The 135,323-nt window shown below is 64.4% G+C and overlaps 3 protein-coding genes and 1 long non-coding RNA gene across 4 annotated transcripts; 3 read left to right on the top strand and 1 right to left on the bottom strand.

Annotated features, from left to right (window-relative positions):
• Positions 1-810: 810 nt before the first annotated feature.
• Positions 811-74,752, top strand: ZC3H3 (zinc finger CCCH-type containing 3). The gene is made up of 12 exons (XM_047785515.1): positions 811-964; positions 2,355-3,681; positions 4,804-5,000; positions 28,579-28,732; positions 51,111-51,298; positions 55,618-55,660; positions 55,736-55,897; positions 55,984-56,053; positions 57,803-57,934; positions 71,764-71,933; positions 72,492-72,811; positions 74,320-74,752. Exons 1-12 carry the CDS (start codon positions 877-879, stop codon positions 74,349-74,351), a joined length of 2,883 nt encoding a protein of 960 aa, XP_047641471.1. The 5' UTR covers positions 811-876; the 3' UTR covers positions 74,352-74,752.
• Positions 74,753-81,803: 7,051 nt separating this feature from the next.
• On the top strand, positions 81,804-84,544 carry MAFA (MAF bZIP transcription factor A). The gene has a single exon (XM_047785649.1). The coding sequence runs from the start codon at positions 82,163-82,165 to the stop codon at positions 83,264-83,266; it is 1,104 nt and encodes a 367-aa protein (XP_047641605.1). The 5' UTR covers positions 81,804-82,162; the 3' UTR covers positions 83,267-84,544.
• A 30,036-nt stretch (positions 84,545-114,580) lies between these two features.
• On the bottom strand, positions 114,581-123,964 carry RHPN1 (rhophilin Rho GTPase binding protein 1). Its single transcript, XM_047785546.1, has 15 exons — positions 123,787-123,964; positions 121,480-121,595; positions 120,458-120,586; positions 120,158-120,233; positions 119,538-119,615; positions 119,081-119,205; positions 118,824-118,990; positions 118,431-118,624; positions 117,926-118,082; positions 117,736-117,849; positions 117,218-117,412; positions 116,754-116,830; positions 116,444-116,590; positions 116,193-116,351; positions 114,581-115,858 (listed from the first exon to the last, which is right to left on the bottom strand). The coding sequence occupies exons 1-15, from the start codon at positions 123,865-123,867 to the stop codon at positions 115,700-115,702; spliced, it is 1,974 nt and encodes a 657-aa protein (XP_047641502.1). The 5' UTR covers positions 123,868-123,964; the 3' UTR covers positions 114,581-115,699.
• A 197-nt stretch (positions 123,965-124,161) lies between these two features.
• LOC125130144 (uncharacterized) lies at positions 124,162-124,989 on the top strand. Its single transcript, XR_007135650.1, has 2 exons — positions 124,162-124,314; positions 124,409-124,989. It is a non-coding gene; the product is annotated as an uncharacterized LOC125130144 (long non-coding RNA).
• Positions 124,990-135,323: the final 10,334 nt, after the last annotated feature.

A 135,323-nucleotide genomic window follows, 5' to 3' on the forward strand; every position in this document is an offset into this window, starting at 1 on the left:
TTGGGGAACCACCACACTGTTTCTCACAGTGGCTCAGCAACGTACAAGGGTTTTTACAAGCTTTTACAGCCCCAGCAATGTACAGGACTTCACCCATCTGTTTTTATTTGTTAATTTATTTTTGCCTTTTTAGGGCCACACCTGTGGCATGTGGACGTTCCCAGGCCAGGGGTTTAATCAGAGCTGCAGCCGCCAGCCTCCACCACAGGCGCCGCAACGTGGGATCTGAGCCACCGCTGCGACCTACACCGCAGCTCCCGGCAACGCTGGACCCTTGACCCAGCGAGCGAGGCCCGGGAGCTCATGGTTCCTAGTCGGATCCGTTAACCACGGAGCCACGACGGGAACTCCACCCATCTGTTTTTATACTTGTTTCCGCCGACACCCCAAAACCTCCCATGTTTCCAGAGGTTTAACAAGCCTCTTCAGGGCCTCCCCGTTTTTAGACGTTTCTCCCGGCCCGCGGCCCGACTCGCGCAACTACGACAGAGCCTCTTGGGCCCGCGTTCTACCAGGCCGCTCCCACTAAGCCCCCAGAGCATAAATCTACGCCGAAGGAACTGCGCTGCGGCTGGGGTAGGGTCTGACACTCGGCCCCTTGCCCAGGCCTGGACGCACGGGAACTCGCAGCGAAGGCGGCCAGGCCGCGGACCAGCGCGGGCGCCGCCAGGCCCCTTCCCGGCGCTCGGTAGTGACGTCGCCCCCCGCCCCCGGCTCTGCACGGCGCGGCCCCGCCTCCCCAAGGCGTTGCCAGGGCGACGGCGGGTCGCCCCCTCTCCCTCCAGAGCCCCGGCCCTCGCCCGGGCCTCGCCGCAGTGCGCAGTCTCGGTACCGCCTCGCGCTCCGCCCCGCCCGCGGGGAAGCGGTCGCGCGGCGATGACGTCGCGGGGGCCTGGCCGGGCGTCGCGGACTCCGGAGATGGAGGAAAAGGAGCAATTACGGCGGCAGATCCGCCTCCTGCAGGGTGGGTCGGGTAGGGCCCGGGTCGCTCGTCCCTTTCTTTCCTCTCGCCTCGCGGCGGCCCCCTGCCCGCCTCCCCGAAGGGGGTCGCTCTTCGCCCGCTCTTTCGGCGGCCAGGTCGGGTCGGGTGGGGAGGTAGGTGGGGTCGGGCTGGGGCTAGGGCACCCGGGGGCCTTCCTTGCGGGCCGGGGTCAGCCCCAGCTCGGGTTTCGTCCGACCGATGGTGCGGGCGTTTCCGGCGCTGCGGCGGGTGGCAGTGGGGCAGTCGCTTTGTAACCGGCGGGAGGCGGCTCTGTCACCCCCGCGGGCGGGCTGGTCCCCTCGCTCCCGGTGCCCGACAGCGGGCGGCGGGGGCTGGGCTCTGGCGCGGCGGGGGGCCGGGGGAGTCTGTTTCTTCCCTGGAGGCCCGGTCAAAAGCTCCTTTTTCTCGTACAGCCGCACTCCTTGATTTTCGGGGCCCAGACTTCCCAGGCTTCAGTTTCCAAACTTTTCAAATTTTAGACCTAAGTTGGTTTTCTATACTAAAAAAAAAAAAAAAAAATTCCCCTTTTAAAGTTATACCCACAAAGAGAAGACTAAAGGACTTGGAAAGCGTATGGGGGAGAGTTCAAGTGGGCTGACCCGCCTCTGGGCCGCTTCCTGGACCTCCACCATACCTGCCCCTGGCGAGGTGTTCCCAGGTCTGGACATGGCTCTCTTTGGGCCTAGGGATGGGACGTGTGGTGGGGGAGGTTGTAACGGGGGGTAGGGGGGGAAGGGGCGGGGGCTGAGTACCGGTTTGTGGGCTGAGTTGTCACAGCTTGGGTTGTTGCAGCCGAGGCCTGTGCCCCACTGCACCAGGACGGCTCTCTGGAGGGCTTCTTTGGAAAGGCTGTGTGGGGGTCCACTGCACTGGGGCTCCAGGGATCAGGCTTCACCTGTCCTGACATTCTTGTCAAGAGTGGAGTTGTCTTGCTGTCTCTGCCCCGTGTGCCGACTTGCCTCCTTTCTGTGGGCGAGCCAGAGCACCTCCCGTCGTGTCGAGGCGTTACAGCACGGGGCCTCGCTGGTCTCTTCGTCTTGAGCGACACATCCCCTCGAAGGGTTGTGGACCCACTGTAACATTCCTGGCAAATTGGGAGTGTTATGCCACAGGGGTGCATCCTAAGGATAAGCAGCCAGAAATAGGGTTGAAGTAGAACTGATGGGAAAAGGCTCATGGAAAAGATGGGCCTGGGGATTTGGGGCTGAACTGTGGGTGGTTCTCAGGCCCCAGGGGCCGCCTCTCCTGCACAGGGTCCTGGCAGGGTCCAGTGGGGTCTGCCGAGTTTCTCATCAGCTGTCACCCTTCCCGGGGGTTCTTGCTGACTTTACTCACTCTCTGGTTAACTGAGCCTGTGCTCCTGTCATCTCAGGTCTGATCGATGACTACAAAAACCTCCACGGCCACGCCTCTGCCCCAGGCACCTCTGCGGCTTCCCAGTGGCAGCCGGCCACTTACAACAGCAGCAGGGCCTTCAGTGCTCACGACCCTCGTCCCAGCCGGAGGGGCTTCTCCCCAAGCCATGGGCCTGCCTGGCGCAAGAAATACTCCCTCGTGAACCGGCCCCTGGGGTCCTCCTCGGACCTGCCCGGTGACTGTGCCACACAGCCGCCCCTTGGGGCTGGGGGCAGCCAGGGTCCCGCCCCCGAGCAGTACGTCTTGGAGAGGCAGGTCCAGCTCAGTCCAGATCAGAACATGGTCATCAAGATAAAACCACCACCCAAGCCAGGCTCGGCTAGTGCTGCAGGGGTCCTGCGGGGCTCCCTGGACGAACACGAAGGCCCTTCCTGGAGCCCCCACAGGCCTCAGGAGGGCGGGGGTGAGGCCCCTGGTGGGCAGTGGCAGCCCTCGAGGCCGGGGAGAGCCAAGGGCAGCTGCGGGGCGGAGGACCCGCTTCCAGTCTGCCGGAGGGCGCCCGGCAAGCTGCGCGTGGTCAAGTCAATGAGCAGCGTGAGTGACAGCCCCTCGGAGCCCCGGCGGACAGTCAGCGAGAGTGCGGTTGTGGCCAAGGCGCGCTTCCTGCCCTCCAGCGCCCCCCAGCGGGGCGGCGCGGCCCCGGGCAGGAAGGTGGGCTCGCACTCTGTGGCCAGCTGTGTCCCGCAGCTCCTTGGGGACGGGCGAGCAAGTGCCGGCCACCCAGATCAGGCCGCTGCCTCTGGCTTGGTGGCAGGCCCAGCGCGAGCAGCCGCCGGACCGCGGCCGATGCGGGAGCCGTCACTGCTGGTGACCTGTCGAGCCAGCAAGTTCCGGAAGAACAACTACAAGTGGGTGGCCGCCTCGGCAAAGAGTCCCCGGGCCCCTCGGAAGGCCCTCAGTCCCAGAGCCGTGGCGGAGAACGTGTGCAAGGCCCCCTTCTCCGCAGCAGAACGAGCCGAGAAGCCGCACCTCCGAGCTGACCCAGATGCCAAGCCCAGGAGGGCGGCGGTGGCGGCAGCCGCCCTGCCCGGGGCCTCCTCCAGCAAGTACAAGTGGAAGGCGTCCAGCCCGTCGGCCTCCTCGGCCTCCTCCTTCCGGTGGCAGTCAGAGGCTGGTGCCAAGGACCGTGCCTCTCAGCCCTCCCCCGCCCCGTCTCGGCCTCCGCCCGGGGCCCGGCCGGCCGGGGGGCCCGGCAGCTCGGAGGTGCTCCTCGGCGAGACCCCGCCCTCGGCTTACAGAGTGAAGAGCCGCACCAAGATCATCCGGCGGCGGGCGAGCGCTGGGTACGCGTCCCTGCCCGGCCCGGGGCCTCGGCCGGCAGGCCCCTCCTGGGTCTGTGGCAGGCGGGAGGGAAGCGTCACGCCTGCTGGGGCCTGGGCTTGGCCTGCGGCCCGGTGACTGCGGGCCCCGAGACCTGAGCGAGGGGCCTCGGCGCGGCCCGGGCCTTGCCTGGGGCCCCCAGCCCGGTGGCGACAGGTGGGGTGCTGCCTGCAAGCGCCCCCTTTCTCCTCTGGGCGGGAGACCGGATGCTGCTGGGCGGCTTCCGTGCTGGTTCCACAGGGTTGGTGGCTGGGCTGCCCTGCGCCCAGGCCGGGAGCTGGGCAGGCGGCCCTGGCTGCAGCCTGTCCGCTGGGGAGGAAGGCCTCCCCTTCGTGGCCAGCTGACAGGGTGCGCCACTCCCTCGCTGAACGCGGGTCGCCTTCACCGCGCCCGCCCCCGCCCCCTCGGTCTCGTCTTGAGGCGGCTCCGAGGTGGGGTTGGGGCCCCGTGCTCTGTCTGGGCTCAGGCACTCAGTTGAGGGCACTGCTGGTGGCAAGGACAGACGGGGCGGGGGTCTGCTTCTGCCGCCAGCGTGGTGGCCCCTGCCGTCCTCCCAGCGAGACCCACTCCCGAGGTCCTTCCTGCTGCCTGATCTTCATCTTGGGCCGTGTGCCCCGGGGTCGCTGCTGGCTGGGCTTCCCGGGCTCCCCGCGCTCCTCGCTTTCTGCCCGGTGGCCTCTGTTGCTGCGAGTGGAGGGGGCACTGCGAGAAGAGCCGTCCTTGGCGGCAGGCTGGCGGGGCTGGTGGCGGTCCTCCTGGGGACGGTGCCTGCCTCCTTTGCTGTCCCTCCCGCTCCCCTCGGGGGCTCGTCTGCCTCGGGGGGTGGAGATGGCTGTGGACCTGTCGGGTGGGTCTCAAAGGCCACTTCCCTGTGCTCGCCGCCTGCCCTGGCTCTGGGATCCTCCAGGGTTGGGGCTGAGAGCAAAGGCGGGGCAGGGGTGGGGGCGGAGGCGGGGGAGCCGCGGGCTGATGCCGCTGAGGTCGATTGGGCTGGAAAGCAAAGTGAGGGGGGCCGGAACCCACTGGGGCTGGATCTGGGGGGGCGGGGGGGAGCCTGGTAGGAGCCGACCACTCTGTCTCCGCAGCCTTCCTGGGGACAAGAAGAGCAGCCCCCCGCATGCCGCTGCTGCCAAGAGTCAGTTCAGCCTGCGGCGGAGGCAGGCGCTGCGGGGGAAGAGCAGCCCCGTTCTGAAGAAGACCCCTGGCCGGGGCCCGCCACAGGTCACCAGGCACCGGCTGTGCAGCCTGCCTCCGAGCCGGGCCCACCTCCCCAGCAAGGAAGGTACGATGGGATCAGGCCTCGGGGAAGCAGCCCGAGACAGGCCACGGCCACACCTGTCCCGGGTCTGCGGCGGCTCCGCTCGCGGGCTGGGAAGCACCTTTGCCAGCCGCCTCGTGCCTTGGGGCCGCGGCCCGAGAGCGCTCAGCCTGGCGGGCAGTGGGTGGCCTGGTCTGGGGGCCCCTGGCAGGCAGATGGGCGGCAGCCCTTCCAGCACATCCCTGTCTCCGTGGAGGAGCAGCCGCGTCCCTCTGGGCTGGAGGAGCGGGAAGGTGGGTGAGTGGGTGGCGGCTGTGCCGCCCTGAAGGGGAGAAAGTCCCTCAGCCTGCCCCCTCTCTGAGTCGCTGGAGTCCAGGGCAGGGTGGGGAGGGCTGTGGGCCTTGCCCTCCTGGAGGCCGGCTCCCTGCCCTGGGGACCCCCGAGAGGTCTGCAGGCGTTGCGGTTGGGGGCTGAACAGGCCTGGCCCAGGCGCTCCAGCTCGGGCCTTGTGCTCTGGCGGCTGCGCTGTGCTGGGCGCTCAGGGAACCCAGCCCCTCGAGGACCTTGCCCTTGGCCCAGCCAGGGGGCTTGGAAGCAGCTTCTGGAGAACGTGGTGGGCAGAGCTCTCCCTGGAGGCTGATCAGGGCCACAAGGGGGCACGTGAAGATGTGGGGCTGGAGGGCGCTGGCTGCCCGCCCATCCTCCGGCTGCCACCTCCTGGGTGCCACGGCAGGTGTGGGTTTCATCCCAGGTGACGAGCCAGAGGAGCCTGACGCGTGGTCCCTGGTGGGACGAGGCGGGTTGGGGGTTGGGTCTTGGCTGCAGGACTGCCTGGGGGTGAAGGGTCGAAGGCTGGCCCGGATCCACTGGAGGAGACGAGAGGCTCCCCCTTTGGGAGCCTGGCAGGGTGTGGCTGAGTCCCCAGGGAGCTTGAGGGCAGGTGGGGGTTCAGGTGGCCTCTCGGAGCGGCTGGGAGAGAGGCCAGGAGGTGGTGTCCGAGCATGTCTGGGCCTCTGCAGGCCCTCGTGGCCCCTGTTGAGATCCTTGGTCCGGGGCGATCTCAGCCGCCGGACGGAGATGGGTCCCCACGGATGGGGCATCACACGGGGATGACAGCGTGCGGGCAGTGACCGCGCTCAGGCTGGCAGTGGACAGTCAGGTACTGGGGCCAGGAGGCCCGAGGCAGGGGTGGTCCCTCCTGCCTTCTGGGGCCTGTGTTCTCGCGGGCGGGTGCGGGGACGTTTCCAGAGTCACTCCCCTTGAGGAGGGCGTGCGGGGTGAATGGAGGGGGCAGCAGCTGGGGGCCCTGGCAGTGGTGGCCTTTCAGCACGATGGGGCGTGGTAGGAGGTGGCGTCGTGGAGGAGGCCCCAGGCCCTGTCCTGCCTTCTTGGCTCTTTCTGGCACCCTTGCTGGGCCTGGAGGGTTTGTGGGGCACCCACCGGGCAGGGCAGCATGGTGGCAGCAGATGGGGCCCTGCCTCTTGGCTCCCTTCCTGCCGCCCGGCAGGTGCTGTGTCCTGATGTAGGGATGGCCCGTGGGTCTTGTGGGCGTCCCAGGCGGGCACACCTTGTCTCTCCAGCCTGTGCTCTTGCCCTTGTCAGCCGCCCTCCCAGCTCAGCAGAGCTGGCCTTGGTGCCTGTGCGCTGGCACCCTGAGGAGGCAGCGCCCGCGGGCCGAGGGCCCCTCTCAGCCCTGGTGGCGGCGGTGGCACCGGGGACCCACCAGAGCCAAGCTCTCCCACTGGGGGTGCAGGCTGCCTGGGCGCAGGGACAGCCTGGCAGCAGGACCCCCGGGCAGGGGACAGAGGGGTCAGGGGCTGGCGGCCAGCTGGTGGGAGGGTGGAGTGGGGCTTCCCTGGAGCTGCGGCAGAGCAGAGTGGGGCGCAGGCCAGGCCACGGGGCGCTTCTTGCTGGCGGGGGCGAGCGCAGTGCTCGCGGGAGGGGATGCAAGGCTCTGGTCACCATGTGGCCTTGGGGCGCGGGGTGGGCTTCTCTCCACTAAGGGGCAGGTGAACAAGCTCGGATTATGGACCTGTGAGGACCCAGCTCGGGTGCCCTGAGGGGGTGGACGGCAGGGGAGGGAGAGTCCCGTTGGGAAAGGGCTTGGAAGCTGCCACTGGCTCAGCCCCCCCCCCCACCCCACGTCTCTGTTCTCTACCTGGTCCGCCGGTCCCTTCACCCTGTCCCACACCCCACACCCCCACACGGTGTGCGGGCCCGGAGCCGCCCTGCAGTGGTGGAGCAGGCGACCACTCGGCTGCCTGTGCACAGCTCGGGAAGCCGCTCTGGGGGTGGAAGCGCCCTGAGGTGCTGGCGCCTTGGGGTGCGGGGAGGGTGGGCTTCAGCCGGGCGGTCCTAGCCAGGGCTGCTCCGAGACCTGTGTGAGGGGGTGGGCGGTGCGCGTCCCGGGCGTCACGGGGGGCTGAGCTTTGCAGGTTCCCGGAGCAGAGACCAGGTCCTGTGTGGCTGGCATCCCCAAGGGTGGGGAGGGGGCACTGCCTGGAGGGCAGGCGGGACCAGACCAGAGCGCGTAGGCCACTGCGGTCAGGAGGAGGTTCTGTCGGGAAGGCGAGTGGAGGTGCCCGGGACCTGCAAGGGGGGTGGGGGGCTCAGGGATGGGAGGCCAGGGCCTCCCCCCTCTGCCTGCCTGTCCTGGGTAGGATCCCTGGCCAGGCTGCCTCCTGTGCAGGCTTTTAGTTACTGTTGGAGGTGCTGGGGTGAGTGAGTCAGCCCTTCCTGCTCTCCCTCGGTGGGTGGGCTGGTGGGCTGGCACACCCTCCTGGGGCCCCCTGGCTGGGCCTCCCTGGGAATGCGGGCAGGAGGCAGGGCTGTCTTCCTCTGGTCGCCTGGAGGAGCCTCTTCCTGGTTTCTCCACACAAACGCTTAGTGCCAGGGGCCACCTTCCTCTGAGCAGGGTCGAGTCCCTCTGTGGGTTCCTACGGGGGGTGGGGGTGGGGGGAGAAAAAGACCCCCTGGAGGGCGGCACTCCAGCCTGCTGTGCGGCCCAGTGGCCAGCAGAGGGCGCACTTGCCTCTCCTATTCCTCATCCACCTTTTTCTGGTAATTGATTGCCTAATTTCCTCTTTATGTGAAAGAAAGCAGATATCAAGTAATTTGCAGCAATAACCTGCTAATGCTGGGCCAGTATCGAAACTCCCCTGTTCATTTCAAGTGGCAGATAAAACACTAATACATAATTATCCTTGCAAATTGGATTGTTTTAAATAACCAAAAGGCTACGGCCAGGGGAAAGCCATCCCATCTGCCTTGAGTTACTATTGCAGTGTAATTGCCGCGTTCAATCAATTTCCCTGGCATTAGAAATTCCATCACAATCAACATTAAGCTTTATTCATTGTGATGGCTAAGAGCCGGGCCATCTCTCCTCTTTTTCTTAACTGGCAAAATTAATCAGGGAAAAGATTTTAAACATTTACCCGTGCGAAAGAGGTCAGCTCTGCCACTATATTGCTCAGCAGATAAGGGGGCTAATAAAAAGAAAATTGAATTACTAATGATCCCCAGGAACAGAGTATATAAAACCTGGCAATTGCCGGTTCAGGAAAAGGGAGAATCAATTTTCTTGGGACAAGGTGCGCTCATTTTTTATTTTGGTGCATATTATCAGCAATTTAATTCGAGAGCGCATAAACCGGGGAAACAGTTAGGGAATAATGAGCCTGGAGGTGTAAAGTGCCGCAGGATGTATGCTGTACACAATTTATTTGGCACAACAGATAATCACTTTAATTGAATTCAGAACTGCATTGTTCAGCAGCCGTGGCCACGTGCCTTGAGCCTTGGGGACAGAGCTTAGGAAGATTCTGCCCTGACCCCTCCTCTCCCCTCCCCTCCCCTCCCCTCCCCTCCCCTCCCCTCCCCTCCCCTCTCCTCTCAGGCCAAGCCCTCTGACCATAGCGTCAGACTTTGGCTGGGAGCTGGCAGGTGCTCCCTGGGTGGGGGTCCCTGTGTGACCCCTGTACTCCCTGGGGGATAATGCACCTTGGTTGCCAGAGACCCCACTTGATCCACCCCAGGGTGTGCAGACCCCCGAGAAGGCCAAGGAGGAGCGAGCCTGTCCTGTAGCCCAGAAATGGTTTCTGGGAGTTCTCGTGGCACAGCGGAAATGAATCCGACAAAGAACCATGAGGTTGCAGTTTCCATCCCTGGCCTCGCTCAGTGGGTTCGGGATCCGGTGTTGCCGTGGCTGTGGTGTAGGCCGGCAGCTGTAGCTCTGATTCGACCCCTAGTCTGGGAACCTTCATATGCCGGGGGTGCGGCATTTAAAAAAAAAGAAAAAAGAAAAGGTTTGCAGTTTGCCACCATTTAATCACGGGAGTCCTACACCCGCACCAGCGTGCTCTCTGGTGCCACACTGGGCCCAGCACGGTGACTCAGGCAGCCCTGAGGTGGCAGGCTCTCTGCATGGAGACGGGGCTGCCCCTCCACGCGAGCGCAGCCTTCCGCTTGTGGCGTTGGCCCCAGGCTAGGGGACTTCCTAGTGGCAAGAGGCTCTTGGAAATGCTTGCTGTCACGTGCCAAAGATAGGCCACAGGGACAGGCGGGCAGCGTGTCCTCCCCTCACGTGCCAGGACGGGTCGGGCGGTGATGGCCTGACACCCTCTTCCTCCCCTGCTGGCCTGGAACCCGGGCTGCTTAGGGCCGCGTGTGCGGGGCCCAGTTTTCACAGTGGCTTCGGGCGCAGCTCTGAGGGCTGCTGAGGCTTTTTCACTGGAGCTGCCTCACACAGCCACCTGCCGCCCAGCTCCTGAGGCACGTCCTCCGCCACGCGGCCACATGGTCTGGAGGATCTGCTGGCAGCTGCTTAAGGATGCAGCGCGGTGGCCCCTTGCCCACCGCAGAAAAGGCGGGTGTGCGCTTGGGCCTCACCCAGTCTCTGACTCCCGTCTGGTGGCCAGTGCGCAGCGCCTCTGGCTGGGGTCACCCTGCCTCCCCTGCCTGTTGGAGCTCGTGTCCCAGATTCTCCAGGGAGGTAGTCGGGGGGGCCCCCCTCTGGCCTCCCCCTGCATCAAGTACCTGGGCGGCCTTACCCTCCCACAGCCCCAGAGCAGGGATCTATGGGGCCCGGGGGTCCCTCAGGCTCACAGTCCCTGGTGGCGCCTGGCGGGGGTGCTGACTGTGAAGGGGCCGCCTCCACGCCCCTGCTCGGTCATTTGGGCTTGAAGGGCCCACCCCCTTGGGGCCGTCCTCGTGTCCCTGGGGCGACATCCCGCCCCTGTGGAGGTCTGGGCAGGCCCTCCGCTGCCTGGGCACTGGCACCCATCTGTTGTGCTCAGTTTGCTCAGGGGCGTTTGTGGGGTTCTCCTTGAGCAGCACCAGCTCGGCGATTCAGGGCGTACATGCCGGGAGGGGTCCGCCGGCGGGCTGTGCTCCGGCTGTCCCTCAGTCGCCACGGGGGCCCTGAAAGCCGCCCCCACTGCCCCTCTTCTGGTTCTAGGGGCCCCGCCCCCTGAGGGCCCGGCTGTGCCACACCCTGGTCCCTCCTGCCCTCCCTGCTCTGACCAGGTGCGCCCAGCGGGCAGGGGTGGCGGTGGCCCAGGTGGTAACCGGGGCAGCTCGTGGGAGGCGGTCCAGCACAGGCTACTTGGCGCTGAGCAGCCCAGTGCGTGGCCTGTTCTGGCTTCAGGGCCGCGGGAGGGCCAGGGGTCAGGGGGAGCGGAGGGATGCCTGGCCCGGGCCTCCACGCCCCTCGCCAGCGTTTGTTCCTCACTTGTGCCCGCTGAGAGCGCCAGGGCCCTGCCCGCAGCCCGCCCTGAGGAGGAAGGAGGCGGGCTTGCTGTGGCTGGTGCCGGCATTGCCTGGCCCTCTTTCCACATCTGTGCCAGGGCCCAAGGTCACCTGCTGGGGTTGCTGCGCGGGGCGGACTTGCGGGCTCGGGCCCGGGTGGCCGCGGGGCGCCCCGCTGGCGGCCGGCTGTGGCGTGGTCCCGGGTCCGCCCTGACTGGCTGGCGCGCCGCTGGGCACACGCCGTAGAGGGCGTGCGGGCCGTTGGGCCGGGAGCCCTGCTTTCCTGAGGGAAGCGGAAGTGCTGAAGCGGCCCTGCCAAAGGCAGCCACAGCCGTCCTGAGCGCTGCAGAGATTATCAGGCGCCTCGGAGGCCCCCGGTTTTACGTTTGTCAGGGTTGTGCTAAGTAATTGTTCCGCAAGAGCTGCCGGGGGCGTGTGTGCATGTGTGCGTGTGTGTGCATGTGCACACGTGTGGTGCCCGTGCACGCCCAGCAGGCTCAGGGCTTCTAGGGGAGTTGTGACCGCCCTGGAGCCAGGGGACCCGAGTGACCTCATGAGGCCGAAGCCCCAGGAAGAAGGGACAGTGTTCTCACGGTGGCCAGAGTTTGTGCCCTTCCCGTGGGCCTGGGTCCCCCGGTGTCTGATGAATAGAGGTGGTGTGCGAGGTGGCATGCCCCTGTGGCCTGGCCCAGCCTCTTTGCCGGCTGAACCTGGCCCCGCCTGAAGGTCCCTCTCAACTCATGGGCTCTCAGGAGCCCTCCCATCAGTGGGGCACGAGGTATGACTGCTTTGTCTCAGGCTGCTCTGAGCCCACCAGCTGCCAACTGTGGCCTGCCGCCCCCCTCCCCGGCCATGGGTGCCCTTCCTGGGACTGTGGCCGGCTCCTCCGGTGGCCTATCCCACCTGCTCTCCTGCGGGTGGGGGCCCCCTGGTGATAGGGTGTGGGAGCTCCTTCCTGCCGGAGGTGGAGGTGGCCTTTCAGGTCCTGGACCCCGGCACCTTCTCTCTGCAGCTTCAGGATGTTGCCTGGCAACCCATCCAGGCCCAGGTCCCCTCCTCCATCCTCCGCGAGACCCTAGTCCGTGGACACGTGCCCTTGGGATTCCTAATTCTGCTGGGTGCCCCGGGGTGAGGCTGGACGTGGCCAGAGTTCCACACGGACGTGGGTGTGGGTCTTGGTTGGGGGACCCCACGTTCCTGACGGACAGGCAGTTTCCATGCCAGGTGTCACTGCTGCCTTGCCCTGCACTTCCCGCTGAGGCGAGGTTCTGGCGGGAGGGAGGGATGCGCTCGTTCCCCTCGGCGTCTCCTGCCTGGCCGGCTGGGGCGCTGAAGAGCTGGCGAGCTGGGGCTGAGAAGGGGAAGGCCTGTGGGCGCAGCCTCAGCCCTGTGCCTCCTGCTGAGGGCACCTCGCTCCCCTGCCATTCACTTCTCCCTCTGTGCCATCCTCCCCGCCACAGCAGTCATCCAATGTCCCCAAGACCCAGGCCCTGTGCTGGGCATGTGGCTGATGGGCCAGCCTGGCAAGGTCCCTGGCAGCCTGGAGACGAGAAGGGGTGACGCCAGCACAGACGTGACCCTTGGTGGCAGAAACAAGCCTGGCAAGTCTGGCCAGCTGATTGGAAGGAAGGAGGCAGCGCTGGGCTGGGCAGAGCCCGGGAGCTCGGAGCAGGAGTGGCTTTTCTCCGCCTGGAGGTGCCCGGATTGAAGGGCCGTCCAGAGGAGGGAAGCCTGTGACCTGTTGCTTCTCCAACCCCAGGGAGCTGTTCCCGAGACCACAGCCCCTTTGGCCTCGCCAGCCTCCCGCTGGCAGGCTGCCAGGCCTCTCCAGTTACCTCTGCCTGCGTGGTCTCAGCTGTGTCCCCTGAAGACCAGAGCTGGCCGCTGGCGCCCTGTCCTGGGGAGGGAGGGAGGAAACCAAGTTAAGCTGGTTCCAGACCCTGAGCTTAGGGCGACGCGCCTCCCAGAGGCAGCAGGCGGGGCTGGGAAGGCGCCAGCCGTCCCCTCCTGGGCAGCAGCCTGCACCCGGCCGGTCACCGTCGTGTGGCCTCGGGAGCCGTCCGCTGGGCCGTGCGCAGATGCTGCGCTCTCCGTTTTCTGAAGGGCGCAGGACGCAGGTGTGTGTCATAAATTCTACCCTGAGCGTAGCCCCGGCTATTAGTTTTCTGCAAATGTTTTTTTTTTCCGAAAATTTTTTCTAAATTACATTGTGGACTTTCTCCTTTGGTCCAGGGTTTTTCAGAAAGGGATTGCTTCATTCTCAAACCCCTGGGACTTTGAGGTTCTTTGCAGTGACTGCTTCCCAGCTCCGCCGGGCTCCCCTTCCGCGTGCCTGTCCTTTGACGCCTGCCCAGGCGTGTTTTAAGGCCTGGCTGAGGTTCAGCTCCGACACATCCCTTGTGTGTGGGTAGAAAACCTGGCTGCGGTGGTGCGTGTGGGGCTTGGCAGGGTTCACGTGTTGTGTTGTCCAGACCCTCTGGGTGCCTTCTGATTGGGGCCGGGGCCGGGGCCGGAGTCTGTTTTCCTGCCGCCGCCGGGTGTGCGCGGAGCTCTCGCTGCCTGCAGAGGTGCGCGTTTCTCCGTGGGCCGCTTCCGCGGTCGTGTTTCGAAGACATTTTACTGAGAGCAAAAGCCGTTTAGAATTGTTACGTTTCCGGGGTGGGTTGACTCTTCACTGTTACGAAATGTCCTTTTGCTTTTAGTGTTTCTGTTGGGAGCACGGCCACAGCAGCTTCCCTTTAGTTAGTGTTGCAAAATGTGTGGATGTGCCCGTGTGTCCACAGCACACTGCCAGGGTCGTCGGTGACTTGTGCATACACCTGGCTGCCCTCACCTTTCTAGAGTATGTTCAGTTGTTTTTTGTTTTTTTGGGTCTTTTTAGGGCGGCACCCGAGGCACATGGAAGTTCCCAGGCTAGAGGTTGCATTGGAGCTGCAGGCTTACACCGCAGCGCTAGATGCGAGCCGTCTCTGCCACCTATGCTTCAGCTTGTGGCAGTGCTGGAACCTTAACCCACTGAACGAGGCCAGGGATCACACCTGCTTCCCCACAGATGCTTGGGTCCTTAACCTGCTGAGCCACAATGGGAACGCCTAGGATTTTTTTGTATCCAACAAATAGTGGGGTTTTTTTTGGGGGGGGGGTTTGCGTCTTTTTAGGGCTGCACCTGTGGCATATGGAAGTTCTCAGGCTGAGGGTCCACTTGGAGCCGTAGCCGTCAGCCTACCCCGCAGCCGTCGCAATGCCAGGTCCGAGCCACATCTGTGACCTGTGCCACAGCTGCAGCAATGCCCGGTCCTCAAGCCCCTGAGCCAGGCCGCGGTTGAACCCACGTCGTCGTGGGTGCGGGTGGGCTTCTCGTCCCCTGCGCCGCGTGGGCCCCTCTGGTCCCGGGGAGGCTCTCAGAGCCGGGGACCCTGCGTGCGGTGGGCGTCGGCCTCCGCGTTTGCCCTCCTTCCTCATCCTCACTCGCCTTCCACCCGAGCAACGCGCCTCGTATTTCCCGCCGTGGCTCCGCTGTGCGGGCCGCTCTCGGTGCGCCTGTACCGGGGCCGTGCTCCTGCCGGGCGCTGGGGTGGGCGCTGCGCGGACGTGGCTCCCGGCTCTGCCGCCTCCGGCTCTGGAGGTTTCAGCGCTTGCGCGCGGAGTTCGTCCTGTTCCTTTTGCTTAACCTTCTTGGGGTTTGTGATAGTTCCCGAATCTGTGGCTTGATGGTTCTCCTCAGTTTCGGAAAGTTCCCAGCCGTTCTGTTTTCAGGTCCTGCTCCGTGTCTTTCTGCACCGTGTCCTTTTCACTGCATCTTATCATTTTCCGTTCTTTTCTGTGTCTTCTGAGACTTTTCTCTCTCTGTGCTTAGATGGGATGGTTTCTTCTCATCTGTTTTCTGCTTCTCGTCTGTTCAGTTTCTGAACCCATCCATTGAAGTCTTAGCAACTTTTAGCTTCTGAAGTTTCCGTTAAAAAAAAAAGGAGTTCCCAGGTCTTTGTCCAGATTTGCAGCCTCGGCTCTGTCTGTTTGGCATGTCAGTCATTTGTAAAGTCCACGCCTGGCCTCCCAGTTGTCTGGATCCCCGTTCGTTACACTGCCTGCCTTTTCCTTCTTAGTTTTGGCTCAGGTGTGATTGGCTCGCGTGTCTGCTTGTGCCGTATAGATCTTGCGTGTGCCGTCGAGTGGGCGGCCCTGGCCGGGTGATGTTGTGTCCCCCAGAAGGGTTGTGTGGCCCCCGGGGAGACAGACCTGTAGGTCAGGGCAGTGTGGGGAGTGAGGCGCCCAGGTGGGTCCTTGGGGCTGTGTCCTGCCCAGGAAAGGGCCGTAGTCTGGTGGGCCTGGGGGGGGCTTGCGAGCGCTTGGAGAGCTGTTGGCCCCGACTGTCCCTCACCAGCCCTGCCCTGGTGCTCCCCCTGCCAGCAGGCTGGCCTGGCAGGGCAGGGCCTGTGCGCGGGGGTGACGAGAGTTAGTTCTGCATCTGGAGGCCCACTCTCCCCCCTGTCCTCAGGGTGTGGTTGGCGGGGTAGGAAGGACAGCTCTCTGTGACCCCCAGGGACCTGTGTGTTGGGGACAGGAGGGGCTCCCTGGCCTGTGGCCTCCGAGAGGTCCCCGAGAGTAGTCAGCAGGGCAGCCTGTGGGCTCCTGGACGGGGGCCTGCCTCCTACAGGTTCTCCCTTCCCTGCTCCAGGCCGGGGGAGGCTTCTGGCGGCCACGCCTGGTCAGGATGCAGAGCCTGCTGGGCAGCCTGGGCAGGCCTGGGGTCGGGCATGGCGGTGGGGGCCGGGCGAGGGGCCTGAGGGTGCCCCTTGCCCAGGGGCGGCCGTGGGGTTGCTGAGGAGGGTTGAGTGACACTGGAGTGGCCGTGCTCGTGTTGGCAGGGTCCTTGGGGCACTCCGGGAGGGTCTTCAGCTTCTGAGAGGCGGTAGGCGTTAGGGCCCAGGCCGCCCGAGGGAGCGCTTCAGCCCAGGCCCTGGCAAGAGCCAGCTGCCCAGGGCCGCTTGGGGGTGGGGTGGCGCTGGGGGCTGCCGCTCGGGGAGGGCCGGGCTGCCCGAGCGAGGAGGGGCCCTGCCGTCACGGAGCCGGGAGGACGGAGGGGCCCTCTCCCTGAGGGCGTGTGAGCTGGCCGCTGGGTCCAAGGCAGCTCCCTCCCTGTTTCCGCAGCTCACGGTGGGTTAGAGCTGCTGGCTCTGGGTTAGAGCTCCAGTTGGACTTGGTGACACTGGCGCCAGCTTCGTGTATCTGAGGCCCTAGCCCTCCTTGTGGGGTGGCGGGAAGGGTCCTGGGCTCCGGGACACGGGCAGGAAGTGCCCACTGCCCCGCAGCTGGTGGGTACCCGTGTCTGCGTGCCCTTGGTCACTCCCCCCACCCCGTGCCCTTGAGGGAGCACGTTGACACGGGTGGAGCCCACTCTGGAAAGGTCTCAAGGATGGGCCTCCCTGGGGGTCTGAGCCGAGACCCTCTGCTTCCCATCCAGCCGGGGTCCCGCTGCTTGCTCTGCCGAGGGAGGGCCACCAGGCTGTGACCCAGCTTGTCCTGGAAAGGGTGGGGCCGCATGTCCCTCTCCTGGGGACTTGGCCTCTTCAGCTGTTGGAGCTTCGGGGCAGGCCGTGGTCCTGGGAGGGCGCCGGTGTCCAGGGGCCCCTCCTGCCTTCTTGTTTCCTCTCTGGCGTCCCTGGGAGGTGGGCAGGGCTTCTTCCCAGACTGAGCCTTTTCTAGGCAGATCCCAGGCTGAGAAGCCAGCGCGGCCTGGCTGGGCCCAGCTGGCATGGCCTGCGAGACCCGGGGTCTCAGCACTCACTGGGCAGCCTTCCCCTTGGAGAATTTGGTCCCAATGCGTAGGACTGATGGAATTTGCAAAGGAAATCCATGGCTGTGTGCGACGGCCATAAATCCGTCAGCGTCTGAGCGTTAGGTGTCCAGTTGTTGGTTTGCCTAAGCGTCTGTCTCTCAGCCTGGCAAGAGGAGCCCTGGCCTCAGAGAGCAGGGCCCTGGGTGTCCCCGGCCCAGGGGTCCACGGGGTCTGCACGGTTTCTGCTTGGCACGGTGGCAGGTCCCCTGCCTGGGGCTTGCGAGCCTGGAAGGGAGCTGCTGCCCTCTGCACTCCATCTGGGAGGGGCTGGGGTGGGTCTCTGTGGACCAGCAGGGCAGCTGACTGCATCCCCGACCCCTGCTGCCGCTCTGCTGGGGGAGGGGCAGCGGAAGCAGCCTGGGCCTGCCCAGTGTTGGCCACCTGCTCCGGTTCCTAGGGCTGGCCTTGCCCCCTGCTGGCCCTGGGCGAGCTGCGCGTCCAGGCAGATCCTCTGGGCCTGTAGGCCTGGCAGACAGGGTCCCTGTCCCCCTCCCCCAGCAGCACTTGCTGGCCTGTTTGTTGTCCTTCCTTGGAGTGCTGTGCTTTTTAAATGAACTCCAGAGCTTCTGTGTCTCCTTGGCACAGCACGTTCCAAGCTGTGCGGATCCGTGATGGGCTCTGGCAGCTCTTCTCCTAATTGCCCTTTTTCGCGGTGGCAGCGGTGGCTGCGGAGCGGCCCCGCTCCCGTGCTGGGAGGAGGCAGCGGCCCGCGGAGACCACGCTCTGGGTGGCGCGAGGTGGGACCGCGGCCGCTGCCCCGGGCCCGGCACACAGCACTGGACCCAAAGGGTCACCTGACGGGGCAGGGGTGTCCGCAGAGTGGCTACAGGTCGTCCTGGAGGATGGCATGTGCCCTTTCCTGCCGGGGAGTCCCAAGCTGGCCCTGAACCACCTTCCAGATGGGCGCGGGGAGAGGCCTGGGCCCTCCTGGAGGCTGACGGGTGGCTCGTTCCAGGGGTGCCTCCAGAGCACCGGGGTGCAGCAGGGGAGGTGTGCGGGGTGGCCAGCGGGACGGCCAGGCCGAGGGCACTGTTGGCTCTGCCTGCCGGAGTGCGGGGCCCAGTGGGCAGGCATAGAAGATGCCGCGGGGCCAGGTGACCGCGTGCAGCTGATTTCTGGTCCCCCGGCTGGCAGTCCCCTAGAGCCTCCGGGCCCGCCTTGCACTGGGGAGCAGGGCGCACGGACGTCTTTCTCCCTTGGCAGGCCCAGACCCGCGGCCCCCCGGGCGTGTGGGAGCCGAGTCTTCGTCTGGCTGCAGCCCTGCAGCCCTGGTGCCTGAGGGGACATGGGTGCGGTCAGCGTGGGGACTGGGCATGGCCGGGCTCCTGCAGAAATCAAAGCGCAGCATGTGTTTTTCGCTTTTTGTTTTTTTGTTTTTAGGGCTGCGCCAACAGCACATGGAAGTTCCCAGGCTAGGGGTCCAATTGGAGCTGTAGCTGCCAGTCTATACCACAGCCATAGCAGTGCAGAATCCTTAAGCCACTGGGCGAGGCCAGGGATCGAACTTGTTTCCTCATGGATGCTAGTTAGGTTCGGTAACTGTGAAGCCGCGACGGGAACTCCCAGCACGTTTTTACTTTTATTTATTTTTTCTTTTTAGGGCCACACCCACCACATGTGCAACCTGTGCCATAGCTGTGGTGATGCCAGATCCTTTAACCCACTGTGCCAGGCCAAGGATCAAACCTGCATCTCTACAGAGATCTGAGCCACAGCAGGTTCTTAATCCATTGGGCCACAGTGGGAACTCCTGGGCAGCACTTTTTTTTTTTTTTTTTTAATGGCCACACCCACGCATATGGAAGTTCCCAGGCTGGGGGTCACATTGGAGCTTCAGCTGCCGGCCTACACCACAGCCACAGAAACGCTAAATCCGAGCTGCTTCTTGGCTGCTGTCTCCACCGCACAGGCTCAGGGCTGGGAGGGCTGGCACACCTGGCACCCAGGGCTCCCCGGTGGCAGCTCCACCCCTGGCCACCCCAAAGGCCAGGGGAAGCCCAGAGGGGCAGGGTGGAGTGGCCAGAGAGTCCAGGCAGCCTGTGAGGGAACATGCGGTTCCCTCGCTGTGGCTGCTGCTTTTTATAGAGGGGTTATTTCCAGGCTCTCTTGAAAGCGACTCCCTCTGGCCCTGACTCCGGGGAAGCCAGCAGGGGCCCGAGAGAAGGCCAGGCTGGGGTGAGCAGGAGCTCTGTCCTGACCGCACAGCAGAGCTGGGACCGTGGGCCCCGGGCAGCCCCCCCCCAGCCCCTGTGGGGTCTGGCAGGAGGAAGGCCCCAGTGACACTCGGGCTGCGGTTCCCAGGGGCAGCTGAGGCCCAGAGTCTGCCCTTCGCCGGCGGGCCTGCTGCCCACCAGGGGGCTTCTGCTGTGTCTGCCGGGGGAAGCCCCTGCTCTGGGCTCCAGCCCCGGAGGAGAGGTTGGGGCCCTGGGGGCCAGTTCGGAGGAGGCGCTGCCCGTCCTGTGGCGTCCCTGTTAGTGTTGCCATCCACACTCTCGGGGAGCACGGGGCACGGGTGTTCTGTACCACTCCCTTCACAGCTGGCACGTCCCTGCCCACCCGGAAGCTGCCAAGGGGGGTAGGCCTTCACCTCACGGCTCAGCTGTGTCCCCGCAGGGCCTGGGGCTGTGGGTGGATGGTGGATGCGGACCCCGGCCTTTCCCTGGACTTGGGAGACCCCGTTGTTCCCAGGGCTCTGGACTTCGGGGGTTTCAGCCCAGTGGGGGAGGGACGCCCCTTCCAGGCCGCCTCCCCAGCCCTCCGGGCCTGTCTGGACCGGGCCCCCCCAGTTGGTGGGACGTGGTGATGGCGGTAACTGCCGTCTCGTGAGGACCCAGTGCGGGCGTAGCAGTTGGCTGCTTCCGGCCCCCCTGGGCAGTCAGGGGCCTCGGGCCTCTGCCCCCTGGCACGTCAGCCCCAGCCCTGGCACAGGCGGGGAGGCCTTGGCATCAGGTCTTGGTCTGCTCTGGGGCCCCTCCTGCTGGGCCAGCTCACTTCCTGTGCCCTGGCAGGTGCAGGGAGCCGGGCCGAGCACTGTACCTGGGGAGGGGCAGCTGGGGGCTCCTGCTGGGTCTCGCCTGGATTGCGGGGAGTTGAGGACCGGCACCCCGAGCCCTGCCAGGCAGGTGGAGGGGAAGCCTTGGCTCCAGGCAGGCAGGACTGTGGGGCCCTCTGAGCCCCAGGGACCTGGCAGGGAGCGGGGCCATCTCAAGAGGGTTTTTTTTTTTTTTTGTCTTTTGTCTTTTGTTGTTGTTGCTGCTGTTGTTGCTGTTGTTGTTGCTATTTCTTGGGCCGCTCCCGCGGCATATGGAGGTTCCCAGGCTAGGGGTCGAATCGGAGCTGTAGCCGCCGGCCTACGCCAGAGCCACAGCAACGCGCGATCCGAGCCGCGCCTGCAACCTACACCACAGCTCACGGCAACGCCGGATCGTTAACCCCCTGAGCAAGGGCAGGGACCGAACCCACAACCTCATGGTTCCTAGTCGGATTCGTTAACCACTGCGCCACGACGGGAACTCCTCAAGAGGGGTTTAAGTGCTTGCTGCGGTGCTGGTCCCCCTGAGCCCCTGGAACCCGGGGCGGTAAGGGCTCTGTTTCGGATGCTGTTAACGTCCAGGGCTGCCTCTGCCTCTCTTCCTTGCGCCCCAGAGGGACCCGCCCTTCTGGGAGTGTGAGAAGGGATGTGGGGAGGGGAGGCAGGGGGCTCTTGGGGGGCTTGCCGTGCACCCTGCCTTTTGCCCAGCACCTGGGGGCCAGCACATAGTGGGCTCGCCAGCTCTCTATTGAGTGACTGAGTGAGCTCAGTGTAGGGGCACGCTGGCGTCTGGGCCGCTGGCCCCTCTCTCCTTGGCCCTCTGGTCTCTGGGGAGGCTGGTGTCCAGCACGGGGGTCCCGTTCCCTTTCTGCTTCTTCCGTACTCTGCAGTTACTTTTATTTCACTTTTTGTTTTTTCTTTGCAGCTGCGCCAGTGGCATGTGGAAGTCCCTGGGGTCAAATCCAGGCCACAGCTGGGACCTACACTTTAGCAGCTGCAACACTGGATCCCTCACCACTGTGCTGGGCTGGATCGAACCTGTGCTGCTGCAAACGACGCAGGGTCCTTAACCCTCTGTGCCGCGGCGGGAACGCCTGCGGTGTCTTTTAAAATGCTCCATCTTCCCTTTTTCTAAGCTTTTTCATGTTCCTGATCCCTTGACTCCGTGTAAGTAACAAGGGGACCTCAGCAGCAAAAGCGGAAGAGGCGGGCAATGGCCTGGGTTGTGTTTGCTGCGGAGCACTGACCGCCGAGCATCGCGAGCTGTTGCCATGGATCCAGGGAGGGACCTGGGATGCCAGGTCAGAGGGCCGCAGGCGGACAGGAGCAGCCAGCCAGCTGCACAAGGGCGGAGGCGTCCCCAGGGTCACTGAGGTCAAGGCCGGGCCCTGAGCATAGGAAGGCATCGTCCTGTCTCGTGACCCAGGGCCGAGGGGAGGAGGGGACCAGCGAGGGCCCCCGGTTGTGAGCCCCCGTCTCTGGGAGGCTGGAGCCAAGCCCTGGGACCTGCCGTGCTCCATGGCCTGAGTCCTGTCTTTGACTGGTGCTGGCCCTCCCCTGTGAGCCCTGGCGCTCATGTCAAGGCACCCACAGACACCCTGTCGTGCCCCCTGAGGTCCCAGGCCCTGCCCGGGCTGATGAGCCAGAAGGGGCGTGGCCTTTGTCTGGGAGGCGAGTTTGCTCCTCGGACCGAGTGAAAAGCAGACAGGTGTGGGCGCCTGATCCCGGGACTCCTGTCCTAGCTGCTGCTGGCTGGGGTCAGAGGGGGCACCGGGGGAGCAGCCGGCCTCCAGGTTGGGTGCTGACAGGGTGGCCCCGCGCCAGGAGGACTGAGCACCAGACAGCCCTGCTGACCAGCCCGCTTCCAGGCCTGGTTCCGGCCCTGGGAGGGGTCCTGGGCTGGTGAGCTGTCTGCCTGGTACGGACCCTGCCTCTGCCTCTGCTGGGCGTGCCAGCCCTGAGAGTGCAGCGGCCTCTTGCTCGCGTGGGCCCCGTGCAGCCTGTCGTCCCTGCCTCCCTCCCCCCTGCCCCCGGCTGCAGGCCGCTATGTTGCCTTGGCTTGTGGGGTGCGCCCTCTGACCCCCGCCCGGGCCCAGGGCTGCCGGGGAGGCGGGGGCTGGGAGGTGCTCGCCTCCCCCCTGCATCCTTTATAGCGACAGTTAAAAGGGGAGGGAAGGCCCCCCCCCCATGACGTACGGCGACTGTCAGGGAGCATGGTGCTCCCATTTCCTAGACGGCTCAGCGTCGGCGAGCGATCGATGGCTCGCACGCGGTAATTATAGGAACGAGCGGCTCGCGTTGCTTGAGTGAGTTTGAGGAGAGTGGGGTCTCAATCTTCCCTCTAATAGGGCCCTGACAGTCCCGGCGCCGCGCGTCTCGGGCCGACAGTGTTGTCATTAAACACCGGGTAGCGCGGGACCGCAGGGCGCACGGCCGTGGGGACGGGCGGCCGACAGAAGGGCTGTCACCCCCCAGCTGCCCGCGCGCCTCCTGCCGCAGCGCGGACGGCTGCTCGGGGACTGTGGCCCTGGCGGGCTGCCCCGGGACGTGGCGATCAGTATGTGCTGGTTGGAGGCTGGCCCGGGTTGGGACGACAGCGCCCGGCGTCTGCGGGTCTCAGGGTGAGGCCAGGGCCGGGAGGGCACCCCCTTGTCACGGAGGTGTGCGCTGTGTGTGTGCTCCGTGTGTGTGTGTGTGCGTGTGTGAGAGACGACACGCGTGTGCGCGCACCTGTCCACCGCTGCCGCCGCCTGTGCCGATTCTGGCTGGGAACGCAGTGCCTGCGGCCACCCGGCGTAGGGACTCTGGCAGGGCCCTTTCACGCGCTGCCCACGAGCGGCGGGGAGGCCAAGCCGCCCGAGCCATTCGCAAGCGGCCCACAGGAGGGCAGAGCTGGGGCGTTGCGGGTGCCTGGGAAGGGCCTTTGGCTGTCCTGTCACCTCCAGTGTGGCCGGCGCTGGCACCGCGGGCCAGGCTGCCCGACTGCAACAGGGCTTTTCCAGCGTTTGAAGTGGTGGGAGCCATCAAGCACAGGAAAAGCGGAGTGATTTATTAGACTCATAAAAATTCATACTTCGCGATCCCCGTCAGCCCGCGTCTGAACGTCTGAAGCTTGTTAAGCGTGCGGGCTTGGCAGCTCCCGCCGGGGATGTGGGGGCGGGGCGTTTGCGGCCTCCTGCCCGGCTGCCCTCCCTGCTCCTGCGGGGGAGCAGACGGCCCTGCAAGCGCAGGAGGCACCTTCCTAGCACGGTGGCTGCGTGTTAATCTCGTGGCCGTGTTTTTGCAGGTGGGAGCCGGGGGCCAAGCCCTGTCACCTGCCTGCTCTCTGCACCTTCAGGGCCTGGGCTGGGACCGGCTGGGTGCGGGGCCCTGGGTGCGGGGGGGCCCAGGGCCAGTGCCAGGTGAGCAGTGCACCTGTGTAAGAAGACAGATGAGGTCTTGGGGAACAGGGGGAGGTCTGGGGGTGCAGGGCGAGGTCTGGGGCACAGGGGGCACAGGGGGACGTTGAGGGGCGCAGGGGGCGGTCCGGGCGTGCAGGGGGAGAGCCGCAGGTGTGTGTCTAGGCGACTTTACGGGATGGACTGTTGTGTATCTTCTGGGCTGGTGTCAGTGGGCGTTGAGTCCCTCTTGCCTCCTTCCTGAGAGACCCCTGAGCAGAGGCCCCTGGGCCCAGCACCGCCCCCCCATCCTGTTAGGTACCATGGGATGTCATTTCCTTCTCTGGGCCTTGCCTTCTCCTCTGTGCCCTGTCCCGCTGTGCGGCAGGCATTGTGGGTTCTGTGTAGAGGCTCCCCTCTTCTCCTGACGAGGAGGTGTCACCCCAGCTGACCAGAGCCAGCCTCCCTGGGTCGTCCCCTGTAAACAGCGGAGGGGCCCAGAGGTCTGGGCGGGGGAGCGCACCTGCTTCCGTCCACAGCTGTGCCTCCTGCTCTCTGCAGAGCCCTGCCTGCCCTGGGCCTGAAGGCGGAAGCGACAGCCGTCAGCACCAGTCCCCAGCCCACCCCGCCGCTGACCGGCCCTCAGGCCTCCTGCGGGGGCGCCCAGGGCGGGCGTTTTCTAAGCTGCTGAGTCTGGGGTGGGGGGGGCCGGGGCGGTTCCCTGGAGGTGCCGAGAGATGCGTCCTGAGCTGGGTGCCCAGGACCCGTATGGGTTGAGTCCCCCAAGCCGGCTCTCTCGGGACCCTTCCCCGGCTCAGGATCTGTGGGCTTCTCATCTCCCGCCTGCTGTCCGGCACCGCCTGTCCTGCTCGGCCCAGCCTGTCCTCAACCCGTGGGGAGCAGAGTCTGGGAGCAGGGTGCCAGCCTTCCTCCATTCTCCAGGCAGCACAGGAGCTCCGAGCTGGCTGGCCCTTCCCTGGACCCCCAGCAGCCTCCGGCCTGGCACCCCACTCCTGCCAGAAGCTAGGGCATGCCTTCCCGTAGCTGGGCCCTGCTTCTCGTTGTCCTGGGGCCTGCGGCCATGCTGCCCCTCTCTCTGGATACTGCCCAGGCCAGGGCCGCTGCTGGGAGCGCTGCTCAGGGTCTGGCCTGTGGTGGGCGCGCCCCGCACCACCGAGCACCTTGCGTCGTTGGCCCAACTCTAAGCAGGTTAGTGTGAGAGGCCCGTGCCCAGGGGAGCTTGCGGGGGGTCAGGGCGCGCGCCCTAGGAGGAGGGCCTGCGGGGGAAGGCCCTTGGGAACTGCGGCCTTTCAGACCACGGAGACCCGGGAGAGTGAGCGGGGGCGGGGGTGCCTTGGTTGGCTCTGCCCAAGGGCCTCGGTCAGGTGGTGGCCTTGCGTGCTCTGCCTCCCTGGTGTCGGGGGCCGCAGGTGGCCCGTGGGAGGCGGGTATAGTGGGGGCCCTGATGGCCAACGGCGAGCTGGCGCGGGCCCAGGACCTGAGTTCTGGGGCAGAGGAGGGCTGGTGGGGCAGACGAGCAGAGGTCAGCGCGGCCTCTCAGAGGTGCCTTCCGCTGTGAAGTCGGAGACGCTGAAGATGGGCCAAGGGAGCTGTTGATGGAAAGCCGCTTCGGTGACACCGGGGGACTCTGAACTCCCACGGAACTGGGCCGGCGCAAGCCCGGCTTGGCAGAAAGCCCCGGCCTGCAGCCCCGCCCGCCCGCTTCCCTGCCGCGGCCACCCTGCAGCGTCCCCAGAGGCCGGGCGCCTGTACTGGCCCCCGCCCACTCCCGTGGCCTGCTCCGCCCGCTTCAGGAGTGGGGCTCAGTTTCCAGGGTGCCCGACAGGCCGATGGGATTCTGTCCACAGGCTCTACCTGGCCCAGGCACCTTGTGGGGCTGGTTCTGGCAAATTCTGTGCTCAGGCATTGGTCCCTGGCCTTTGCTCAGTTTTCCCGCCCCCAGCTGGTGGAGGGGCTGGAGGTGGCCTTGTTCTCGGGCTCTGCCTTCACCGGCAGGGTCCCAGCTGTCTCCTCACGTCTGCCGGGCTCTCAGATGCTGGACGGGGTGGGAAGCCCAGCCGCGAGTGCTCCTGCCACCTTGGGCTTCCTCAGCCTTCTGCGTGTTTTCAGGCCCGTGTGGGGCCTTTGGCTGGGGCGAGACCCAGGGGCGAGTCCAGGCGGCAGGCCCTGCCCTTGGTGGTGGCCGGGCCCCCCCACAGCCTCGCCCCCGCCTCTCCTGATTCCTGCTCCGGTCCAGCCTCCTCTCCCGCGGGCGGCCTCGGGCGCCTCTGCTCCGAGGAGTGCTGTCACTGTTGCCCTCCACCAGCCCCCTTCTTCCCAGTTACCTGCCTTCGAAGTTCCCTAAAGAGCTGTGCTCCCTCTCCACCCCCACCCATCCGCAGTAAGCCGCGTGGGCCGTGCTCGCGGTGTCCCGGCTCCGCCATCTGTGGTGGCTCCTCCTCTGAGGGGCCTGGGTCAGCCGGGTAGGAGCGAGACCCCCGGCCGTGCCGCCTGCTGGCCTCCCTGAACCTGGAGGCAGCTCCCTGCCCGCCCCCAGCCCCAGGAGCGAGGGCCCCGCTGATAGATGGGCTCATATCCCATTCAGATATGATGCCAGCAGTTTTTTTGTAGTTTGTCTTCCATTGCGGTAGTAAAGTTTTTAATTAGGGAAGCTAATGAGATCGATTAGTCATTAGAAGTGACCTCTGCGCGGCGGGGCGCAGAGGGCTGTGTGTGTGGGCCTGATAACACGGCGCCCGGGCGTCGTTGGCAATAAAGGCGCGAAGGGTTTGATTTGAGTGAAATGTGCCACAGGGAATACATCACGCGGAGAGAAAAATTACAGCCCTGGGAGTCTGTAATGAAGGGAATTAAACCAACCTCCTGTCTCAGTAGCGTGATTATCTGCACAAGCCCTCAGCCGGCGAGGGGCAGGGAGAGAGGGCTGCCTGGTGGGGCAGCGGCGAGGCGGCCCTTGGGCACCAGGGGCCTGGGGAGGAAGGGCAGCTTCGTGCTGTGCCCACGCCTGCCCTCTGCCTCGGCACAGACGGCCACCCCAGCGCTCTGCGGCCTGCGTGTGGGGTGTGGGCTGGGAACCTCCCTCCCACTGGCCAGTGGGGGCACGGGCGCCCGGCGCTGGCACCTCTGGGCGACTGTTGTGAGCCCTTCCACCCGGCACCCGAGTTTTGGAGCAGGGCCTTTGGGCCGGCTGTGGGGGTCACAGCCCCCTTTGGGGGTGGGGCGTGCGTTGGGGCGCCTTCCTCTCGGCGGCGATGTCTGGGAAATGACAGCTGGGGCAGGGGGGGGCTGCTTTATTGCTTTGTGTTTTCTTAGACGCGGTCATCAGGCGCAAGTAAGTAAAACGCGGTCCGGGGGTGAGAAAGTTGACCTCCCCGAGGTCCCGCTGTGGTGCAGCGGGCTAAGCGTCCGACTGCAGCAGCCTGGGCTGCTGTGGAGGCGAGGGCTCCGTCCCGGCCCCGCGCAGTGCGTTAAGGATCCGGTGCGGCCGCAGCTGTGGTGTAGGTCGCAGGTGTGGCTCAGCTTCAACCCCTCCATGTGCTGTGGGTTTGGCCACACACGAAAAAGTCGACGTCCCGTTGGGGCTGCAGTTCTGCCGAGAATGTGCTCTCTGCATTGATGCCTGGTCACAGGAGGCGCCGTGTCCCAGCCGCAGAGGCCAGTGCCTTGCGGGCACTTGGGCTTCCTGGAGGAGGTGGCGTCTGGTGGAAAGGGGCTGCGGGAGAGGGCAGTGCCGTGCATCTGAGCCCGGGGCCTGGGGCTCCCGGTGCTCGGGATGAACACAGGGTTGGTGAGGAGGGGCCTCTGCCCAGCGCGGCGGGGCCCTAGGTGGCAGAGCCGCCGCCGTGGGGCTCTAAGGCACGTGTCGCAGCCCAGGCAGGCAGGAGGCGGTGGGAGCGGGGCCTGGGTGGGCTCAGAGGCTGTGGACTTGGTGGCAGCTTGGCCGTAGCTTAGGGAATTCCTGTGGTCCCGCGCTCTTCTTCGTCGGAACCAGCTGTTATTGATTTTCGTTGGTCTCTCCTTGCTTGTGAGACCTTGAAAATTCAATTCAACAAACATTTATTTATTGATGCCCACTGTAGGCTTGGCTCTTCCCTCCGTCCCAGGTGCGTGGGGCTGCCCAGAGCGAAGGACGCGCTCGCTCCGCCCCTGCGGCGAGCCCAGGCTCTGCGCAGCGCCCTGTGCTTCTGCTCGCTTCCCTCCTCCTCGACGCGCCCTGAGCTGCTGCCCTTGGTGGGGTGCTCTTGCCGTGTTGGCCTGGCCTTCTTGGCCCCCCAGGTGGGCAGCTGCTGTGGGAGCTCCAGTGTTCCCCGGGCCTCCTCTGGTTTGGGGGCTCTTGGGAGGGCTCAGCCAGGTCCTGGCCTTCTCATCGGAGTGGATGGGAGCCTCGTGAGAGGCTGCGGTGCCGTGGGGACGCGTTTGGGGACACCCGAGGAAGGGGCTTTTCCAGCTTCTGGACACGAAAGCACAGTGCCAGTTCCCGTGGCCAGGCAGGTGTGGCCGCCCCTGTGGGCGGGCTTGTCCTGTGCTCCCGGCAGGCCCTGCCCACCCCAGCCAGGCTGGTGAGCCGGGAGAGGCGGCATCTGGGCCAAGGTGCTGATTTGCCGACCGGGGGAGGACCTGGCGGGGGCTGGTGGTCTCTGGCGTTCAGGGCTCTGGAAGGTGGTCTTTAGTGAGTGTTGCTGTCGCTGTTTGTGGAGCAGTAACTGCTCCTTGTGGGGTCTGCAGGTGCGAGATGGTGTGTCCTTGGGACTCGCGGAGCCCTGGTTTGTGCCGTCGGACAGTCGGGTGACTGGCCGTGGCCATGGCTGGGACTGGGCAGTTGGGAGTATGGGGACCTGCGGGTCTGGTGCCACCATGCCCTGCCCGACTCCCTCTCCTGGGCCATCCCAGACGTCAGGCCGCTTCAGCCAGGCTCAGCTAGCTCCTGCCCGGGGTCGAGGGCCCGTCCTTGCGCCGAAGCTCTGATGTCACCTTGCCTGACAGACCGTCCCCTCTTCCCTGCCCCACCCCCAGGGGCCCCCTTTCCCAGCAGAGCCCTGGGCTCTGTGCGGGGAGGTTGGATGGAGCCCGTGCAGGAGCTGCCTTGAGGAGCCTGGGTCCAGGCCGCCTGGCCCACAGGGCTGGGCCAGGTCGGTCACAAGAGGCGGCAGCGCCTGTGATCCTGCTCAGCTTTAGCCTTAATTATCTGGATGGTTAGAGCTGTGTTGTTACGAAAGCCGGCAATTAGATGCATTCCTCGAAGCGACGGAAAGATTGCTGGCTGTCGAGTGGAAGGGAACTCAGGCAAAAACTGATCCTTGTTAATTGCATGAAACATTCAGCAAGTAGAAAAGCGAGGTGTCAGCCTGCAAAACCTCGTGAAGACAGGTGACTGAGGACGTAAGCCTGAGTGGACACGAGGAGAGGGAGGCCAGCGCGCGGTGCCCTGAGACCCCCTCTCCCGGAGGCCGGGCTGGCCCCTGTGGCTCTGGCCCTGGCCCTGGGCCACCGAGCTCCCTGGGAATGGGCATGGGCAGCGGGGGGCCGGCCCTGGGGTGATGGGAGCCCCCACCGACCTCACTGAGCACCCGTGTCTGGGTTTCCCTGCAGCCTCCGGCCTGCACAGCCCGCGGCCCGCACCTGCCAGCAAAGTCATCCAGACTCGCTACCGCATTGTCAAGGAGACCCCAGCATCGCCTCTCAGCACCGCCCCCGGCCCCCCGGCCCTGCCCTCCTGGCGGGCACGACGGCTCTCCCTGTCCAGGTAGGAGGCCCGGGGCTGGTGGGGTTGGAAGCACACAGGCTGAGGCCTGAGGGCCGTGGCCGGCACTCGCCACCGGGCGTGCTTGGCCTACAGTTTGTCGATGGGGAGCAGGCTGTTTCTTGTCTAGCAGTTTCTGCACCAGCTGTATGGCTGGCCGGGCTGACCACACACTCCCTGCCCTGTGGTCAGCAAGCTGCCAGCTGGCAGGGGTGGTCCAGGAGCAGCCGCCACGCAGGCCATGAAGGCCACACTCGGACATCCCTCAGGGAGAACCTGGTGCGAGAGGCTGGGCCGGCTCACGTCCTTCGTTCCTCGTCAAGGGCCGGAAGGGAGGCCACGGCCCCTCCACGAGGCCGCGGCCGAGCGCATGGCCTCGCTCCAGGCCACTTCCGGCCAAGGGCACCACCTTCCTTTGTGGGCGACCCGGGCCCGAAGCAGAAGGCTGCGGAAGCTGGCCCCGTCCTTCCACGAGGCAGGGGAGGGGCAGCAGCTTGGGAAGCCCTCCCCCGTCCCCTGGCCCCGCTGCGGGGGCCGGCCTTTGGGGAGCAGTGTGGGCACCCCTTGGCCTAGTGTGGGCTTACCCGCGGATGCTCTGGGCATTCCAGGCACATGGCCTTGGGCCAGAGGCTGTGGGGCAGGGGGCTCTTGGGCCCTGAGGGGCCGGACCACAGAGCGGAGCAGCCGTAGTCTTGGGCCGGGGCCTTCCTGCCAGGCCCCCACGGCCCCTCCCCTCTGGCCGGCAGCTGCCCGGCTCCGGGGCCGTGGGAGGGGAGGTGCTGGCCTCCCGGCCCTGGTAGTTGTGCCTGGTCAGCCTGCCCAGACGGCCCGCAGTGTCCACTGCCCTCCTCCGCACCCACTAGGCCACACAGAACTTGGCCCTGCTGCCGACTTTTCTGGAGGCAATAGCTGGAAGTGTATTTTAAATTAATTTTACTGCACTTTTGGTAATATTTTTGTTTTAAATAGATTTATAAGCATCTTGGGGGCTATTTCTACGAATTTATGAAGATAATTTTCACTCTCTCGATAAGGTTAAATTTACACCTGCTATTTCCATATTAATTCACAGTGCTAAGTGGGTCTAATTTTCTTCCGTTCTCCTATCTGGCGAGCATGGCCTTTCCTAATGCAATTTCCCCCTCAGTAAATCACTGTGATCGGGAGTCAGGATCGAGCTAAATTAACTTAAATTAATTTACTTAATAAGAGCCCCAGATCATCGTGAATGAGGTTCAGATTTATTGATTCTTTCTCCCGCCTCCCCCTCCTGCAGTCGGCGCTCCGCCCACGGTAGCAGCCCGGCCAGGCCCCTCGTCTCCCAGGAGGCCGGCTTGGGGCTGGGGTGGCTTGACAGGGAGGCACCAGCAGCCCTCTCCCTCCTCGCCTCTGAGCTCCACGAACGCCCCTGGTTTGGGTCCAGCTGGGCCAGTGCTCAGTGTGCCAGGCCTTGGTGGGGTCGCTGAGCAGAGGTGGGTGCCAGGCCCAGGGGGGCGAGGACTCCCGCGGAGGGAGGAGGCCGGGTGGGCCCCCGAGGCAGCCACCGCCTCGCCCTCGACCGGTCCAGCTGTCGGCAGCCGGGTGGGGCATGCACCTGTGCCTTGGTTGTGCTGACGAGGGGCAGGCGGGCGTGCTGCATGGCCAGGTGTCAGATGGCAGGACAGGCCGTCAGGAGAGGCCTGGACTGGTGGTGAGGCCGCCCAGCCCGGCTGCCAGCCCAGCGCGGCCACCACTTCCCATGAGCTCCTGTTCCAGTGCAGGTGGGGCCCAGCGGCCGCCTTGGAGGGAAGAGCGTGACGTGGGTGTGATGGGCGGGAGCAGGGAGGGCGCCTCCAGGACGGTGTGTGGGCACCAGGCTCAGTGGGGCCTCCCTCTGCCCTGACTGCCTCGCTGCCGGCCTGTCTGACCCATCCCCTGGCTCCCAGGGTGCACCCGGAGCCAGAGCCCTAGACCCCCCTGGGTGGAGGAGGGCTGACCCCTGGGTGTGGTCTGCCCGGTGAGGGCTGAGCGGCCAGGAAGCCCTGGGAAATGTGGCTGCCGGTGGCCTGGGTGGCCCAAGGTCACCCGTGCCCTGGTGGGGCTGCCTCCTCATCAGAGTCACCACCTGCCAGCTGCCAGCCCGCCATCAGCTGCACGCGTCAGGCTCGGCTTGTCGAGGCAGCAGGAGGGGGCTGTCTCCAGGGCTGGCGGCCAGTCCGATGCTCTGCCTCCCCTCCTCCTTCAGCTTCGTCGGACCTGGGGCCGCCTACGTGTGGTCGTGGTTGGCAGGCCTGAGGGAGGTTCTGGGGCCAGCTGGCTTTGGTCTCGCCGTGACTTCTGTCCTGCGCAGCTGCAGGTGCCTTGCTCCCTCTCGGGCTGGTGGCTGCTGCAGGGATGAGAGAGCAGGGCTGTACCACCAGGTGGCTGGGCTGAGCCCACAGACTGCGGGCTTTTCTTGGGTCTCCCGATCTGTACTCCCTACAGAGTGAGGACACCTCGGAGGGGTGGCGGGCAGGCCCTGGCAGTCCTGGGTCTCAGTGGGCAGTTAGGAGCCTTTAATGCGGGTAGGAGGTCTGGCCGGGGGCCCAGCAACTAAGAGCGCCAGTGTCAGCAGGAGAGGTTGGGTCGCCTCCCCCAGATGCTCCCTGCGAGTCACTGCAGAGGAGGAGCTGTGGGGGGCGGGTTGCTGCCATCCTGGGGGAGCCCAGGGGCCCTGGGGGGCAGGGGCTGGATTGGAGCCTGGGCTCAGTGCAGACCTGCCCATAAGGTCCATGGTTTTGGCAGGTCCCGCCCTCCCTGTGCCAAGGAAGGACACACCCTCTCGTAGAGGGTGTTGCCCCACTCAGCCGACACCGTGAGGGACCTGGCATCAGAAAGACTTCAGAGGCAGCAGGGCCACTGCAACCCGTATCCCGAGAGCGATGGGACAGGGCCCTGCACAGGCTGGAGTTGGAGATGCCCTCCTCCACTCCGCCACAGGCTCCCCCATGTTGGGGCCCCTCGCTGTCCATGCTCTGGCACCCAGCTGGCAGCCTCAGCTACGACACGCGGCCTTGGAGTGGCGCAGAGTGCTGCTCCTCCCCAGGCCTGGCTGCTGGCCTCCGGGGACAGGCAGGGAGCTGCAGGGTCCTTGGCCGGTGCCTCTCCCAGAAGACCCCGTGCAGCGCTGTGGCCTGAGACATGTGGCTGTGTGGCCCCCACTGTTAGCGCTGTCCTGGGTGCCAAGGGGGCACGTTAGCCTCACATGGCGGCTTTGCCTTTTGTCTCCTGAGTTAGGGAGACACCTTCTCTCAGCCCAACACGTGGGAAGCTGAGGGGCCACGTGGTAGCCCCCATGCACCGCAGGGGCCTGGGGGCCCCCTCCTGCCACCGGCTCTGTCTGGCCTGGAGGTGGAGGAAGGTCTGGGGCTTGCTTCTTTGTTTGGCCAGGGGGCGTTCTGGAGCGTCTGTGTGAGGCCTCGACTCCAGAAACACCCAAGAGGAGCGAGCCGTGGGGAAGGGCGGTCAGCCCACCATGCTCTGGCGGCCAGCTGGCCAGTGCTCGTTGCTTTGGGCAGACGGAAGGCAGGAAGCCTCTGGGCAGCAGCTCCCAGACCCCGTGGGCACCGCTCGCCAGGCCTCTGGGGCCGTGTCTGACGTTCCTTCAAGAGCCGCGGGCTGGACGAGGTGCTGCTGCCCCGCTGGCCGTGTCGTGGAGTGGGACCCGGGTTGGGGGGGGCGGGTCTGGTGCCCTCCTGGGAAGGCCTCTCGCCCGCCACGTCTCTGCCACCCTGGCCAGCAGACCCGGCTGGTGGCGATGGCCTGGTGGCTGTGCTCAGGACTGCACAGCACAGCTGCCCAGAGCCGCCCCTGGTCCTGGGCAGCAGAGGGGCCGCGAAGCACACCCCAGGGCCGAGGCTCAGACCAAGCAAGGGTTTATTTCTTTTGTTCCAAGATTTGTGGGTTTGCCTGTGCCCTCTCGGCTTCCAGCAAGTTCATTAATCTGAACTGAAGCTGAAATGTGACTTACATCCCTCAACTGCCTGTCACTTTTTTCCTTTCCAAATTCATTTGACATGAAAGTGCGGAATAAACAGAAGCCACTCTGCTTAAGCAGATGAGTCTGGAGGCCGCTCCATCCCGACTACAAATGGTGCTGTCACAGGGGCTGCCGCTCGCTGGGCTGCCTTCTTTTATTTTATTTTATTTCTGCGTCTGTGCGGTAAATCTTAAGTAATCTCCAGGCGGTTTGACGAGGTTTGGGCTGTGATTTCGAAGGCTCTGAAACGCTTCTGCCCAGGGATGGCTCGTCATTAAAGAGGAATTCAGCACGAACATGGCTCTGTGTGCCCCACCCCCAGCCCCGCGGCTCCTGCTCCAGCTCTGGTTCTTGGGTGCCGGGCGTCGGGCGCAGCGGGCTGCTCAGAGGACAGGCGTTGGCGGACGGCTGAGGTCTGGTGCTGGCAGGGCCCCCTCCTCCTCCAGGTTGCACATAGCCGCCTGCTTGCTGTGTCCTCCCGGGCGGAGGGGTGCCCAGTGCCGGCAGAGCCCGCAGAAGGCTCCTCCGAGGGTGGGGCCATGTCGGGAGGGCCTTCCGTGGGTCTGGGAAGAAGCCTGGAAAGTCTGCGCAGAGGGCAGAGGTCAGCCGCAGGCTGGTGGGGTTTTTTTGGCTTTTGAGGGCTGCGCCCGCGGCGCTTGGAGGTTCCCAAGCTAGGGGTCTAATCGGAGCTGTCGCCACCGGCCTACGCCACAGCCACAGCAACACCAGATCCGAGCCAAGTCTGCAACCTACACCACAGCTCACAGCAACGCGGGGTCCTTCACACACGGAGCGAGGCCAGGGATGGACCCCGTGTCCTCGTGGATGCTCGTCGGGTTCGTTTCCGCTGCGCTGCGATGGGAACTCCCCAGCTGGTGTTGAAGGTGGGCCCGGGCCCTGCTGCTGGATCAAGCGGATGGGGGTGGGTGTGTGGCAATGGGCGCCTCTCGGCGGCCCTGGCAGCCCCCCTCCCCAGGCTGCGACTGCTGTGCCTGCCCTGGACCTGGACTTGGCTCTTGTGGGCTGGGGTGCCTGCCTCCCGCCTTCCCTCTGATGTGGCGTCTGGGGGTGCCGCTTCCCCCTCCTCCCGCCCTGTGCTTCTGGCCGCCCCGCAGCAGCCCTGCCCGAGAGCGGCTTGTCCTGGCAGCCGAGGAGGGCACCAGGTCAGGCCCTGCTTCGCCTGCCTGCGAAGGGGCTGACGGTGGAGGGCGGAACGGCAGCGTTCTCTGCTGGTTTGGAACTGGCTCCCTCAGAGGCAGAAGTGTCCGTGTCAGGCCAGGGCAGTGGCCGCGGCCTCCGTGGGGACGCCGGTCTGGGTCCGGGGCGCCAGCCCCAGGCCCTGCCTGCTCCGTGGGCAGCCGGGGCGGGCTCCTGGTGTCGCGCGCAAGAGGCGGGCTTCTGCCCCGTGGTGGCTGTGCCGGGGGAGGGCTGAGCGCAAGCCAGGAGGAGGGGTCCCACTGCGCCTGCGCTCTGCCCCACGGCGCCGTCCTCTCTATTGATGGGCCTTCGACCTGGGCTGGAGCCGGGGTGGCCTGGGTCGGGCCCTTACCCAGGCGGGACCTGCGTGCTTTCCTTCTCTGGTTCGCTGCGCAGAGCAGGCCCGCGGTGCCCAGGCAGGCGGCTGCAGCAGCTTCGAGCCACCCCTGGCCTGCGAAGGAGCCCGTCCACTCCTGGCTTTTTGCTTGTCCACTCACTCCCCTAGAGCTTGTGGAGGGCCCACCCTGGGTCAGGCCCTTGCCTGCCTGGAAGTGGGGCACAGACTGTTGCTGGGCAGCGTGCCAGGGTGCAGCAGGCCTGGCTGCGGTGAGTGGGAGGCGGCCAGGCCCAGAGGGTCTCCCCTGGCAGAGGAGACGACACACACCACACGGGGGAGACCGGGAGATGCCCACGCAAGAGGCAGTGCAGGTTCAAGTGCAAAGGCTTGGCCAGGCCCAGGCTCCAGTGCTGACCCAAGCGGTGGGCACTCCAGTCCAGCTCTGCTCTGGGGGCGCCCAGCACCGCCTCTGTCTCTGCCCAGCCTGCTGCCTGCCTGAGATCTGCTCTGTGGCTTGTGACCTGAGTGGCCTCGGGCTGCCCCCTTGCTGCTGCTGACTGCCCTTCAGCCCAGGCTGGGAGCTAGGGGCTGGCATGGAGGCGGTGGGGCAGCCCGGTAAGCCAGTGCTGGCCGTTATGCCCGTTGCCGGGAGTATTCCTTCATTTGTGAGCCTGTGGGCTCTAGTCTTGTTTTATCCTTTAGCTGCAGTCCGTTTTCATTGAGATTCGTTCTGACCTGGCCTGCGGAGGTCCCTTTGGGCTGCCCAGGTCCTTTCCACGTGGACGGCAGGGCCTCGGGCTCACATGGGGCCTCCCCTCTCCCCTGGAGGGCGGCAGCTCCTGGCTGCTCGCAGCCCCGCAGCCAGGGGTCCTGTGGACAGTGCCAAGGGGGTGGGAGCATGCAGGGGGTCCATGCACGCCGTGTTCTGGACGGAGACCTCCCGGCCCTGCTGCTGCCCCCAGCTCCAGGGCCACTGCCTCTGAGCCCCTGGGGCTCAGCATGCATGTACGGTGCCTTTTTAGGGGAAAGCTACGTTCGGTGAGGCGCGTCGCCTGAGCAGACAGTTGAGTTTGGACCAAGGCAGACTCTCTGTAAGAGCCCCGCTGCTGTCCAGGGGCGTCCCCCCTCGGCCCGCCCGGCAGGACCCCCGCCCCCGGCGCCTCTCCCGGCCCACAGCCCTGCTCTCCACCGACGTTTGGGCCGTGGCGAGCCCGGGCCTCCTTCCCTCTCACCCGATTCTCTGTAAGACCCGTGTCCCCTTTCTCTGGGGAACGTTCCGGGCTGGGGGTGGGGTGGGGCGGGGGGGGGGTTGCACGTCCCCTTCCTGGAGCCGCGTCCCCCTTCTGTCTTAGTTTCCACGCTCTCCGGCCTGGCGGCCTCTCATCTCATGGTTCAGTTTGCGTTGCCCTGATTGCCGGCGGTGGTTCTTCACGAGATCATTGAGGGCCGTTCCTTGGCCTTCTGGTCAGAGCTGCTGTGTCCTCGCCCGGTTTTAATTGCTGCTCTGGAGCTGCGGGGGTGGACCACTTGTTCAAACCCCTGTGCACTCGCCACGTGGGCCTCAGCTTGAACGCGGAGCCTGCTGATGGGTGCCTGGTGATGGGTGCCCGGGGCTCTCGGCCCTCTGGGGGCTGGTGCCCCGTGGCAGAGGTGCTGCCAGCCTCAGCCGCATTCAGAGTGTGAGATCAGGCACCGCCTGCTCGGCTCTCATCTGCTCTGCTCTCTGCCAGCACTGCTTTTTCAGCCCTCAGGGAACCCTGCAGGCAGGGGGTGGTCCTGGGCCCTGGGGCTCTGGACAGGAGACCTGGCTTTTCTCAGCCTCTCAGGGCCCTCGGGGCCCACAGGGTCCCTGGGCTGGACCCTGTCCTCGCCCTCACCAGCCCAGGTCACAGTGGCCAGAGCGCACTTTCCTGCACCCACAGCGACCGCTGACAGCATCCTCGGGGGGGAATTTGACGAAATAGGTAAGAAATCAGAGCAGGAAGTTTGGCCTGAGGGTGATGGGACCCTGGGGCCCAGAGCTCTGGGGCTGAGGCTCTGCAGAGGTTGGGGTGGGGCCTCCTGGTGGGAGGACTTGGTGGGCGCCAGCAGGGGGTGGGGGGTGCGTGGGGTGACCCCGCCCCTGCCCCCGCCTGCTCCCCGCGTGATGCTGAAGCAGGTCTCCTCTGGCAGGTTTTTGAGAATTTGATTTTATGAGAACAGGCGGTTACAGCTCCCCAAGTGCTGTAAAAGTTAATGTGATGGCTCCCTGCGCCTGTGCTCATTTTTATAATTTTTTATTTTATGAAACAGGACAGAGAGCTTAGTGACTTATTACTATTCATTTCGTTTCAATGCAGTAAATATTGATTCAGTTGGGGGTTTTCAATTTAAACCACTCGGCGATTGTATAAAATATTACTGGCCTCTGCAATTACGCTTACCGATCCCTTCGGCTGCTCGTTAAGGAAGGAGTGCGGCTGTAGGTCCCTTCGCCTTCATCATTCTAATAAATGGGCCGAGGTGAGTTTCTGCGCGGGAGGTGCCGCGGAAGCTGCCGGCGGGGGCCTGACAGCAAGGATGCAACTCTTGATTTGGAAGTCGGTTCAAAGTGCGCCTTGGTTGGTTGTTTATTTCTCTGTGTGTTTGCGTCTAGCAGGCCTTTCAGCTGTCGGCAGCCCCGAGCCTGAGAGCCTGTCCGTGCTTCCAGCGGGGTGTGGGGAGGGCCCTGGGCTCGGGCAGGGATGTGGGGCCCCGACTCCTCGGCCCCGCGATGGCTTCCGGGAGGTGAGGGAGGAAACCAGCCTTGCCAGGGCAGGCACCGCCGGCCCCATCCGCAGTGAGGCTGGGACACTGAGGGGCAATTACTGTTCCTCCGGAACCCGGGCCCGGAGGGTCCTTTCTTGGCGATGTTGGAGCCAGGCCTGGGGCACAGGACCCTGAGCGGAGGGGCCGAGGTGGGCCCTGCTGCTTCCTTCGTCGTCTTCCAAGCCCACCGCCAGACGCCCACCCTGCTGGGTCCACGTTGAGGCCCTCCCAGGGCTCCTCTGGCCGCAGGCGCCGAGCGCCAGGCCAGCCAGGCCTGCTCCCTCCCTGTGTGGGCAGCTCTGGGAGGGACCCGTGGATGACAGCGCACAGCCGCCAGCACAGCAGAGGCCCACGGAGCAGAGGCTCGGCACTAAAGGTCTGGAGCCCTGAGGGCAGGCTCCGCGCGGCCCGGCCACCCCAGGGCCGCCCGGCCCCTGTGCGCCCTGGCAGCGGCAGCCTGAGCCGTTCCCCCAGCCGCCGCCTGTTAGGCCCTCTCTGCACTGGGGGGGGTCAGAGGCCCTGGGAGGCATTGACCTGGGGGCCGCACGGGGGTCTGGCGTGGGGTGGGGCCGGGGGCCTCACTTGCTACCCCCCGATGGTCTGAGCCCCTGGCGGTGTCTGTGCCGCTGCCTCCTCCCTGGCCGTGCGCGCCGCCCGCGTGGGGCCTGGGTTCCATCTGTGGCTGGTGTGGGAGCGGAGGGCGCTGGCCCATCTCAGGCCAGGAGCTGCCGTCACAAAGGACTGGTTGCTCCCTCTCTGCCCGGTGCCAGCGGGCCCTGGGTGCGCCCTGGTGACTGTCACCCCCTGCTGGGCGGGGGCTGCCTCTCAGGGCCCAGGCCGAGCGCGGGGTGGGGGCGGCTCACAGCGGCCCTCGGAGAGTCCGCACGCTCTCCTCACCGCCCTGGGCTCTGCCACGAGTCCCTTCTGGGACCGACTCTGTTGCCGGCCAGTCCCCCAGCCCTCTGGTCCCCCACGGAGGTGTGTGAGTCTCTGGCTGTCTTTTTTCATTCTCAACCCCACTCTTCTGTCACTGCCTCCAGACGTCGGCGGCTTTCTCTCTGCCCTCTGCCCGCTTCCTCCCGGACGTGTGCGCCCTTGCCTCTGTCGTGGTCCCGCTGCCTGGAGTCTCAGGCTTGGGCCGGGGCCCACTGAGGCAGGAGGCGTGGAGGGTGGGCGTGCTGGGCGCAGGGCCTCGGGCAGGCTGGGTGGGGCCGACTGTGCCGCTCTTGTTCTGGAGTGTCTCCCGTTCCTGGCCCAGCTGGCAGCGGCCCTGCAGCCCAGGCTGGCCTCCTGCCTCCCCCTTGCTGGCCAGCCCCAGGTCAGTGTCCCCACGGGCCGCCCTTGGTCCCTGCTGCATAGGGACCCCTCGCGGGGCCAAGCTGGCTCGCTTGCTGTGACGCACTGCGCCTTGATTGCCTTGCTCGTGAGACAGGCACCACCGCTGCTCTTCGGGAGCTGGCTCAGGCCCATGGTGGAAGAGGGCCAGGCCGGTGGGCACCCTGCCCAGGCCTGGCCCACACCTGTGGCAAACCCCAATGGGACAGCACCCTGCAGGCCCGTGCAGTGCTGCCGCTGCCACTGCCACAACAGAACCCCGGGTGTGGCCTTGGCGGGGTCTCCCCAGGGGCCTCGGTACAGCATGGCAGCTCTCGGAGGAGGTCGGGCAGGCCAGGTTGGGTGCTTCAGAATAGGCCTCGAGCACATCCCTTGCTTCCGCCGAAGGGCAGCTTTGCTCTGAGGCAGCAGGACTGCTGGAAGGAAGCTGGAATGCCCTGTGAGGTCCCTCCGGTGGGGCCCTGTGGGACATTGCACCATGGGCCCCGTGCCTCTGGGTGGCCTGGGCCTGAGGAGCAGGGGGAGCTGAAAATACTACCATGACAGGAAAAAATAAGATGTCCTCGTCACCCAGCCGATCCTGGGTCCCCCCACAATCAAACACCGTTTTAAATACGGCTTTTACCTTGGTTTTGGAGGCGGTGGTAAAGCATAAGCAATACCTTCAGGCTGATCTCACCCCAAAACACGATTCTCACTCAGGGCTGGACCGGGCCTCTGCAGGTGGGGGGCGGGAGGCGCTGTTCGGGGGTCTGGGCAGCACAGGGGAATGGGTTCCCTGGGTTGGATGTGGGCCTGGGGGGCTCACAGCGCTGAGGACCAGATGGCTCCCACAAGCGAGTGCCGGCTTGGGCCCCCGGGGACCTCAGGGAGCCTGGCCACCGCCTCTTCAGGGCCCCGCCTTTGGCATCTGCCCTGCCCCTTGTCACCCTCAGGTCCCCTGGGCCGGAGACTCCCAAGGGCACCCCAGGAGGTGCTGGGCCCTGGGCGTGGGCATGTCCTCCCCTGCCGGGGCTCTGGCTGCCACCCCCCCACCCCCACCCCCACCCTGTGCTGCTGTGTGCGGCCTCAGAGGTGGAGCCTCAGTCAGCCCCCTTCACCCCTTCAGGGCTCCCACCACGAGCAGGCACCGTTCTTAGGCGGCCAGAGGAGGGTCTCTTCAGCGGCCTGGTGTGCAGACTCAGGCAGTTCAGGAGTCGTGGGCTGTCTCCTCTTTAGCCTTTGTCCCGGGTGGGAGGGGCTGCCGTTGCAGAGACCTCTGTGTGCTGGGGACAGGCCCAGGGACTGCTTCCCTTCCCCCGGGGCCCGTCCCCGTGGCCAGGAGGGACCCTGACCGCAGCTCCTGCTGAACCTGGCTCTGGCCGCTGCTCTCATCTCCTGGAGCCGGAGCAGCGGGCTGCGGAGCCGGTCTGTTTGCTGACTTTCCTCCAAGTCTCAGCAAGGCTCGGTGGCGGCCCCGCCCCTCCCCAGAGTCCGGAGCCGCGGTTTAATTTGCGGTTGGATGTCTGTTAAGAGTGCGTCCACTTCCCAAGTCAGCACTTAATTGGCAAGGCGCTTGATTTAACAGCGTGGGAGCCTCCACCGGAAAAATGGCTTGAATAAATCACTGCCTGACGCCAGAAAATAGATATAATCTCAGCATTAACTACATTAATAGTAGCAGGAGCCGAATTAAGAAAGCCATAAAGCACAGGCGGGGGAGCATAAATTACGGCCCGGCTCTGTCCCCTTGTTGCAGGGGCTTCTCTAGGGGCGGGGCGGGGGCACCGCCACCGAGAGGCTGCCCAGCCCTGCCCTCCTGCCTGACTGGTGGGCCTGTCGGGTGGGGCTTGCCTGTGGGCGCGGCCTGGGCACCTGCCCCGCCCCACCCTCCTTGGGGTTGGGTCCCGGCCGAGCCCTTTCCACCCGACCACCCCCCCACCCCCACCCCCACTGCCGCCACCTCCTCCCACCCACAGACGGCCTTTGCCCAGCGGGGTCCAGTCCAGGCTTCCGTTGGTCTCCTCCGCCGAGGCCAAGCCATCCAGGACAGACCCTCGGTGGTGCTGCCTTTGAGAAGCCGGGTGGGTAGTGCCTCCTGCCGCCCTGGTTTGCATCCCCTGCCTTTTTCTCAGGGCTAGCACCACTGCCAGAAACTCTCCGACAGTTTGCTAGAGGAGAATGCCACCCACTTCTTTGTTGTTGTTGTTTTGGTTTTGGTTTGGTTTTTAGGGTTTTTTTTTTTGTCTTTTTGTCTTTTCAGGGCTGCACTGATGGCATATGGAGGTTCCCAGGCTAGGGGTCGAATCGGAGCTGCAGCTGAGGCCTGTGCCACACCCGTGGCAACACAGGATCCAAGCCACATTTTTGACCTACGCTGCAGCTTGCAGCAGTGTCAGATCCTCGACCCACTGAGCAAGGCCAAGGATCAAGCCTGCATGCTCACAGACACTGTGTCGGGTTCTTAACTTGCTGAGCTGCAACAGAAACTCCTTGCCTTTCATTTTTCAAGTGAGAATTTTTAGCAGAACTTTTCTTTTCTGCGTATTTGCACCTGTCAGTCCTTTAAGACGTCGCGTATTGATTTGCTTACCGTAGCGTCTTCATGCCAGGAGTACATGTGTTCCGTGTGTGTGCTTCTAGTGTTAGGTTTTTAAGTTTTAGGTTTAAAACTTAAAAGTTTGGCGTTCCCATCGTGGCTCAGCAGTTAACGAGCACGACTAGTATCCATGAGGATGCAGGTTTGATCCCTGGCCTCCCTCGGTGGGTTAAGGATCCCGTGTTGGCCGTGAGCTGTGGTGTAGGTCACAGATGAGGCTCCAGTTCATCCGCTAGCCTGGGAACCTCCATATGCTGTGGGTGCAGCCCTGGAAAGGCAAGACAAAACAAAACAACCCCACAAAACAAAACAAAAACCACCCTAAAAGTTTTACACTTAATTTACCAGGAGTTTCTTTGGGGATGTGGTGCAAGATTAAAGGTCATATTTAATTTTGTTGAATACTTACCTGGTTTTCTCCAGACCACTTATTAAATATTCAGAGTTTTTCCCATTATTTAACAATGTCGCCTTCGTCATGTACAAATCTTGCTCCTGAACTTGGCTCTCTGCACAGATATTCCTTTGATTTTCCTTTGCAAAACATTGTAGCTTGGAGTTCCTTGGTGGCTCAGCGGGTTAAAGATCTGGTGGTGTCACTGCTGTGGCTCAGGTCCCTGCCCTGGCGCAGGAACTTCTGCATGTTGCAGGTGGGGCAAAACAAAACAGAATAAAAACATTCAGGGTTTGTTTGTATTTCCAGTGGTCAGTTCTGTGGATTTTTATCTCGTGTGCCTACAGCACAGGTCAGGGTGGGCCCCTGTCCTGCCCCTAGAAGGCTCCTGCATGCCCCCTTGTTTTTGTGGGGGTTTGTTTATTTGTTTGTTTGTTTTGGCTGTGCCCGCTGCATGTGGAGGTTCCTGGCCAGGGATCAAACCTTGGCCACAGCCGCGACCCGAGCCACAGCAGTGACCCACCAGCTCCTTAACCTGCTCTGCTAAGAAGGAACTCCAGAAGGTACGGTTTTGTGTGTAACTTTTTCTTTTTTTTCCATGGGTTTTTAAATTTTTTCCATTATAGCTGGTGTTCTGTAACTTCTTTTGCTCACCAGTGGTTAAGGACTGAATCATCCAAGCAAATTCACAGGTGGCGGCCCTGACCCCAGAGGGGCTTTATTTGGAGATGAGGTCTTGATAAAGGGGTTTAAGGTTAATGAGGACATTCGGGCAGGGCCCTAATCTGATAGGGTTGGTGTCCTCGTAAGCAGGGCAGTGACCCCCGAGCTTGCTCCGCAAACACAGAGGAAGAGCCCGCGTGCGAGTGCTGCGAGTGCTCAGCCGGGGGCGCTGTCTGCAGACCAGGAAGGCGCTTCACCAGGAACCCACCCTGCTGGTGCCTTGATCTTGGACTTGCGGGTCCAGAACTGGGGGAAATCAGACTGCCGTCTGCGGTGCCTTCTGGTGTGTGAGTGGGGCTCCTTTCGCCTCTCAGGGCACCGCACTGTGCTCTTTTTCTCTCTTGATGGCACTGGCTTCCTGCCAGTCTCTGCTGCCCTCAGTCTTGTTGGCGTGCTGCCACGTGCCAGGAGCCCTTGTTGCTGTGGAACTGCCGCCCCCGTGGATAGGTGGGTGCGGGCGGCGGTAGGAAGGCCGGTCTCCACGTGGCTGTCCGCGTCTGCATTTGTGCTGCAGGGCGAGGTGCCGGTTCCCCTTGCTGGGCCCTGTCTTTCCCTTCGTAGCTGTGCCGGGGCCGTGGTGACAGCTCACGTTCCCATGACTCACGGTGCTCAGCGTCTTGTCCCGCTTTGGAGCCCCCGCTGCCCTCCTTTGTGAAGTGCCCTGTGGTGTCTTTCACCCACTTTTATATTAGTTTGTCTTTTTATTGGTTTGCTAGAGCTCTTTATATATTACGGCCACAGTCCTCTGTCAGCTGTCTTCGCACAGTGTGGGGCTTGCCTTTCAGTGAGGTCTAAGTTATCCGTCTTCTCTCCTGAGTAGTGCCTTTTGTGTCCTGTTTAAAAACGTCAGCCTCCCCCAAGGTCATGTTTCCTCTGGAAGCTTGGTTGTCTTCGCGTTTCTGTTTGGGCTGTGTCCTGTGGCCTTTGTTGCCAGGCACATGTGCTGTGACGTCGCCCTTGGTGTTTAGGTGTTTCGGTTTGTCTTGCTCTTCTTTGTAATCTGCCAGTCTTGCTGGGGTGTCGGAGGCGTTGAGGGCTCACTTGGCAGGTAGAGCTACCTGCTCACTCTCTGACTTGGGAGCTTTTGCTGCTGAGCCCACAGGCCTTTCCCTGGAGTTTGCGGGAGCCCCGTCTGCCCGGCCATCTTCCCTCTGCAGGGGTCCAGGCTGGACTCAGCTGTGACTCTGGGAGAAGCCGTCCCACCAGAGTCGGGGAGGGGCGCACCTGGGCTCCCCCGTCTCCTCTCTTCCTGGGTCTCTTTGGCAGCAGGGACACTGCTGTCCCTGAGGGCAGGGCTTGTGGTATCTGGGGTCTCATGTAACGTTTCCACTTCGTCACGTGCCTCCCGCTTGGGCCGCCCCCAGTGCCTCTCAGCTCGGCCATGTCCAGGTCTGGGGCCCCTTCACGATATACACACGAGTGTGACCGTCCTTGGGGTCACCAGAGGGATGGGGCCACTGGTGTGGGAGCTGGAGGTGGGGAGGGCCTGCGGCCGCAGGTGAAGAGAGGCTGGGCGGGGTGGGCTGCAGCTGTGGGCTGTGGAGCTGGGGTCAGGCCCACATGGCTGGAGGGTGACCTGGAGGTCAGGTGGCCAGGGCCGTCCAAGCCAGCAGTAGATGGGGCGGGGGGCAAGGGGGCTGAGAGCACGGAGTGTGAGGACAGAGGCCCCGAGCCGGGTCACTGGGCAGGTGACGGGTGGTTGGAGAAGGAGCGGGAGCCATCCACTGCAGGTCCAGTGGCCAGGCTTTTGAATGGGGTCCCGCCTGGCGAGACCTGTCCTGCCAAGTGGCGGGTCGCAGTCATTGGCCACCAGGGCTTGGCGGGGGCACTCTCCCGGCTGTCCCCACGCCCCTGGTGATGAGGGTCAGCGCTGGGGACCCCAGGGCACAGCAGGGGCTGCTGCGAGGCTGGGGCGCCCAGCTTTGCCTAGGGAGCCTAAGGAAGGGCCTTCGGGGGCAGAGCCTGGGGTCTGGACTCGGGGCAGGGGACAAGATGAGGCAGGCGGCTGGCACGGGGCCCCTCAGGGGCTGTCATCTGGGAGCCAGGCAGGGCCTCCACGTGCTCGGTCTTCCCAGAGGACAGGCTGAGCGCAGCCGCCTAAGCGTCCGTCCCTGCACTGCTGCCAGCACAGAGCCCCAGCCAGAGGCGGCCCTGGGGGAGAGGCCCGGGGAGGGGCGGGCTGGACTGCCCGAGCCCAGTGAGCGGGGTTGGGGTGTTGGTGGATGCGGGGATGGGGGGGACTCGGAGAGAGACGTGGGGGTGGGGGGGGGCGAGGGAGCAAAGGACAGGCCGGTCCTTACCAGCCAGCTGAGCTGTTGGGCCCGGGAAGTCCTGGGTGGCAGCCTGGCAGAGCTTCGAGGCCCCCCCGGGCCGCACCAGCCATGCGGCTGCCTGATCTTGGGCTCCCGGCCCGTCTGCCCAGCAGGCTGAACTCTGCACTCTGAGTGGGGCCGTTAAGGGCCAATAATACCTGTTTTTTGCAGCTGACATACAAAACACCAATAGCTTCAGCCGAAATGGATTTTTAAAAGTGTCATTTTATGGAGAATTTTACTTTCCATCCTGTTGTTTATTAGGCTCTTAAAGGGAAAGCTTGTAATGCGTCCATTGATCGAAACACCAGTTGGATAGATGTGAGCTCATAAAACCATCACGGCCCCGCCATCCGCCACAGCGCTCGTGCTGGAGGCAGTGCAGTGAGTGTCGCCCACCCGAAGCCGCTGGCCTCGGCACCCCGGTCGTTTCGGGGCATTACTGGGGTCCCCTTGGGAGGAGCAGTCCGTCCGTGCTGACGTCCCAGGTGGTCCCCGGGCTGGGGGTCCAGCTCCTGCCCCCCCCCGCCCCCCGCGGCCTCCAGTTCTGCTGTCAGGTGCTTATTAAAGTCTCAACCTGGGCCACCACAGGTGGGCGCCAGGGGCCACATGGGGGTGAGGGGTTGTGTGTTGGGAGGAGGGTCCTAGGAGGTCAGTGGCCACGGTCGCCCCTTGGGCCCTCCTGGCCTGAGGGACCCTATCCCGCCACCCCTAGAGCCCAGAAGGATCTGTCAGCACCTGGCCACAGGCCGCCCCACACGGCCGGGGGCCCCGAGTGAGGCGCGGGCCGGGAGGGCACGGCGGCCCCCCGGGCCCCGAGCCGAGCGCCCGTCAGCGTTTCTGCGGAAAGCCCACTTAAGCAGTTTGCAGCCGTCACGGTGGCGGCTGAGCCTGACCTACTTGGGATTCGCTGCGCACAGCCCGCCTCCCCGGGCGCCCCTTCTGCTGACGCCGCACTCCCTGCTCGCCTCCGAGCTGCGCGGAACCGCGCTCCATTTCCTGAAAAATGCTGCCCCGGTTGTTTTCTCTGCTCCGCGGCCAGCCTGTCGGCCTCCTGCGTGGTCACTGCCACCGCACACAGCCTGGCCCGGCCCCGGAGCCTGGTCGAGCCCCTCTGCCGCCCCCGGACGATGCCCGGAGGCCTTTCCTAGAGCAGGCGCCCCGTGTGTCCCTCCAGCAGCACCGTCCGGGCTTCTCCAACACCGCACCCTGTTTGTACTTGGGGGGCCTCTGGCACCTCTGCTCCTCTCTGCCTCTCACCTAACCCTCCACAGACCACTAGACTGTGGGGCCGGGCGGCCCCCCAGTCCCCCTCTTGGTGCCGCTCACACCGCACAGAGGCTGGAGCCCCCGCTCGCCAGCACGGCCCCTGCCCCAATGCGCGCTCTGTGCTGCGCTGTGTCGCGGCCCGGGGCGCGAGCCAGCCAGCCCTCGGGGGTCAGCGAAGGCCCCGCAGGGACCTGACGTTGAGCTCGGTCTCGGGGAGGACACGTGAGACTGGCGGAGGAACCACACATGCAAGGGCTGGGCTTGGGGAGGGGCCTCGGTGCTCCCCAGGAAGCAGAACTTCCAGGGTGTGGGCGCAGCGAGCGGTGGGGTCTGAGCGCTGGGCCTGCAGGGTCTCCTCACAGATGAGTACGTGAAAAGGTGGGAGGCCCGGCTGGGCGCAGGGGGGGTGTGGGGTGGGATGGACTTGATCAGGCGTGTGGTTTTCATGCCAACTGCTGGGACAGGGCGGGTGTTCGGGGAACCCCCAGGGAGCCGCGGATGAGGGCGGGACCCAGCCTGCGTCTGGGGTCAGAGGGCAGGCTGGCTCAGGGAGGCAGGTGCCTCAGTGCCCGAGGTCTAGGCCTGGTCACGGGAGAGGTGCGGGTCCCCAGGGAGGGAGCAGGGCATGCAGAGGGAAGCAGACTGTGGGGACGTCCAGGGCCCCGGGGTCCTCCCTGAGGGGGTCAGAGAGACATGCCGGCAAAACACCTCTGTGCCTGCGAGCCCTTCCCGTGCAAAAATGGCCTTCGTTGCACCTGCAACTTCTTCTCCAGGTGGGGGGTCTCTGGCCTGGCCTGTCCGCAGAAGGGTCTGCCCCACCTGCCCTGGGTCCCCATGACCGGGTGCTGCGAGGCCTTGCACACCCTCAGGGCTGGATCAGCTGGAGCGGGGCAGCCCTTCAGCTCCAGCGGGGTCCTGCCGCCCACCTGAGTCGGTGAGTTGGGGGGCAGTGCCAGCGGCCCGAGTCGGAATGAGTTGAAAGGCCGGTGGACGTGGCGAGGAGACCAGGCACCTAGGCACAGCTGCAGTGTGAAGCTCGCCCTGCCCAGGGTGTCCGGGAGGCTGGAGGCCAGCGGCCGGCTCCTTGCCCGTCGCCTCCCTGCCCCTGATTCTGCCCGTGGCCAGGAGCGGGCCACTCCGGGCGCCTTCAGGTGATGTGGTGGCCGGGCAGGCTGCCTGTCCTCAGCCCAGGACCTGGGGTGCACTCACCATGGGCTGCTGTGGGTCAGCTCCCATCACTGGGGCAGGCGGGTGCCCCAGGCTGCCCAGTATCGCTCAGCCCAGGATGCCCTGGGGAGCCCGGCTCAGCGGCGCAGCCTGAGAAGCAGACATGCAGCAGGAGCACCCAGCGTGGGCAGGGAGCCTGGTGTCCAGGAGCAGCCTTCCAAACCCCTGGGCTGCGGAGCCCTGGTGGTCTGGGTGCTCTTGGCGCGGCCAGCAGTGCGCCCTGCCGGCAGGCTGCACGTCTTGCTCACCCTGGCTCCTCGGCAAGAGCTGTCCCTCCCCGCCCAGCCCTTGAGGCCACTCCTCTCGGGTCCTTCTCCTAGAGTCTTCATCTCGCTTCCCAGGTGTAGCCGGTGAGCGGGGCTGTGGAGGGCAGAGCCTGGCAATTTCCAGCTGCTCCCCAGGGCAGTGGACACATGGGCTGCTTTTCTCTTTCAACCTACTTTTGTGGTGTGTGTGTCTTTCTCCCCGTCACCCGTTACCACCGCTTTTCATTTAAAACGTTATCTCCCCCCACCCGTCCTTCGTGCCCCCCCCTCCCCCCCCCCCCGGGGCGGGTGAGGGAGGCCCAGCCCTCACCCCGGTGTAGTCAAGGTTATGGTGATAAATCCTGGGGCATTGTCACTTCTACTCGGAGTAAATTGGCTGGCCGCTTTCGGGCTGAAGGCAAGATAATTTGCTGTAGTATTTCAAATGGATTAGAAATGGATTTGAAGGGAAAGTTCATGCCTCCCATTACAAAGGCGAGAAAGAGAACTATCTTAAGGCGCGGGTCCCTCCCTGGCCTTCATTATCCACGCTTAATACCTTTCCTATTTTCCAGCGTTAATGAAATTTCCTGGCGGCGTGGGCTTGCTGGACGGATGGGAGCAGCCTTTAGATCTGGGGCTCCTGTTGTAGAAAAGGAATTACAGGCCCTTGCCGCGAGGGCAGGAGCATTCTGCGGGTCCTTGGCCCTGCTATTATCTCATTCATTTGACCCCCTCTTCTCAATGCAGTTGGTTTCCGAAGGCGGCCCTCTCCCTTAGGGTAGCGATGGGCTGCCGCGCTCTGACAGCCACAGCCATGAGAAGCTACAAGGCACTTCCCCAGCGCCCCCGCCCTGCACCTGCCAGGCCGGAGGCCCAGAGTCAGCGGGACCAGAGGGGACCTTGTGCCTCTGGGCTGCGCCCGTTTTCCATGGGCAGGTGGGCCCTGGCCAGCCCTCCCCTGAGTTCTTGGGGTGCCTTCACCTCCCCTGGGCTACCCCAGGTCACCTTCTGGGAATTCAGCTTCTCCCAGCTCCTCCCAGGCTGCTGGGTGTGTCCCCAGAGGCTGTAGCTCCAGGGCTGTCCCTCCTGGGCAGGGCGGGGCTTCGGGGCAGGACCCCTGTGCCTTCCCCTCCCAGAGGTTGCCTTTGCCGCTGCCCGCCCGCCGCCACCACCACCAGCCCAGAATTGCCGCCAGGGCCCAGGGCCCTGGGTTGTTGGGTGGGAAAGGAAGGTTGGTCACGTTCGCTCTGCCCACGGGCATCAACCGCGTCTCGGTGTCGAGGAGGAAGTGTCCCCTGAGACGTTAGCTGTGAGCAAATCCTGGAAGACAGTGGTTAACGGAGCCACCTCTCCTGGAGAGGGGCCAGCGACATCCCCAGACAGAGGTGCCTCTGTGCAGAGCTGTGGGGCGCAGGCCTCGTGAGGCCCCCCATAGGGCCGGGATACGCCCTGTCCTGAAGCTTCCTGTGTCGCCTCTTATTTTTTTTTTTGGCTGCCCCATGGCATATGGAGCTCCCAGGCCAGCGATCACGCCCAAGCCACAGCCACGAACTAAGCCGCAGCTGCGACAACACTGGATCCTTCACCCACTGTGGCGGGCTGGGGATCGAACCTGCGTCCCAGCACTCCCAAGATGTTGCCGATCCCGTTGTGTCACAGTCGGAGCTCTCGTCCCGTGCCTTCTGCCTGCTGGCTTCCCGCCCTGCCAGGCCCTTCCTGGCCAGGCTGCCGCTTCCCTGGGCCGCCACTTGCTACCTCTTGAGGGTGGCCTGTCCCTGTCCAGCCTCAGCCAGGAGCACATGCCCACAGGTGCAGCTTCCTGCCCCCTCAAAGGGTGAGGCATCCAGGGCCCTGCTTCCTCCCTCTACTCCCAAGGTGTCCTGCCGCCTGTAGGTCGCGTGTGTTTTGTGCTCGCCAGTGCTGTGGGGGGTGGGAGAGGGGCTCGGAGAGGAGGGAGCCCCCAGGTGTCTGTGTTCCTGGCAAGTGCAGTCTCTTCGTGTCTGTGCAAGGCACACTGGGGCTGGGGGCGGGGGGTACGACTGGCCCCTCACTCTCTGGGGCTGCCAGCTGAGCAGGCAGCCGCCTTGTGGGCCGGGAGACCGCTGAGTCTCTGGACAGTGCAGGGCTGGTGGCGGCGGGGCTGGCGGGGGCCTGTCAGCCTCTGGCGGAGTGAGCTATGGTGACCGCTGGCCTGGACTCCCAACTCTGGGGGTCCCCACCTTTGGGACAATAGCCACAGCTCCTGCAGAGGGCCTGGAGCCCCTGTCTGTCCTGCCCCTTCTCCACCTGGCCTCTGTGTGAGCCCAGGGCACAGAGCAGGTGCCCCGAAGCCAGGGTGGGAGGAAGCCTGGGGGTCTGGCTGCTGCCCCCAGAAGATGTTGCCCCACCTGGCCCTCCCAGTCCTTTGAGGGGCCGCTGGAGCCTGTCTGCACGGCCAGCGTGGGCTGGGCTGCTGGGGACCTTTGGGGTGGGAATCATTCCCTCCACGGCTGGTGTTTGTGAACTTGAGTTTTAATTAAGGGAAACTGGGCTAAGTGCTGTTGGGTGGCCTCCTCGGCGCTTCCTGCCTGACACTGCAGCTTCACGTCCCTGCACCCCGCTCACTCCGTGGGTGAGGCCCACCCCGACTTGCAGGTGGAGATGGAGGCCCAGGAGGGCTGCTGGGCTCAGTGGGGGCCTTGATGGCCACTGCTACCTGCCTGGGCTGGCCTGCCTCCCAGCCTGTGTGCCAGCGTGCCCTGAGGCCTGCCCATCCCGTCTGCACTTCCCACCCAGGTCTGGAGCACCCCTCCTGGCCCTGGGTAGCCCGGAAAGGGTCAGTGGCCACCCAGTGGAGTTGGGTCCGGACGCCCCCCCCCCAGGGAAAGGCCCTACAGGAGCACGCTGGAGAGCCCAGAGGGAGGGTGCCATGGGGGTGCCCCCAGGACGGGCCCTGGCTCCAGCTGGCTCCCCCGCTGGGCCCCGCTGCCTGCAGTAGGGTCGCCTTCCTTGCCCCTGCCCCTCCTGCCACTTGGGGGTCTTCCGGCAGAGGCGGGGCACGCCGGCACAAACACCCTTACCCCGTTTGGCCACGGGGGCGAGTGTGCACTCCGTGCGATAGTGTTTAGGAGCAGGGGCTGGGCCGGTGTGGAGTTCAGCTCAATTTGCATAACCAAATCCCTGCTGAAATGCACCCTGAGGGCCAAGGCCAAGTCCCTTGGGAGTCCTGAGTCCTCCGTCGCAGAAGGGCTCTGGACCCTCGTGGTAGCTTGGAGAGCAAGTCAGCCAGGGCAGCTGCGAGCCCGTGGTCTGTGGGCCTGAGCCTGGGGGTCTGTGCCCACTGCAGTCGTGGGGTCTGTGAGATCTCTCCCCACCCATTTGCCCTTGGGCTTCTGGGCAGGGGCAGGGGGTGCACGTCTGGCGGGATGGGGCCCAGGAATGGGGAGGGAAGACATTGGCAGGTGGCAGCCAGAGCCTTGTGGCCCTGCATCTGCCCTCCTGCCCTGGTTGTCCACGCGGGGCCCAGGCCTCCGCCAGCTCTTGACCTTGAGGCAACTCCAGTCCTTCCCCGAAACAGCTTGCCTGGGTGGGGTCTGTGGGACTGTCCCCTCCCAGTGTCAGTGCCCGGCTTTCCGCACAGTGGGTAGAGGAGGGGGGACGGGCAGTGGAGCTTGCCGACCCCGCAGCACAGCTGTCCTGGAGCCAGGGGCTTGCACCGGGGCAGCACCCCGGGGAGGACGTGTTGGGCGGTGGCCTTGGCCTGCACCCGCAAGGGCTGCTGTCGTGCAGGTGCCCAGGGCCCGGGTGCTTGTGTCCCAGAGGCGTGCTTGTTTGGAGGGGGAGGTGTGTCCCCTGCTGGACCTTTGGGGGCTCCCATGGTCCCAGCCTGGTTGGAGGGTTGGAGGGCGCCGCTCCCTGGGCCGGTAGACGGTGGGGGACAGAGGCTCCTGACAGCGGGCCCCGGGGCTGGGCTGACGGGCTCCCCCCTGTCTCGGCAGGTCCCTGGTGCTGAACCGCCCACGTCCGGCCGCGGTGGGTGGGAAAGCCCAGACGGGCTCGCCGCGGTGGCGGAGCAGAGGCTACCGCTGCATCGGAGGCGTTCTCTACAAGGTGTCGGCCAACAAGCTCTCCAAGACCTCCGGGCGGCCCAGCGGCGACGGGGGCAGCAAGCCCCTCCTGCGCGCAGGTGAGGCTCCTCGTGGGCTGTGGGCACAGTCGCTCCAGCCTTGCTCTGAGGCCACGGCTGGCGCGGCCCCCACCTCCAGCAGATCCGCGGGAGGGCTTCCCAGATGGCGCAGCCCCCGGCCCATCACTCCTGCTGGCAGAGCCTCGGGGGTAGCCCCTCGGGGAGGTGGGTGGTGCCACGGGGAGGCCCCCGGGACCACACGGGTGCACCGCCTCGGGGGTCTCTTGCTTGGCTGAGCTGCCTCCGATTTTCCAAGGTTTGCTCCTGGACAAAGGAGATGAGCCAGGTACGGTAAACACGGCCCGGGCGAGGGAACACCTGGGGCTGCGGCGCCTAATCGCGTTGGCAACGCCTCCCAACTGTGTCTGGAGGCGGCCGCTGCCACCACGGGCGCTCCCGCGGCCTGCGGGAACAGGCCGAGGAGAGGGAAATGCTTTGGATTCACTTATTGTACAAATTAACTAGAAAACGATTTTGGTTTCAGTCCAATTTCACTCCCTTCCTTTCTGTCCAAAAAAAAAAAAGAATGAGGTTGCAGGCGGTGTGGGGATTGTACGGGCCCAGTGCCCCGCAGGGCCGGCCCAGGGAGGAGGTGGGGTGGGCAGCAGCCAGAGGCCCTCCTGGAAGCCCTGCCTGTCCGCCCAGGGCCGGTCTGTGGGCCCAGCTGCCTGCTGCCAAACCAGGTGTGTTGCCTCCTAGGGCAGGACAGGCACCTGCCGAGGCCCTGCTCCTCCTGTTTCCCGCCTCCTCCTCCAGGCGCCGGGCTGGACACCCCCCGGCCTCTGCTCCTGAGCTTCCCCAGAGGGCAGGCGGGTAGCTGGTGCAGTGCGGGGCCTCCTCAGGGGCCTTGGTGAGACTTGGGGGACCGCTCTCCTTCCGCTCGCGGTGGGCCTGCAGCCTGGGCGCTTGTGGTCTGTGGGGCCCCATCCGGCTGTGGGTCTCAGACCCCTCCTCTGTCCTTTGCCTCCTCCTGGACAAAGCGGGGCTCCTCTCCGAGCTGCGCTGCCAGGCCTGCGGCAGTGGACGGGGCAGGGATGCCCGGGCTCCTCCTGTGGGCGGGCCCGTAGCAGCCACTGTGGAGCGACGTCCTGGTTGGCCCCTCTGTGGGTCCTCCCCAACCCAGCTGCCCCGGGCCTCCTTGGCAAAGGGCCCCCCGACACCTCTGCCCTCACTCTGCGCCTAGACCCTACCCATGGCTGGCCAGGCAGGCGGGGCCCTGGCCCCACTCCCCGCTGGCCTCACTCGGGGCTGGACAGGGAGTGGTTTGGGGCTGTCCTGGGTTCCCACATCCCCAGTCCTGTTGCTTCTGCATCCATGGCGAGAAGAGAGGTGCCTGGAGGGCTCAGATGCAGCCAGAGTCCGGGGCTATAGTCAGAGCAGGCGCTCGGGGCTGTGGGGGCCCTGCCTGGGCTGGCCGCTGGCTCAGGGGGCTGTCACACGTCTGGCTGGGAGGACGCCACGCCGAGCCGGCTCCCTGCCAAGTGCTGAGCTCTGCAGAGGCAGGGACTCTCATCCTGGCCTCGCGGTTTCCCCAGCCCTGCCTCTGGCCGGCGGGCGGGCGGGCTGCACTGTGGGGTCCCTGGGGGGCCCCCTCCCTGCTGACCAGCCTCACCCCTGGGTGGGGGCAGGGCAGCCTTCTGGGGGCGCGGGGCTGCTCGGGCCCCCATAGGGTGGCCGGCTCCGGGCTGTGCGAAGGTAGATGGCTCTCAGCTGGGGCAGTGCCTGCAACCAGTGGCCCACTTCGAGAATAATTAAAGAAATAAATTTTCTCCTCCGGCGTCGACGGAACTTTGACCTCAGCAAGAAAAGTGCAGCCCTCCTTGGGAGGGGCGCCACCTCCTCTCCTGCCCGTGGGCTCCAGGACAGTGCTGTCCTCCAGGAAGAGGCTTTGCCCTCCCCCTGCACACCCCCCTCCCCAGGACCTGGGGCCTGCCCCCAGAGGGCCCCACCCTGGGACCCTCCCCATGTGCTCTGGCCTGGGGCCTGAGTGCCCCTGAGCGTGAGCCGTGGCGACTGCCTCCCCCCGGAGCGTGCTGGTCCAAGTCCGCCTTGGCTGCCGGGCTGCTCCCAGGCCCCAGACTGAGGCAGGGGTAGACTGGGGGGCATCTCCCTGCTGCAGACCTGCCCCTAGGCAGGTGAGGGGGGCGGTCTCTGTGCCTCATCCGGGACTCGGGACCTCCCGACCCCTCCCTGGGTGCTCCCAGGTCACACAGTGCACGCGCACCCAAGGCCCCACCCCACCCTCCCTCCCTCCTGGGCCCTTCGGGTGGGGGTGGGGGCTGGGGGGCTGGTCGCGCCGCCTGTCTGAATCCTCTGAGCCCAGAGGCCCTCCCCCGACAGATGTGACCCTGCCAGGGCGGGGGTGGGGGGCTGCTGGGCGGGGCTGCCTAGCTGGCGGTGTCTATTCTGGGACCATCCCTGGGAAGTGCCAGTTCTCCAGAAGGCTCAGCCCGCCGCGGGTGCTCAGCTGAACTTTTTAGCGCCTCTCAGCGCCCCGTGGTCTCTTTGGAGCCAGCTACTTTATGTGCATTTTTTGACACTGCAAAGCATTTGAAAAGTTGTCTCCTGTCCTTGTAAAAACTCCCACCTCGAGCCCTACGGAGCCCTACAGCCCACCGGCATCTTTTAAGAGCAAAAGCGGAAAAGGGAGTAAATCCCTCCCCCCGCCAGCAGCCAGGCCTGGGGGCCGGTCTGACAGGCAGACACAGGACGTGAGGGCAGCGGTCCCTGGTGGGAGCAGGTGACGCCACAGCATCACCAGCAGCCTGGAAGACCAGCTGGGAAGACCGGCTGGGAAGTCCGGCTCACCCACAGCTATCACCCTGTACCATCACCCTCAGGCTGGCAGGTGTGGGGCCCGCATGCGCCATCTGGACTGGCCTCCACTGCCACCTCCAGGATGGGTGTCCCCAGCCTAGAAATCAGACTCCAGTATGGCCTGGAGCTGCCCCAGGTCCTCCTCAGCCCCTCCCCACAGGCCCCTCTCTCTCCTGTGTCACTGTCCCCTTCCCCTCCCCATTCACACCCTGTAACCAGCCCCACTCGTGTCCGGCCACCGGCGGGGCCTGGGCCTCCCATGCGGCTTCCTGGGGGCGGCTCAGGGCCAGGCCCCTTAGGGGCGTCCCTTTTTAAACCCAGGATGCTTTGTCCTCACCTCAGGTCCCTAGAATTTCTGCGTGCTGTCCGTTGCGCCTCCTGCCGCCTGATCCATTGGAGCAGCTGCCTGTGGGAAATCGGATCGGGCTGGGAGGGCCCTGTTGTGTTTGAGGCGCTGTGGCCGCCCTGGGGAGGCTCTCACCCTGTCCTGCCCACCTGGGTCCCGGGAGCAGCCTGGCACCTAGAAGCCAGGCGGGGCAGCGTGTTAGTCCAGACCCTCTTCTGAAAGACCACCTGACACTGCCCCCAGCTGTGCTGTGTCCCCTGCTCCCAACCCCAGCCCCACGCAAATCCCCGCTGTGGCCACTGGCCCCTGCGAACAGCTCCCCTCAGGCACGGTCAGCCACCAGGGAGGCCTTGCTTGGTTTGCGTGTTTGGGTTTTGAGGAGCATCTTGCTTTTTTAATATTTTATTTATTTTTTGTATTTATTTATCGAGGAGCATCTTATAAGGCACCTCCAGAATTGGGCAGAGCTGGCACCTGTCAGGGCCTGGGAGCCGCACGTGCTGGTCGGGGTCTGCGCAGGCTGCGGGGGGCACACGGCTAACCTCGGGGCCTGCCTGCTGGTGGGGGTTTGCAGCCTTACACTTTTTGGGTTTTAGTTTACGGTATTGTATGTGTTTGGGCCATGCCTATTGTCCTCAGGAGTTCCCCGGGCCAGGGCGTGAACCCGAGCCACAGCAGCGACAATGAAGGGTCCTTAACCCCGAGGCCCCCAGGGAACTCCCGTCTATTACAGCACTTCAAGCCCTTCCCAGCTCCCTCCAAGCCAGGTGGCATTCCCAGACCCCACTCAGGTCGCACAGCTCTGGGCTCTGCTCCAGGCAGAGGGAGGTGTCTGAGAGGTCTTGCCACCCACTGTGCCTGGGGCCACCTGTCTTGAGACCACTGACTAGCAGCCAGTATGGCTGTGGGGAGCCGTGCCCCCACACCTGATCCCCAAGCCTTCATCCCTGCCCATCTCTGCCGTCTGGCCTTGGCCTCTGCTCTGCCCAGGGCTGGGACTGGGGGGGTCAGCAGCTCCCGGCCTCCAGCACTGTCCCCATCAAGTCAAGCGGTTCCTGGAGGCGCAGCAGTGCCCAAGCAGAGGCTGAGGAGCCTGAGGGGGGCAGAGCAGAGCCCTGGGCAGGGGGCCTGGGGTGACCCCGCCTCTCTCCCCCAGGCCGACTGGACCCTGCGGGTAGCTGCAGCCGCTCCCTGGCCAGGTAGGTCCCTGGGGGTGGGGCTGGGGTGGGCCCTGCCTCCCGAGCCGGGCTCACGGGCCTCTGCCTCGTCCTCAGCCGGGCCGTCCAGCGCAGCCTGGCCATCGTCCGGCAGGCGCGGCAGCGGAGGCGGAAGAGGAAGCAGGAGTACTGCATGTACTACAACCGCTTTGGTCGGTGCAACCGCGGCCAGCACTGCCCCTACATCCACGACCCTGAGAAGGTGGCCGTGTGCACCAGGTGCCCCTCCCTGCCAGCCCTGGGGGTGGGGGGCGGGGGCGGGGCTGCCCGGCCGCAGCCTCTCGGTCCTCCCTTCCCGTTTGCAGGTTTGTCCGGGGCACCTGCAAGAAGACAGACGGGACCTGCCCCTTCTCCCACCACGTCTCCAAGGAGAAGGTGAGCATGGGGCCTCGGGGCTTCCCGCTGGCGGCACCCCCACCGCCCCACCTGCCCAGGGCCGCTGGGAGGCCCACAGCTGGGTGCCACCCCCGCCCCACCCCCCAGGCCCCCTGCGGTCAGGGGCAGCGCCGACCCTGAGTGGGGGCAGCGGCGCCGCTGCTGCCGCTGCTGGTGCAGCTTTTCCCCTTGAGGGACTTGGAGAGAATCAGCATTTTTCTCCCTAATAGAGCTTCGAAACTCTGTTGTGAGCAATTTGGAAATTCACGTCGAGTTTCGGGTTCATTAGCTCCCGGCTCCGGAGCCCGTGCGCGTTCCGAGCTGTCTGAGGCGGACGCCCCGCGCCAGCGCCCGGAATTAATGTTATTGTTATTTGTGCGGACGTGCTGGGTGCAAACAAGGTTAATTGAAATGAGAACGCAGCTTCCTCCTGATAGCGTTGCTGACAGCTCGGAGGAGTTCCGTTTGGCGCAAAGTTGGCTTTATTATCCCTTTTTATTAGCGCTAATTTGGGCCCGTATCAAAGCGCACATTAAGGGAATTGTCTGCAGCCGCGGCACCGCCAGCCCCAGGCCGGCCGCTCCCCTCTGCGCTGCAGTTAAAAGACAATTAAAAATAAACTCTCCTCGCTAAATCACCCTTTGTTTCTCTGCTTTCTCCCTCCTTCCCTCCTGGCCTCAGTCTTCTGCCTCCACCCCACCCCAACCCCAGAAAAGTGGCTTTCTGAAGGCCCTGCACAGCCCCTCCGGGCAGGCGGAGGTGCCTTTTGGGGTGGGACGCCCTGAGGAGCCGGCCTGGCCTGGCCGCGGGGGTAACGGGCTCAGGGAGCACAGCAGGCCTGGCCAGGGCAGCAGGGCTCCCCGGGAGAGGTGTCAGGCCTGTGGGAGCTCGGGGCACAGTTCGGTTCCATCCCCCAGGAGGCTGGCCTGGGGGAGGGGAGGGCTCCCCAAGGGCCTCTCCCCCGGGTTGTCAAGGAGAACTGATTTCAGAGGACAGCGTGGGTGATGTCAGAGACCCCCCCCCCCTCGCTGCCCCCCAGGCCCCGGGTCCCCCGGGGGCCATAAGATGGGCTGCCTTTCCCCCCCTCCATCCCAGCCTGGAGGCCCAGAACCGCTGGGGCCGCACTGCACTGCCCATGCTGCCCACCCCATGTCCCTACCAGGTCTCCCCCGGGCCCTCCCCACCCCCATCAGAAGGCCAGGGTGTGGAGCTGGCCCCTGCTGGGCCTGCACCCTGTGGGCCTGGCGGTCAGCGCACAACCAGAGTCCACCCCCAGCTGAGTCGGGTCTCCAGCTCACAGACGCGTCTGGCAGCTGGGAAACCTGCGGGGTCTCAGGCCCTGTAGTACTGCCCCCGAGCTCTGCCTACCTCCAGACCCGCAGCCCTGCCCTTCCCCACCCTCCTCCTGGCCCTTGGCCAAGGCCCTTGGTCTGGACACTGGGCAGGCTCAGGACAGGTAACGGACTCAGGTGACAGCACATCTGGGCCTGAGCCACCTGCTGGGCTGAGGACCCCCCTCCGTGCCCCCATCTGCACCATGCCAGGGTAGAGGTGCTCAGCCCCCGTGGCCCTGCCTTCTAGGGAGGCCGGGGTTCTGACTCTGGGCTGGGCGGCGCCCCCTGCTGGCCATCACTGTTTATTTCACCCTGGTTGGGGCCCTGGAGGCCCCGTGTTCCTGCCTGTGAAGGGGGGCGACGGGCCGGGGGAGGGGCTGTGCCCGTGGCCTCATACCCCACCCTGTCCCCGCAGATGCCCGTGTGCTCCTACTTCCTGAAGGGGATCTGCAGCAACAGCAACTGTCCCTACAGCCACGTCTACGTGTCCCGCAGAGCAGAGGTCTGCACTGACTTCCTCAAAGGCTACTGCCCGCTGGGTGCAAAGGTGAGGGGCATGGGGGGGCACCCAGGCCCCCTGGAGCTGGCATGACCCCGAGGCAGTGGCGGTGGAAGCGGGCTCTGGGGTGAAGGCTGATATTGTGGGAAAGCCCCTGCAGGTGGGCTCTCCCTCGTCGTTGCTGCACTTAGGGGACCCCGGCCATGTGAGCCTGCGGGGCCTGGGGGAGGCCGCACAGGTGATGGTGCCCTGGGATAGGGCCCCTGGACAGGCCGCTTCACTCCCCGGCTCAGCCCAGCGGCTGCAGCAAGGCCCACTGTCCCCAAATGCTCGCGAGTCAGTGCGCTGCCTCGGGGGCACCAGCGCTGGGGGCTCTCCGGGGAGCTTCCAGTGAAGTTGAGGACGCTAGGCCCTCGGCTGCTGGTGCCTGGGGTGGCAGGGCTGGGCCCTGAGCTGGGGGAGCTCATGTCAACTGCTTCTTGCTCCCAGGGGATCACGGGAAGCACAGCACCCCGCCTCCCTCGCCGGGCTCAGCCCCCTGTGCATGGTATCCAGCCCTTCCAGGCATCCTCTTCCTCTGGCCGGGGGCTAAGGGCTGGCCTAGGCTCAGCAGACCCGGGCCTAGCAGGGAGCTGGCAGGCACCTGGAGGGAGGCCCTTCCCAAGAGGTGGGCCCAGCAGGCAGCTCCCGAGCCGCCCAGGTAGGGGGAGGCCAGGACCCCCACGGAGGCTGGGGGTGATTATTGTAAAAGATTCCAATTTAAATGAAAATATCAAAGCGATATTTAAGTTCTGCTTCTATTAGTGGAAGTGCTTACTGCGTCTGTTTCAGCGCGCCGGCGCTGCGCGGCTGCCACATGATGGATAGCGGCTTGTAATTATAGACGGGAAAAGCGCTGAGCAGGCCGGATCCGGCGGGAGGAGAGGCAGCAGCAGTCTGGGCCGGCGAGGGTTAATTTTATTCTCTAAATAATATCAAAAGTGCTGAGTCGTCGCCTTGCTCCTGGAGTCGAAGTCCTCGGATGGGCCCCAGAGAGTTTATGATATTCCACTGAATCAAGTGCAATTGTTAACCCGGCTTCGCCAAGCCTGGGCTTTGCAGAGGCGGGCGGGCGCCTTCCCTCTGCTGGGGAGTAAAACCCCCCTGCGCCGTCCCCTCTCTGGGAGCCACGCGCTGCTCCTCCTGCGGGAAGACTGGTTGCCAGATGTCACAGCACCGCGGCGAGTCCCCTCTGGCGCGAGTGGGGGGCTCCCCTTGATCACTGGCTGTCAAGTCAGCCAGGCTGCTGGGTTTGGCTCCTGGTTGAAGCGTGTGCCGTGGGAGAGGCTTTGAGGCTCCGGAAAAGCCTGCCTGCTCAGCGCTGGTGGCGACAGCGCTCTCTCGGCTGCCGGGACCCGTCACCGGAGGTGCCCAGGGAGGGAGGGCGCTCCCCCACCCCCGATGAGCGTGTGTGTCGGGGTGGGCGCCGGGGGCCGTACCCCACCCAGTGGGTCTCAGCCCCTTGCTGTCACTGTCCCGTCTCATGGCCACGTGGTCCTGGCACTTTTCGAGGCTGCAGAAGGTGCCCCCCAGCCCTGGAGCCGCCGTCTGTCCAGGCGGCCTGGCTCTTCCCTGTGCTTAACGCCTGCATTCTGAGTGCGGGCGGGGGCGGGGGGGGGGTGCATTGCAGCTGGGGTGTCCCGGCTCCAGCCCCCCCGGCGCAGAGCAGGGAAGCGTCTGAGCACATGTGTGATTTATCCACGGCCACCTCGGTACCGACCCCGCCCTCGGCTTCCCGCCTCCCTCACATGCTCTCCAGCCCTTCCTTATCACTCTGTCCCCTGCATGCGTCCCCAGGAGCTGCTCTGCCTCTAGGGGGCTCCCAGCAGTGAGCCGAGGTGCCGGCCCCTCTCCGTGGCCACCCCTGTCCCCTGCTTCATGTCCCCTGCTTCGTCCTGCAGGACCTCTGCTCTGGTTACGTACACCCCGCCTGATGACTTGCCCATGGTACCGATTCTGTGTGTGTGTGTGTGTGTGTGTGTGTCTTTCTTTTAGGGCCGCACCCAGGGCATGGCTAGGGGGCGAATCTGAGCTGCGGCTGCGGACCTGCGCCACAGCCATAGCAGCGCGGGCTCCTCGACCCACATCATCGAACCCGCGTTCTCATGGCTGCCAGCCGCGGCGGCCACACTGAGCCGCAACGGGCACTCCCTGTGGTGCTCTCTCTCAGGCCAGAGTCCTGCCTTTCGCTGTGGGCACCGTCCCTCCGTTTTTGTCCCTGTGGGTCTTGTTCCAGGATCTGCCCCTACCCGAGGCCACAGCGGCCGTTCTCTCGTTCTGCCTCTCCTCCGGGGCGGCGTGGCGAGCCCCTCGAGGTGGGGCCGCCGTCCAGCCCCAGCTCCCTTGCTTGTAGCCTCCACGGCCTCGCTGCTTCACCCTCAGGGTTCGACTTCCTTTCTGTAAAACCGGGCCGGTGGCGGGAGCCCCCGAGTGGGAAGACCTGATGACTAGCGTGCAGCCTCCCGAGGGAGCCCGGGGGCAGGCCCCCCCGGGGCCCTGGCGTCCCGGCCCCCTCCGCTGTGCTGTGAGGGAGCGCCCCGCCGAGCCCCCCAAGCGGCGGCCTTCCCCCGCCCCGGCTCCACCCTGGCTGCCCGTTCTTCCCGTCGCCGCTGACCTGCCGCGGCCTCCGGAAGTAGACGCCGCAGGTCGGCAGCCTCTGCCTCGGGCTCCGTCGGGCTTTGCCGACCCTCTGCCCCCAGCCACACCTTTCCTGCCTCTGAGCTGTCTTTGCTGGTGTCTCACACAGCCAGGCCCGCAGTGCAGACACAAGGCCTGGCTTCTCTCCTGAGTGTGTTTTTCCAGCAGGACTGCAGCCCCTTCTGTGGCCAGGCCGCGCCCCGCCGTGTGCAGCAGCCACTTCCCGTTATGGATGGACATTCGGGTGACGCCAGTGGGGCTGGGTTTTTTCTTTTTTCTTTTTTTTCCTGGCCATATCCGTGGCATATGGAGTTCCTGGACCAGGGATTGAATCTGAGCTGCAGCTGCCACCTACACTACAGCTGCAGCAACGCTGGATCCTTAATCCCCTGTGCCAGGCCAGGGATCGAACCTGCACTGCTGCAGAGACAATGCTGGATCCTCAACCTGCTGCCCCTTAGACTCGGGTGCCTCTTGGTCTCCCCGCTTCTCCCCTTGCTTCCGGTCTGTGCCCGGCTGCCCTGCTAGGGCTCGCAGTACCGTGCTGAAGGAAGGTGCCAGGCGGGAGTGTCCGTGTCTTGTTGGTCGTCTCAGAGAAGGGTTTTCAGCCTCGCACTGGCGAGCGTGCGGTTGGCTGAGGGCTTGGCCTAGTGGCCTTTGTCATGCTGGGCGGTCTGTTCCCTTCTGGTCCCGGCGTATTTGGTGTGCTTGTTATGAAACAGGGTTGAGTCTTGTCAGGTCTTTGCATCCGTTGGGATGAGCGTGTGGGTTTTCCCTTCGTTCCTTTGCGCTGATCAGACACTGGTCACACTGAAGCAGTTATGTCGCTTGATTGTTGGACGTGAACCGTCTTTGCGTTCTGAGAATAAGCCCCGCTGGGTCACGAGAGCTGATCTTTCTAGTGTGCTGCCGGATTCAGTTTTCCAGCATTTGGTTGAGGGTGTTTGTGTCTGTATTCATAGGTAATATTGATCTGTGGTTTCCTTTTCTTGTATCTTTGTCTGATTTTGGAATCAAAGCGGGGCTGTCCTCATAGATTGTTTTGGGTGTTTCGACTTAGGAAGTATTGCCTCCTCTTCAGTTTCTTGGAAGAATTGAGAAGTAGGTGTTAATTCTTCTTTGCATGTTTCGTAGGCTTCACCAATTGAAACCACCTAGGCTTGGACTCTTCTTTGTTGGGAGGGTCTTGATAACCGTGGCATGCACTTGACCCTGGGCCAACATGGGGCTGAGGGGCACCAGCGCCCCCCCCCCCGACCCCCAGCACGGGTGAGGGTCTGCCTCTGGCTTCCCCGTCGGCCCTCCGCAGACGGAGCGCCACATCCACAGAGCCAGCCGGCCGCGGACGGCGTCGCTCCCCGGCGCCCACTCATTGGAAGAGGTCCCGTTTACACGAACCCTGCAGTTCACACCCTGCTGTTCAAGGGGCTCCCGTGTGTTCGTCTGTGGTCAGGTGGCCTCTTGCTTCTTGAGTCCGTTTTGGTCGACTGCGTGTGTCTGGCAGTGGCGCACTTCATCTAAGTTACTAAGTGTGCACGTGTAGAGTTATCTGAGGTATTTCCTAATTATTTCTGATGTCTTCAGGGTCTGTGGTGACCTGTGTTTCATTCCTGGTATCAGAAATTTGTGATTTTCCTTTTTCTCTTTGTTTTGCTAGACGTTTGTTACTGTTACTGTTACTGACTTTTTTTAGGACCACACTCACGGCACATGCAGGTTCCCAGGCTTGGGGTTCAGTCGGAGCTGTAGCTGCAGGCCTACACCACAGCCACAGCAACGCCGGCTCCTTAGCCCACGGAGCGAGGCCAGGGATCGAACCTGCAGCCCCTTGGTTCCCAGTCGGATTCGTTCGCCACTGCGCCCCGACGGGAGCGCCCCGACGTCTGTTACCACCATTGATCTTTTCCAAGAGCCTGCTCTTTGATTCATTAGTTTTCTCTTTACTGTTTTCTCTTTTTGATTTTATTGATTTCTGCACTTACCGTTGTGGTTGCTTTGTGTTGCTTTGCTTTTATTTTGCTTTCCACCCCCGGGTTCTTGAGGCGGGAGCTTAGATGATTGACTTGAAAGTTTGTCCTCTAGGCGGTTTCCTCGTGACTCAGAGGGTTAAGGAGCTGTCTGTTGCCACAGCTGCAGCTCGGGTTTGATCCCTGGCCCAGGAACTTCCACATGCTCCGGCTGCATCCCAGAAAGGAAAAGGAAAGAACGTTGTCCTCTCTAAATTTAGTTAGTTGTGTCCTACGAATTTTGAAATATCATGTCTTCATTCAGTTCTTTTTTTTTCCTCCCTTGAGACTTGCTTTTTACCCACAGATTCTTTGCAAGTGTGTTGTTTAATTTCAAGTGCTTGGAGATCTTTCTGCTCTCTTTCTGTTGCTGATTTCTAGTTTGAGTCCCTCATGGTAAAAAAAATACCCACTGTATGATGTTATTTCTTTTAAATGTCTTGAGGTCTAGGATATAGTCTATCTTGGTATTTATTCCGTGGGTACTTGAAACGAGTGTGTGTCCCCCTGTTGCTGGGTGAAGTATTCCGTGAATATCAATTAGACTTTGCTGGTTGAAGGTTTGTTTGTTTGTTTGTTTGTTTTGTCTTTTTTTGCTATTTCTTGGGCCGCTCCCGCGGCATATGGAGGTTCCCAGGCTAGGGGTCGAATCGGAGCTGTAGCCGCCGGCCTACGCCAGAGCCACAGCAACGCGGGATCCGAGCCGCGTCTGCAACCTACCCCACAGCTCACGGCCACGCCGGATCGTTAACCCACTGAGCAAGGGCAGGGACCGAACCCGCGACCTCATGGTTCCTAGTCGGATTCGTTAACCACTGCGCCACGACGGGAACTCCGGTTGAAGGTATTTTTAGTCCTGTGTCCTTGCTGAGTGTCTCCTTGTTTAGCCACTTGTTGAGAGTTGGGCACTGAAGTCTCCAACTATAATCATGGGCTCATCTCTTTCTCCTGACACATCTCAGTTCTCATTTCACATACTTTTTGTTTGTGTTTTTGTTTTTGTCTTTGCCTTTTGAGGGCCGCACCTGTGGCACATGAAGGCTCCCAGGCTGGGCGTCCAAGCAGAGCTACAGCTGCCGGCCTGCACCCCAGCCACAGCAACGCCAGATCCTTAACCCACGGAGCGAGGCCAGGGATCAACCCTGCAGCCCCATGGTTCCCAGTCGGGCTCACTTCCGCTGCGCCACGACGGGCACTCCTTGTTTCACATACTTTAAAGCTCTTTTATTCTTTTATAAATTTAGGGTTGCTGGCTTTTCTCAATGGATTGACCCGTAGTACCAACGTCCCCTCTCTCTCTCTGGCGAGTTTCTCTACCCTGCAGTTTTCCTCATCTGATTTTTTTTTGTCTTTTTGCCATTTCTTGGGCCGCTCCCGTGGCATATGGAGGTTCCCAGGCTAGGGGTTGAATCGGAGCTGTAGCCGTCAGCCTACACCACAGCCACAGCAAACGGGATCCGAGCCATATCTGCAACCCACACCACAGCTCACGGCAACACCGGGTCCTTAAGCCACTGAGCAAGGCCAGGGACCGAACCCGCAACCTCATGGTTCCTAGTCGGATTCGTTAACCACTGCACCACGACGGGAACGCCGTCATCTGATATTAATAGAGCCACTTCTACTTTCTTTTGATCAGTATGTGCGTGATACATCTTTTTTCATCCTTTTATGTTCCAGTTACTTACAGTATTCTGTGTGTTTGTCTGGTTTTGGCTTTTTTGTCTTTTTAGGGCTGCATCTGTGGCATATGGAAGTTGCCAGGCTAGGGGTTGAATCAGAGCTATAGCTGCCGGCCTGCACCACAGCTCACGGCAACGCCAGAGCCTTAACCCACTGAGCGAGGCCAGGGATCGAACCCCATCCTCATGGATGCTACTCAGATCCACCATCCCTGAGCTGCGGTGGGAGCGCCTCACAGATTATATTTGAAGTGGCTTTCCTGGACACAGCAGGTCAGATAGCAGATAGGGGGTCATGTTTTTAAGTTTACTCTGCCCATCTCTGCCTCTCGGTTGGTGTATTCAGATCACTTGGTGTTCATGTAATTATTGCATACGTCTGCAATTTGATTTTTGTTTTTGTTCCTTCTCCTGCCTTCTCCTGCTTCCTGTGAGTTACTTGAGCAGTTTTCAGGCTTTTACTCGGAGTTGTCGGTAGCGCTTTGAGGACGGTCTTCATGCGGGTTTGGTGCTGACGCTGGGCGCTGCGTGTGGGCTCTGTAACTCACCGGCGTTTCCTCGGGGTGCCTTGGAGCAGCTCAGGTGACGCGCAGGAGCCTCACCTTCCCTGCGTCGCTCTGCCTTCCCAGCCTGTCGCCGCCACAAGGGTTTCCTCTGCAGGCAGCAGACACCGTGCGAGCTTTGGCTCCCACCGTCTGAGCCAGCAGGGGAGGCTCGGGGCGCTTAACGCCCTCTTTGCCTTGTTTTCCCTCCTGTCCTTCGGGTTTGTCTGGGTCGCTTTCCTTTCTGTCTAGGGAGCTTCAGGAGCCACTTGGAGCAGGTCTGCTAGCGACAGAGGCTCCTCCTTTTCCTTCATCTGAGCGCCTCTTGCTCCCCGCATGCCTCAAGCGCTTTTTCGCAAATGCAGGGTTCTGGGTGGGCCGCTCTTTCCTGTCACCCCTGGAAAAATGTTGTCTCAGAGTTCCCGTTGTGGCTCAGTGGTTAATGAACCCGACTGGTATGCATGGGGACTCGGGTTCGATCCCTGGCCTCGCTCAGTGGGTTAAGGACCCGGCGTTGCCCTGAGCTGTGGTGTAGGTCGCAGACGCCGCTCGGATCCCGCGTTGCTGTGGCTCTGGCGTAGACTGGTGGCTACGGCTCTGGTCCCATCCTTAGCCTGGGAACCTCCATGTGCCGAGAGTGCGGCCCTAAAAAGACAAAAAACGCTGTTATCTATCTCACTTTCTCCGTGGCATCTGGTGAGAGGCCCCCTGTCTTTTGAAGTTTGTCCCCCATAAAGAAGTGTCATTTCTCTCCGGCTGATTGAGCTTCATTTCTTTGTCTTTAGCTTTTGCGGGTTTGACGGCGATGCGTGTTTGGGTAGATTCCTTTGGTTTTTCCTGTTTAGGGTTCACTGAGCTTCTCGACTCTGCAGGCCTGTGCTTTTGCCCAGTTGGCAAGGTTTGCGGCCCTCATCCTCGGAGCCCTTTCCCCCTCCGTCCACAGCCCCCGCTGCACGACCGTGTCGGGCTCCGTCGTGTCCCCGCGGGCCCCGCAGGCGCCTTCTTCGAGTCGGCGCTTTCTCTGTCGCGCACGTTGCTTGGTCTCTGCTCTTCTGGCTTCCGGTTCTGACTCTTCCCTGTGTTCTCCTTTGAACCCGTAGCCTGAGTTTTTCATCGCAGGTTATTCTTCATCGTATTTTTCGGTTGTAACACTTCCACTTGCTTCTGCCCGGCGTCGTCTTTTCCTCGTTGAGACGCTGTTTTGGGGGTTCTAAGCATGCTTGTGACTGCCTGCGGAGACGTGTTTGCGATGCTGCGTTGAAGCCTGTGTCGCCCAACTCCAGCGCCTCTGCCGTCTCTGGTGCTGCCGGTCTTCTCCGGTTGAGTTTGAGGTCTTCCTCGCTCTTGGGACGATGAGTCATTTCCTCTCGACGCCTGGACATTTTGGCTGTGATGAGTGTCTGGCTCTTACTAGACCTTCGGTTTCAGCTGGTCCCACTCTGGCAGCTGGGCGGGGGTGGGGGTGCTGCCTTCTTCCTGCCCAGTGGGGTTAGGTGCCCTGGTTCCCTACTCTGCCTCCCCTGGAGCCTCCCTGGCCGGGAGGGGAGGGGTCCTGTGCTCCTGCTCCCTGGGCCTCCCCTGGCACCCCCCCCCCCCGCAGGGCAGGGAGGGACGCCAGGGCCGAAGGCCACCGCTCAGCCCTTGATGTCCGCAGTGCAGCGCCGCGGTGTTGGGAGGCACCTGGCTGGGCCGCCCCTTAGCTGCACCCGCTGTCGCTTCCAAGTCGCCAGCTGCCTCTGCTCCAGGTCAGGCCGACAGGAAGCCCCAGGCCCAGTGCCGCCTCACTGTTTGGGCCCCAGGCCCCTGGCCCCCTGCCTCCCCCCCCCTTGGTGTCTCCTCCCGGGCTCCCCTGTGCTCAGCGGAGGAGTGGGGACGGATGAGTCGGCTTCGCCTTCCAGGCAGGGGGGTCTTTTATGCCGCAGTTGGCTTACTTTCCCCCAGAAATGGCCCTGTGGCCTCTGGGCTTCGCCGTGTTGGTGGGCAGGTGTGTCTCACCCTCCGTCCTGCTCTCCATGCTCTTCTCCTTCTTCCGTGTCCGGTGGGCGCTGGCTCGGCCGAGACTTGCCCGGGTAACCGTCCTTTTCACCCAACAGATCCCAGCCTTGGGATCCGCGCCCGAGGCCTTGGGGCCCTGGCCCTCCAGCGGCCCCCTGCCGCTCTGTACTCGGAGCCCCCGTGGCCCACTGCCCGGCCTGCTGCCTGCTCTGGGCTCCATCTCTGCGCGGGCCCCTCATGGAGTGCTCGCAGGGGCTGCTTCCAGGCTCTTCTGCAGCCAGGGTCTAACCCGACGAGCCTCTGTTGAAGCCAGAGTACCGACCTTGGTTCATCACACTCACCTTAACTCCAGGCTTTATTTGGATTTCTGCGAGTTGCGTTTCGGCCCCAGGCTATCCCATTGCTTTTGGTGGCCAGTTTGGGACTGAATGATGACGCGATTGGGGCAGGCCGTGACCCCGGGCGTCTGCAGAGCATGGCAGGGGTAGGCGGTCCAGGAGGCGGGCAGGCTCCAGGCTGGAGAAGGGGCGGCTGCGGTTGTGGGGGTTGGCAAGGAAGCTGGTGAGTCACTGAGGACCGGGGACCACGACGGGCCACCCCAAGGGAGGCATTGCCGGCCCCCGTGAGGGAGGCCGAGGACAGAGATGCGCTGACGGGACCCCATGGCGTGGGAAGGCCACACCAGTGGCGGAGGCTGCTGTGGACAAGCCAGGTGGAAGATCCCGGTGTGGTCTTGGTACCCGCGCCAGCTCTGCCACGCTCCACACCTGGCCCAGAGCAGACAGACAGCAGGCATGGAGGGGCCCTGGGACACATGTGGCCCCCAGGAGCCACCGTGGCTGTGGCAGAGAGAGCCCTGGAGTGGATTTCGTGGAGGGCAGACTGGCATCTGGGGAGCGGGGTTGTGCCCACCCTGAGGGGACCAGGGCCTAGGGCCCATCGCGAGGCCGTAGGTGTGGGGCAGCACGTGGTAGGAAGCCCAGGGCAGCTCCCAGGCAGCTTGTGCCCATCATATTTGAGGACTGGCTTCCTTGCCAGCCCCTCATACCACCAGCCTCTGTCCTTTTGATCATGTGTGGTTTTTTGGGGTTTTTTTTTGCTTTTTAGGCTGCACCCCATGACATACGGAAGTTCCCAGGCTAGGGGTCAAATCAGAGCTACAGCGCTGGCCACAGCCACAGCAATGCTGGATCTTTAACTCAAAGATTTAATGCCAGGGATCAAACCCACATCCTCATGGATACTCGTCAGGTTCGTTGTTGCTGAGCCACGATGGGAACTCTTGATCACATATATTTTTAAATTTGCCTTTCTCTGATTTTTTTTTTTTTTTAGGGCCACACCCATGGCTGATGGAGGTTCCCAGGCTAGGGGTCGAACTGGAGCTGTAGCTGCCGGCCTACCCCACAGCCTCAGCAACGCTGGGCGAGGTCAGGGATTGAACCTGCGTCCTCATGGATGCCAGTCGGGTTCGTTTCCGCTGCACCGTGATGGGAACTGCACCTTTCTCTGATTTGAGTGAGGCTGGGCACCCTCCCGGCACGTCCCTTACACCTTCTCTTCTGGAAAATACCTGCAGGTTTGTTCTTTCAGGAGAGTGGGGACATTTTTCCCTTGGGTCAGTTTCCTCTTAATGATGCATGGAAATTTTATAAAATATAAAATATTTTGGTGTAAAATATTCTGGATCTTAATCTTTTGTCCATCACATTAGTGCCAAGTGCCTCATTTCAGTATGCGGTTTATTTCCTCACTTCCTCGAGCTGTAGTTTGAAGGACAAAGGCTCCTATCGTAACGGAGGTCTCGCCATCTCCGCGCGCGCACGATCGCGGGTCTTGGCGTCTTGTTTGAGCGTCTTGTGTCGCCTCCAGGCTCCCTGTGGGATCGTTCCCTCCGCGACCTTCCCAGGTCCGGCTCTGTGCGGGAGGGCCCTCACCCGAGGGCCCGGCCTTGGCTCCTCTGCCTCAGGCTCCCTCAGTCCCGTGTCTTCTGCTCGCGGCCCTGGTCCTGAGCCTGTCCCACACCCTCTGCTGATTTGAGCTTTGCAATAATTCACAACAGGGAAGGAAATTCCTGCACCTTTTATTTTCATGGCTATTTTAGCTCTTCGTGCCCTGCGAGAAATGCATTTTACATTCAAGGTAGGTTTGGTAGACGTCGGAATTTGGAGGCGGGTTGTGCGGAATCCAGGCCTCAGCTCGCTGACAGCCACTGCCTGCGTCTCCAGAGGGGTTTCTGCCCACAGCAGCTCCCTCTCTCGTCGCACCGGCCTCCCCCCTGCGCTGGTTTAGTGAAGTTCTGGCTCGTCTTGCCTTTGCTGGATTTACTTCTGTCGCTTTTACTGCTGTTACAGATACTGCAGTCCTCGGCTCTAGTTTCTCACTGTTCGTTGGTGCAGAGACACAGAATCTTTTTGGCTACGCCTGTGGCACGAGTAAGTTCCACCGTGCCACCGCAGTGACAACCCCAGATCCTTAACTGCTAGGCCTCCAGGGAACTCCTGGGCATACAGTTTTTAATATTGATCTTGCTTCTAGCAACTTTGCTGACCTACCTTAGTAGTTGTAGTAATTTATCCACACATTCTCCTGGGTTTTTCTTCTTCTTTTTTTGGTCTTTTTAGGGCCGCACCCACGGCATGTAAAGGTTCCCAGGCTAGGGGTCGAATCAGCTATAGCTGCTGGCCTACACCAGAGCCACAGCAACACGGGATCCGAGCCGCGTCTGCGACCTACACCACAGCTCACGGCCATGCCGGATCCTTAACCCACTGAGCGAGGCCAGGGATTGAACCAAAAACCTCATGGCTTCTAGTCGGATTCTCCTGGGTTTTCTACATAAATAATCATGTCTTTTGCAGAGAGTGACCATTTTTCTTCCTTTGAGTTTGAATGCATTTTCTTTCTTTGTCCACCCTGCCTGTGAGCCCAGTGTGGTATTGACTGGTGAAGGCAGTGGGATTCCAGCCATGCCCCTTGGCAATTGATGTTTTCTGGAAGGTTCTTTCGGGAACCTCTGTACCAAGCTGAGGAAGTTTCCTTTTGTCACCAATTTTCTAAACTTGGTTCTTTTCCTTTTTTTTTTTTTTTTTTTTTTTGTCTTTTTAGGGCATCTCCCGAGGCATGTGGGGATTCCGGCTTGGGGTCCAATCAGAGCTGCAACTGCCAGCCTACACCACAGCCACAGCAACGCAGGATCCTTAACCCCCTGAGCAAGGCCAGGGATCGAACCTGCTTCCTCATGGATGCCAGTCGGGTTCGTTAACCCCTGAGCCACAACGGGAGCTCCAGCCTGAATGTTCTTTCATCATCTGGTTTGGGTCAGGTTTTGGCTTGGAGATCGTTCTGGTGCAGTAACTAAGCTGAAAGATGTGTCCCCTGCTTTTCTCTTCTGTGGCCTGGTTCCTGTAAGCTTGGAACGAGGCGGCTCTGGACTCCGGTGGGCACCTGCCCAGCGCTGTTCTTATTGTTCAACTGCTAATTCACGTTTCTCTGGGGGTGGGAATGGTCGTTCAGGTCTGTGCCAGTTCTTGTCAGTGGTTCTAGAACTTGCAGGCTTCATCTGCGTTTCATCGGTGTTCTTGAGCCATTGGCGTCAAGCTCGTTCACTCCATCGGCTTGATGTCTGCCAGGCTCCCGCCACGTCGACAGTCGCCAGCATTGTTGGCATGTTCCTCGTAGCCTTTGTGTGCTCCGTGTCTTTTTCCCCTAATTTCATCCGACTGGACAGGTTTGTCACTATTTTCAAAGAACCAAATTTTGGCTTTCTTGGTCTTGTTGTGTTCTTGTTGTTCCCTTGATTTCCATTCTTTCATTTCCTTCGTTCTCCTTTCTTTGGATCAGTTTCAACCCTAACCCTGACTCTGGAGGCCCATCCTCTTTGCCGATGCTGCAAGCCTGCCGGGGAGGACTGCCCCCGCGTGGCTGCTGCTGCTCCGCAGAAGGCGGGGCGTCAGTTTGGTCGTCCTCAGGGTCTAGATGCCCCCCGACCGCCCTTGTTTCGTGGTGGGTCAGGGAGCGGCTCAGCAGTGACTTCCGTTGTCTCCGGATCTGCAGGGCTTGGTCCGGGTTCGAGGTCGGGAAGAGCTGGGCCCTCCGTGGCTCTGGTGCCCTCCTCCGCCACTTGCCTCTCGCGGAAGCTCTGGGACGAGTTGCGAAAGTTCTAGGTTTTGGTTGTTCTCGGGAGGGCGGTGAGTCCCGACCGGCCCCCTCCGTAGACGGTCAGCCAGTGTGAACCACACGCAGGAGTTCACAGGTTCTAGCTGCCGCTTAGGAAAGTAAAGCAAAACCGGGGAGGTGAGCTGATGTGACCAGTGGGTCACGAGTGTCGGGGCGACGGGGAGGAAGCCCGAACGCCGCCTTTGCATCGTGCTCCTGTGGTCCTGGCCGCTCCCGTCCCAGGGCCGGAGGGCCGGGGAAGGGCAGGCCTTGGGCAGAGGCTTTGTGGTGCCCGCGGGCCAGGCGGGCAGAGCTGAGGTTGCCTGGGCCTGCCCGACGGTGCCCCTGCGTCTGCCAGGGACAGGTGACCCCTCGTGACAGGTGTGGTGATCGGGTGCGTGGCCAGCCTCCACCTCGTGCTTCTGGGCCTTGGCCAACCTGCCACACCTCTGGGCTTGAAGCCTAACCCACCCCCTCCACAGTGAGCACCCCCCGGGCCAGCGCCCCGCCACCCCCCAGTCCTCTGCCAGGATGGGTGGGCTGCGGTCAGGAGGAGGAGTTAGTGCCCCGGGAAGCCCCCAAGCCAGCCCTGCCGTAGGTCCAGGCCCAGGGCTGAGCTGGGTGGTGTTGGTACAACCAGGGCAGCAGCACCCTTGCCCCTCGACTAGCTCAGGGGGCATCTCAGAGCGGGGCCTCTGGCCTGCGGGCCTCAGTGCTCCAGCAGGAAGCCGTCCTGGACAAGCTCCCCTGACGGAGCAGGCAGGGCCTCCAAGCCGAGGCCTCCGCTGGCTTGCTCAACTGCACCCCTTTCCCCGCAGTGCAAGAAGAAGCACACGCTGCTGTGCCCTGACTTCTCCCGCAGGGGCGTCTGCCCCCGGGGCACCCAGTGCCAGCTGCTCCACCGCAACCGGAAGCGCCTCGGCCGGCGGGCAGCCACACCCACAGCCCCAGAGCCCAGGAGCAGGGCTTCCACCAGCCACGGGCCCAGGTGACGGGGACAGCGGGTGCCTCACGTGTCAGCTCCGGGAGGAGTCAGGAGGAAGCCCCCCTGCCCTGGGGGACTTTAGGACCCTCTGAGGGAGCTCCCGCCCCGTCCCCCACCCAGCCGTGGGCTTTGAACCCAAAGAGAAACCGCAGTCCAAAGTTGGCCAAGTCGCTCCGGGAGTGCCCCACCCCAGGCCCCAGGCTGGGCAGCCAAGGGCATCTCTGGCCCAAACCAGCCTATGGGGGCTGCCCGCCCCCGCTCCCCAGGAGACGGGGGGATCCCGGGTGATTGCCCACCTGCCCAGTGCGTACGAGAGCCCGTGTGGACGAGGAAGGCTCCAGAGGGTGAGGACGAGGTCCCTGCGAGCTGACTGCAGCTGCCTCAGGCTGGAGGCCCTGTCACTGTCACCAGCCTGGAAGCTGCATGGTGACACCTGCTGGCTGCTGGGACAGGCAGGGGTGGAGAGGGCCGGGAATCTAGGCGCTGGCACTCACCAGGCGCACCCCTCGGGCCCTCGCTTGCTGCCCGCGCTCACACCTCTGCTCCCTTCCTTTCCCGCAGGAAGTCCTCGGGCGCCCAGCGCCCCGCCAGACAGACCACCAGCTCCCCCACTGCCGAGGCTGCAGGCTCGGCCTCCCCCCCCTCCTCCCCGTGGGTGTTGCCTGCGGCCTCTTCCTCCCCCTCCCCCTGCTCCCCCCCCTCCGCCTCCGCCTCCCCCTCCGCCTCCGCCTCCCTGTCCTTGGACCAGGATGCTGCCTCTGCGGGGAACGGCTCCAGCAGCCTCTCCAAGCTGCCTTCCTTCATCTCCCTGCAGTCCTCGCCGAGCCCAGGGGGCCAGCCCGGGGCCCGGACCCCCAGGAGCCCCCCCACCAAGGACTCAGGTAGGCCGTCGGGCCCCCCAACCTCAGACCCGTGGCGGGAGGGGGGGGGGGGGTGCAGAATTTGGAAGTGGTTCCGAGAGGCCCGCGCGGGCCGGGCGCTGCTGTGCCATGTCCACCCGGCAGGTGCCTACCTGCAGGGCCAGCCCGGGTGCAAGCGCAGCCGCACCGCCTGCACGGACCACCCGAGCCGAGGGCTGATTTAATTAGAAAGCACCCATTTCTGTTAATTTGCTCTGGAAGACCGCCGCACACTCCTGGATAGAACAGATGTTCCCTCTCCCCCGATGAGCATTTGGGGCTTGGTAAATGGCTCCACTCAGCCTTGTTTAGGAGAGAAAAGAGGGTTTTATGGCTGCAAACGACCCTTTCTGTAAACATTTTACAGCTCTCCGCGCGTTTGAGTGACGATAAACCCCACGCAGCTCGGCGGGCTGCAAATTTGCCACCATACGGCTATCCTTTTATTGTCATATTTCACAGTCGTAACGTTAACGGGAGATGCTGGCTGCAGCCTCCTCTCACGGCTCTGCTGAGCGGGCTCACTCGCCTGCAGCGGCCCCACCACTGCCCGCTGCTGGGCACCAGCCCCTCCACCTCCCTCCCTCGGGTGCCGGGAGGAAGCAGGCAGCCTGAGGCAGCCGCTTTTTTTGTTTTTAAAGTTAAATCAGGAGCCCTGCAACCAGCCCCAGGACCAGAGGCAGTGAGCAGCAGCCCCCCTTCCCTGCTCAGGCCTGGCCCACCTTCTGGAAGCCAGAGGGTCAGAGGGCGGCCTGGGAGGGCCCTGGGGCAGGAAGCCGGGCCACATCAGCCCCTGCAGCCACCCAGGAGGGGCTGTGCCCTTGGGGCCTGAGGCCGGTGGAGTCCGCAGGGCGCTGGGCCTGACTTCCGCCTCTGGCTTGGCGGAGCCTGTGCCTGGAGTCCTCAGCCCTGCAGTGGGGTCCCAGCAGGAGGGGCGGGCTGCAGGGTGACCAGGACAGGGCAGAGCCTAAAAGCAGCCGCAGGGAGGTGTCTGGGGTCAGTGAGTCTGCCGTCCCTCGAGGTGGCCTGCGGTGCTCATGGGAGGGCAGCGGGTGCCCAGTGAGACGCACAGGGCAGGAGCCCTGCTCTGCTGTGGGAAGCCCCTCGTGTCCCCAGGCCTGTCACCCGGCACAGGGGCCTTGTCCCCCCACCCCCCACCCCAGCAGCTGCTTGCACATACCCTGGCTTTCATGCTGACAGCCTCAGACCTGCTCAGGTCGGGGGCTGGGCTGTGTCTGTGCGCAGGCTCCCTCCCCTGTGCCTGCAGCTCGGCCAGCGACCCAGCCACTGCTGGGGGCAGCCCCTCTCTCCCCCCGCTCAGCCCCGAGGCCGGGCCTATACCCTGCTGGGCGCTGGACCCTGGGCAGGCAGGGCTGGTGGGCCACAGGCTGGGGGTGGCCATGCCCACCTGTGCTGCAGGCCTGAGCTTGGGGAGCGGGGGCCTTCCTCCTGTCTGGGGCTCCTGCATCTGCTCTCTGCTCCTGGAACAGGGAAGTCTCTGCACATCAAACCCCGCCTGTGAGGGCCCAGGGGCCCGGCCCGCGCCTACCTCAGGCCTCGTCCCCGGAGAGGAAGGAGGCTCTGCCCGCCCCACCACCGCCCCAGAGGAGGCACCGCCTGCCCCCGAGCGCCCCCCGGGGGCCGCAGGGCCGTCGCCCTGTCCACCTGGCTCTCAGCTCTGCGTGACCAGTGCCAGGCCTTGCTTCCCTCGGGCTGGGCCCCGCCCGCCTCCCCTCCCCCAAGTCCTCGCTTTGCCCAAGGGGGTGCCGGGCAGGGCTTACCCCCAGACCCATCCCAGCTGTGGGCGTGGCAGCGGCGAGCAGCGTGCCCCCGGTACCCCCCAGGACTCCCACCCGAGGAAGAGACTGCGGGCAGGCCTCCCCGCGGCCGTTTCCTGTTCAGCAATAAAGGTTTTGTCCTGTGTCCGCTTGGCTGTCCTAACTGCCACCATGCCGCCGCCCGGCCCTGCTGGCCACCAGCTCAGACGATGCACGTGGGCCCAGAGCCTCCTGGGCCGCCACCCTCCCTTCCTCTGGCCCCTGCTCAGTCTCCCACCTGCGGCCGGCCCCCAGCCTAAGCGGGGCGCGCAGGGCGAAGGCGCAGTCCTCACGGCCTCCGGGCGGGAACATCGGCCTGAGACGGCCAGAGGGTTGGGGCAGCCTCTGTCCCCAGTGTGATCTGTGGGTGGGAGAGGCCCAGAAGGGGGCGCCGGGGACATGCTGATGCCACAGGCTGGGCCGAGTCCCCCAGGCTGAGGTGCCCTCTGGAGCCCCTTCTCCGGGCACCTCAGGAGAGTGGCTGGGCCAAAGCAGGGACCGAGGACAGCAGGGCGGCCTGAGGGAGGAGGCCTCTCATCCAGCTGCGTTGGCCCCAGGGCCCCGGGGGGAGGCCTGGCTGAGGATCGTGGCCTCCGCTGGGGACCTGTGAGGCCAGGGCCAATCCCTGGGGGGAGACAGGGCAACTCAGGGGAGGTCCCTTCACCCCGGGAGGTGAGGGGCCCTCTGCCCGGTGCCTCCACGTCTCTACCAGTCCGCCGCTGCCCTGGTTCCGCTGCGCCGCGTCCCCAGCCACCCCTGCCCCGGGCCCTCCTGCCCCCCGCCTGTAGCCCCGCGTGCCCCCCACCCCCCCCGGAGTTGAGTCCGTGGCGTGACCGCTCGTCCTGCTCCTTCTGGGCCCAGGCTGGACGGACAGCCCTGTCCAGCACTGGCTGAAGGGCGCGAGGGCCCTCCCACAGGTGCAGCTCTCAGGCCTCTGCCCACACTGCGTCCTCAAGGGTCCCACTGGCCAAGGAGGGCCCCTCAGCCCAGCCCCTGCTTGGCCAGGGCAGACACTCGGCCCCACAAGGATGAGGCGAGGATCCAGGGTCCTGCCCTTCGCCGGCCCCTGTCCCTGTCCCTGTGATGGCACAGCACTGCGGCAGCCCTGAAGCCGCAGGAACCGAGGCTGAGCCTGCGGTGGTCCCATGGTGCTTGTCGCTGGTGCCACAGCCCAGGGCCCCGCGCCCTGGGCCGACGTGTGCCAGGATCCTGCCATCAGGCCTGGCTGCAAGGAAAGGAGACCGAGTGGACCCCGCTGTGCGCCAGCCCACCTCCCAGCCTGGCTCACCCCGGGCGGGGCTTGCAGGGCCACGTGTCCTTACCCAGCTACCCCTCAAGCCTCTCTGTGGTGGCCTTGGCCTCGGCCCTTGGCGGAGCCCGCGGACTGGCACAGTGGGCACCGGGGGTCCTGCGCCTTGGCCTCCTGCGTCTTCCTCCCCAGGCTCCCTCTGGCCGCCATCCGTGAGCTCCTCCAAAAGGGTGACGCTTGGATGATGGGGGAGGGGGAAAGCTTTTGCTCCTCCGCCTGGACAGAGTGGCGAGCCGGGCTCAGTGACAGTGACAGCCCCTCGTGCTGGCGGGCAGGCTGGCCAAGTGAGGCCCGAAGCCATGTGTCCACCAGGTGGCATGAGCTGGCGATGAGGGGCCAGCTTCTGCTGGAGAGGCCGGGGCGGGGGGGGGCGCTGGTGGACGGTGCAGAGGTGATTCTGGGTCGGGTCTGGAGGGGGGGCGCTCCCACTCCCCAGCCCCCCCCCCCCGGAGGCACCACAGCCCCATCCTCCGTTTTAAGTGCAGAGGAGTCCCCCCAGCCCAAGTCCCAGAGCCCCCGAAGAAAAGCCCTTCGGGACAGAAAGGCTCGGGGCTTCGCGTAGTGACGTCCATGAGGCTGGCTGGCCGGTCACCACTCACCCCAGCTCAGGAGCCGCATCCAGAGGCGAAAATGACTGTCCAGACCCCGCCCTGTTGTGGGGGACCTGGTCCTGAGAACCGGAGGGGGCTTGGGGTGTCCCTCCCCAGAGGGCCCTCCAGACGAGGGCCCCCCCACCTCGAGACCCCAGCCCTGCCCCCGCCCGACCACAGCACGGAGACAGCGAGCTGCGTGCAGTTTGAAGTTGCTGGAACTGCGGTGTTGGCTGCCCAGCAGTGGGAACCTGACAGGCTGCGAAGTGTCCTTACTGTGCGGCGGTTTCTTTCCCGCTCTCTCATCCCCACACCTGCAGGCTGCATTTTCCAAAGGTGCTTTGGCCGTGTGGGTCTCCCTCTCCTGACCTGTAGGAGGTGGGGTCTGTGCCTCCTTGGATGTGGGCAGACCCCTGCTGCACCTGTCTTTTCGGGGCTCACAGAAATGCCAGGTGCCACCGCCCAGCCCCCTTGGACCCTCACCCTGGGGACCGGCCACCATGCTGCGAGGAAGGCCAACCACTCAGCTGCCGTGTGGAGATGGCCTGTCCAGCTACAGCCCCATCATCTGCCAGCACCAGCTTGTCCGGTCCCTCCAGCCTTCAAGTTCTCGCAGCTGTCAGGGTCAGAGGGACCCATCCGGCCGTACCCAGGATGAACCATCCACCGCAGGGCCCATGAATGCGGTGAACCAGGGACCCCCGGGCCACCTCCCAGGTGGAAGATGGTGGAAGCTGCCCCTGGGCAGGTGGCCTGGCACACAGAAGGTGCTCAGTAAGGACCCCTGGGGTGCCTTTAACAACGAGTCCCACGGGTGGTCCCTGTGGCACTCCTTGGGTTCAAGTGCTGACAGGTTGGTGGGCGGGGGAGGCCCCAGGACGGCATGGTAAGAGCTGGATGGGGAGAAGGTGCCCTGTTCCGGGGCAGCGTGGGATTGGCACGTGCTCCTCTCCTGGCTTCCAGCATCGAGGGAGCTGGGCAGACAGCCTTGTTCTGCTGGGCCACCGTGGGCACCCAGCACACCTGCATGCCGACCCTGCGGCCCTCTTGCCAGCCACGGCCGTTCCTGGCAGATGGGGGCCCACGGCCGGCTGGGAGCACCTCCGTGTACTGGCCCCACTCTGGGTCCACCAGTGGCAAGAGGGACTCGCTTTCTCTCTCCCTCTCTCTTTCTTTCCTTCTTTCGTCTTTTTAGGGCCGCACTTGCGGCATATGGAGGCTCCCAGGCTAGGGGTCAAATCAGAGCTACAGCTGCCAGTCTGCACCACAGCCACAGCAACGCAGGATCTGAGCCACGTCTGCAACCTACACCACAGCTTGTGGCAATGCCGGATCCTTAACCCACTGAGCGAGGCCAGGGATTGAGCCCGCATCCTCATGGACGCTACTCGGATTCCATTTCCGCTGCGCCACGACGGGAAGGCCAGGGGGGAGTTTCTGAAGAGAAAGGGGCGAGCCTGGAGCCACCGCCAGAGTCAGGAAGGGACAGCACCTTCCCCGGTTGGGAGAGCCTGCCTCGCCCACTCTCCACTCTGCAGGGCACCAGCTGGTCGCGCGAGCCCTCCAAGGCCCGAGGCTCTGCCAAGGCCACACAGAGCCAGGGACCAGGCTGAGTGCAGCAAGTGCACCAGAGGGCTGGGGGCCTCCCCGGGGGCTCTGGCGCCCAAGGCTCGGGGACGGCCAAGGGCTGAGGGCAGGTCTCCTGGCCCAAGACCTTGTAGGAAGCCAGTCCGACCCCAAGGCTGAGTCCAGGGCTGGGGGAGCTTACCAGGCGCCTAAACCAGGCAGGAGCATATGGTGCTCTGCTTGGTGCCAGGGTGCCCCGCAGGCCCCTGTGCCACCCCCACCCCCACTTCGGAAAGCAGAGTCTCTGCCACAGGCCTGGCTCTGCTGTCCCTCCCCAGGGGAAGTTCATGAAGGACCTGTGTGCGTGACCCAGCGGCCGGCCGGCTGGCTCGGGGCCAGCAACCCTCGAGCATAACATTTTGGGGCTGGGGGTGGGGACCGTCCCCGATTTGGTGTGGCTGGCTGTGGACCTCGAGGTGGCTCAGGGTGGGCTTGGGGGGGTCGGGGCTGACCTGCAGGACCACCCTGGCCTCACCTGCCTGACTGCACCTCTCAGGACAAGGCAGGCGAGTGGGTGAGACCAGAGATGTCGCCGGGGCGGGGCTGTGGATCGGTGTCCCTTGTCCTAAGAACAGGACAGCTGTGAGGAAGGCTCCTGCCGGCACAGGCCCCGCCCCAACACCTCCTGAGCTTGGCACTGAACCCCGAGGGGCCAGGGGCCTGGCTGGTCCAGTGGACTGGCTGGAGCCGCAGAGGCAGAGGCGAGGTGGCCGGACAAGCAGCCCAGTGCAATGTTCTCACTCAGAAGGCCAGACGCACCACCGGCTCGACACGCGGCATCTCCCCTCTGAACACTGAGGGCTTTAAAGGGGACCTCGAAGTTTGCTGATGGGCAGCATTGTCACTGCTGTGGCTCGGGTTGCTGCTGTGGCACAGGTTTGATCCCTGACCCAGGAACTTCCACGTGCTGTGGAAGTGGTGAGAAAAACTTAAAAAATAAAAAGAGCCCCAAACCTGGCAGGGAATCTGGCCTGGAGCCCAAGCACCTGGCCTGGGGTCTCGGTCCTCCCACTGGCTGGGCCATGCCTGTGGAGTGGGTCCTTGCTCTAGGTGTGGCCCTGCCTCGCCACAGAGGAATGTGGGGGCGAGGGGTAGCCAGCATGTGCAGTGGGGCCAGGTCACGGCGTCTTAGGCTGCGGGGCTTCACTCCTCATTGTATGACATGTCTCTTCTTAGAAAATAAGAGACGGAGGGCTTCCCATCGTGGCTCAGCAGGTTACGAACCTGACAAGCATCCATGAGATGCGGGTTGGATCCCTGGCCTCGTTCAGTGGGTTAAGGATCCGGCATTGCCATGAGCCATGGTGTGGGTGGCATATCCCCTGTTGCTGTGGCTGTGGTGCAGGCCAGCAGCTATAGCTCTGATGCGACCCCTAGCCTGGGGACTCCCATGTGCCGGGGGTGTGGCCCTCAAAAGCAGAAAAAAAAAATTCATGCTATGGCACAGTGGGTTACGAATCCGACTGCGGTGGCTTGAGTCACTACAGAGGCATGGGTTTAATCCCCGGCCGGTCGCAGTGGGCTAAGGACCTGGCATTTCCAAAGCTGTGGCATGGGTAGCAGCTGCAGCTCAGATTTAATTCCTGGCCTGGGAGCTTCCATATGCCATGGGTGCGACCATAAAATAAAATAGACATCCATGCCAAGAACAAGGCAAAAACCCTGGTAGATAAATGCCCCCGCACAAGGCTAACATGCCCCTGGGGACTTCCTGCCCAAGTTCCTCCAGACTTTTCCTTTCTGTGCATACGTGGTTGCATTTAAGAGTGAATCTTTAGGAGTTCCCGTCGTGACTCAGTGGTTAACGAATCCGACTAGGAACCATGAGGTTGTGGGTTCGGTCCCTGCCCTTGCTCAGTGGGTTAACGATCCGGCGTTGCCGTGAGCTGTGGTGTAGGTTGCAGACGCGCCTAGGATCCCGCGTTGCTGTGGCTCTGGCGTAGGCCGGTGGCTACAGCTCTGATTGGACCCCTAGCCTGGGAACCTCCATATGCCGTGGGAGTGGCCCAAAGAAATAGCAAAAAAAAGTGAATCTTTAGGAGTTCCCGTCGTGGCGCAGCCGAAACTAATCCAACTAGGATCCATGAGGTTGCGGGTTCCATCCCTGGCCTTGCTCAGTGGGTTAAGGATCCGGTGTTGCCGTGAGCTGTGGTGCAGGTCGCTGACGTGACTCAGATCCCCCGTGGCTGTGGCAGTGGTGTAGGTTGGCAGCTGCAGCTCCGATTGGACCCTTAGCCTGGGGACCTCCATATGCCTTGGGTGCAGCCCTGAAAAGACAAAAGACAAAATAAATAAATAAATAAATAAGGTGAGTTTTTAGGAGTTCCATTCGTGGCTCAGCAGTTAATGAACCCGACTAGAGTCCGTGAGGATGTGGGTTCGCTTCAGTGGGTTAAGGATCTAGCATTGCCCTGAGCTGTGGTCTAGGCTGGCAGCTGCAACTCAGATTCAACCCCTAACTTAGGAACTTCCACATGCCGCAGGTGCAGCCCTAAAAAGCAAAAGCAAAAAAAAAAAAAAATTAAATGTCAAAGTCATATAACAACAGTACAGAGAATGAGGGGCCCCTCCCATCTCAGTTGACCCTGGAGGGCGGTGGCAGGGACCACTGCCCTGCTCCGGGTGAACCCACTCCCCCACAGTGCCTACCCAGTCACCCAGGCCTGGGCAACCTCGTTTTGTGAGCCCAGCCCTCCCTGGCACTGGAGGCTCCCACCTCCACTCCCCCTCATCCCTGACCCCACCCAGCACAGCAGCCCCGCCACCACCACTAGGTGGGCAGCTGGAGCTGGGATTCCTAATGTGGTGCCAGGCCTGGCACCCCACGCTCCTTCCGCCCCGGGGTCCCTCCGACCCCTGAGCCCAGGGCTTTCCCCTCCCGGAGGCTCCAGCTCCCATACTGGGGTCCCTGGCACCCACCCTTCACCGGCGCGACTCCCTCCCCACCTGCTCGGGCCGCAACCCTTGCAGCCAGGCGTCCTGCGGTGGATCCCGCCCGCCGCACCGAGATGCCAGCAACTTTGTTGACTAAATTCCTGAACCCGCCTGAACTGCGGAGCTAAAAATAACCGGCGCTCCCGCGCAGTGCCCGGCGGAGCTGCGCAGTGTCACCCGTGTCGGGAGGCCGGAATGTCCCGGCGCCACCTCGCTAGCGGGGTTGGACTCGGGCTCCCAGCTGGCCGGAAAAACCCTGGGAAGGGGCTGCAGGGTCACGACCATCTGGGCAGCTGGGGGACCGAGGCACCGAAGAGCACTCTGCTCCCCGAGACTCTGTGGCCGCCCAGTCGCGGACACGAGGCCCAGGAGTCCGCATGCGACCTAGCAAGCCCCAGGAGGCCCTGGTGAGCCCCCGACGCGCGGAGCCCTCTGCCGGTACTATCCCCCGAGACGGCCACCAGAGGGCCCTGTCCCCTCCTCTCACCAGCGGCGGCGGGTCACCACCCCTTTCCACAGCTGTTCCTCACAGGAGATTGACAGCTGGGCTCGGGGTTGCCATGGGGATAGGCAAATAAGAGCTCCGAGTCTCGGGCTCCTATTGGCCCGGGGGCGCGCGCCCCTCCCATAAAGGCGGAACTGGGCGCCCGGCACTATAAAGGGGAGCGCGCTGCGCGGCGCTCGGCGGTGGAGGTGGGGCTGGCGGTGCGCGGGCGGAGCGCGGGGGACCTGAGCTGCCGGAGGCGGTGGCCCTAAGGCCACCCGCCCGGCCGCCCGCACGGGAAAAGGGGAGCGCGGTTGGCCTGCGTCCGCCAGGGAGCGACCCGGGGCTGCCCGAGAGGCCTGACTGGCGGCATCCCCAGCGACCGCCCCTGAGTTGGCTGCGTGAAAGTTTTCCCCGCACGCCTCTGCCAGGACACCGCGCCCCGGGCCACTGAACCCGGCGGGACCCGCCGCCTCTGGGAAGCGAAGGGGGGGAGAGGCCCGCGGCTCCCCCCCTCCCGCCTCCCGTCGGGGCGCAGCCGGGAGCGGCGGCGGGCCCCCCCCCCCCCGGGCGATGGCCGCGGAGCTGGCGATGGGTGCCGAGCTGCCCAGCAGCCCGCTGGCCATCGAGTACGTCAACGACTTCGACCTGATGAAGTTCGAGGTGAAGAAGGAGCCACCCGAGGCCGAACGCTTCTGCCACCGCCTGCCGCCTGGCTCACTGTCCTCGACGCCGCTCAGCACGCCTTGCTCCTCCGTGCCCTCTTCGCCCAGCTTCTGTGCGCCCAGCCCGGGCACCGGTGGCGGCGGCGGCGGCGGCGGGGGGGCCGGGGGCGGCGGCGGGGCGGCTCAGGCTGGGGCTGCCCCGGGGCCGGCGAGCGGGGGCCCCGGCGCCGTCGGGGGCGCCTCGGGGAAGCCGGCGCTGGAGGATCTGTACTGGATGAGCGGCTACCAGCACCACCTGAACCCCGAGGCGCTCAACCTGACGCCCGAGGACGCGGTGGAGGCGCTCATCGGCAGCGGCCACCACGGCGCGCACCACGGCGCGCACCACCCAGCGGCCGCCGCGGCCTACGAGGCCTTCCGGGGCCAGGGCTTCGCGGGCGGCGGCGGCGGAGCGGACGACATGGGGTCCGGCCACCACCACCACGGCGCGCATCACGCCACCCACCACCACCACCACCACGCGGCCCACCACCACCACCACCACCACCACCACACCGGCGCAGGCCACCACGGCGGCGCGAGCCACGGCGGCGGCAGCGCGGGCCACCACGTGCGCCTGGAGGAGCGCTTCTCCGACGACCAGCTGGTGTCCATGTCAGTGCGCGAGCTGAACAGGCAGCTCCGCGGCTTCAGTAAGGAGGAGGTCATCCGGCTGAAGCAGAAGCGGCGCACGCTCAAGAACCGCGGCTACGCGCAGTCGTGTCGCTTCAAGCGGGTGCAGCAGCGGCACATTCTGGAGAGCGAGAAGTGCCAGCTCCAGAGCCAGGTGGAGCAGCTGAAGCTGGAGGTGGGGCGCCTGGCCAAGGAGCGGGACCTGTACAAGGAGAAATACGAGAAGCTGGCCGGCAGGGGTGGCCCCGGGGCCGCGGGCGGGGCCGGCTTCCCGCGGGAGGCCTCGCCGCCGCAGGCCGGCTCCGGCGGGGCCAAGGCCGCGCCCGACTTCTTCCTGTGAGCGCGGGACCCCGAGCCCGCGCTGCCGCCGGGAGAGGCTCGCGCAGGCCGCCCAGGGCCTCGGCCCGGACTCCGCGGCCCAGGACGGGGACTCGCGGCGGGGCCGCCGCTGCGCGCGGGCCCTCGCCTTGACCCCACCGCCCCCGGCCCGGCCGGCCGGCCCGCCCCGCGCGCCGGGCTGCTGCGCCTGCAGGCGCCAGACTCCAGGCCCCTGCTGGCGGCGCGGCCTCCTCGCTCCCGGCTCGCGACCCTTCCCGGGCCGCCGTCCTGACGCTGCCCCGACTCCTCTGCGCGGAGCGCGGCGATGCCCAGGACAGTTGGGCCGGGTCGCAGTCCTCCCTGGCGTCCGCTTGTACATACGTGGAAGGCGGTTCTGCGCCCGCCCCCGCCCCCGCCCCCGCCGGGACTGCCGGCAGCCCCCGCCGCCCCACGCCCCCTCGTTTCCTTTCTTTCCGGCCCCTTGCCCTGCCCTTTTCTACTCCTTTTTAAAGCAGTCTTATTTTCGAAGTATTTATATTTATTTTGCTCGGTGATTAGAAAAGAAAGTCCCGGAGGACGCTCCCTCCTGTGCCGCCGCGGCCGCCCTCAGACGTCCGGGTGTCCCAGCATGTGTGGCTCGCTCGGAGCGGCCCGGCCCCTGCCTGCCCTCTTGCCCGCCTGCCCCCCACCCTGCCACCGGCGTCCCTAGAGACTGAGGCCGGAGGGCTTTATCTCTGCTGTGTTCAGTCCCGCTGCCCTACTGTACTCGAGGGGGGAGGGGGTGGGGGCTGGCCCGGACTCCCGTGCTGCTATTTCTCTATGCACCAGATTGTATTTATGACTCCTGGGGAAATATATCTTATTTTAACCCTCAAGAGAAGTGAAAGGGAAAAAAAGTAATGCACAGTATTTCTAGCAGAAGAAAAAAAGGTTTGGTTTTTTTTTTAAAGAGGAGGTTTCGCCTGAATCTCCTGGCATGGGGGCGGGTGGAGAACGTGTTTTTACTTTAATTTAAAATGTGTTTCGTTTTGTTTGTGGATTCTTTTTGAAAAGTCTGATGGCTTTTTGGAATAGCTGGGATATAGGGTGGGGAGGCCTGTGCTCCCGGCCCTGCGAGCCGCCCAGCCCGGGCTCCAGCGGGTCCTGTGTTCCTTCAGCGCCTGCTCCTGCTGCGCGCGGGAGGTTCACCAACTTGTTGAAAGTTTTGTTGTGTTATTGGGTCTTGGTGGGTTCTTTTTCATTTGCTACGAAGCTGAGGAAAGAAGAAAACACAAAATAAACCCGTTTAGATCCAAAAGTCGCTAGAGCCTGGCTGGTTTTCTATGGCTTTTGTTTTTGCCATATTTCTTCCAGAACAAAAAGAAAAAGAGGTGCCTGACCCGGGCCCTGCCTTAACTCTGGGTGACCCGCCTGGGCCGACCGGGAGAGACTGACCAGAGTTGTGGCACCTGCCGGGCCACCCCTGGGCTGCCTCTCGGGGAGGAGGGCCGCACAGGGTGGCCCTGACCCCCCAGGAAGGCAGGCCCGGGGGGCCTCTGCCTGAGGCTCCTTGGCAGTGACCCTGCGCGGGGCACCACGGCGTCTATGTGAAAGGCGCTGTCCTCAACTCTTCCGAGCCTGCGTTCTGGTCTCCTACCTGAAGCGCCAAGGCCTGGGCGGTGGGGGCACCGGAGAGGGCGGCCCCTCTGGGATTTCCACCCGAGGGGGCTCAGGGCCGCAGCAGGGCACCGGCCTTGGCTCCATTCGTTCACAGCGAGATGGAGTCCGGTGAAGGTCTGCTGTTTGCCCGCTTGGAGAAGGGTCTGCCGCGCCTCTTCTCTGCGGAGGGGGCTGTGCTGCTTTTCCGTCTGGGGACAGCAAGTCTCCCCCTGGGGGCTGGGACAGCTGCAGTTCCCAGGGGGACACCGCCTGAGTTTGGTTTAGTGTCTCCATCAGAGAGAAGGAGGGCACGGCGACGGCTGCCCTCCCCTCTGCCTTAGCGTGAAACTGAGACCTGGGGGGTGTCTCGGAGTGTGAGCCAAGTGCTGGTGCTGAGAAGTGGAAATGCGCGCGCGGGGGCCGCTTAAAGGGACGAGATCTGGGCGCCGCCGCGCGGGGCGGGGCGGGGCTCGGACGGCGGAGAGGAGGGTCGGCTCGCGGAGGCTCTCGCCGAGGAGGGGCCCGGAGTCTGCGCCCGGAGGCGAGGGCAGGGCACTGGCCAGCGTGGATGCGGGCGCCTTCCTTTCCCTGGGGGGGCCTCCCTCCCTCCCACCTTGGATTCCCCGGGAAGCCTCCCTCCTGGCCGAGACAGGGGCCGAGGGCCGGGCAGCTCGGCGGAGCTCTCCGGGGCCCGGGGAGGGGGCGGGCTCCCTCGCGCGCGGGGCCTCCCAGAGCCCAGCCCCTCACCCCCGCTCGTCGCGCAGCGCTTGGGTTCCTCCGCCGGCCGGGCCTGAGCGCGAGCCGGGCTGCGGGCTGGGTTTGGTTTCCCTTTCCTCTTCTGTTCTCTCTTGCTTTTTCTCCGTCCCTCCCTCTTTCTCTTTGCCCCCCACCGCTCCCTTCTCTCCGTCGGTTTTCCCTCCAGGATAAAAAGGAGAGGAGAAAGCGCACCGAGAGCATGGCAGTAACTGGGGGCAGGCTCATATTTTTGTGTTTAGAGACCAATCTTTTCCCAAAGGCATTCGGGCGGGGGGGGGGGCGCCCCAAGCTCCTGCAGGGAAGCACCCCAGGCTCCCGAGTCCTCTGGGAGTGCAGAGTGGAGCCGGGACCTGTGCCCGCGCGGCCGGGGAGGCACCGCTGCAGCGGGGCTGGGCCCGGGAGTGCGGACCAGTGAGAACTGGAGGCCCACCTCGGAGAGCGGCGGACAGTCCCCAGGACCGTGTGACTGCGATGTGACTGGTGCCCTGGACGGGCCTGAGAGGGAGCTGGCCGGGCAGTGAGGGCCCTGGGCCCGACTCGGAGTGACAGTGACCGCCGTGTCCAGGCTGCAGGACAAGCCTCCACTCAGCACCTGCCAGGGGGCTCAGGGAGCCGTGTGGCGCCCTGCCCTCCGTCACTCACTCCGGGCAGGAGGCAGGGGCTGTCCCTGTCAGCTCACACCTCCATCCTCTGTCATCACCTGGAGGAAGCTCCGGGGACCAGCTGGGACCTTGGGGCTCCCAACAAACCTGGCGGCCTCCACCCCACCCCAGGGGGATCTATTCTTCAGTTCCTTGTTACTTCATATTCTGTCTGAGTCCCAGCTCTGTGCCAGGCCCAGTGAGGACCACAGCAGGGACAAAAATGCCGGCCCTGGCCCTGAGCTCCGAGGGAGGGACACAAGCTCCTTAGACGGCCGATAGAGTTGGGGGTGGCAGTATCTCCTCCCAGGCCTGAGGGGGAGGCCTGGTGGCCACGTGTGTGACCTGTGACCAGTGGCACATGCACTCATTGCGCACACACTCAACATAAGGGCTCTCGCGGAGAAGACGGCACACCCGCGGCCCCCCTCCCCGCCCGCCACGTGCGCTCTGGGCATTCCACACGCCCCCCCCGCCCCCCAGCACCGCTGCCCCACTGCTGTGGGGGACGGAGGTCCCTCCCCCCCGACCCTCACCTACCACAGCTGGGACACCCCAGCTGTCCCCCCCTCACTAACCGCCCAAGCACCCGGCCCCCAGCCCAGCCCTGCTCCGCCCCTGCGGGGGCCTCTAGGGGCAGCATGGGCCCCCACCCTCCACACAGAGCGCCCAGCTGGGCCTCATCTTCCAGGTCTGCAAGGTCCCTACGCCCCAAACACGCGTGCACAGGGCGCAGCTGCTCCCCTCGTCCTCCAGCTGCTTGACTCCAGGAGGGACTCTGAGCGGGAGCTCTGGCCCCTCCCCAGCGCCCGCCCCGGGGTCCTCAGGGCTGCTCTCTGCCATTGCCACGGCAGCCCTGCTCTGCGCAAGGGTAGCTGTCCACGGCCCCTCCCAGCCTCCTATTTATAGCTGCCCCGGCCTTGTGACCTCGTGAGCTCTGACACGGCCACCCCAGCAGGTGCCACCCTCAGCCGCCGTCTGGTCAGTTCTGCTGGACCCGGGACCCTGCAAGTGCTCCCTCGTTCTGGCCGCCAGTGAGAGCCCAGGTGCCCTCCAGGAGGAAGCCCCAGGCAGCCGCTGCCTGGGCTAAGAGCAGACACCTCTTCAGGCTCACCCGAGCCCACCATGGGTGCACAGCCAGGGCCTGCCCCAGTGAGGACTGTCGCCAGTTCCACAGGCCTGGGGCCCCCAGGTCCAGAGCCCAGACCTCACTTACCCCTGGACTGGGCTGGCCTGGCCTAGAAGGGACAGGGACAAGTGTTCAGACCTGAAGACGGGCCAGTGACCTGCCCACCAGACAGGGCCCGGAGCCTGGGGCCCAAGGAAGGGTCATGCCATCCTGTGGCTGTGGCCCTGGGTCACTGCGGTCCAGGGCCTAGGCACATGGGACAGAGTGGAAGAGAATGCTGCCTTTGCCCAGACCCCGGGCGGGCCTGGGTCTCCTTACCTCCAGCCGCTCTGGGAAGCAGGTTTGAGCCGGCAACAGAGATGACAGGCTGGGTTGTCCCCAGCACTTGAGGGGACAGTTGGGGGACAGGGACAGGCCTCCAGTCCTGCAGGGTCCACAGCTGCCCCCTGCCCAGCCCCCAGCCCTGCCTGCTGCTCTGACCGCAGGACTGGCCTTGTCACTTCCCTGGGCCCAGCTGCAAGATCAGCAGTTCCTAAGGCCATGGAGTCGGGCCACGGGCCAGGGAGGCCCTGCTGGGGTGCAGGCACCCTGCTCTCCCAGAGTCAAGGCCCGCTCAGCCTGCCCTCCACAGACACTCTGGGGCCCAAGGAGGGCCAGCCTGGAAGGAAGTCTCCCTTTTCTCCAGGGGGAGGGAACTCATTCATTCACTCAAAATTGTTGATTAACCACCTACTGTGTGCCAAGGCCTATCTAGGAGGTGGGGACGGAACTGGGAAGGGGACAGACAGCCCACCCCCTGGGGGTCCCTTTCAGGTGGGGGCGGGGCGGGGCCTGCTGGGGGAGGCGCTGGCTTTCCAGGTGGAAGAACAGGCGGAGGGGGTGGGGGAGGAAGCAGGGGGCAGTGGGTGGAGGCAGATGGGGGGGGCGAGCTCTTTGGGGGAGGGGCTCTGAGCTGGGGAGGGGCGGGTGGGAGCGCCAGCTGCAGGGAAGGGGCTGGGGGCACTGGGCCCAGACTGCAGTGTCCCCTGGTGGCAGAGCTGGGTGCCGTCCCGTCCCCCGGGTCCACTTCGGGCTCTTACAGCCAGAGCTGCCCCGGGAAAGGGCACAGGCTGCGCCCCAGGGCCAGGAGGACAGTTCCCTGGGGACCAGCCAGGGAGGGCTGGGGCCAGGGCCTAAATTAGGCAAGCACAGAGCCAGCGGGGCGGCCGACCTGCATTTGCGCCTGGTGAGCAGTAGGTAGCGCAGGGGCCAGGGAGGGGGACGGGGGTGAGGGGACAAGCTGGGCTGGGCGAGGGCACAGGCCTGGCAGAGGGGTAGGAGCTGGAAGGCCCGGGGGCGGGGGGCGGGGGGGCTGCAGCGCTGGGAGGGGCGGGCCGTGGGGAGGGCAGGGGGGGCTGCGGGGCACCCACTCTCCCGCCACACCCTCACTGGCACTGGAGCTCCGAACACGTGCCCACTGCCGTTCCGAGGCTCAGGCGGCCACAGTCGCGGCCCGCGCGCGGCCGCTGCTCCAGCACAGCAGCCACGACGAGTAATTTGCTGTTGGCGGGCTCAGTGCCTGCCTAATTCGCAGTGACACCGCTCAGCTGCTGAGGGCTCGAGCTGTCACAGCCGATTAGCCCGCGGCCGGAGGAAGGAAGGCCGGGGGCGGGGACTGAAGAGGGGGCACGGAGGGGCGGTCGGAGCCGGACGGGGACAGGACTGAGGGAGCGGGCACGGGGAAGGGACCGGCCAGGTGTGCCCGAGCTCTGCCAGTCTCCACTGCCCTGGGGGCGCTTCCCCCTCCCCGCGCCTCCTAAGCTTCTAGGCGCCCCCCCCCCCAACCTGGCATCCTGGACGAGAACCTGGTGGGGAACATTCTCAGGACATTGAGCTAGAATCCCGCTAAAATGCGCATCCCCAGACCTCAGGGCGGCCAGAACCTGCGTTTCTAGGGCACTCAAGTCTGAAGCCACAGCCCGGGGGCAGAGACAAAAAGGCTGTGTTTATGGGGGCAGATCGCAGGAGGAGCCAGGGTTGGGGGCATGGGGGCTTTTCAGCCTGGGCCCCTGATAGGGAGACGCCCCCAGGAGGCAGGAGGTGGAGCAGAAAGCAGCAGACTGTAGGTGCAGGACCCCAACTTGGTGCCAGGGCTGGTGGGGGCGGGAGAGGGACACTCCAGCTGCCCGGGCAGCAGTTTTCCTCCTGTCTCTTTTGGCCCTGGCACTAGGCTGAGCCTCGCCACCTCCTACAGGCTGGCCTCCCTGGTGCTGGCACCCTGATTGGATGGCCGCCTGGTTAGGTGTCCTGAGGCCAGATGCCAGCCTCAAGGGGAATTGTTCCCCATCACCAGGCCCTTCTCTGCCCCGGCCTTGCCTCTGTCACCCATCCAGCCCTCCCTTCTGCTCCCGCCCCCTGATCCCCAGGGGCAGGCCCCTCGACCTCTTGCCTTGGGGCCTCCTCCACGGGCCCTGCACCTCCTCCTCGACCTCGGCTTCGCTTCAGCCGGGTCTCGGCCCCCCCTCCCAGGACTGGCCTCCCTCCCTTCCCATGGCCCTCTCCCGACGGCCCTCCCTCCCAGCCCGACCCCAGAGACCAGCCTGGGAAGGTCAGGATGGGGAGGCCAGCACCTGCCAGAATCTAGAAACGGTCCTGGAGGTGCCCGTGGCCCGTTTTGCAGATGAGGCGCTGGGCGTGGGAAGGTCGCCCCGCAGGGCCCCGCAGGACCCCGGAGGCCAGCGGTTTCTCCCCAGCAAGGAGGGTCCTGGGGCCCCTTCTGCAGGGTCAGGCCCAGTGGGGAGGGGCTGGGTCCCCTCCAGGCTCCCCCAAGCTCTTTTTTGGGCACGAGCACCCCAGGGCATGTTCCTGCAGAGCCCACTATTCCCCTGAGACAGACGGGGTTTTAAGCACAACCGGCCACGGCTCCGTCGCCCAGACCCCAACCCCCGCTTCTCCCTGAGACCCCTGTCTCCTCTCGGGCTCAGGGCTGCCCTCTCCAGGCCGGAGCCTCCTGCGGGTCCCACAGGGCCCTGGCCTCGCCCCCGCCTCTGGGAGCCCTGGGACCTGAGCGCCGCCTCCCAGGCGCGGACCTCCTTCCCGGCTAACCCCCACCCGGTCCACGAGCAGGCGTCCAGGGCACGCTCGGGGGGGGGGGGGGCTTTCGGCCCGCACTGCCTAGGGCCACAGCACAGCGGAAACCCCTCCTTGTCCTCAGGGGACCCCAGGGGGTTTGGGGCTTGGGAGGGGACGAGGGCGCGGCCGGAGGGGGACGGGCAGTGCTGGGCTGCAGACGGGGCAGCCGGCCCTCACGCGCCATGGAGGAGGCAGGAGCCGCGCCTTCCCGGGGCGGGCACATGACTGCAGGTGCGAATGGCAGAGCGTGCGGAGAGGTGGCACTTCCAGACGTGTGTCTCCGTGTGTGAGACGCTCTGGCTGGGGCGCCGCGGGATACGTACTCGGGTCACGTGGGAGCCTGGCGCTGGGACCTGTTACTCCAGGGACGGGGAGGCAGGGGTGTGGGGTCACCGGGACTGCGGGGAAGGGGCTGATGGGGGGGTGTCTCGAGGGAGTCCTGCGCTATTGGGGAGAAAGCGGGCGCGCAAGTTAAAGAAGTAAATGATACAGAGTAAGTCAGAGAGGCCAGCACTGGGGGGACTGGAGGTGGGGTGGAGGAGGGGGCCCTACAGACAGAGGCAGCAGGGGGGCCGGGCTGGGCCCGAGGGGAAGGTGGGGCCCACGGGGATGCAGGGGAGGGGCGGGGGGATGGTGGCAGGGGAGGGCGGAGAGGGAGCCCAGAGGGTGTGGGAATGGTGCGGGGACCCCTGGTTCAGTAGGGACGGATTGTGGGGGTCAGAGTTGGAGGTCACTGCCAGGTGCAGGTGCAGGGCGGCGGCCGGCCGGGCGGCGAGGCCGGAGATCTCATCCCCCCTCCCCTGTGTCTTTGTAGCTCAGAGGCCCAGAGACCTCCGGAGAGGGGCATTCTGACCCCAGGACCTGCTCCCAGGGTCTGCTTGGGGCTGAGACGGGCCAGGGGGACAGCGTGGCATGGGCACGCGTGGCTCCTCAGCCCCTAGTTCCTCCTGAGGGCGGGTCCCCCCGCGCCACATCTAACAGAAGCCTGGCTTCCTGGACTTGAAGGGGCCGTGGGGTTTCCCCACAGAGCCAGGCTGGGCAGAGCTGAGTCCCCTATTCCAGGGCTTTCTTCAAGGGTCCTAGCGAGGGGTCGGGGTGTGGGGGGGAGGCCCGCAGAGGGTGGCCTGAGCCAGCTGGCCGCGGGGGCGTTTGGGACCTGGGTTTGGGAGGGGAGGGCAGAGCCTGGGCAGCTCGGCCCCCACCGCATCCAGGCTGCAGCTACCCGCCCTGCCCTGGCCTGGGGCCTGCGTGTTCCCTCTTGGCTGCAGGTGGGGGGAGGGGGTGAGGTCAGTGCAAGGGGGGTGTCACTGCCTCCCCATCCCTCGTCCCCATTAAGGGGACAATGGGAGAATAAGCACTTTTCTTTCTTCATTTCCCCGCTGTCTGCTAATATCATATTGATGATAATTTCTCTTTAATGGGCTATTTGCGGTAATTACGATGCACTGAGTGAGTAATTGTATCTGACTCCCAGCGCCCACCAGGGCTGCGGGGGTGGGAGGGGGGCGTATGCGGCCTTTGGCCTTCTCAGCCCCTCTGCCTGGAACCAACTTCCAGCCCGTGACTGTGATCGCCTGGTGCAGGGGTGCCCCTTTGCCTGGCCTGTCTGGGAAACGCCAGGCTCTCAGCTCCCCAGTGTTGATGGGGCCTCCCTCCCAGGGCAGGGCGGGGGCCCAGAGCAGCCCACTCCCAGGGCAGGGCACCCCTCCCTCCCCACGGTGCTCTAGGCTCCCACGTGGGGCTTGGCCTCCTTGAAACTGTGGTTGCGGGGGGGCCTCAGTCCCTGCGGGGACAGGAGCTCCAGCCACCACTCTCCCCCCCCCCCCCCCCCCCCCCCCCCCGTGCTCTGGCTGCATGGGGGCGGGGCACAGTCACTCTTGGGCTGTGCAGGGCAGGCATCTGGGGACTCACCCAGCCTCCCGCGAGGGAACAGTCAGTAGGGTGCCCGCCCCCCAGCATCTCTTTTCTCCCTGTGCTGTCCCTCCTGTCCCTCCCTGTGCTGTCACCTACCAGGCCTAGCTGGGCAGGGGGCATTGGGGCCCTCAACAGTGTGGCCCTGCTGTGTGCCGGGGGACGAGCCGAGGTGGGTAGAGGTCAGAGGCCAGGCAGAGCTCCACCTGAGTTCCCGTGCGGATGGTGAGCACTGGGGACAGAGAGGCCCCAGAGCCTGCTGAGTCCAGGACCTCCAGCCCCACCACCCAGCCTCCCAGACCCCTGGGGCCCACGCCCTGCCCTGCCCTTCCTCCACAAGGGCGACGTCCTACAGACTTGCCGGGCTGTGGCCGGACACCTGCCACATCCCGAGGCAGGGCCCCTGCCTCACCATGGCCTCTGCCGCCACCTCCAGCACCACCATCCACACCTCTGGTGGGCACAGGGCTTTGCCACACAGGTCATATGCTCACGTGTTGGGAGAGAAGCACTCAGAGGAACAACCTCCTGAGTTGCTGCGAGAAACTCAATGCCAAACTGACTATTTTTGCCTGGGGAACAGGGAGCGGGGAGCGTCTCTGGGCTGGGGCCGTGCGGGAGCGCCATGGCCCGGCCGCGATGCGCGCTGCTCTGGAGGAACATGGAATGAGCTCAACAGCAGGCCGGGCAGGGCACACACCTGCTCCAGGCGCCACCGAGAGGAGGGGCTGGCCTGGGGTGTGGCCACTGCTCTGGGGGCTCGGGCCACGCGCCCACCCTGCCTGGGAAAACTCCGGCCAAGTGCAGTCTTCACGCGGGGCAGGTACGCACAGAAAGGCGGAGGCTGGAGGAGTGGAATGCAGAGGGACTCCACCAGGGACCTGGGCGGATGTGGGTGCGCCCCCCGCTGCGCTGAGGGCGCCAGCCTCCCCTACCCCTCCACCCACCCGCACCCTGCCCTGTTGCCCACGGCCAGGGTCTCCTCGTGTGTCTTTTCTGGTCAATAAACCTCGGCTCCTGGGGGGGCCTGCGGGGGGGGGGGGGTGGGCTGCTGGTGCTGCCCCGCCCCCACCAAACACTCTGTCATAATTAAGCACGCACAGCCTAATTAATTGAGTGGTCAGGATGCTAATTAGAAGCTTGATTGAGACTGGAGGAGGGTGAAGGGTAACCTTGGCAGTGGGCGCTCCTCCCAGCTGAGCTGCTGTCCGGCTCGCTCCCAGCTGGAGGCTCCAGGCCTGGCCTCCACCCCAGGCCTCACCCTCACGTCAGCCCTGCTCCCACCTCTCCCGGCCCTGCCCTGCAGCCTCTCTTGTCCCTCTGTGACCACCTCAGCCAGGTCGGGCCCTGGACACTCCCGCCTGCTCAGCATCCCTACCCAAAGGAGAACCCACAGAGAGCCAGCTCCCTCGTGACAAGGCTTTTCCCGGGTAAGACGTGTGTCCTGGAGCCTCTGGCCACTGGCCCTAACCCTGACTCCTGGCCATGAGGGCAGCGTGCCCACACCTGATGGCAGGGTTCTTGCCCCTCTCCGGGGTCCTGGACTTCATCCCAAGCAGCCACAGACCCACAGGGATCTGGACACAGTGGCCTGACCAGCAGGTGTATGTGGCCACGCCCCCATAGCGTTTTCTCTCTTGTTTGGCATTTTAGGGCCACATCTGCAGCATATGGAATTTCTCAGGCTAGGGGTCCAGTTGGAGCTGCAGCTGCCGGCCTACCCCACAGCCACAGCAATGGAGGATCCAAGCCGTGTCTGCGACCTACACCACGGCTCACGGCAACACCATATTCTTCACCCACTGAGCGAGGCCAGGGATTGAACCCGCATCCTCACGGATGCTAGTCAGGTTCATTACCTCTGGGCCATGACGGGAACTCCCAGGCTTTGAAGCCCATCTCCTCTGAGCAGCCTCTTCCCCGCAGGCTCATGCGGGTGAGTAGAGGGTACGCGGGCTGATGGAAAAGGGGGAGAGAGGAAAGGCTGGGGTGGGTGGGAAGCCCAGGGGTTGGGCTCCTTCTGAGAGGCCACCTGCCGTCCACGTCCAGCCCACACTGCCTGTGCTCCATCCAGCCCCCCTGGCAGGAGGGCCACACCCCTCCTCTCCCTGAAGGAGCCAAAGGGCAGGAAGGGGCCTGCCAGAGAATGGCCACACCCAAGCCTCGCTGTCCTCATCCGTAAAGTGGGTGGTGGTGACAGGCCTCCCTCCAGGGACACCCTTGTGGTCCTTGGCTGATCAGCTGGATTCCTGGAGGGAAAGAGGAGGGATGGGGGGGCGCCCCCCCACGCCTTTAGGAGCCACCCAGAGCCAGCCAGTGCAAGACGTCCCCTGTAGGCTCGTGCTGCCTGGAGCTCAGGCAGCGCAGGCTCCAGACGTCGGGGGTCCCAAACTAGAGGCGAGGGCTACTCAGGGTCCAACCTGAGGAGGCTGGGCGGGGCACTGGAGACCCGCAAGCAGCACCAGGGAGAGGGCACCGGAGGGGGCGGGCAGGGGGGTGCTGGCCGCGTTCGAACCAGAGGCGGCCTCGGAGCGGGGACGACTGCGGGAAGGAGGAGCCCAGTGGCTCCAGGAGGAGGTCTGGGCACCGCACCTCCCGGCGCCCTCCCTCCCCTGCTTGGCCCCCGACCCCAGGGGCGTCACCCGGGCTGAGCGCGGGCTCCGCATTCCAGCCCGGCGGCGGGGACGGCACGACGCGGGGAGGGGCGGCGGCCCTCTCCGGCCTGGCCCGTGGCCTGGCGCGGCTCCACGGCCGACAGATGGCAGCGGGCAGGGCGGGGTGGAGGGTGCAGGGGGCGTCAGATGGCGCCGCCCCGGGCGCACCCCGCAGCCGCCGCCGAGGAAGCCGTCTGCGGCCCTGGGCTCTGCGCATCTGGGGCGGGGGGGCGGGCCGCGTGCCCGCTGTGCTGCGCGGGTGGCGGGGGAGGTGACACGCCGAGCTGCCACCGCCGGTGCCCGGGGCTGTCCCGCCGCACGGGGCGGGGCGAGGTGGGAACTCGCGGGCGGGCGCGCGCAGCTGTCTCCCCGCAGCTGCCGGGCTGCCGCCGGGCCGCCAGTGCGCGTGCGCGGCCAGGGCTGGGGGGTGGGGCGGGGCGGGCCGCCCGGGACCCGATGGGCGGCCTCACGGTCCCTCGCGTCCCGGCCACCCGGTCTCATTGCCTCTGTGGCGGGGCTGCCCCTGCGGCCAGGTGAGCTGGTCACTCCACCCAGGCCCGGGGTGAGGAGGCCGCGGTCTAAGGGTGTGATGTACACGAAACCCAAGCCGAGGGGAGATAGAAAACAGATGTTTTTGGAGTTCCCGTCGTGGTGCAGTGATTAACGAATCCGACTAGGAACTATGAGGTTGTGGGTTCTATCCCTGGCCTCGCTCAGTGGGTGAAGGATCCGGTGTTGCCGTGAGCTGTGGTGTAGGTCGCAGACACGGCTGGGATCTGGCGTGGCTGTGGCTGTGGCTGTGGTGTAGGCCGGCAGCCAAAGCTCTGACTTGACCCCCGGCCTGGGGACTTCCATGTGGTCCATCTGCAGTCTTAAGAAAAACGAAAAATACATCTTGTCGTGTCCCCTCCCCCGACTCTTACAGCCTGCTGAGCACTTGTCTGTGGGCACCTGTGAGGGCCCCAATTTGGCCGGGGGCACTAGGGACCAAGGAGGAGGCCACAAGCCAGGCAGGCAGTAGGCAGGGCACACAACCCTGGTGGGCAGTAGGCAGGGCAGAGCCTGGGGCTGGGGTTCCTGGAGCCCAGGGCCCGCCTCCCCGCAGCCTCCCCGCCCGCCTGCTCCCACAGGGGGCTGTGGGCAGGGGTCGGGGGGCAGGGGCTGAGGGGAAGGCTCACAGGAGCTGGCTCTCTTGTGAACAGTTGAGGCCGTGCTGGGGCGGAGGCAGGAGGTTGGTGAGGGGCCTCTTCCCGTCCGGTCCCTCGGCCCCTCAGGGAGGCCAGGCCAGCCTGCTGGGTCCCTACACTGGAGGGGGCTCCCTGCCCTCCTGCCTGCGGTGGGTGGGCCCTGTGCTGAGTGCTGTGGACAAGGCTGGGGCGGCCACGTGTGGGGGGAAGGGGGATCCCCAGAGGGGCAGCACCCTGCCAGGCCCGGAGGAGGCGGTGGTGCTGTGGTCGGTGGGGAACAGTCCACGCAGAGGGAGGCGGGGCAGAGCAGGCATTGGGGTTGCTGCAGCTCAGGGGCTACTTTGGGCAGCGGGGAGAGGTTACTGGGGCCAGGCTGCAGAAGGGTCTAGAGAGTCGTAGGACTTGATCCTGTGTCTGCTTCTGAGAGGGGTGTTCTGCGGTGCGGGCCGTGACGGGGACACCTCAGACCAGGCTCCGGGAAGAAGAGTCCCTGGTAGAAGATGGGGACGTGGCATCAGGCCAGGCACGTAGGAAGCCAGGCCCTGGGCTGGGGGTGGGAGGGGGCCGGCTGGGCCGGACAGGGGCGGTGATCTTGCCGGGGGCAAGCATCCAAGATGAGGGGGTCCCAAGCAGGAGCCAGGCGGGGGCGGAACAGCCCAGGGGCCAAGGACCTGTGCAGCATTTGTCTTCAGGGCTCTGGGGGGGGGGGGGCTGCCCAGGGAGGCTGGTCACACGGCTGGATCCCAAGGGCCTTGGAAGGTGGAGGGACCCTGTCGGAGACGGAGGGTGCCTTGGGAGGTGGCGCTGAAATGACCTCACAGGTGACCTGCAGCCAGGGAATGGGGAGGGCAGGGCCCAGGCCAGGGGACTGAGAGCCGTGCCCCCCTCGCCCCCTCCATCTGCCCTCACCCTTCTTGCCTCACCTGCTCTGGCCGGTGATGGCAGCCCTGCCCCAGTGTTTTTGGGCGGCAGAGGACCGGCTGGCCCGGCCCTCGTGCCAGGCCTTGGGCTCTGCAGAGGGAACTGGAGCTGCGGGGTTGGGTTTCAGGCCACTCCGCCACAGCATGAATAATGCAGCTGGCTGAGATTGGAAGGTGACCTCAGCCTGGGGGGTGGGGGCACCCCCAGAGCCTCCAGCCCATCCTAACCTCCCCCCTTGCCAACCAGGACACCGGGATCCCAGCCCCCCCCCCCCGGGGGCATCCAGTCAGCTGCCCTGGGCCACCAAGCTGGTGCCCCCCTAAGCTGTGAGCGGTGGAGCAGGGCTGTAGGGCAGGCATGGGCGTGGCAGCTTGGGGACAGCAGCATCCTTTTCTGTGTGGGTCCCCCGGTGCCTGTGGCTCATCTCCTACAACACAGAGGAGACGGCGCCCGAGGAGGAGCCACGCCCGCTTCTGGACGCTTCTTCCTCTGACCTCTGGAGGAGAGAGGCCAAACGTCAGCCTGAAACCTCCCAACCTGAGGCCGAAGGAGGAAGGGTGGCCCAGGTCACACACAAGAAAAAGCCAGGAAGGGGAGGAGTGGGACGACAGCAGAGTGGCGGCCCCTCGCCGTTTCCAGCTAGAATTCGGGGCCGGCCACCCCTCGAGGTGGGCGGTGGAATCCGGACATTTTAGGGAGTGCCAGGGCCCCAAAGGCTCGCCTCCGGTGTCCCTTCCGGGGAAGTGAGCACACGGCAGCTGGGACAGAAAAGCAGGGGGGAGGAAGACATGGGTCCCCCGAAAAGGGAACCCGGCAGAGGGGGGCCCTGGAAAGCAGCCCCCGAGTGGCAAGGTCCCCCCGGGCGAGGGCCGCGTGCAGACAGAAGGTCTGGAAGTGCGGCCCAGGGAGCCTGCGGGAGCCTCACGCTGCCGCCGCCAGTGTCCAGACCCTCAGGCTGTAGGACCGTCAGCAGGGCCACCGCACAACCAGGGGGGGCGCGTGGGGACCGCCGCCGCCGCCGCCGCCGCCGCCGCCACCACCAGCAGGGGTGAGGGCCTGAGCCAGGCGGGGTCGGGCCGGAGACTCCCGTGGTGAGGAAGCCGCTGGGGAGGCTGCGAGCTGGCGGCAGGGGCGGGGGCGGGGGGGCAGCCAGATGCCCTTCCCCGGTGGGGGCGAAAATAGCGCAGCCACCGAGGAAGGCAGCTTACGGGTTTCTTACCAAATGAACACACTCTCACCACAGGATCCAGGGATCCTGCTCCTTCTCTTTTCTTTTGGCCACTCCTGCAGCACGTGCAAGTTCCCCGGGCCAGGGATCGAACCAGCGCCCCTGCAGTGACAATGCTGGACCCTTCACCTGCTGTGCCACAAGGGAACTCTGACCCCTTGGTATTAACTAAAGGCCACAGTTTGCCTTAGGGTCCACCCTTGGTGCTGAACCTTCTGTGGGGTTTGATCAAATGCGTCGGGACCTGTGTCCACCCTGACAGGGCCACAACCAAGGCTTCCACTGCCCTCCAGGTCTCCTGTGCCCATTCTGCGTGTCTGTCCCCAAGACACACACCCCTGAACCACTCTCTCCATAGTTCTGCCTTTTCCAGCATAGTCATACAGATGGAATCTTCTAGTATGTAATCCTTTTAGATTGGCTTTTAAGATTCCTCCAGCCTCTTCATGGCTGATAACTTTCTTTCTTTCTTTTTCGGCTGAGCCCACAGCATGTGGAAGTTTCCAGGCCAGGGATCAAACGTGCACCACAGCAGTGACAATGCTGGTCCCTTAATCCACTGAGCCACCAGGGAACTCCCCGTTTCTTTGAACACGAATATTCCATCGCCTGGACCGACCACGGCTCATGGACTCACCTGCCAAAGGGTATCTTGGGCAATTATGAATGAAGCTGCTGTCAACATACACACACAGGTTGGTTGGTTTGTTTGTTTTTCATGCACTGGTTTTGTATGGACATAAGTTTTCAAGTGCTTTGGGTAAATACACCAAAGAGCAGGATTCCAGGAGTTCCCTGTTGGCTCAGTGTGTTACAGACCCAGCATTGCCACTGCCGTGGCACAGGTTCGATCCCTGGCCTGGGAACTTCTGCAAGCTGCAAGCCCAGCCAAAAAAAAAAAAAAAAAGCATCAGCTTTGTCTCAACAAAAGTATCACACGGGTGCACTGTGTTATAGGAAGGAAAATCAGGGTGGTGGGTTAACATGGAAACTCTGTACTTTTGCTCATTTTTCTATAAATATAAAAATGCTCAAAAAATGTTGTTACTTTTATATCCAAATTTATACCTACCTGTCTATCAAAGGGAACAACGAAAAGATATGGGACCTAGAAGGGGCAGAGGGCTAGGGGCATCTCTGAGGGCCCAGGACCCACCCATCCGCCCAGTTCCCAGGCCACAGGCAGGGAAGCTGTGGCAGCTAAGACCCGGGGGCGGGCGAGGCTGGATGCCCCTCTCCCCCATCTCACCCCACCTCTGAGCCCTGCTCGCCTGACAACCTGACCGGACTTTCATCACGGTTCCCATGAGGCTCCTGCTCCCGGATGGCATTTTCCTTGGCACCACGAGGGCCCAGGCCCCTCGACACCTGCCACCCCTAGACGAGTCCACTGACCAGCCTTCTTTGGCCCCCCAGGTCCATGGCTCTCCTCCACGAGGGGCAGCACAGCTGGGGGGGGAGCCGGGGGGGCGGTGGCCTGGGAGGACCTCACTGAGGCCCCGGGGTAGAGCCCAGGAGGATGCCTCCAGCAGAACCCGCTCCCCAGCCACACCCCTGCCCCACCTCCAGCCAGCTCTGGCCCTGGAAGTCTCCAGAACTGGAGTTCCCGTTGTCGTCGTGGCGCAGTGGAAATGATCTGACAGGATCCATGAGGATGCAGGTTCGATCCCTGGCCTCTCTCAGTGGGTTAAGGATCCGGCGTTGCCACGAGCTGTGGTGTAGGTCACAGACGCAACTTGGTTCCCATGCTGCGGTGGCTGTGGCGTAGGCTGGCAGCTACAGCTCCAATTGGACCCTTAGCCTGGGAACCTCCATGTGCCACAAGTGTGGCCCTAAAAAGCAAAAAAAAAAAAAGATAAAAAAAAAATAAAGAAATATCCACCTGCGGTGCCTCCGGTAGCTACAGAGGCACGAACTCCATCCCCGGCTCAGCAACTTCCATTTGCCACGGTGCGACCATTGGAAAAATGAAAGCCAGAACTCACCTTCTCACCGCCCCCCCGGCCCTCCTGCCCCGCGCAGCCTTGATCGGCCCCCAGGCCACTAACTTCTAGGCAGCTAAGACCTGACGCCCAGGCCCGTGGCTGCCTCCTCATCACTGGGCGGGCACTTAGTGGGCTTGGGGTCTGATGTCGCTGGGTGCCCCGTCCTCTGGGGCCTCCGACGTCCCCTTGCCTGGTCAGATCCCTGGCCTGTGGGCCCGGCCACCTCTCCTGCGGGAGGGTGCAGCTGCTCGTGGGACCACAGCAACGGGTGGGGGGCAGGGGGAACCCGCACCACTCTGCTCCCGGTTCCTGCAGCCCCTCCCAGGAGACCCCCAGCCCCCTGCAGAGCCAGGCAGCCCCAAGGTCAGTGTCTGCGTATTGACAGCGTCTGTCCACCCGGGGCTGGGGGGGAGCGTGCACAGCTCAATAAGGCCCGTCTCCTGAGACGATAAATTCGGCCATTGACCCGGCAAGCAGATGTCGATAAGCGAATGGTTCATATAAACACTGTCCTTCCCAAATGAATGCGGGCGCAGGGTGAGCGGGACAGGGCTCTCCTCTCCCAGCCCATCTCTGCCGGGGGGCGGGGGGCTGCCCTCTCCTCCACGGGGTCCCGGGCAGCCAGATTTACTACATTAAAACCGGGGAGGCCTGGCTGCATTCAGATATCAGCTCAACAATTAAGCACTGGAGAGGGAGTGGACCCCCGCCTGATCTGGGGCAAGGTCCTCGTACGGACGCCACAGGGAATAGCTGTACAGACAACGCGCCCACCCTGGGCCCCGGCGCTAAATTTAGCCCAAGACCCTGGCGGGAAGGGGAGGGCTGGACAGGCATTGTGACCGCAGAGCCTTCGGGGCCCACCCTGCCCCAGGCGCCAGGTCTGGGCCACCCCGCCAGCCTCCCCAAGTGATGACCGGCAGGGCACCAAGAGGCTGCCAGCCGGTCCAGGGCGGGGCACTGCAGGACCACGACCCTGAAGGACCTTTGAAATTGTCCAGCGTGAAGTGACCCGACCCTCCAGTGACCCCCATTTGTGTGGCCCCTGCTTCTCTACACAGGGAGGAGGGAAGGCACTGGGGGGCTGCTTCCGGGCCAGACATCGGCTACATTTGGGGGGCTCCTCTGCAGTGGGGCCTTGAGAATCTCGGGTGTCAGGCCCCCCACAGCCAGGAGTTCCCGAAAGGTGGCTGGGCACCGCCCCGTGGGAGCCCTATAAATAAATGGTCCTCTAAAGCCCAGTCTGCCGGGCAGTCCTGCCCTAGGGGCAGCTGCTGCGCCCAGCCAGGCCATCGCCTGCATCCTGCAGCCCTCTGGGAAGAGGGAAGGCGCTGCCAGACATTTCCTGGGGCCTGGCTGGCCTCCCACACCCTCTAACCCAGGTGCACAGAGGCCCAGAGACCCAGCAGGGTCAGCCTCGGGCTCCTCCTGGCAGGGGCAGGGGCCCTAAGGGTTGGGGTTGCTCCCCATGGCCCAGGCCCAGGCTCTGGCTGCCAGCCCGGGACTGGGCTGCGGACCTGGGGTGGCCATGGGGCTACCCCCCCTGCCTCCAGGAGGCCCCTCCTCTCCGCGTGCTCCCCGAGTCCTCCATGATGTGCTTCCCGGCCGGACCACGGAGCCCAGAGCAAGGTGGAGGGGGCTGCAGCCCCCAGGGTCCATGATGGATGGGGGCCGGGGATGGGGGGCGCGCTGTGCAGAGGGGAAGCAGCTGTCAGCACCTAATGGGCCCCTTGACAAATAGGATGGGGAAGCTGGCAGAGCTTCCGATTTGTCCCTGCCCCCGAGCAGGGCCTCGAGGGCAGGGCAGTTCCGGCCTGGCAGGCCGAGGTCAGCACTGGGGTCTGAAGACCCCACAGGACAGGGCTCTGCCCCCCTCTCCTTGGCAGGTTCCGGTGGCCCCGGAGGGGAGGAGGAGCTGGGGGAGGGGAGGGGTGAGGAGGCGGGCCCCTCCCAGCCTCGCAGGGGGATGCTGAGCTCAGCGCTGCCTGCCGCTGACCGACCGGCTGACCGACCACTGAGGGCTTTAGGGACCATTACAAACCCTCTCGGCCGCCGGCGCCCGGAGACATCAATTTGCTGCTGGAAGGTAGTTCCCGCTGCGGCCTCCCCTCCCCCGTGCGGCCTCCATCAAGCTCCCCTCCACCTACCGGGTCTGCCCTGCCCCGCCCAGCACTCGACCTGCCGCCTTGGAAGCCTCGGGACAGGCCCCACGACGTGGCCAAGGCTGGAGGACGCGTCACGGGGTGGAAGACGCCAGCCGCAGGCGGACCGAGCCAGGCCCGAGACACAGGGAGGAGGAGGGTGGCTGGGGGCTGCACCAGGGGATCAGGGACTTGGTGTTCAAGGGGGCGGAGCCTGGGTCTGGGGAGGCGAGAAGGTTCGGGAGCTGGAAGGTGGCGAAGGCTGCCCAGCATGTAAATGCGCCTAAAGCCACTGACCTGCGCGCAGAAAGATGGCGCACGGCAGGTTTTAACACAAAATAGCAAGAAGCTCTCCCATGTCGCATGTCCCAAGGACTCACCGTCCCCTCCTGGCTCCCGTTCGTGGACAGGGTGTGGGCGCATGACTGCCTTGCAACCCCTTCTGTCCCCAGGCTAGGCCCTGCCATAAGGACTGTCCTTGGAGGGGTGGCAGCGGCTGAGGGGCCTGGGGGTGCAGGTGGGGATGCGGGGTGGGGGTTCCAGGCCAGGATGGGACTGGGGCTCCCCAAGGCAGGCCGTCCTCGGGCTCAGGCTCAGGCTCAGGCTGGGGACCAGCACTGCGACTGCAGGAAACAGGACTGGGGGGCGTCTTTCTTACGGACTCTGGTTAGTGCGGGGTGATCAGAAGCAGGCCAGCTCTCAGGCTGGGCCCCGGCCCGCCCCCCCTGCCTGCCCCTCACCCACCCCCCCCCCGACAGCCTGGAGGCAGGCCTGAGCCCCGACAGGCCCACTCCTTACCGGATCCCCACGTTGCCCACACGCTTGCTCTACAGGGTAGGTGGGGGGGATCCTTGGGCCTGGGCAGGGGACCTTGGCAGGGGCACTTGAGACGGACCATGAGGAGCTGTTCTGTCTGGGGCATCCCAGAGGTCGTGGCCACCGGCCCTGAGAGCGGGAGGCGAGGGCTGCTGAGCCGGCAGTGCGGGCGGTGCCCGGCGGGGAGGTGGCGGGCTGCGCGCCGGAGAGGATTTAGAGCCGGGCTCGCTCGGCCATCCATCCTTCCCGGTGTCTCTTCCGAGGTGTATAAAACTGCTTGTTCTCCGAGTTAGAAAAACGGCCATGGCCCGGGGTGATTGATTGGTTTTCCTCTTCAGGAATTTTCATAAACACCAGTTCCAGGAACAGGTAAATTCCGGTCCCAGGGCCACGTCAGACATGGGGGCAGCTGACAGGCCCCACACAAACTCCCTCCAGGGCAGAGAGCAGGGGCCGCCCTGCACGTGGCGGGGTCGCCCACGGCGAGGAGCGTGGTGGCAGAGGCTGGGCCTGCCCGGGGCTCCCAGTCAAACCCCAGCAAACTGCTCTGAGCAGGCCCACAGGTGAGCGTCCAGGACCCCCAACCCTGCCCAAATGCTGCGTGACACTGGACAGGTCGCTGAACTTCTCTGGGCACTAAAACAGGAACGTACACACAGCCCCTCGAACCCGAGTGGCTGTGTCAGGGTTCCAGGACGCTTCCCAACAACCCCTTAAACCCAGATGGTGGCAGAGCCACCTCCTGACTGCTGCTCTGTCCCACGGTCCTCCTCTGGGGTCCCGCGAACGGGCCCTCCTCCCCCACCACTGCCCTCCACCCTTCCCACACCAGGCTGTTTCAGGCCTCTTAGTCAGCCTGGAGAACTCCTACTTGCTCCTCAAAATCCTTCGTAAGTGCCCCTCCCCACGCAGCACTGTACCTCCCTTTTGTAATTCCAGCCTGGCGCTTGTGCACAGGAACATGGGATCCTGGTCCCCTGCCTGTGCCCTGGCCCAGCCCCTCGGGGTGGGGTGCTGGCCGAGTGGACAGCAGTGGGCGGGCCCTTGGAGGGTCAGTGAACCAGCCCCAAGAGGGTTGACTTGTTAGCTTCTTTATCCTATGCTCCCCCCTTCGGCTGAGTGATGTGCCACGCGTTGTGAAACACACAGACGCAGACACTCCAACAACAGCCGCGCCCGGGTTTCAAGCTCTCCCTCCCCCCGCCACGCCTCCGCTTTGGGGACGTGGGAACTGTCACCGGGCACAACTTGATCAGCGACACTCGGCCTTGGAGCCGAACTGGGGCTTCTGCATCTGGAACCCCCACACACCCTCGCAAACTCCTGGGACGTGCCTGGGGGGTCAGGTCAGGGGAGGGGAGGAGCGAGGCCGGGGGTGGGGGGGGCAGGTGACTAAGAACCAATGAAAGTGAGAATGGGGGGGCAGGGCTGGGGCCATGGTCCTGATGGTCGAGGGGCCCTGGCCGCAGACCCGGTTGCCCACTCCCCACAGCCCTGCTGCCCTGGCCGGGACCCACTCCTCACTGGCCGCCTGCCCGGCCAGGGCCGCCTGTGGGCGTGCAGGACGTGGTGGGCGTGCTGGGGGTGGGGGGAGCTCAGGCCCCTTTTCTTAGGATCAGTGAGGGGGTGGCGGGCCCTCTGACCAGGCGGGGCCCTGGCCTCCCGCCATCAGGGCCACTGGGCTTCTTCAGGGACAGCCTTGCGGAGGGGCGCTCCCCCTCCATGGCCCTCACCATCTGCGACAGTTCGCCTCCTACAAGCCCTCCAAACTGGGGGTGGTCTGGCCGAGGAATCCCTCCCAGGGCCTCCCCCCAAAACCTGGTGGGATTCTAAGGTCTTACCAGGCTCTTCGACTCAACAGACAATGCCTCAGAGGTTAGAGGTCAGCTGTCCAAAGCCCTGCCGGGGCTGGGAGTGAGGCCCAACAGAGGCCCCGGGCAGCTTCAGGGGCCCACCCTGCTGGGCCTTGGGGGCCGCCAGGGAGCCAGGAGTGGGGAAAGGGAGAGGCTCAGAGGCCTCCAGCCGGCCGCCCTCCTGCCCACTTCACTCTCAGGGCCGTGCCCCTGAGGTGGCTGCAGGGCCCCGCCGTCATCCTGCCGGGGGTCCCTGGGGGGCTGAGGACAGCTCCGGGCAGGATGATCCACTATCGACAGGCCAGCCTGGTCAGCAGATCCATCCCAGGCTCAGGATGTCGGAACGTGCCTGGCCATTGATCTGACGGATGACGGCCTGGCTGGGCCCTGGGGGAGGAGGGGGCGGGCACAGAGGCGGAGACGCACACCCCTCCTCGTGCCCACCCTGCTCTGCTTGGTCCACCCTGAGGGCCGGGGCAGCCTCCGTGGTCCTGGGGGCAGAGCTGAAGTCTGGCCGTTGGTGAGGAGCTGGAGTCCCTCTGGCCCTGACAGGGGCTCAGGACACTCCCAGGGCACTGTCCTTCCTTGCTGGGCAGGTGACCCTGGCCTGGGCAAAGTCGGAACTCAGCTGTGACCTCTGAACCCTAGTGAGCACGTGCCAGCTGTTCCAAGGGGCCCGTTGACTGGGGCCTGGCTCCGTCCCGGGTTGGCTGGTCCTGGGCACCCCAGACCCACCAAGGTGGGAGAAGGTGCAGACCCGGAGAAGAGACAGGTGCCCCGAAGGGGAGTGGGGTGCTTGGCGCCAGGGCCGCAGGGATGAGAGGCAGCACCTGTACCTGGAGAAGCAGAGACAGCACCTGAGACTGGTAGGGGAAGGGCAGGGGGAGCGGAGACCCCGGCCGAGCCCGGAGACGAAGGGGAGCGGCAGAGACAGCAGGACAGGAAGGGCGGGGCTGGGACCTGGCTCCCCTACCCGGCGGAGGCCGGACCAGGCTCGGGCCACCTTGGGCTGCCCTCGTGGTCTGATTCAGGTCTGGCACGCGCTGTCCTTGAATTGATTGCTTGAAGCCGGTTCGCTTGGTGGGGCCTGGGAGCTTCTGGAGCCAGGCAGCCAGGCCTCCTGGGAAACCGCAGACAGGGCCTCGGCCCCCTGCCCGCACCTACCCTCCCTTCCCGAGCTGCACCGCTAATGAATTGGGATTTGATCTGCAAGACCACGGCCCGCTGCTGCCGCTGCCGCCGCGAGGCGGTCTGGCTCCGGCTGGGGGCGGGGAGTGAGGGGCCAGCGGGCTGCGGAGCCCGTGCTGCCCACCCTCCCACACGCTGGTGGCCTCTGGGCTGTGGCTCCCCACAGCCACGCAGGTGGGGGGGACCCCGGAGTGTACCCCCTCCCAGCACCAGGGCTCCCCGCGGGCCATCCCCCACCAGCCCCAGGGGCCAGTGAGTGGGCGCAGGGCCTGAGGGACTCCTCCAGGCTCTGTCCTGCCCCGGGACCGGCCCCCGCACCATTCTCCACCTGCACCCTTAGGCCCCATGCCCAGGCCAGCCCCTTCTCTCCCCCAAACCCAGCCCTTGGCTGGGCCCCCACTCTGCCCCCCACCTCCTCCCCCACCCCACAGCCCTCCGCTCCCCTGCCCGGCCTCCAGCAGCCCACCCATACCTTGGGCGGGGACGGGACCAAGCCCCTCTGGGCAGCCAGTCCTGGCCTGGCAGGACCCCGGGGCACGAGACAAGCATGCACGAAAGAAGGAGCGAGTGAGGAGAGCAGAGCCCCGGGAGGACATGGGAGGGTGGCAGCTCGGAGTCCCGGCTCCAGGAAAGACTGTAAAACCGGACGAGGGGCGCAAGGGGCAGATGGGGGAGGCCACGTGGCCGTCACCAGAGAAGGTCAGGCAGGGGTCCCAAGGAGCAGGACCCAGGTGAGGGGCCACCCCCTGGGCCCTGGGCTTTCCTGGGGGTCCTGCCTCCCTGAGCGCAGGCCCCAGGGAGCCCCTCCAGGGAGGTGGTGACAAAGTGACAGGAGGGTCAGAGGGAGGGGGCGGCGGACGAGTGCAGCCGTCAGAGCAGCGATTTTAAGGCAGGATTCCAGGAGAGAGGGAGAAAGATCTGCCGGTTTAACGGGAAATGAATCCCTCCTGCCTCCCAACCCGGCGCAGGCACCACGTTGGGCAGGGGGCCTGGGACAGCCCACCTCGGGCTGCCCTCCTCCTCTAGGGCCGCAGGAGGCTCCTTGGCAGCGCCCGTGTCTGGGGTCAGCCAGGGCCTGCCTGCTGTTCCCGACCCCTGCGGCCTCCACGGAGCGACAGAGCACCGAGGCCTCCTGTCCACCCCACGTGCACGGGAGGAGGGTCAGGCCTGCCGCCTGCTTCTGCAGGGAGCCAGCTCCCCAGAGAGCCCCCCACACCCTCTTCCAGGGCCCGGCACCCCCCTGGCAGCCACCCTGACCCTCGTGGCCTCATGCCGCTGATCAACCCGGCCGTCACCACAGCCAGCCTTCTGCCCGTGTGGCCAGTGGTGTGGACGCCAGCAGCAGCAGCAGCGTCACCCAAACTGCTGCCCTCTACTGGGGTCTTGGGCCCCCCGTCTGTGTTGGGGGCATAGCGGCTAACTCAGCTGGACTCGCTGGGGCCCCCGAGCGGCTCCGGGGCAGGACGCCTGGGGGGTGGAGGTGGCAGGTGTCATTCTCAGAAGTAAGCTCGGGGGCGGGGGGTAATGAATGGGGGGTGGGCTGCAGTATTTAACAGTCGCTATTGGATTGTGTGGCTCGGCCTGTAACCGGCGCATTATGAAGCCTAATGGATTTTTGAGGCCAGATTGATTTTTCATTAATTTGGTAAAAATCTTTTTCCTCTCCCCTATAATTCTGTCTTAAAACGCTCCCCCTGACAGCTCGATAAGTCACTCTTGTCTTAATGCATGTCTGGCTCACCCGTCCAGGGGCGGAGGGGGCGGGGAGCGTGGAGCCTGGGGGGCCTGCCCATCACCGCAGGTAAGTACTGCAATATGCACGGGCCCTCGCCCAGCCAGGGCCTCGGCTGGCCGCAGGCAGGACCTCCACAGGCCCCAGCCCCCGACAGAGACGACATGCGGGGACACTGAGGCAGGGGCCGCACCCCCAGGAGGCCTGTCCCGCTGAGGCCTTCCTCCTGGTCACGGCAAGGCGACACGGGGGCTGACCCCAGAGGGGCTGACCTTGAGGGGGACCTGCCCAGGCCTCTGGTCCCTCCTCAGGGATCCCTCCCACGCTGCCCCGAGAGGGCCTACCCCAGCCTGGCCTCCTGCCCACCTCATCCTCCAGAGAGACCTCGGGGCCAGAGGGGCCTGCGGCTCCAGCCACCAACCCTCAGCGACTGACCGGGCTGACCCGGGGGCGGGGAGGGAGCTGACCTCTTCCTCCTCTCGCCCTCTGCTCCAGGACAGTGCCCCCTGCTCCCCCAACACTGCCCTCCTAGCCTTCTCTCACGGGGTCTCCAGGCTGCCGGACACCCTCTTCCAGGGCCTCAGGTGACCCTCCAGGCCCCTCCCACACCGCTCCCCCTCCAGCCGCAGACTGTGCCCAGCAGCTCCCTGGACGGGCCCCTCGTGCCTACTGGCAGCCCAAGTCCACGGGTCTACCTTGAGCTGAACCACCCAAACCTGCTGGCCCTCCTGGAGTCACACAGTCCCACCACACCTGGCCCAGGCACCCCCAGGGGCCCCATGGCTCTGCTTCTGGTCCTCAGAGTCCAGGCCACCAGGGGCCCTCTGGGAGTGGGGTGGGGTGGGGTGCCTTGGAGTGGGGTGCAGCTCCGTGGTTGTGCCCTCCCCAGGAAGGGGCCGGGCTTTCAAAATGAGGCCCTTCCCCCACAGTCCCACCTGGGGCACCCTGGCCCTGCCTGGCTCCATCCTGCCTCTTTGCCAAGCCGCCTCCCGCCCCTCCTTCTCAGGTCTCCTCACCACCCTGTCCCTGGAGGGACCAACCTGAAACTGGGCAGCGGGGTGAGGCCCCCTGTGCTCTGTCCCTGCCCTGAGATGCCTCTCTCGGCCCCGGGATGGTCTGGCTTGGCCTCTCAGTGCCCAGAGCCCACCTCAGTGCGGCCAGCTGAACGGGGTTCTGCTGGCTCTCCAGAGAGGACCCTCGGCTAGCTCTAGCCGCTGCTGCCATCACCCCAGCGCCAACGAGCCCCAACCCCATCCTCTGTCCAGAAGAAGGGACGATGGTGAAGGGGGCCCTGGCCCGAGGCTCGTAAAGCTAGTGTGTCGTGGCACTTGGAGGGCTTAAGATCAAATTGGTGCTGACACTGATGGGGTGGTGGGGCTGCTGGTCCGGAGCCGCCCTGCAGAACTGGGGAGACGTGGATGCCGGCGATGGTGCTGACGGCCATGGGCATGGGGCGGAGGTGGAGGGGCTGCTGTGGGCTGGGAGCCGCCACGGGGCCGATGAAGACGAGCTGTCCCTGTCTGCCCGCTGCCCGGAGCAAGGGGCCCGTGGAGCCGGGGCCAGAGGGGGGGGGGGGGTCTCGGCGGGGGCGGGGCGGGGCCGTGGGACCCGGCCCTCTGCTCCGCCGCAGGCCCACGCCTGGGAGTGGGTCCGGCCGTGAGGAGGGGCCTTCCTGCCGACCCCGCCCCCCTGGCCCGGGCGTCCTCCCCGCTCCTGTGCGCGCGCGCCTGGCCCCGGGAGCCTGACCCCCGTCGGCGGGGCCTGGGCGGGTGCGCCTGTGTGCGCGCGAGCACGCGGTGGCTGCGCGGCCCCCAAAGGGGCTGAGTCAAGGATCCACGTCCCAGAGGAGGGAGTCGCCGGGCCCGGGCCCCTCCCAGACGCCGCCCGCCCGTGCAGCCGGGCTCTGAGCTCACAGGTAGGAAAGCGGAGACCCAGCCACCATCTCCGGGGGCTGGGCGCAGGGCCCCCTCCGGGTCCCCCGGCTCAGCCCCTTCCCAGCGGGGCCCTGGGCTTCAGCTGGGCAGTTCTGCCCGGCCTTCCGCGCCCCGTCAGAGCGCCCACCTGCCCTTCTTCCCACTCGGCCTGCCTCCACGCCGCTCAGCGGCCGCAGGTGAGCCCCCGCCGCAGCCCCACCCGGCCTGCGAGCCAGGTGCCACTGAGAGCACAGGTGGAGGAGGGCAGGCTGGGCCGGGAGGGAGGGGAGGAGGGCCGCCGTGGGGGGTGCTCAGGAGCAGCGCGGGCGTCTGGACCCGGGTACAGCTGGTGAGGCAGGGCTGGGGCCAGCGGTGCATCCGGCGCGAGGCACAGGCCGGGTCAGGGGCGAGTGCCGCGTGTGCTTTGGTCCCTGAGAACTTAGGCAGGTCGCTGTCCTCTCTGCTCCTCACCTGTCCCTGCTGGGGTGTGAGCTGAGGGACCCTCTGTCTCAGGAGACTGGCTGGGCAGAGATGCTGGCCGGGACTCTGCTGAGGGGTTCCAGGAGCCCCCACCGAAGAGGTGGCTGCAGAGAGGGGAGGGGGTCCCAGGGGCCTGATGGTGGCTCTCCTTTCCCACACACCCGGGGGCAGGGGGCCACAGAGGGCAGAACTGCAGGTTTGCTCCCAGAGGTGGGGCCAGGCCCTCACCCCTCATGCGGGGAAATGGAGACTCATGGCGCCGGTGGGGGTTTAATGTGCTCTAAACCCACGCACTGCCCGTTCCCTGCCCTGGGCCGCCCTCACCCTGCCGGGACAGCAGCATCGAGTGGGCACCTCCGGGGTGGGCCCCCAGCCTTGTCCCCACCTTTAACCTTCACCCAGTGGCCTCAGGGGTGGCTAAAGTTCACATCCACCCTGGAGAGCCCCTGCATCCCCCGCCTCTGGCTGCGGGTGGCCTCTGGGCACCCCACACACACTGGCCATCACCCCGCTCCCTGCTCTTCGGGGTCTGGAGCCGGCTGAGCCTCCCCCTGAGCCCAGCCCCGCCGCGACCTGGCGGCCTCCACCCCAGGCCCCAGTCCAGCTCCTCCACTGCCCGAGTGCCTCACCGACCACTGACCCTGACCTGGGCCTTCTCTGCTCTGCTCCCGAGAACGGACTCTGTCGAGCCTTCCAGGCATTCGGGTCCATCTCCTCCCAGGCGAGGACCCACGTGCTCAAGGGCCAACCGGTAAAGCTCAGCAGGTGCTGCAGGCTGTGTAAGGGACAGGGAGGTCCGGGCAGCCCTCCCGGCCTCAGACCCCCAGCCCGCCCAGCAGGGGCTTGTCAGACTGCCCCGCGGAGGCCGAGCGACCCCATGGGCCTGGGCAGAGGCCTCTCTCTTCCCCTGGGCGGAGCCCACAGGGGCAGCGCTCAGGACCCTGTCTGAGGGGGTGGCGAGCTTCCTTGAAGGCCAGCCACCTGGGGAGCAGCTACACCAGGCTCTGGGCCCATTCTCCGAGGCCGAGGGCGGCGGGGCAGGGGGCGGAGGTGTAGCTGCTGGGCGGCCTGAGAGGCCCACGTTCCGGCCACTGTGGCCAAAAGTGCCCAGGCTCTTGCTCCAGGGGCTGGGGGAGGGCCGGGGGTCCTCGTGGCAGCCGGGGTGGGGCCGCCCTGACCCGACACCTGAGGCCCTGTCGGGTCGGGTCCATCCTACAGAAGGACAGACTGAATCCCAGAAACACAGGGACTTGGGTGGGGTGGGCTTCCTGTGAACGGGGGCGTTTACCACAGAACCGTGTCCTCTCAGAGCACTCGAAGCCAAAAGTCTGCGATCGAATTGTCGGCAGGGCAGTGCCCCCTCCAGAGGCTCGAGGGGGGGAACTTGCTCGTCCCTTCTAACTTCTGGGGGCCCCTGGCCTGGGGTGGGCTCTGCTCTCCTCCCCTGCCTCTTACTGGGAGCCGTGTCAGTGGACCCAGGGCCCGTCCAGGTTATCAGGATGCTCTCATCCCAGGACCCTGAGCTCCATGACACCGGCTGCGTCCTCTTCCAAACAGAGGCACGTTCACAAATTCTGGGGTGTATTTTGGGGGCTGCCTTGAGCCCTCCGCGGTCAGGCAGCAGCTCCAGCTTTTCCAGCCAAAGCTCTGGCTCGGGCTCCTCGGGCCTCTGGGGCTCAGGATGCTCTGAACCCCAGCTCTCCTCTCATGTGCCCCCCCCCCGCCCCCAGAGCTTGGGTGGGAACTGCTGCTCCTCTCACTCTGCGCCTTCCACACCCCCACTTCTGGGTCCCCAGGGCCCTGGGAGCACCCTGGATGGCCCCCAGTGGCTGTGCGGCTTTGGGCGTCTTGCCACGTCAGACTGCTGCCTCCTGTGGGCTCAGCCCAGGGGCCAGTGTCCAGTGGGTGGCAGTGGGGACCACCAGGGGGGTGACCACGGTTAGTGGGGTTCCAGCTAGGGGGTGGCTTTGACCCAGGCCCCTGGTATTGGAGGCTCCTGGGCGGGGATCGCGAGGGTGGGGGTGGGGCAGGCGCCCAGGGCGGACTGAATGGTGGGGGGCATGGGCAAAGCCAGGAGGGCCCGCAGCCCGCGGCCCTGGCGCCTGCTCCGCCCGGCCCCCACCCGGCCCCCCTCCTCCGCCTTGGGGCTCCCTTCCGCCTGCTCCTCTCCTCACATCAATCTGTGCCGGGCTCGCTGCTGACCCAAGCGAAACGGAGTTTGCCTTTTCCCCTCTCGGCAGTTTTCTGTTGGCAAAGCAAAATGATCACAGCGCGCGCTCACCCCGAACTCCCTGCCTGCCCCCCCCCCCGGAAAACGAGACGAGGCCCCATGGGCCGGGCGCGGCACACTCTCTGGGGCAGGGGCACAGGTGCCTACTGGGGACACGTGTGTCCTCGAGTCGGTGCCCAGGCGCTCAGCCCACGCTCTCCCGGCCTCCGAGGCACCAGGGAGGGGGCAGTCTTGGCAGCTCCTGGGCCTGACCCTCCCTCCCCGGGGGCACGTGGGTGGGACTCCCGCACAGGGAGGTGCGTCTTCCCAGGTATTCGTGGGGCGGGGGGATGAGCTAGCGCAGTCCCTGTCCATCCGTGACAGTGACAGCGGTGATGTGTGGACCAGAAAGCGAGGAGCCAAAGCCATGACCCGAGGTGTGGCCCTAGGGCGGGGTGCACAGGCTGTGGGCAGAGTGCGGCTGCGGCGCCTGTGGGGACAGGCTGGCGGGGGACCAGCATGGATGGGCCAGGCGGACACACGGCTCCTCAGGCGCACATACCCACGAGCCAGCCCATGAGGAAGAGGGCGCAGCCCTGTCCCAGCCCCGGCCAGGCCCCCAGCAGATGCCCCTCAGCCGCTTGCTTCACTCCTGGGCCGGGCTGGGCACTGACATGACCCCGAGCCACCCTCTGCAAAGCAGGTGTGTGTGTGGCAGGGCTCATGCCTGGGGGCCAGGAAGGCCACTGCCCTCTTGTTCTGAGTCCTGGCCCCAAGAGGGGTGCAGCATTGTCCCTAGGGTGGGGGACAGGCTGCGACTGACCACTGGGGGTCCTGCCAGGCTCCATGGTTGTGACCTCATCCCCGAGGCCTCCCGGAGCCAGCTTAGAACTCCGCCAGCTGCCAGTTCAGCTGTCGGGGGCACTAGGGAGAGGCCAGGAAGGTTGGACAGGCCGGTCCATCCCCGGGTGCGAGGTGTGGGTGGACAGCCCCCCCCTCCAGGGACAGCTGCCTCAAGCGAGCAGAGGCCACGGTTGGCCCCGTGGGACACAGGTCGGTCTGCTTCTCACTCAGCACCCATGTCCCACCTGGAAAGGGGGTCCACTGCTTCCTGGGGAGCTGGGGTTCCCCTTGACGCCCCGGCCCCGGGAGGCGAGCAGGCAGGCAGGCAGGCTGTCCACATCGGGAGGGCGGTTCGTGGCCTTGGGGAACGGGCCCTCCCCCCAGACGGGGCAGGAGCAGGTGGCAGCCCGCACGCCCCGGGGGTCCACCTCAGCTGCAGGGGGCGGGGAAGTTGCCGAGTCGTCCTGGACAGGACCTGCCAGCCCTGTCGTCCCTGATTAGCGGGTAATGGCTTCCTTGACGCACAGGTTTATTAATCAAATTAATACGTGGCGAGGTGACCTTGGCCGGTTCTGCTGAGAGGGGCATTCTCCCAGGAGGGGCGGGGGCGGGGGACGCACCTGGATGCCCTGTCCCCGGGCTCAGGCAGGAGGAATGCGCATTCCCTCCTCACCCCTACTCGCCCACCCCTCACACACTCACCCCCACTCGCTGCTCCCCCCAGCTGTGCTAGCGTTCGAGGGAGGTGGTGATGGCTGGGCTGCTCCAGCCTGGGGGCCCCGTGGAGGGGCGAGGATGATGCCTGCAGAGGCGGGGGGAGGGCTGCACCTGGGTCTGCAGAGAGGGGTCCCTGCTCTCTTGGGTCTGCTGCCTGCCCCTTCCCAAAACGGTGCTGCCCAAAGACCCTGCCTCCTGTGGCCGCTTGAGCGGGCAGTGCCTGCCCCCTGGTGGCCACCAGGAACCCCCCCCCCCCAACCTGGCGAGGGCACCCCCTCCCACCTCACCCCTCCCTTTGGGGCCAACTCTGAGCCTCACATCTGTGGGATCTGGGGCAAAGTGCCCCTCTGCCACCGCCAGTGTGCAGGCCTGGGGGACACCGAGGGCTCAATCCGAAGAGTCCAGTTTGGTGCCAGAGGGGCAGCTGAGGGGGCCGGGGTGGGCCGGGGCCCCTCCTCTGCTGGACTTGGGTGCAGGAGCATGAGCCGGCCTCACAGACACCAGCCTGTGGGCTGGAGCAGCAGCCTCATGTGCCCAGGCTGGGATGCAGGGTGAGGCAGGGCAGAGCCAGGCCCGATGAGGAGTGGGGGCTGGGCCCAGCCGGGCAGACGGGCGGGTGCAGGCCTGGGTCCCATCTACACCCTCCACCAAGTAAAGGAGGGGTGTCGGGGCCACGAGGCAGGAAGAACATGAGCAAGGATGGCTCCCCGTCCCGCACAGAGCGAGTGAACACAGTGCCTTGGTGGCACGCGGCCTTGGCTGGGACCCCACCCAGAGAAGAGGTGGTGCTGTGGGCACCCCAGACTGCTGTGGGGAGGCAGGAAGGGAGCTGAGGCTGCCCCAGCCTGAGGGGTGCCCAGGAGTCCCCGTGGGCCAAACGGGCACTGGGCTCCGGGCAGACCCAACTCTGTGGGCGGGCGTGGACGGGGAACGGCAGGTGGGGGGTGGGGGGCGGGAGAGCTCAGCTGAGGCCTCAGGAGCCCAGCGTGGGTGCGGGTGGGCTGCAGGCATCAGCTGCCAACTCGTGGCCCCTGCCTGCCCGGCTCCGGGGTCAGCTCCTTCGGGGTCCAAGAGGAGTAGCTGGACACCCGCCCCCGGAAGCTGCCCTCCTCCAGAGGGCACTCGGGGCACACGTGGACAGGGCAGCCCAGAGGCGGCCTCCTGGCCCCTGGGCGGCTGTGATGTTTCCCACGAGGCACCAGCCCCAGCACTGGGCTCAGATACACCTCATCTGACACTGTCTTGAGTGGGCACCCTGGGCACTGGGTGGGCAGCGAACTGGCCCGAAGGTCTTCTGAGGTGGGGGAAGGCACGAGCCGGGTCCTCGGTCCCAGGCAGGCAGAGCCCAGCCCCTCACTCCACCCTGGGCGCCCCGGAGGGTGAGGGCAGGGGCAGCTCGGGGCTAGGGGGCTGCAGACAACCGTCTTCCAGGCTTGCATCTCCCGGCCTTGCGGCCCCAGCCAAGGAGGGGCCTGGGGCTGGCTCGTGTGGGCACTGGTGTCTCCCAGCCACACTCCTTCTGGCTCCTCAGAAGCCCCCCGAGGGCCGGCCGGTGGTCCCCCTGTGCTCGGGACAGAGATGGGCACTGGTCAGTAGCCCTGGCCTGGTCCGCCTGTAGCCAGCCTGGTGCATGGGACAAGGGACGAGGGGGCAACACGTTGGGGGCAGCCGTGCTGAGGGGACAGGGCTCTGGGAGCAGCGCCTCTGCCGGAGCCTCCAGCAGGGTGGGGCTGGTGGCGGGCAGGGGGCCCCGTCGGGCAGGAAGTGCCGCCAGGTGGAGGCGGCAGCACAGGAGGCTGCTGCCTGGACGGCCACCCCAGTGTCCTCCTGGCCTCTGGGACGTCTGGAGGCAGGCCCAGGAGGTAGGAACCCCCTCCCAGGCCCCTGGAGCTCACCGGGCCAGGCTCAGCACTGGGCAGCAGCGTCGCCACCTGCAGGGTCACACCCTCGTCGCCCACACTCTTCAGCTGGGCCACCACCTCCGCGTGCTTCCACCACCGGCACGGCTGCCCGTTCACAGACACGATGTAGCCGCCCTCCTTCAGGCCGGCTGCCTGCAGGGCCACGGGAGGGTTCCAGGGGCCCTGCCTCGCCTCTGGCCGGTCCCACCCGCCCACCTCGGCCCATCGGCCTGCGGGGCCCTTACCGCAGCCTGGCCCCCCGGAACAACCGCCGCGATGAGAACAGGCGCGTCTCCCCGCAGCGTGAAGCCGAAGCCCTCCTCTCCTCGGGCCACATGGATGGGCCCCGCTAGCCGCCAGCGGTTCTTGACTGAGAACACGGACAGGGGCCCCTGCGGGGGTCGGGGGTCAGAGGCCTGGCTGGGCGGCCGCACCTGGAGGAGCCCTGGCCTGGAGCCCCGGGGCCCCCGCCCTGCATCCGGGGCAGAAACCCTGGGGGGTGAGGCCACCACGGAGGGCAGAGCCAGGGTCGGGGGTGCCTGGGAGGGTGCTCACCAGCCGGTGGAAGATGTCAGTCACCTTCACCTGGGAGACGCTGGGAGCTCTGCCCTCCGGCATCTGCTGCGTCTTGGCTGAGGGCGAAGGGCAGGGCTCAGCCCAAGGCTCACGGCTCCAGAGCCCTGGGACGTGGTCGGGGCCCCTCGGCCAGAGCACAGTGGGTGACCCCAGCGCGGCGCGTGCACCTTGGCCCCCTTGCGGACCCGCGGGACCCGGCTGCGCCCCCGCCAAGCAGGAGCCCCAGGGGAGGCCTGGGTGTCTCTGCGCCGCCCCGCCCGGGGCGGGGGGCAGGAACCAGGTGTGGGGAGGGGGAGGCGTGGAGGGGGCTAGGGAGCGAGCCGCCGCCCGGGGCGGGCTTCTCCCAGCTGCCCTGCTCCTTCGAGGGCTGCAGCTCCAGCTCCGTGGGGACTGGGAAGTAATTGGCCGCAACACCCGCCCCCCCCAGGGGCCTGGCCACTCACGCCGGATGTCAGGGGCCTCGGTGGCCTCGAAGAAGTCGTCCTCGAGGTCGAGCTCCGAGTACTTGGCCAGCGAGCGCTGCAGCGCCTGGGCCAGCACGACCTGCAGCAGGTCCACCCTGCGCAGCGCCCGGCACACGGCGTGCAGCCGCAGCGCCTCCTCCTGGCCCAGGATGGCCCGCTTCAGGTGGGCCTTGCCTGCACAGGACCGAGCCGCCACACGCTGCCCGCCTGGCCCTTCCAGGCGGGGCCCCTGCCGCCCCCACCCCCAGATGCAGCCAGAGGAGGGCAGGTGAGGGCTTCTGGCTCATCCTGAGGGCCCCCCGACAGGACCAGGAGGAGCTGTCTCCCACGTTGCCCCCGCCAGCCCAGAACACCGCCCTCACCCAGGGCATCACCCACCAGGCAAAGGGTATCCGGGCCGGCTGGAGACCCCGGACTGGGAATGAAGGGTGGAGTGGGTCATTCCTCCCCCGTCCCTGGGGCCCCTGCGCCCCACCCTCCTCTGGTGGCCGCCTCACCCAGCTTCCTGCGCTCCTCCCACTCCTGGGGCAGGGCGGGGGCCCTGGGCTCTGACGGGGCTGGGGGCCCGAGGAAGACCTGCTCCAGGGCTGGGAGCTCCACCTCGGCCGCCGCTGGGGGTCAGAGAGGGCGGTGAGCCACGGGTGCCCAGAGCCTGAGGGCACTGGGCACGCGGGGCAGGGCACTCACGGGGGCCGTCGCACAGGGCCAGGGCCGCCTGGTAGTGGGCCAGGGCCCGGAAGTACTCGGCCTTCACGAGCACCAGGGTGGTCCAGGGGAAGGGCACGTAGTCCCGGACGGGGGGCTGGGCCATGGCCTGGTGCACCAACCGGTACTCGGCCGCCACCTGCTGGCACACACGGGACAGTGGGGCCTCCCGCGAGCAGCAGCCGCCCGCCCCGCCGCCCACCCCCGAGTCCCAACAGCCGCCTGCCCCGCCGCCCACCCGAGTCCCAGCAGCTGCCCTGCCCCACGCCCCGTGCCGAGCTGAGTGTCTGACCCCAGTGAGGCCCCAGAAGCAGGGACTCAGGACCCTGGGGGCCTGACCAGGCCCACAGAGCCCAGGACAACAGCTGGCTTTGGGAGCCCCCTGGGCCCCTCAGCTCCAGCCAGCACCCCTGACCCAGGCCTGCTGCCCACTGAGCAACTGCAGCTGGCCGGCCCGTTTTCCCGGGATGCGGGCTCCCCACCTCACCTGGGCGGCCTCCTGAGCCAGGTGCAGCTGAGCCAGGCAGGTGTGGGGGGCCGCGGGGGGCTGCAGCGAGAGGCCCTCGAAGACGCACTCCTGGGCCTGAGCCGTCATGAGCTGCTCCAGCACCAAGAGCGACCCAGGGCTCATGTCCGGGCTGGGCGCGTGGGAGAAGTTCTCCCTCAGGAGGCTGAAGACCCCTGCAGGGGGGGAGGGGGCTCGCAGCGGCGCAGCAGGGCTGCCCCAGCGCAGGCTGCAGGAGCGCCCTCTGCGCCCCTCCGTGTGCTGAGCCTCTCAGGCTGGGGCGCCCTCCTCCCCGCTCCCACACCCCGGCCACAGAGACGTGGCTCTGCCACAAGCGCCTGGAAGCAGGGTGGGCCAGGGTCTGGGCGCCCTCACCAGCAGCCCTCCGAAAGGCCTCCACGGCGCGGCTGGTGCCCTGCGGGCTGGAGCGGTCCTGGCGGGCCCCCATCTGGGTGTGGAGGGCGCCGATGTTGAAAAGCACACTGCCCTTCTCGAAGGCCAGGGCCCGCTGCTGGGCTGGAACCCCGGTCAGTGAGTCGTACCTGCAGGGATGGGTCAGGTTGGGCAGAGTTCACGACAGCGGGGAGTCCCGGGCGTGGCCCAGGGCACCCACCCACCCACCCTGCCCCTACCAGTGGAAGAGCGGCCCGAGGTTCCTGGCAGGGGTGGCAAAGCGAGCCTCCAGGAAGCAGAGCTGGTGGTAGTAGGCCGTGAGCAGCTCCAGACCCGCCTCGCTCCGGCTGGGGGTCCGCGTCGCCTGCCGGGAAGAAGTCGCCTGGGTCCCACCAGCCCAGCCCAGCCCAGCCTGGAACCCCCTGGATGCACAGCCCCACGGGAACACCCCGGCGTCTAGGGGTGAACGTGGCCACACCTGCCTGCCCTGGGGCTGCTGGGGACCACATGTGCCACCCCAGGGGACAGTATAGGGCCCTGGGGCAAGAGGCTCCGGCAGGGTCCCCGAGGGGGACCGGACCGAGCAGCCAGAGGACAGAACTTCCCGGTGTTCGAGGAGCTTCCCTGGGTGGGGACTGAGCCCCACCGAACTGCCTTGATGGATCTTTCACCTGTGGCTGGGAGGACCCCACCCACCTGCCGCAGGTCCTCCAGCTCCCTGACTTCGGCCTCATAGGAGGCGCTGTCCTCTCCGAAGTGCTCTGAGATCAGCTCCTGGTTCAGAGGGACAGGTGCCACACTGCCCGGGGTCTCCCAGACCAACACGGGGCAGGGGGGCCCCGGAGGAGGGCTGAGGCTGGGGTGCACAGTGATGGGCCTGCCCCCCCACCCCAAGAGCCAGCGATGTTCCTTCTGGAATGTCCTCATCAACCCCCTCCCCCTGACAGGCCAGGGTCCTGAGTCCTGGGCCAAGGTGGCCTCCCCCTGGGCCTAGTGGGCAAGCTGCCTGCGGCAGCCTGGCTCCCGAGCCCCCACTAGGACCCTGGAACGAGTGGGTTTCTCAGTACGGGCTGACTGGAGGGGGTGGCCTCCCGCCAGCAGGACTCTCAGAGAGAGACAGGGACCCTGTAGCTGACACCCTTCCCAGGGCGCAGAGCCCACTGGATCTAAACCCCTGCAGCCTGGGGCGGGGCCTGGCAGCTCCGGGTCAGACCCTTCTTCCTTCCGGGCCTCAGAGTCTCCAAGGGCCCAGTGAGCAGGCTGGACCAGGAAGCCTGCGAGACCCCCAGACCCCGGAGCTCAAGGCCAGTACCCACCTTCAGGGGTGTGGCCCAGTCCAGCTGTTTGGTCTCCTTCAGCCCCAGGGGGATCATGGGGACAGTGATCCCGTCACTAGAACGAGAAGGACAGAACCCAGGCTCTAAGGCGGACCCGCTGTCCCCAGGGGCCAGCGTCCCCCTGCTCCTGCTCCTGCTCCAGGTGCCACACCTCTCCTGGTTCTGGTACACACGCACCCCTTCGTGCTCTGCTGGATCACGTCCCCCCAGACGTGCGTCCTGGTCGGTTGGGGATGAGGCGTGGGGTCCATCCTTCATCCGGCGAGCACGCACCCTTACCTCTCAGGCAGCTCGGCATCGGCGTTGCCATCGAGCCCCTCCAGCTCCTCCTTCAGCAGCTGCAGGCTGGAGTTGACGTAGCTCAGCTCCAGGGCCACGGTCTCTCTGACCCGGGCGTTGCTGGTGGCCCTGGGGGCAGCCAGGCTCAGGTGAAGCCCCAGCTCTGCAGATGGACCCCTGCCCCAGCCTGGGCGCCAGAGCCCACTCCCAGAGTGACGAGCCAGCGGGCTCAGACCCTTAGGGGGACAGCAGCGGGGTCCGGAGTCCAGCACTCACCAGATGACCTCACCCTTCTCTGAAACCCCCTGTGGTTCCCGCGGATTCCTGTCCACACGTGCGTGTCATGACACTGGCCCGAGCACATCGCATCAGAGGCAGGACTCCCAGGGCATGAGTGGCCTCTGCCACCTCCCTCCCCAGGGGGAGGGCGGTCCCTAGGAAGGCGGGGGCGGTCCCTAGGAAGGCGGGGCTGCTAAGGAAAAGGAGGGCCCCCTAGAGCCCTGTCCTGGAGCTGGCTCTGCGCTCACTGGCTGTGGCTTGAGCAGGCCTGGGCCTCGGGCCATCACCTGTAGCCCAGGCATGTGTGAAGGGCTGGGCACACGTGCTGCTATGCACCTCCCCGGTCGGAAGGACTGTTTCCCGGGTCCTCGGGACGCCTGTCACCTGCCGCTAAAAAGTGCCCCGGCTGGTCGCCATTGCATCGGAGCCTCCCACACCGCACGGGGTGTGGATACCCGCTCCAGCCCAGCATGGCCCTCGGCCGGCACTGAGCTCACCCCTGCCAGTGAGGCCCCCCAAGGTGGGAGCTGGCTGCCCCAGCCCCTAGAGGGAGAGCCAGCCCTGCCTCCTGGGAAGCCACAGTCACGGACTCACATGTGGACCGAGAACAGGCAGCCACCGGGGTCACTGCCCTGCCCCCTTTACGCAGGGTGGGCCTGGCTCGCAGGGGGCCTCTGGGAACGCGGCACCACTCTCCTGCGGGGCAGGGGTGGCAGCAGGTACCCCAGGCAGCCAGCACGCACCTGTACAGGTTCTCGGCCCCTGTCCGCATCCGTAGCTCTTTGTTGATCTGCTGGTGGATCCGGGCCCTGCGGCTCTGCAGGGGGTCCCGCTGCATCTGCGCCAGGTGATCACAGCCCTGCAGAGAGGCCGCAGTCATGGGGGCCGGGCCTGGAAGGACGGGGCCCCAGGAAGAAGTTGGGCACATCTGCTGGGGCTCTGGGACTCAGCAGCCCAGCCTGGAGCCCCCACCAGGAGACAGCCGACTGCCCAGCACACGTCCTCCAGCACTTGCGAATTCCTGGCGTGACCCCCACGACCCATCTCGCCCTCGCAATTACTCCAGGCCACACGTGTTTAGGTGGGGGGGGGTGACAGCCAAGGTGCTCACGGAGAGTGATCTTTCAGAGGAAGCGTGCCCTGTGGTCACACACATACACACACACGGCCGTTTCAGACCCCGTGGGGACTCCAGCCTGTCCCAGCCCCATGCGAGGGGCACTCTAAACAAGGCTCCTGGTGCACGGCCACCTTGGACAACAGCCCAGCATCTCCAGACGCCAGCATTCTCCGGAGAGGTCAGTCAAGGAGGACTTCCTACAGGAGGAGGCATTCTTCTGGGACTTGAAAGACAGAAGGCTTCCAAGTGGTCCTAGGTGTTGAGGAGAGAACCTGCACCCACTGACCAACGGGATAGAGCGCAATCAGCCAGGAGGACTCCCACTCTGGAGCCCTGGGCAGGCCCTCATCTGGAGGTGGACGCGGGCTGGTGTCCCGATGGCACCCAGAAGGGACAAGACAATACAGCCTCCCCCTCCCCGCTCCACCCTGCTGGCTGGCTGTCTTCCCACAGGCCCTTCTCTGTGGTGCCTCCTGTGCCCACTCAGGGCTCAGGAGGGATGAGCCCAGGGTGTGAGCGGTCACCCCCTGCCGGGAGGCCTGAGACTCAGAGGCAGGGGCAGGCCCCGCCGAAGCCACACCCCTCTCCCTCCAAAGGTCCCGCTGCAAAGCTCCAGCAGGTTCTCAGGGCTGCGGGGCAGCATGACCATCCGCCCGGGGAGCAGGGCCGCACTCGACTCGCTCACTTGGTCTCCTGTGTCAAGGGCTCCTGGAGAGAAGTGTTGGAGGCCGGAGACCGCGGGGTCTCCAGGGAGCTCTGTGGCCAGCACCCCTCAAAGCCTTGCCACCCTAACTCTCCCTGCTGGCGGCAGGCTGGTTGTGTAACCTGGGCGGGCTGAGAGCCACTCTCACAAGTGGTAAAGGGATCTGCCAGCTCGCCCACTTATGGCAGAACCCCCACCTCTGATAAGGCAGCGACCCCAACACACCCTCACTGCTGCGGCCCCGACGGGTGAGGGTCTAGTGGATCCCCCAGAATCCCCAGGAGAAAAATGCCATGGGCAGTGGCCAGAGCTGGCAAAGTGTGGGGATAGCTGTGCCAGCACGGGTCTAGGAACAAACCTGCAGGACGGTGGGCAGGGCCAGGCCGCATGCCCCCACCAGGCAGGTGGCATGGGACTGAAACCCCTCGTGGATATGGATGCCCAAAGCCTGGAATAAGCACTGGGGCAGCCTCACGGTGACCCCCAGGGGAGAACCGGGCTCCGGGCTGCAGAGTGAGACAGCCAGGGTGCCTCCTCTTTCCCGAGCACGGACTCCAAAGGTCTCCAAACAACCCCCCCCCAACCCCCCCAGCGGTCAGACTTCAGAAAGAGGCAGAGGTGCGGGTGAGGAGAGACAAACACCCAGATGGGAAGTCCTCCAGCCACTTCCTATACCCAGGAAGCTTCAGCCGCCTGTCTCTAGGCCTTTCATCAAACAGAGATGAGTGCCCGGGACAAAGTTGAACGGCCCTAGGGAAGAGAGCAAAGCTAGGAAACGAGTGCCGGCACGAGGAGCAAACATGAGGGCCACGGGCTGCAACGGACCCAAGCCCAATCGCTGCCACAGAAGCGGTTCCTGGAGCGTTGGAGAAAACCACAAGCTGGGCTGGCGCTCCCACCGGTTTCTGGTAAGCGCAGGGCGGAGGTGGGGGGGGGGGGTGTCCCCAAACGGGAGGGAGAAAGAGGAGCACTGGCAGCCAGCCAGCCAACCCGGCTCTGGCTCCGCATGGAGCCCTGGGTTCCCCAGCAGTAAGACCACCTTGCCTCTAGGGGCGAGTGAGATTCTCGGGGACCGGGTGGGTCCGCCCCCGCCCCCGACACTAGCGGTGCGCTCAGATGGGAAAAGCCAGCGTGGGCTCCACAGCCCCGCCGGTGGCAGACAGCCACAGGAGCCGGCTGGGTCTGGGACCCCTCCTCCCGGCGCCCCCTGCCCCCGGGAGCGCCCACCTTGCGGGAGCTGCCAGCCGCCTGCAGCTGAGTGCTCTCCTCGCCAGCGACCTGGCCATCTGGCCTCTCCTCGGGGACCATCGCCGCCCGCTGCTCGGGCCACGCCCACCTGGAAGCCGATCCCGGCGCAGGGACCCCCGGCGCGCGGGATCCCGCACTGTACTCTTCTCCCGGTGGCCGCCAGGCCGGGTGGAGAGGCGGGGCGCTAGCTGCCGGGCGTGCGAAACTTGTCCAATCGGCGGCGGCAGCGACTCTGACAGACGGAAGCTTCGGCCAACCAGAGCCCGAGGGAGGTGGCTCCGCGGCCAGACCCCGCCCGCCTGCTCCCGAGGAGCCCGGAGGCGGGGGGTGGAGGGGGATGCGGTCGCCCCTGGCAACCGCCGGCGGCGGAAAAGGGAAAAACAAGGCGCGGCGCAGGGCCCTGGGCAACGCGGGTTTCACCCGCCCAGCGGCGGGGCCTCGGGGCGCCGCTCGTAAAGATTCGCCAAGGGGTGGTTAACAGTTTTGCTGGAACAAGCGCCCGTGCAGGTCTTGATGTCCGCTTTTCTCTCAGCGCCGGGACCCAGGTTTCGGCCTGGCCACAGTGCTAACAGCGGTTGGCGCTCTATTGTCATGCCTCTAGATCCTGCTTCCAGAACCTGCCCCTGGAACCCGCCTCTGGAGCCCACCCTTCAGAACGTCCAAAACCCACCCCAAGAACCTGCTGCAGAACTCGCCAGTACAATCTGCTTCCCGAATCATCTTACTTTCACAGCCCGCTTCTAGAACTGACTTGCCTCCGGGACCAGCCTGCCTGCAGAGCCGGCCTGCTTCCAGAATTGGACTCTTTCCGTGCCCTGCTCTCCTGGTGGGTTTGCCCCAGCGTCTGGCTCCTTTCCTGACTTCTCCAGGTATGGTGACTCTGGAACACACTCGTTTCATGCCCGGCTCACCTCAGGGAAGAACACACCCCTTGTAGGGGCAGGAACACCAGAGCATAAGCAGTAACGCAGCTAATCTTTATCACGTTGCCCTAAAGTTCCAGCCTTGCCATCTTCGCCATCACCTGGGTTCCTGCCACGCCTCCGGTCTTCCCCACAGGCTCGCTTGATCCTGCAAATCCTGTGAGCTGAGCTGCTTGGGCCGCCCTGGCCATCTGCAACAATAACTACGAAATAAGGGAATCGTTAACTCCCGGGAAAATAAAAAATACCCAGAGACGTATTTGACCTGACTCAGCGGTGTACCTGACTGTCCTGTGGCATCTTGACCCTGGACAGCTTTAACGAGTTTCTGTGGGGAGGGGAGAGGTGAAAGGTGAAGAAGTGGGTGAGAGAAGTGCCTCGTCCTCCTGAGGCTAAATCAATAGATAAGGCCTGAATTAGAAGCAGAATTCCAGAGGCAGACGCTTGTGGTTGGAATTGCGGAATTTGCAATGGTGGCATTCAACACCGCATGGGCAGCTCAGCGACTTAGGGGAGGTCGCCTCGGGGAGGGCAGCGGGGTTCTGGAGGAGGCTCCTGTTTGGCCGAGTGGTTCCTGTAGAGCTAAGGTTGGTGCGACGCTGCATCTTCTATAACCAGACAGTCCTAAAGCTTGTGTTTTTCAAGAGTGGGTGTCTAGGAGTTGACAAGAAAAAGCATCCCAAAGCGGAGTTCCTTTGTGGCACAGCGGCTAAGGATCCGGTGTTGTCGCTGCCGTGGCTGGGGTCCTGCTGTGGTGTGGGTTTGATTCCTGGCCTGGGACCTCCCCACCCCCCCAAAAAATCTTTCATTTTATGGGAGCTTATCACTATATGATATGTATATGTGAAATAAGTATTCTCAGCCAAGAAAATAGGAGGAAGAAAAAGCTAAAGAGGAAAAGCTAGGAATGCTCGTTGTGGCCCTGCGGGTTACAGACCCGACATTGTGTCTTTGAGGATTCGGGTTTGATCCCTGGCCTTGCTCAGTGGGTTGAGAATCCAGCATTGCCACAAGCTGTGGTATAGGCTGCGGACGCAGCTTGGAGCCTGCGCGACTGTGGCTGTGGTGTAGGCTGGCAGCTGTAGCTCCGATGAGACTCCTAGCCTGGGAACCTCCATAGGCTGCGGGTGTGGCCCTAAGAAGACCAAAAAAGTTGGTCAGTCCCTCAGAGGCACAATCTGGGACAAAGAGATTCTCGCGGCTGGGCTTCGCCTCTGACTGCTTGAGACTGAGAGGCGTGAGGCCCTGGAGGCCCTGAGCCGTGACCTTCGGTCTCTCGAGGGGAGGCCACGTTGCTCCTCCCCTGGGCTCATTTCCAGGGAGGAAGGCGGAGCAGGAGGAAAGCCAGATGTCCCCAAAGCTCCCCCAGATCTTTGTCACCCGGCCGCACGTGGCTGCGGGAGAGGCTGGGGAGGTGTCGGCCTTGCTGCCATGGGCCGGCCCGAACGCAGTGGGGGTTCTGTCTGGCAGGGGAGCCAGAGTGGGCTTGGCTTCCCAGAAGGAGTGGCCGCATTGGAGTGAAAGCACAAATACACCACATTCAGAAAGGAAAGAGAGCAATGAGCGAGACGGGGAGCTGGCACAGACCATGGGAGGACGTTGTGCCAGTAGACGGGCCGGGCCAGAGAAGACGGGCGGCTCTGTACCCAAACACACATGGGAAGGGGGGGAGCGAGTAGACCAATGACCGTGGAATCAGGCGCTGAGAGGGGCGCCAGGTGCCAGCAAGTCCGTCCAGTCCAGATAACAGCTGCCTGCTGTGCTGCTCAAAGGCCCCCAGCCTGTGGAGGGGACCGAGGGCCATGGAGCAGCCGGCCAGGGTAAGGTGCCCACGTCTCCTTAGACGTGGGGACACTGCCCTGATTTCACACACGCAGCTCAATGACAGATCCTGTTGTTGACGGGTCCTGTCCAGTTGCCCCTCCCCGGTCACTACAGAATTCACAGGCTCAGGGAAGGATGGCCAAGCAGCCCCAGAGGGCAGAGACACTGCTGGCGCCTCTGGGTTGTCACGGCAGGGTTGGAAGCATGTTGGGGGCTGTGTGGGTCAGGAGCTGGGGGAGGTTAAGCACCTGCCACGCCAGGGAACCCTGCACCATCACCATCCAGCCCCAAATGCTGGCGGGACACAGCAACCCACACTGGTCCCCTTAGTCCCCTTCCTTCAACCGGGGGTCACCTGATGCCCGGGGGCCGAGGATGCAAGTGTAGCCAGTTGGACAAGATGGGAGTCTTCAGGGGGCTCCAGGGAGGGCGACCTCCTCCGACCCCCACCCTGGAGCTGTCGTGGCCGCATGCCACCCCAAGGCTTGTGGGGGAACCCGAGGGTGGCAGAGAGCCCTGGCCCTGCTCCCCTGACTTTGGGTCTGGGGACATAACCAGTCTCTTCTCCTTCTCAGTCACTTGGAGGTGGGCTTGCTGATGTCTGAAGCCCAAATTGTCCCACACCCAAGTTCCTGTTGCAGCTCGTGGGTTAAGAACCAGACAGTGTCCGTGAGGACACGGGTTCGATCCCTAGCCTCGTTCGGTGGGTTAAGGATCTGGCGTTGCCGTGAGCTGTGGTGTAGGTGGCAGACTCGGCTTGGATCTGATGTTGCTGTGGCTGTGGTGTAGGCCTGTGGCTACAGCTCCCATTAGACCCCTAGCCTGGGAACCTTCATACACTGCAGGTGCAGTCCTAAAAAGACGAAAAAACCAACCAACCAACCAAACAGATTAAAATAGAAAGAGAAGGAGCTGTCTACATTTGATGAAGACAGTGTATCAAATACTACAGATAATGACTATGTTACATATTGGAATTTTAAAACCACTGACATTTATTTATTTACTTATTGTTGTCTTTTTAGGGCCGCACCCATGGCATATGGAGGTTCCTAAGCTAGGGGTCGAATTGGAGCTGCAGCTGCCGGCCTACACCATAGCTCATGGCAATATCGGATTATTAACCCACCGGGCAAGGCCTGGGATCAAACCCACAACCTCATGGTTCCTAATCAGGTTTCTTTTTTGTTGTTGTTGTTGTTGTTGTTGTTGCTATTTCTTGGGCCGCTCCCGCGGCATATGGAGGTTCCCAGGCTAGGGGTTGAATCGGAGCTGTAGCCACTGGCCTACGCCAGAGGCACAGCAACGCGGGATCCGAGCCGCGTCTGCAACCTACACCACAGCTCACGGCAACGCCGGATCATTAACCCACTGAGCAAGGGCAGGGACCGAACCCGCAACCTCATGGTTCCTAGTCGGATTCGTTAACCACTGCGCCACGACGGGAACTCCCTAATCAGGTTTCTTAACCATGGAGCCACGACAGGAACTCCGGCACTGGCATTTAAATCAGGAACAAGATATGAATGCTTGCTACTACGACGGTTCTTCAGAGTAGTTTTGGGGGTTTTTTTCTCTCTTATTTTCCCCCCAGGGCCATACCCTCAGCATATGGAGATTTCCAGGCTAGGGGTGAAATCTGAGCTTTAGCTGCCGGTTTACACCACAGCCACAGCAACTAAGAATCCAAGCCACATCTGCAGCCTACACTGAAGCTCAGGGCAACACCAGATCCTTCACCCACTGAGCGAGACAGGGATTGAACCCGTGTCCTCACAGACACTGGTCGGGTTCCTTACAGCCGAGCCACAGCAGGAACTCCCCGGAAGGCTTTTAAGTTAGGGAAATAATGCGAGAAAACCAAGTATTAGGGGAAAGGAGACAAAATTCTCTTTAGGTTCAGATGACATGATTACTTTTTTTTTTGTCTTTTTGCCTTTTCTAGGGCCACACTGGCGGCATTGGAGGTTCCCAGGCTGGGGTGTAATTGGAGCTATAGCCACCAGCGTACGCCACAGCCCCAGCAACGCAGGATCTGAGCTGCGTCTGCGACCTACACCACAGCTCACGGCAATGCCGGATCCTTCACCCACTGATCAAAGCCAGGGACTGAACCCGAAACCTCATGGTTCCTAGTCGGATTCGTTAACCACTGAGCCACGGCGGGAACTCTTGGTTACATAATTTAAAATCCCAAGAAAATTGGGACTGAACTCAACCCAGAAAACTGTTAGAACTAATTAGAGGAGTTCCCATTATGGCTTAGTAGGCCGGTAGCTGTTGCTCCAGTTCAACCCCCAGCCTGCAGACCTCCACATGCTGTAGGTACATCCCTAAAAAGGAAAGAAAAAAACAATTAGAAAATTTGGAAAGGTAGCTAGTATTTTTTTGGCTGCACTCAGGGCATGTGGACATTCCCAGGCCAGGGATCGAACCTGCACCACAGCAGCCACTCAAGGCCCTGTAGTGACAAGCCAGCCAGATGCCCGACCCACTGCGCCCTTGGGGGATTTTTTTAAGGTAGCTAGTTTTAAGCTACTGTATGTTATGGATTGAATTGTGCCCCCTCTCATATTCCTGTGTCATCACCCACAGGCCCAAGGTGACAGGGCTGGGAGGGGTTTAGGGTTAGAGGAGGTCGTGGGGGTGGGGCCCCCGCGGCGGCATTACCAACGTCACTAGAGAAAAAGACACCAAAGCCTGACCTTTCTCCCCCATCTCCGCCCCTGAGGACACAGCCAGGGGATCTGCCAACCAGGGAGATGAGGAGGAACTGAATCAGCACCTTGATTTTTTTTTGGTCTTTTTGCCTTTTCTGGGGCCACTCCCCCGGCATATGGAGGTCCCCAGGCTAGGGGTCTAATCAGAGCTGTAGCTGCTGGCCTACGCCAGAGCCACAGCAACGTGGGATCCAAGCCGTGTTTGCGACCTACGCCACAGCTCATGACAACACCGGATCCTTAACCCACTGAGCAAGGCCAGGGATCGAACCCGAAACCTCATGGTTCCTAGACGGATTCATTAACCACTGCACCACAACAGGAACGCCGGCACCTTGATCTTGGCTTCAGCCTCCAATGCTGTGAGAAAATAGACTTCTGTTGTTTAAGCCGCCCAGCCTGTGATATTTTTCTGATGGCAGCCTGAGCAGACTAGGAGACCATTTAAAGAATAATTGCTTTCGAGTTCCTGTCGTGGCGCAGTGGAAATGAACCCGACCAAGAACCATGAGCTTGTGGGTGCGCAATCCCTGGCCTCGCTCAGTGGGTTAAGGATCCGGTGTTGCCGTGAGCTGTGGTGTAGGTCGCAGACGAGGCTTGGATCTGGTGTTGCTGTGGCTGTGGTGGACGCCGGTGGCTACAGCTCCGATTCGACCCCTAGCCGGGGAACCTCCACAGGCCACAGGTGCAGCCCTAAAAAGACAAAAAAACAAAACAAAACAAAAAGGATTAATTGCTTTGATTTATTTATTTTTTCCGGCTGCACCTGTGGCATGTGGCAGTTCCTAGACTGAATCCCAACCACAGCTGTAGGCAATGCTGGATCTTTAATCCACAGTGCCACGGGGAACTCCCAAGATTAATTGCTTAAAAAAAAAATCCTAGAAATACAAACTGGGAATTTTTTCATTCAGAAATGGGATAAGATTATAAGATGTTGGCATTCTCGTTGTGCCTCAGCAGTAACGAAACTGACTAGTAATCATGAGGACTCAGGTTCGATCCTTGGCCTCACTCAGTGGATTAAGGATCAGAGTTGCAGTGTAGGTTGCAGATCCGTGGCTCGGATCTGGCGTTGCTGGGATCTGGGGTTGAATACAGGGATTGGCACAAAAGCATGGGGTGTCTAGAGAAGCAGAGGCGGGAGGCGGGCTTGCCCAGAGCCCACCAGGCGGGGCTCCTGCAGACACTGCAAAACCCGGGAGTGTGCACCCAGGAGCCAGGGCTGCTGCTGCCTGTGCCACTGCCTTTGCCTCCCCCAGCACAGCTCTCCCCGGGGTCTCGCTGGAATCCAGCGGGCAGGGAGTCCGGGAAGGTAGTTTTCCGCCTTCCAGGCTCTCTGCTGGAGAGGTGCGTGTTGAAGTGCAGGTGTCAGGCTGGGGACCAACAGCTGGTGGCGTCGTGCCCCGGATATAAGGGACAATGTGTATGAAAACCTGGTGTGCTGCACCAGGAGGCAGGGAAGGGCAGACCGGGCACCAGGGCACACACCTGTGAGGCTTTGGACGGGCAGGTGTTTGAGGGGTTGGTAGTGTGAAGCGGTGACAAGGATAAAGGGACAGCAGCCTGTCCCAGGGGTGGAGAGAGAATGCCTGTGAGGCGTCACGCTTGAACGTGAACGGGCACCGCCGGCCCCTGTGACCCTGCATTTCGAAATCACGGCTGCCAAGTGAAAACGTCGGCGTTGACGCAATAACAGACAAACAAAACCCGAATACGACCCCAGTGGCCCCTGGCAGCGGGCTGGGTTTGGGGTCCTTCAGTTCAAAGCTAAATGTCCAGTGACTTGGTGAAGGCGGTGGCACTTCCGTCGGCTTTCTTTCTGGTCCCAAGTCTCTACGAGGGACGTTGCCGACACTGTTTATTTACATTTGCATTTTTTTCCGAACGAGGGGCAGAGGAGTCAGGCTCTGGAGGCACAGGACTGGCAAAGAATTCCATGACTCATGTGTTTGCTCACGGTTGTGGCACGTGGAGATTCTGGAGTTTTGGTACCCGCCTGTACTGAGAGGGGCCGCGACATACACTGAAGAATAAATAGCCGTGACGCCCGAGGGAGCATGATATACTGCTGGGGGTGCGCCACTTGTCTGTGACAAATGGGGGATCAGGCAGCGCAGGACCACGGGAAGCCTTAATCAATGGTGGTAATAGCCTCCGATGCATCAGCCGTGCGGGTGTCACCAAGGGACCAACGCTGGAGAAGAGTCAACGGAACGTGAAAAAGGAATTGTTTGTAAATACAATCAACAATTTTGTGGTCGTGAGAAAGCCATTCATCTTTTGGAAACCGCCTTCAGTAGAAGATGCACCCGGCTTCCTGGTGAGACGGGGCCATCAATCCCACGCAAGTCACGGGGCCAGTGCAGGGCTGTCAAAGGCTCAGGGAACAGACATTCATATTCATTCTTATTTAAAAGCGAGTTGAGAATCAGTTGGGGGAAAAGGGCCACGGAGAGCCTTGGCTTGCAGAGGGCACATATGAAAGCCGCTGGGGAACAGAGAAAGGTCCGCAGTCTATCCTTGGGGCTCCCGGCCATGGACCCCGGTGGGAGGGGCTCTGTGGGCCCTTCCCGGGCCAGGTCTGCGCTCTCGTCCTCCCGACACGAAGGTGCTGAGTGTCCACGTGGGGAGGGAGGGGGGGTGTCTCTCTCCAAGCAGTGAAGATGGCATGCTTTGGGGTGAAGTCCAAGGAAAGGGGGGAGCCAATTACTGTCCTTGAAAATTTGGCAGAGTAGCCCGGCTCCGTGGGCATTTTTCTGGCCACTTTGGGGACCTAGTTTCATCCTTAGAACAGCAGGAGGTGAGGACACCCAGAGCTGCCCAGAGCTTTGGTGTGAGTAGCTGGCATGTACTGGTCTGATTGTGGGCAGACGGCTGGAGTCCCTGCGTGGCCCTCTCCCCACGTCCCGCCGTCCTCTGCAGCAGATCCCACGGCCAGGTGGGGAGCATGCTGCGGCAGAGCCACGTGTGGTGGAACAGTCATGGACAGAGGGCCGGGCAGGCCAGGAAGAGGAGGAGCGGCAGGGCTGGCTCAAATGCCACCCAGAAACCTTGCGGGGGATGGGGTCCCAGGAGAGCCGGTGACTGAGGCATGTCTCATGCTGCAGACGTCAGCGGGATAAAGCTGGGGAATGTGGGGGAGCTGTCCCAGCAGGGGGTAGGGACAAGGGGCTGCTTTGACGGGGATGAGAAGGGAGACAGAGAAGTGGGTACACTTCTGGGGTGTTCTGTTCTGGGGTGGGGGGATAGGACTGCGAGCAGCTGGCTGTGGGGTCGGGACGACCGAGGGGCTGGCTGGCCTTTAACACAGGGACAAACAGTCCAACCACAGTAACGGGAGAAGGCAGAGGGATGGGCAGGCAGGCAGGAGACAGGACCAAAGGTGGGAGGATGTGGATGCCCCCTGTGGGCCCTTTCTACCTGTCGGTGACTGAGGAAGCAAGGCCCCCGCTGAGGACGGGCCCAGGAAGCTTGCTGCAGGTCCCAGGAGTGGGGGTAGGGGGGGTGGGGGAGGTGGGGGGGATGGCTAAGGACAGGGCGTGGGGCTCGGCGGGGCGAGGGCTCTGGCTGTCCTGTGGCTGCACAGAAGGCAGAGGGCGGGTTTGAGCAGGTTTAAGGGGTGAGAGGGCATGGGCAGCCTTGCCATCTAGAAGAAAAATGCGTAATTTTCAGGACTCCTTCCTTTGTGACCTAATGCAGAAAGATTCAGATTCTGGGTGGAGGTAACTCTCATGTCACAACTGAATATCATGCTGTCACACGGTTTGGGGTATAATTTATAAAAATTTTTTGACACCTGCCCAGTCAGTCAACAGACAACAAAGCTCCTATCCCAAACCCGGGACCTCCTCGACATAGCTACCTCCGAAAGTATATATCATCAGAAAATATGCATCATTTATTTACCAAGCAAAAAAGGGGCATAATTCAGTGGAACCAAAGCTTCCTTTTCCCTGAAAACCTGTTTCTGTTTTCCACGTATGACTAATTTTTAATCTCAGTGACTGAGCGGCAATGCCATTGTCGCTGGTGCTGACAACGGGGTTTTTAAGAAGCATGTGATAGATGTCGCCTTCATGGCATCCTTTTTTGGTTATCGTTCCTCTGGCGTTCGGAATAAAATGAGTTCGGCTTCCGTGGGGCTTGAGCAAATCCAGGCGCAATTGTAGATGAGATGCCATCTTTATGCAAAGCCGCCGCATCACATGCTCAGCTGGCAGTGTGTGAGGCCGTCGACGCGGCAGAAGGCTTCCGACTGGCCATTACTCACCAAAGCAGGAAAACAGCTATTTACCTAACGTCCATTTGTTAAGAAGGCAGGCAAACGGCATCTTTAATAACCTCAAACAAACGCACCAAATTGTAAAACGGGGAGCATGTTTTAACCATCGCCACCGTTCCCCCCAAAAGTGTGCTTTTAGGCCGTTTGACTGTGATGGGGCTTTAGGGTCAGAGGACAGCCCCCCCCCCCAACTCCTCCTGTTCCACCTCCCACGATCCTCAGCGGCCATCCGCACTGCCGGCCCTCATTGCACCAGGCAATGGGTGTCCTGCGAGGCTCCCTTCCTCAAGACCGTCCTGCCCATCGAGGCCCATTCGTGGCTTTAAATGCAACGGCAGCCTGTTGTTATCGTCCCTAACCTGGCACTGCCCCCAGGGCCTGCACCTTCACATCCATGCCCCACGGGGCCGTCCCACAGCCCCACACGCAGGTGCACGCACGTGCTCACACCCCTGGGAGACTCGGGCCCGGGCCTCACTGGCCCCGCCCCTCCCACGGAGGCCCCGCCCCGCCCCCTGCCGACGTGAGCACGTCCCCGCCCCGCCCCTCACCTCCCCTTGAGGCCCCCCCGCCCACGCACTTGCACAGCCTGCCTTCCCAGCGGCCCCCGCGCGGCGTCGAGGTGCGGCACGTGGGGGCGACGCTGCGCACGCGCGGACTTCATTGCGGGGCGGCGGGCTCGTGGCGTCGTTGCGGTCGCTGTGGGTCCCAACCGCGAAGAGCTGCAGGTGGGACGGCCTGAGGGCACATCCCCCCTTCCCTGCAGGACCTGCGGTGGCCCGCAGGGGCCTCCTGCTTCCACCCTGCGCCTGACCGACGCTCCCAGGAGCATTTCCGCTGGGTTCCCTGGGCTCCAGTCCTTGCCTGGGGCCGCCCTGGAGTCCACCTTAGGGGCTCGGTTGTCCGCCTGAGCCCTGATCCGCCTGCCTTTTCCTATCACCTGCCTCCTCGTGCTCATCTTGCAACACCTCGAGTTTACAGCTTTTTTTCCCCCCTTTTCTGTTTGGCGGATGCATCTGAAGTCATGAAGACTCACTCAGCCAGAATTGGCAAATGGGCTGTTTTCAGTGAGGTTTATGCTTGCATTTCAGATGGTTAATTGTGATATTTAAAAATTTCAAGATGACATATAAAGCACAGGAGAATGTTCCTAGAGAGACTAATTCTGTAATGGTGGGTCAGGAATGATTGGCACGTCCTGGCGCAGCGGCTCCGTGGAGACTTCGCCAGCAGTGTGCCTTTGCTTTGCTCTTGGTTGTGGGTTGATGAGGTCACTGTTGCTGTTTGGGAAGTAGACTCAGCCAGTGGGACCACCAGCCACGAGTAAGACAAGAGGGGGACTGTCCCAGCCACGTGGGCCCAGGATAACCTCCTGGAGGACTGACCTGCTGCCTCCTTGGTCTCCTCTGTGATGGTCTCAGCTCTGTGTTTTCTTATAGTTGAAGACACACAATTATGGATACAGAAGAGGTAATGGGAGACGGTCAAACGTTCGATTTGAAGCTGTTCTCGGTGAAGGATAAGCTTGTCCCCACAAGGTAAATGAACACTTCTGGAGAGAAGTGGCCTTTGCTGGGCAAATCGTGCTTTTATTTTATTTTTTTTTAGGGCCACACCCACGGTATATGGAAGTTCCCAGGCTAAGGGGTGAATCGGGGCTGCAGCCGCCAGCCTACACCACAGCCACAGCAAGGCCAGATCTGAGCTGTGTCTGCGACCTACACCACAGCTCATGGCAGTGCCACATCCTTAACCCACTGAGAG

The sequence above is a fragment of the Phacochoerus africanus genome, chromosome 6 (genome assembly GCF_016906955.1).
Source record: "Phacochoerus africanus isolate WHEZ1 chromosome 6, ROS_Pafr_v1, whole genome shotgun sequence".
NCBI lineage: Eukaryota > Metazoa > Chordata > Mammalia > Artiodactyla > Suidae > Phacochoerus > Phacochoerus africanus.

Excerpts from the sequence above, each read along its gene's own strand:
- ZC3H3 (XM_047785515.1), top strand. The coding sequence starts at position 877 with ATGACGTCGCGGGGGCCTGGCCGGGCGTCGCGGACTCCGGAGATGGAG. Across the intron at positions 965-2,354 it reads GCAGATCCGCCTCCTGCAGG|GTCTGATCGATGACTACAAA; the intron begins GTGGGTCGGGTA and ends CTGTCATCTCAG. Across the intron at positions 5,001-28,578 it reads CCACCTCCCCAGCAAGGAAG|CCTCCGGCCTGCACAGCCCG; the intron begins GTACGATGGGAT and ends GTTTCCCTGCAG.
- MAFA (XM_047785649.1), top strand. The coding sequence starts at position 82,163 with ATGGCCGCGGAGCTGGCGATGGGTGCCGAGCTGCCCAGCAGCCCGCTG.
- RHPN1 (XM_047785546.1), bottom strand. The coding sequence starts at position 123,867 with ATGGTCCCCGAGGAGAGGCCAGATGGCCAGGTCGCTGGCGAGGAGAGC. Across the intron at positions 120,587-121,479 it reads GGGGCCGAGAACCTGTACAG|GGCCACCAGCAACGCCCGGG; the intron begins GTGCGTGCTGGC and ends GGCTGCCCCCAG. Across the intron at positions 116,831-117,217 it reads CGAGGCCCCTGACATCCGGC|CCAAGACGCAGCAGATGCCG; the intron begins GTGAGTGGCCAG and ends CTTCGCCCTCAG.